Raw genomic sequence first — 123,604 nt, forward strand, 5'->3', positions numbered from 1 at the left:
GAATTAACAATTCTCTCTTGAGGGAGTCTGGCAGAAATTGGGTGTGACCTGAGACATGTAGGAAGTAGCAGAGACAAGACCACTGGGGGCTTCCCTGATGGTTCAGCTGTAAGGAACCCACCTGCTAATGCAGGAGACATGAGTTCAGTCCCTGGGTTGGGAAGACCCCTGGAGAGGAAATGGCAACCCACTCTAGTATTCTTGCCTGGGAAATCCCATGAACAGAGGAGCTGGGCAGGCTACTGTCCATGGGGCTGCAAAGAGTCTGACGTGACCTAGCGACTAAACAACCCTAAATAAAGCTAAGCTCTGATTCATTTCCTATAACAACATCAACAAAAAATGTATATTAAAATTTTTTTAAAAGATCATTGGAAGGCAGTAGAGCACAGCTGGGTTCTAGGACTCTGAAGTCTAACAGACCTGGTTCCAGTCACTTCTTAGCTATATCTCTGCTTCTCCCTGTAAAATGGGGATAATAATAGGCTATCAATTGTGAAATGATAAAATGAGCTCAAGCATATAGAGTATTTAGCATAGTGCTTCACATAAAGGGCTCAAAACATTTTGGCTGTCATCATCTTCATCATCTATAATTTAGAACAATTCTACGGAGTGCTATATTGAATAAATTGAGTAGTTAACATAATTTGCCAGTTATTTTTATCCCAAATAGCCAGACAATAACTGTAATTATTTTTCAGGTACTCTTTAGTAATAATTGATGTTTGTAACAGTGACCACCTCCCATTTTCTCCCCTACCTAGGTACTGTAAAATTTCAAATTGTCAAAGAAAGTTTACATTTTGGAGATAACCTGATATTGTGATATAATAGTAAGAGAACAGAATAAGGATCAGAACCAGGTTTCAGTAGTAACTACTTCATACAGATCTGTGACCCTGGGTAATCCATTTAATTATTCCTCAGATGTGTTCCTGTTTTGAAGAATAAAGAGTAATATAGGATCCACGGGATTTCCCTGGTGGTCCAGTGATTAAGAATATGCCTTCCAAAGCAGAGGATATGGGTTCAGCCCCTGGTTGGGCAAGTAAGCCTGTGGAGCAACTAGAGAGCCTGTGCACCACAACTAAAGAAAGTCCAAGTGCTGCAAGGAAGACCCTGCACAGCCAAACTTTTTTAAGAAAAAGAGTAATATAGGATCCAGATTGCTAATGTATGTATGATGGAATGGGGTTTTCTTCCCTACCACTTCTTTCCATTTTCTAGAATGTTGCATTCTAAAAGCTACATTAATAGAAGGGTCAGGAGTTTTTTGTTATTTCTTCTTCTGTAAAAGGGTGTTTTTAAAACAATATTACTTAATGCAGTGAAGGAGAAAAAGTATCAGTGCAATGAGGAAAGATCTAATTGCATTAGATATTCTATCTGGGGGTCAGACCCCCATGAGGAGTTTCCCCCGCTGCCTCAAGCATACTCAAGTTTTGAAACCTGCTCACTTTCAAAAGTAGAACCAGCTGGAGCAGAGAAAGACTGACGACGTCTTTTGGAAGCAAGACCCAGGAAGAACTGGAGCTGAGACTTTCCTGGAAGGAAAGAGTGAGTGTATCAAAAGGACAAAGGGACTGCGTATGTCTATAGAGCAGCACTGTCCAACAGTAACATAATGTAAGACACACATGAGATCCACATACGTAATTTAAAATGTTCTGGTACCATATTAAAACAGCAAAAAGAGGGACTTCCCTGTGGTCCAGGCTCAAATACTCCATACTCCCAATACAGGGGGCCCAGGTTCAATCCCTGGTCATATCCCACATGCCACAACCAAGAGCTTGCATTGTTGTTTTAGTCGCTATGTTGTGTCTGACTCTTTGCGACCCCATGGACGGTAGCCCGCCAGGCTCCTCTGTCCATGGGATTCTCCAGGCAAGAATACTGGAATGGGCTGCTATTTCCTCCTGCAGGGGATTTTCCCAACCCAGGGCTCGAACCCACATCCCCTGCATTGGCAGGTGGGTTCTCTACTGCTGAGCTACCAGGGAGGCCCCAAGAACTTGAAACCTACAACTAAAAGAAGATTCCACGTGCTGCAACTAGAAAATCCTGCATCCCGCAAGAAAGACGGAAGATCCCACGTGCCACAATAAGATCAAGTGCAGCCAAGTGAATAAATAAATATTTTTTAAAAAGTAAAAAGCAACAAGTGAAATTAATTTTTGTAATATGTTTTATGTAACCCACTATCAACGGTTATTAACTTAATAATTTTATATTCTTTTTTATATCAAGCCTTCAATACATATTTTATTCTTCCGGCACATCTCAATTCAGACTTGCCATATATCAAATGCTCAGTCTCCACATATGGTTAGTGGCTAATGTGTTGAATAACACAGATATGGAAGGTATGAAGGAGACTGTCGGAGATTCTCTGGTGACATTGGGATTATCACATGCTGTTCCCCCAGAGTCTAGGACTAAGACTCTATGGCTATGAATGGAGCTTAGAAGCAACTTCAATAAAGTAAAACTCTCCGCTGGCTGGTGGACTTGTGGACTTTGTGTGGTTTGGATGACATGGCCTGAAAATGAAGCTGCAACTGAACATTCTTTGCAATTTTGTATGTATATTAAATTGTCTAACATTAAGCCTGCGTTATTATAGAGTAAGGGCTTCTCAGGTGGTGCTAGTGGTAAAGAACCTGCCTGTAAATACAGGAGACTTAAGAGACACAGGTTCAATCCCTGGGTCGGGAAGATCCCCTAGAGAAGGAAATGGCAACCCACTTCATTATTCTTGCCTGGAGAATCCCATGGATAGAGGAGCCTGCTGGGCTACAGTCCATGGGGTCACAAAGAGTTGGACCTAACTGAAATGACTTATTGCACATATTCACTATATTATAACCACCTTTCTCTTCCATTGTATGGTGTATTAGTCTGCTCAGGTTGCCATAACAAAATATTGTAAACTGGGTAACTTAAACAACAAGAAGTTTATTTTCTCACAGTTGTGGAGGTTGAGAATTCCAAGGTCAAGATGCCAGCAAAGTAGATTTCATTCTGAGGACTCTTGGCTTATAAGTAGTTGCCATCTCACTTTATGGTCAGGTGGCCTTTCTTCAAAGGCCTGTGTGTACTTGGAGAGAGAGAGAGAGAGGAGATTTCTCTCTTCCTCCTCTTATGAAGCCACCTATTGGCTTAGGGCTCTACCCTTATGACTTCGTGTAACCTTAATTATCTCCCTATCTCCACAGTCACAGTAGGGGTAGGACTTTAATATAAAAATTTGAACACAATCCAGCCTAGTTAATTAAGCAGACAAGGACGTGGCTAACAACCATTAGCCTGGCTAAACATTTTTTAAAAGGTGGGAAGGTTCAGGCTTGGGAGCTCTGAAACAGAATGAAGCAGCTTCCTATTGTTGTCACTCTTGCTGGGACACTCTCCTGGACTCTTGTACCTATTGCCTCTGAATTTGTGTATCTAGGCCTCACATCTCTTCCCTTGTCAAAATATGTTCCATGAGATGCCTTGCTTTTCCCATTATTTGCTTGCAAATTGAGGCCTTTCACAGATTTCTGATGGTTGATTGGAACTTCTGTCGCATCTGTGGGCCCTCACTGGAAAGAAACCAAGGGTCAGTCTTCTATCTTGGAGAGATAAATCCACAAGGTGGGAGATTCTCCAGACACTGAAAGTATTCAAAATATGCTGGGCAGCCAGAAAATATAAATGTCCTTCACTGGCACTGAGTTCTATTATTGTTTGAAAAAAAAATCCAGTTCAGCAGACATAAATTTAACTCAAAAACAACTTTGTTTGTTAGAGCAACTGTTAGAAACAGTCTGCTTTCAAATTTACTTTTCTTTATACCTGACCTTGCTTCTAACCTTTTCAGTTGCATCGTATTTTTACATCCTGGTAAATAATAGCCAAAATCTACTGGCTGGAGTATGATTGTGTCAGGGGCTTTTATTCCCTTGGCTGGGAGGTGGAGTGAGTGAACAATGATGCTTCACTTATGGAAAAGGAATAAGAATAAGAGATAAGTGTGAGTCCGTTATCGAAAAAACAGCATGGGTGTGAAATATTAGGCCACCTCAGAGCTTCTCACCTATTCTGTGTGCACACAGAACTTTCACATACTGTTGTCGGGAGTGTGTATTGGTACAGCTACTACTTTGGGAAACTTATAGTAACAGCTAATGCTGGAAGTTTGCATATCCTATAACCAAGTACTTTCAACCCTAGGAATATATCTATCAGAAATGCATACACATGTCCACATAATTTGTAATAGTCCCTAGAAAGTGAAAGTGAAGTCGCTCAGTCGTGTCTGAATCTTTGTGACCCCGTGGACTGTAGCCTAGCAGGCTCCTCCGTCCATGGGATTCTCCAGGCAAGAATACTGGAGTGAGTTGACATTTCCTTCTCCAAGGGATCTTCCCACCCCAGGGATCGAACCCAGGTCTCCTGCAATGCAGGCAGACGCTTTAACCTCTGAGCCACAAGGAAAGCCCTAATAGTCCCTAACTGGAACCCAAATATTATTCAGCAATGGAATGGATAAACTATGGATACAACAGTGGGATACTATACAGTGTCAGGGATGAACACAGTGACATGGATGAATCCTACAAACATAATGTTGAGATAAAGAAGCCAAACTCTTGCATACATATCATGAGAGTCCATCATCTATAATCCACGCATGCAGAGTCCCCAAACAGTCAGAACTAACCTATGTTGTTACAAGGCAGGATTAGTGGCAGAGTTGATGGTTGGGAGGATCCTGATGAGAAGAGAGGTCTTCTGGGAAGCCGGTCATGCTGGGTGCTGGTTACAGCTTTGCTCACTGCTTAGAATTCTTAGTGCTGTGCCCTCAAGACTTGTGCTGTTTTCTGTGCATTATACTTCCATAAAAAGCTAAGTTTTGAAAAACTTAAGGAGAATTTCCTTTGGTGTCACCACTTGTGGCTTTGGGGAAGAAATGAACTCTTCACAAATGCTGTTTTCCCCCAGAACATCAAATCTACAGTCCACATGCTTTCGGTCCACAGCTTATTTCTCTTAAGGATAAAAGTTAACCACATGTTTCATTCTCTTTTGCCCTCCGGAGTATTTAGTAACTTGACTTTCCCTACTGTAATAACTGTAATCCCAATCTTGTTCACTGACCTCTCAGGAAAGGAGGTGGTGGGGTGGAATGTATACACGTCAATTCCACATTTCATTTCCTTTGCTTTGGCAGGATGGCTTTGCCAGTACACACACAGTGTGCACACCCACACTGCTTCTGACCTTGGCTGTACAGCAGGTAGCATCACCCTTGGTGTGGTCCTTTTCTTTTTGAAGTGTTCAGGTGGGCAAGCTCTCTCCTTTTCTAATCCCACAGAGGAAAAACAACATGATGCCAACAAATATATCTGTGATCAAAATTAGTGTTCTTGGTAAGACTCAGGATAAAGCCACTGACTAGCTCATAAAAGATTATCTAAGTTAGTTTTCCAAATAAGCAGCCAAGTTTGTCTCATGATCAGAATTACTATTTTCCCAAAGCTAGAGACAGGATGAAACTGAGGAACAGTCTGCTCAACTACAGACGCAAATTTCTGCAAGATGTGGAACTTCTTCAGAATTAAGGTTAATGGTAATATTCATGACACTTCACCCATTACCGACTACTATTTCTATCTGTCTGACTTAATATTCCCTGTGTGCACTTAGTCACTCAGTCGTGTCAGACTCTTTGGGACCCCATGGGCTGCAGCCTGGCAGGATCGTGTGTGCATGGGAACTCTCCAGGCAAGAATACTGGAGTGGGTTGCCATGCCCTCCTCCGGAGGATCTTCCTAACCCAGGGATCGAACCCAGGTCTCCCGCATTGCAGGCGGATTCTTTACCATCTGAGCCACCAGAGAAGCCCTGATATTCCCTTTATTGGGGTATTTATTTATATTAAAAATTCTTGAGAATTTCCTGGTGGTCCAGTGGTTAAGACTCCATGCTTTCAATGCAATGGGAGTGGGTTAAATCCCTGGTCAGGGAACTAAAATCCCACATACTGAGCAGTGCAGCCAAAAAAAAAATCTCATGAAACAGACAAATTAATATCATGTGGCTTACACAAAATAGGGAGATATAAAATCTGGGGAAATGATCTCGACCTACGTTTTAGACAACAGTGGAAAGAAAAGAAAAAAAATGAGATAATGATTTTTTTAAAAAAGAAAGGAAACAGTGAAAGACCTTCTATTTTCTTCCAAAGGACAAAACCCACTGGCTTAGAAAGTACTTTAGTGGTTGAGATCTTTGTGCCTCAGTTTCTTCTATAACTTGCTAAGGTATTATGAACGAGATAATGCACATAGAAGGCATGACAATCGGTGTAAATAATCAGTATTACTACTACGACTATCATCATTTGAAATTATATGTGTTTATTTTTGAATTTTCTGTCTCTTCCAATAAAAAAAAAGCTCCATGATGCTGGAATCTTACCTGTGTAGTACACACAGGCATCTGCTGAATGTGTCTCAATTTCAGCAATAAATAAAGGAAGGATGAGATTTCTCAAAGAATTTAAGGTCAATGGAATTTTCCCCTAAGAAACTCTAAAGCTGATGCTGCTACCCCAAAACTCTGTTTGCTTCTTGGTGAATGAGTGTCCACCCAAGAGATACAACCAAGCCAAAGAGGAAGAGAGAGGATTTTTTACTTGCAGCAAGTAAGAACACCAGGGATCATTTCCAAAGCAGTGTCTCCCTGAACAGCAAAATTGGGGAATTTTTTAGCTAAGGGCACATGCATACTGGTGAAGGGGCTTGAGCAGAGGAGAATTCAGCATTGAATTGGGGCAGAGGTCCACAGAGTCCAGACTTTAGTTGACTGAAGTTATGGGGGTCAGGAAAGTTCAACATCACCATTCCATCCTCCATCTGGGTCGGGCCTTTGTGTGTGCCGAACTCAGAAAGGCGTCAGGTTGCTATGTATCTCCCTTGAGGAGGAACTAGGATTCTGTTTTATCACTGAACTATTGTTTTTTGACTACTTTTGTTTTGTTTCTGTATTTCCTCAAGATCATTAATTACAGAAACCTGTTCAAGGGCACGCATTATGGCCAGACTTAGAGCACAAGATGGCTTCGGGCCAAAAATAGCTTATCTTATATCAAGAAAGCCATGCCTGGCTCTCTTTCTTTGAGGTGGGGGGTCTACCCTATGTGCTTACAATACTGCTTCAATTTTCAGCACTTGGGGAAATTTTGGAGCGCATCCACCAGGACAAATTTATGGTGACAGTATAGGTATAAACACCAAGACAACTGCAGAAGCATTTTAATCCAAGTCCATGGAGAACATATTATGTGATACAGCATTGTGAGGGTTAAAAAAGACAAAACAGCATGATTTATCTTATTCAAACTTTTAAGCAAGTCAAGGCTTTTGTAGGTTTATTAAAATTAATACAATGTCTAAGTCAAGTTATACAGTGCTGTGAAGTTTTGACTTTTTTTAAAAATTTAATGATGGAAATGTTTTATTTTTTTTTAAAGAATATTTATTTTTATTTATTTTTGGCTGCATTGGATGTAAGCTGTGGCATATGGGATCTTTGTTACAGTGTTTGGGCTCCACAGCAAATCTGATCTGTTTCCTGACCAGGGATCTAACCCATGTCCCTTGCATTTGAAGGCAGGTTCTTAATCACTGGACTATGACCAGTCTTGATTAAAATGATAGTTGAAACTAAGGGTCAACTTTAAGAATCCAAAGCATTTAAGTTAGCAATATAATAAAGGTTCATGAATATTTATGTATAGTTACCAGAAAAATCTGGTCCCATCACTTCATGGGAAATAGATGGGGAAACAGTAGAAACAGTGCCAGACTTTATTTTTTGGGGCTCCAAAATCACTGCAGGTGGTAATTGCAGCCATGAAATTAAAAGATGCTTACTCCTTGGAAGGAAAGTTATGACCAACCTAGATACCATATTAAAAAGCAGAGACATTACTTTGCCAACAAAGGTCCGTGTAGTCAAGGCTATGGTTTTTCCAGTGGTCATGTATGGATGTGAGAGTTGGAATGTGAAGAAAGCTGAGCACCAAAGAATTGATGCTTTTGAACTGTGGTGTTGGAGAAGACTCTTGAGAGTCCCTTGGACTGCAAGGAGATCCAACCAGTCCATTCTGAAGGAGATCAGTCCTGGGTGTTCATTGGGAGGACTGATGGTGAAGCTGAAACTCCAATACTTTGGCCACCTCATGAGAAGAGTTGACTCATTGGAAAAGACCCTGATGCTGGGAGGGATTGGGGGCAGGAGGAAAAGGGGACGACAGAGGATGAGATGGCTGGATGGCATCACTGACTCGATGGACGTGAGTCTGAGTGAACTCCGGGAGTTGGTGATGGACAGGGAGGCCTGGAGTGCTGTGATTCATGGGGTTGCAAAGAGTCGGACACGGCTGAGCGACTGAACTGACCTGAACCAGAAAAATTAGAGTTAAACCTTTAGGTGTTTTAGATCATAAAACTGGATTACTGCTAAATCTATTTACAAGGAAAGGATAAAAACTTTACAATAATATTCAGATTTCTGAGTAAACTTGAGGTTATAAATATTTATGGAGCAGCATTTTTTAATGTTTAACCACTTAATGTTTTAATCTATGTTTGTCATAGAAAGTTAAATTACCATTCTTGTGATAATTTAATCACTATAACCTCACTAATCTGGTTGTACTTTCTCAATTAGCATAAAAGACTGTGTTGATTCTCTTAAAATTGGTAACATACTAATTTATTTCCCCTTGAATTAGTTATGTTGTAGTGAAACTGAGAAGAACCCTGTGGGGCCTTTCAGTATTCTCATTTCTCATTTGTAGGAAAAGGCTTAGTTGCTCAGTCGTGTCTGACTCTCTGCGACCCCCTGGACTGCAGCCTGCCAGGCTCCTCTGTCCATGGGGATTCTCCAGGCAAGAATACTGGATTGGGTTGCCATGCCCTCTTCAGGGGATCGTCCCAACTCAGGGATCGAACCTAGTCTCCCACATTGTGGGCAGATTCTTTACATCCTGAGCCACCAGAGAAGCCCAGGAAAAAGGCTACACCCTCTAAAACCTTCCCTGTCCATGGGATTCTCCAGGCAAGATTACTAGAGTGGATTGCCATGGAGTGGTTGTCATGCCCTACCAGGGGATCTTCCTGACCCAGGAACTGAACCCATGTCTCTTACTTTCCTGCACTAACAGGTGGGTTATTTACCACTGGGACCACCCTGGAAGCCCCAGGATATACATAACAATGTATCTCTTCAGGTATATACAATAGGATATACATAACAATATAGCTCTTTGTTCTTTTATAGGAACTAAGGCCCCCACCAGGTGAAAGAAGGTAACTGAAGCCTGGGCCGGTTGGAACCAAAAGGATGATGATTGAGATTCATGGAACATCACACCTGTTTCCTTACCATCAACCAGTCAGAGAAAGGTCACAACCCTGTAGACTTTTCTCCAAATTTTGCCCATAAAGACTCTTCCTTGAAACCCTTCTGAGAGTTTGAGCTTACTGATCATGAACCACCTGTTGCCCTTGTTTGGCCCTGCAATAAATCTGCTCTAAATGCTGATGTTTTGATTTGTTAGGATTCACAATGCATCAGGCACATGAACTTGGGTTCAACAACAGTAGTGACCTCTGAGAGGCAGCGGTGACCAGTGACATTAAGCAAGATCTTAATTCCCTGCCCAGGAATTGAACCTGGGTAGCCTAGATGGAAACATAGGAATCCTAGCCACCAGACTAGCCAGGGCTAGAGACTAGAAGCTATTTTTCACTGGCTCTTACTCCCAGTGAAAAATTCATTCCTCACAGAGGCAGAAACTGTAAATGCAGGTACAAAGTTTATTATTAGACATAGCGTTACAACAAGAGGGAGGGCACACAAAGAAACAGTTTATTTAGTAAGAGAGGAGCAAGGCAGAGATGCACACACTTGGAGAGAAAGGGTGTGGGCATCCCCCTGAGGAGAAGGGAAGTAAAGAGGCAGTTAAGCCATTTATATAGGATAGTTCTTTGCTTACCTTTGGCTAATTGTCTGGTTTCTTTTTCCACACCTGACCTACCCTAGGACCCTCCCCAACATGCATGTGCAACATTCCAAGATGTATTTCAGCCCAGAGGCCTATGGAATCACATATTCTGGGGTTGTGCCCCTCCTTTTTATCCCCCAGGAGTCTTTCTGAGCATGTGAAATGTCTCCCTTGCCCCAAGGAGGGGAAGTACATGACCTCTTGATTCTTTACTCAAACAATACTTAGACCCTCTCTGCTCCTGTCATGACTGTTATCTGAAGGTGTCCATAGGAGACAAAGTCTGACTCTTTACCCTGTTTCAGTTGTTATTTCCATTTCAGAGAGCAAACAGGAGGCTGGTTGTAAATATCTAAACTGGAGCCCACCTATCCCTGCCTCAGTAGCACTATAGTCAAATGACTCATTAATTTTAAAATCATGTATTCCATTCAATTAATTTATTTGTGTCAGGCATTGTTTTACCCCTGGGAACCAGCAATGGGCAAAACACAAGACTCCAGCATCATGATGCTTATTTTTCATTCTGAGAGACACAAAATTATAAAAAATGCATAGATAATTTCAAATATATACAGGCATTTTGAAGAAAAGCATACAGGGAAAAGGGGTAGAGAATAAACAGGCCTATTATAGCAACAGGGAGGAAGAAATTTTCCTCTACCCTTTGAGAAATAGAATATTTCCTGCCATACCAGTAAATAAAGGATATCACAGTGATCAGCGATTGCAATCAGTACTGATTGCAGTCACCATCAGTGGTGAGCTGGTGAGCCCTGAGGAATCTCAGGATTCCTCAGGACATATAGGACATTGTATGAACCTATAGGACACTGGCCCCAGATAGCTGAGGCACGTATCAAGGGCATGATTTCAGCGAGCACAGACTCTTGCATCTTCCCATACATAGACAGGTGCTAAATGAGGTATCTTGTATCCCTTTAATTAACAATAATCTTTTTCTTTTTAAAAAACAAGAACTCAGTTTTTAATTTCATCATTTCTTGCATTTGAAGTACTCCTCGATGACATCCTTGGCCCGAGATTCTTTGCCATAGTCCTTAACCACCAAACAACTGCAACCAACCACTTTACGGGGTTTTCCCTCTCCGTCAGTTTTACAGAGGCCCACCCATTCCCCTAGTTTCTTGTTGTCATCAGCCTTAATCAGGTTGATTTGATGCTCAGCACAAAGGGCCTCCACCAACTTGACATACTTAGGCTCATCACAGTTGGACGCAAGCATACATAGATGGGCTTGGCGCTTGTCTAAAGCTTTCACAGCTTCACGAATTCCACGCGCTAAGCCATTGTGGATGACGGCAGTCTTCAGCACCTCTTGCAGAGCAGTATTAATGTCTACTACACCTCCAGAAGCCATGCCTTCCTCGGCCATGGCAGTGGGTTACGGGTGGAGCCGAATCTTTAATGCACCCAAGCCTCCGCTTCCGCGTGGCTCCGAAGCAGCAGGGAAAGAGAGCAACAATAATCTTTTAATGTTCAAACTACCTGCCCTCTGTTGCAAAACTATATAACCTGATTCTCCCCTCACCTCCTCGGAGCAGTTCTCTCCAGGTTACTTGAGATGCTGCTTCCCTGGCTTGAAGTCCTAAAAATTCCTGCTGAATAAAACATAACTCTCAATATTTTTTAAGTCTACACCTTCTACGTTCTAAGTTGGTCTAAGAGTTAAACTTACATCAGATGGATTACAGGATAAAATCAAACAAAAGTTCAACAATATGTACACATAGGAGAGACCCAGGAAAAGTGAGTAACTCTCCAAAATGGCCAACTTGAATACCATCTTCAGTAAAGAAAAAAGAGGATGTTAGGGGTGGTAGTTTGGGACTTCCAAGGGGAGGAAGGCAACTAAAAGGAGACAGAACAGCTGACGTTTGGTAAACAAATGTTTGATGGGTCAGCAAACACAATGGGACAGAGGGGAATTTTAGAAGACTTTGCTAGGTTCCTCTGAGTCTATACATCTAGTTTGTACTATGGTTATCTATGGTGGTATCACTCTTGGCAGACATGTCCTCCACATTCTTTTAAGCAGGTTGGGAAAGGTCAAAGGTGATGAGTCTCTGACCTTAAAAGAAATCAGCCTAAACTAATACACATGCCAAAGAAACTCACTTTGGGGTGGAAAATCTTGCTCCCATACAATAGTTAGTGCGGTCAAGGTAAGTGTCGCTCATTTGAGCTAAGACCTGAGAGCATGTCAGATAAACATCACAGTTAATGCTTGGTGAATATTGTTGATCGCTTTCTCCCTGGGACCACACTGACTCCTATTTACTTGTCTGCACACCTGCTCTACCCAGATAAATCCTGAGCGTGTAAGTCTTATATTACAGACAGGAGTCCCAGGTTCAGAGGTTAGTAAAGCAAGTTCTGATTCTGTGGGTACTTGCCCTTGTGGTAATGGCTACACAGTGGTGTTGTGACATACTGTGGTACAGGTTCTGAGAGCACTGAGGACAAATTAGCCTAGTCTTGGCCTTATCCAGTAAGGCTCAGGAGAACGAGAGGCTCAGAAGGCCATTGTCCTTCCTTCCCACCTTCCATCCCGTTCCAATAGCATGGCCCAGGATCTGAGCCCAGAAAAAGGAGAGTAGGCAGAGCCCCCCAAAGCTGTCACTTCTGCCCAAGTTTTCATGGGCTGTTAAGAAGCAAATAATTCACGTGTAGACATCCAAGCAAAGTGCCACAGTAGAAGTGAGGAAGACAGTTTAGTTCAGTTGCTCAGTCATGTCCGACTCTTTGTGACCCCGTGGTCTGCAGCACGCCAGGTCTCCCTGTCCATCACCAACTCTTGGAGCTTACTCAAACTCATATCCATTGAGTCAGGACACAATTTAAGTGACTGAACCACCATAACCATGTTAGTCAGCAATGGTTTCACCTAAAAGTGTAGGCAAAATGTGGCTTCTTGGTTTAAAAGACTTATATAACTAAAAAACATGAGATAATTCAGTCTATTAATGATTTCAGTTCAGTTCAGCTGCTCAGAAGTGTCCAACTCTTTGAGACCCCATGGACTGCAGCATGCCAGAATTCCCTGTTCAACACCAACTCCTGGAGCTTGCTGAAACTCATGTCCATCAAGCTGATGATGCCATCCAACCGTCTCATCCTCTGTTGACCTCTTTCCTGCTGTCTTCAATCTTTCCCAGCAACAGGGTCTTTTCAAATGAGTCAGTTCTTCACATCAGGTGGCCAAAGTATTAGAGTTTCAGCTTCAGCATCAGTCCTTTCTAAGAATATTCAGGACTGATTTCCTTTAGGATTGAATGGTTTGATCTCCCTGCATTCCAAGGGACTCTCAAGAGTCTTCTCCAACACCACAGTTCAAAAGCATCAATTCTTCGGCGCTCAGCTTTCTTTATAGTCCAACTCTCACATCCATACATGACTATTGGAAAAACTATAGCTTTGACTAGACGGACCTTTGTTGGCAATGTAATGTCTCTGCTTTTTAATATGCTGTCTATGTTGGTCATAGTTTTTCCTCCAAGGAGTAAGCGTCTTTTAATTTCATGGCTGCAGTCACCATCTGCAGTGACTTTGGAGCTCCCCAAAATAAAGTCTATCACTGTTTCCATTGTTTCCCCATCTATTTGCCATGAAGTGATGGGACCAGATGACACGATCTCAGTTTTCTGAATGTTGAGTTTCAAGACAACTTTTTCACTCTCACTTTCATCAAGAGGCTCTCTAGCTATTCTTCGCTTTCTGCCATAAGCGTGGTGTCATCTGCATATCTTAGGTTATTCATATTTCTCCCGGCAATCTTGATTCCAGACATTCAAACAAAGCGCCACAGTAGAAGCGCGGAAGACAGGGAAGACGCCAAACTTCCTGCGCAGCCACGCCCTCCCCGGCTGGTCAGCGTCTGGCAAGGTCTCGCGATTGGTCCTGCACGCGCACGCCACTTCCGCTGTCTCCGCAGCTAGGTCTCTAAATGATATTACCATTTCCGGGTTTCCTGAAGCCGCCTAAGGCGGCGAAGGCGTCGGTGTACGGTAGTGTCCGGTCTATGGAGTCAGTTGGTGGCGGCGGCGGCGCGGAGGCAGCAGGCGGTGTCCGAGTGGGGGCTTTTGCCCCGCCAGGATGTTACCGGGCTTGGCCGCCGCCGCTGCGGCCCACAGATGTAGCTGGTCTTCCCTGTGCCGGCTCCGTCTGCGCTGCAGGGCGGCGGCCCGGGGCTCCAGCGACCGCCAGGGTGAGTGTCCCGCGCCGACCACTGACTCCGCGGAAGCCGGACTTGAAGACAAGGCCGGGCTCGGAGCCGGGTGCCTTGCCTCGGGCAGTACTCCGCCTTGCCCTTCCCCAACCAAAGAACCTTCCTTTTGGGCCTCCGTCTTCGCAGTTCAGGCTACCCACCCTGCGGTGGCCCCTACAGGCCTCCTTGATCTGGTGTCGCGTACAGTTCTAGCACGGATCCCGCGGGAACTTGGGGCAGTTCGCGGTCCCGGTGGCATCCATGAAACCGACTACTTCGTTTCAGATGAAACGTTACGTGAGCATCTTAGTGAATGGCGGTGACGGCCCGCCGCCTCCCCCAGTCAGTAGGAAATTGCTGACTCCCAAGTTCCAGGGTGTTTCAAGCTCACCGCCTTACCTTTATTGAGCACTTGTGACTCAGTAGATTTTCTTTCCGTGCTGCTTTTCTCATATGCCCAGCTTGTTTTATTAAATTTTCTGAGAGGAAGTTGGGAGTTGCTGCTTAACATTTACGAATAATTATTTAATACGAGACTCTGACAGTCCCGCAATTAATTGAATGAACTCAGTTCGGTTGAAAACTCTTTCTGGTGAAGAAATATTTACTGTTTTACTGTTTTTATAATTCTTTTCCAACAATCTTTTCTGACTCAAATTTAAATTGTCAGTTTACAAAATCTCATTGAACTTGCAAGTCTGAGTCAGGCTTACCTCCGTTTTTGCCATAGCAATACTCTCTTGCAGGCCGAGAGGAACAATGAGGGAGAGAGAGAATCAAATCCACCCCTAACCTAATCCCCCAGATTCTTACGGGTGAAAAGAGAATATAAAGAAACATTTTCCCAAAGTTTATGTTTGAAAAGTCTTGTGGCATGTTTGTGACTTTGCAATAAAAGTTGGAAGTTGTAGACATTCAAGTTTATAAGTAACATAAGCTTTAGAAGCTCTTTACTGTGTAATTATTTTGGAATATTTTTGGAATATGTTTTTGATTTGTAATAAATGTAAAAACTGGCTCTTAAAATTTCAGAAGGGTTCATTTTAACAGAACTGTTTTGGAGACTTTTTGGTAATGATAAAAACGTGTAACTGTGGCGTTTTCCTGTAATGGGAAATACACCCGATTCTCTTGTGAACAAGATGAATCATCTAGTTGTACCATACTCCAAAATCCTCAGCTAAGCTCTCTAGCATGACTGCTTCTATTGACCAAGTAGTTTCAGCGTTTTACACCTAAATTAGGTGGAGTGGCTCTTTGTTGTTTGGTCGCTAAGTCACGTCCTACTCTGCAACCCAGTGGACTGTAGCCGAAATTTAGTCTAAACTGACGTTCAGTGTTGGTAAAAGCAGGTGAAATAGTGTAATTTGTTAATTCATTATTCTCTGTTGAAATTTATGTGCTCTTCTCTCATCCCTCTGTAATAAGAATCGCCTGTCCTCACCAGTCACAGAGACTGCAAAGTTGTTTACAGTATTTATTACCAAAAAACTAAAATGTGTTCTCTTTTTTAAAATTTATTAATTAATTTGTTTTTTATTTTACTTTACAATTCTGTATTCATTCATCCACTCGTGGTGGATTCGTGTCAATGTATGGCAAAACCAATACAGAAAATGTGTTCTCATACTTAAAAATAGTAGATTGAAAAATAACCTTGTTGGTGAAAGTTTAGTTTCAGTAATACCTAAACAGTTTTTAAAAGGGCAACCATAATTGTTATAAAACTTCAAAAGGATTATTTAGAAAAAGTACTTATTAAGTTGGTTGCACATAAGAAAGAAATATTGGAAGAACTTTTGGGGAGAAATTTCTAAAAATAAACGTTTTTACTTTGTCAAGAAATAAAGTTTAGTTTGTTCTTCTAAAACCCCAGTGTAAATTTAAAAAGAGTAGTAGAGAAAGAATCTTAAGACAAACAACTGCTTCTTGCTGCTGCTGCTGCTAAGTTGCTTCAGTCGTGTCCAACTCTGTGCGACCCCATAGACGGCAGCCCACCAGGCTCCTCTGTCCCTGGGATTCTCCAGGCAAGAACACTGGAGTGAGTTGCCATTTCCGTTTCCATTGCGTGCATGCATGCGTGCTCAGGCGCTTCAGTCATGTCCGACTGTTCGCACCCCTGTGGACAGCAGCCCACTGGGCTTCTCTGTCCAAGGGATTCTCTAGGCAAGAATATGGGAGTGGGTTACCATTTCCTTCTCCAAACTGCTTCTTATGCATGCTCAAAGATGAGAAATGCTGGTGGGTCAAATTAACACTGTAAACATTTAAAGGCAACAAGGAAAACAATATTCGAGGGCAGTTCTGTCTGAAAGAAATATAATGTGTATCATGTATGTAATTTTGATTTGTCTGATAGTCGTATTTTAAAAAGTAAAAACATGAAATTAATTTTGTTAATATAGTTTATCCAGTATATTCAAAGTATTTCAATGTTATGATCAATATAAAAATTATTGAGATATTTTACTTTATCTTTTTGAACTGTTTCTGGAGTCCAGTGTGTATTTTACACTTACAGCACATGTTCAGACTGTCCGCATTTAAGGTACTCAGTGAACAGCGACTACTGGACAGTGCAGTTATAGAATTAGTATTCCTAATTTATAAAGAATTTTTACAAGCCAAAGTACATTCCAGCAGAAAAATGGGCAAAGGAGATGAATGCATTCATAAGGGCATTCGAGTGACCAATAAAACTGCAAAAATGTTCCATACTTACTAATAAGTATAGAAATATAAATCTAAAGGATTTACTACTAATTGTTTTCATATTAGCTAAGTTTTTCATAGTGATACTCCATATTGAGGGTGCAGGAAAGCAGAAACTCTTACTACTGACTGGGACGTATAGTTAGTTGGTCAGTGTTTTAGAGGTCAGTTATTCCTTATACTAAAAAGAACCTTAAAGGGTCTGTGCCTTCTCACCCAGCAGTTCTACTTAAAGGGATTTGCTTTCAAGAAATAACCAGATACATACTAAAGTGTGCACACAAGTTTATTATTAATAGTAATAAATAGGTAACACTTACAGTTATGAAGAGTATATTACAGTTATAAAAAGTATATGGTATAATAAATATACCCTATGGTATATTTATTAAGGGCTGGTGATAGATGCAGCTGTTAAAAAAATATAATTTAGAAGAATATTTAGTGACTTGGGAAAATGTTCTTGATGTAAATGTCTCACCTGTTTTTCATGTATTGGTACCTTACCTTGTTGACAAGGATTTGAGGTGGGGGGATACTCCCTTAAAGACTACAAATCAACAGATACAAGCTTTTACTGAAATCCAAGATTAATAAAAGTATAGTTTTTACGTGAAAAGATAGAAATTAACCTTTGTATTTTTAAATTTTGGTTTGTAACGTGCTGGTACACTATATGAAAAGTAGAGTGGGGATTGAATCCCTTAAATAACTAACAGGAACATTGACAGTTGTAAAAGACCATTTTGGCAGAGTGACAGCAGGATTCTGTGTAGGTCAGATTAGTGATAAGGTTGCCTGTGAAGTGAGGTTAGCCACAGTATGTGTTTCATGTATAGAGTTTTTGTGAGTGAGGATCATTCAGGAAGAGGTATCAGGCATTGTAGTTGCTGATTGTGTTGTCCTGAACAAGACAGACTTTCCACCATTTTTGGAAATGAGGAATGAGAAAATATACCTAAACACTGTAAAAGAAATAAGCTGAGTGGTAGTCTAGAAGCCTGCAGGGGCCATTTTATTAGTTATGCTGGCCTGGGACTCCAGCTTTTCTAAGGAGGTGGTGACTGAGCCAAGTCATGACAAATGAAAATGAGCAAGCCAGGTGAAGATCTGGGGCAAAGAGCAGTGCAGGCGAAGATCCGGGGGCAAAGAACAATCCAGGCAGAGCAAATAGAAACCCTGAAGACCAGACTTGTAGTATTCAGGAGCAGAAAGAAACATGCTGTGGCTGGAGTATGGTTGGAAGGGGAGGGATGTGTGAAGTGAGATTTGAGAGGTATCAAGGAGACCCTGGTTCGATTCCTGGGTCAGGAAGATCCGCTGGAGAAGGGATCGGCTACCTATTCCAATATTCTTGGGCGTCCCTGGTGGCTCAGCCGGTAAAGAATTCGCCTGCAATGCTGGAGATCTGGGTTCAATGCCTGGGTTGGGAAGATCCCCTGGAGAAGGGAAAGGCTACCCACTCCAGTATTCTGGCCTGGAGAAGTCCATGGACTATAATCCGTGGAGTCTCAAGAGTCGGATATGACTGAGCAGCTTTCACTTTCATAGCCTTTTGGGCTGTAGGTTTAAGGGGCCAGAAAAGGAAATGTTTTAAAAATATCATTCTGACTACTGTGTAGAGAATGGATTGGAAAGGGGAAAGTGTAAACAAGGAGATCAGAAGAGGGCTATTAGAGTTAGCCACACAAAGAAGATTGAAGTTGGGCCATAGAACTTAGCAGTGGAGATTAGTTCAGTTCAGTCGCTCAGTATGTCTGACTCTTTGCAACCCCATGGACTGCAGCATGCCAGACTTTCCTGTACATCACCAGCTCCTGGAGCTTGCTTAAACTCACGTTCATTGAATCAGTGATGCCATCCAACCATCTCATCCTCTGTCATCCCCTTCTCCTTCTGCCTTCAATCTTTCCCAGCATCAAGGTCTTTTCCAGTGAGTCAGTTCTTCACATCAGGTGGCCAAAGTATTGGATTTCGGCTTTAGCATCAGTCTTCCCAAAGAATATTCTGAGAACCCCATGAACAGTATGAAAAGGCAATGGAGATAGAGGGGTGCAGATGATTTTGAGGCATACTTTGGGATATAAATTATAGCGTGATAATACAGGTAGAGCATTTAGGACCGTGGCACTTGGTGAATGCTTAATATATTAAATATTCCCCCCTTTTCTAAGAAAATATTAAGAATTAAGGAAGTAGAGTTGTATGCCAAGATGCAGTGCAGAAAGTTGCATATTCTTTACATACTCCAAAAAAAAAAAAAAAAAAAAAAAGGATTCCTGGTTGTTTAGTCTGTTCTGGTGAAAAATCACATCAGCAGTAGTCCTGAAGGTTGAGCTGCCTGGTGTAAGTCACCAGACAGTTTTTTTGCTTGCCTGATGATTAGGCCTGAAAGGGATTTTCCTGCATTTTATTTTGCTTGCTGAAAGTATAAAAGTAAACTAGAGACCAGTCAGTGTGCTCCTATTAGCAGAAATAATGTTAGAAGTGATTTAACAATGGATATATTTTTAATTTAAAATTTTAGGCATTGGGGAAAATACAGAAAAGTTATTAAGATACAGAGTAAAAATTATGCATAATCCAGATATTTTACCAGTCACATTTAGTAGTTGAAATCAACCTGTATTTTGCTTGTTTTTAAAAATGCAACATCATGGTTCAGTTATACACACACACATATTATCAGATTCTTTTCCATTGTATGTTATTACAAGTTATTGAATATAGTTCCCTGTCGTATACGGTAGGTCCTTGTTTATCTATTTTATGTATAAAAAGTTAGTCGCTCAGGTCCGACTGTTTGTGACCCCATGGTCTGTAGCCTGCCAGGCTCCTCTGTCGTGGGAATCTTCATGCAGGAATACTGGAGTGGGTCGTCATTTCCAGGGGATCTTCCTGACCCAGGGATCGAACCTGGGGGAGTCTCCTGCTTTGCAGGCAGATTCTTTACTGTCTGACCCACCAGGTGTGTATGTTAATCCCAAAGTCCTAATTTACCTCCTTTCATAACTAGAGCTTCCCTTGTGGCTCAGCTTGTAAAGAATCCGCCTGCAGTGCAGGAGACCTGGGTTCGATCCCTAGGTTGGGAAGATCCCCTGGAGAAGGGAAAGGCTACCCACTCCAGTATTCTGGCCTGGAGAATTCCATAGACTGTATAGTTCATGGGGTCACAAAGAGTCGGACACAACTGAGTGACTTTCACTTTGGTAACTACAGGTTTGTTTTCTATATCTGTGAGTCTCTGTCTGCTTTGTAAAGAAGTTTATTTTCGTCTTTTTAGATTCCACACATAAGCAATATGATATTTGTCTTTCTCTGTTTGACTTAATTCACTCAGTTTGATAATGTCTAGGTCCATCTATCTGTAGTGGTCTCACATATAGAGACTGATCTCTGAAAGACTTAGGTACATGTTTATCTCTTGTCCTGAAACTAGCCTAAAGTAAAATATTTCAAACCGTTAAGAAATCTTTTTGTTTGTTTTTTTAGTTATTGTTATTGCAGAAGCAACATATATAGTAGATAGAATTGTCGGGTTGCCTGGCAGAAAGAGAGTCTTTTGTATTGTAGTCTGAAAAAGAAGGCCAAATTTCCTCCAAAAGTCAGAGTAAGTGGTAGGTGACAAACCAGATTGGAGAGGACAAGGGATGATCAGTAGTAATGTCATTAGGAGCTGCAGAGACAGTAACAGTAAAATAAAAGCAGAGAAAAGTGATTGTTGGGGTTAGACTGATAAGATACCTAGCTCTTCAGTCTTGATGAAAAAACAGCCCTTGTATATACAGTAATGAGAAGTTCCTTTTCCAACCTATAGAGTAGTGAGCACTGAACTAAAGACTAATCTATAGCTTAACATAGCTTATTTTAGAAGTCATCTTGAAGTGAGGGTATAAATGATGGGTAATATTTTTTTTTAACTATCTTTTTGCCTCCCAGAATTAATTAACAAATTCAGTAATTTATTCAACGAACAGTTGAGTTTCTACTGCTGTGTTTTAGGTATTCTGTGTATTTTATTGAGTCAAATGTTGTCCTGTATATTCTGCAGTTTCCTTGCAGTTTCAGTCTTGTATTATGCCAAATATGTACTTTGAAAGTTGCTGATATCTGAAACTCTTCTAAAGTTAAAATTTAATAACTTTTTGAAACAGTGAGCAAGGAAGCTAACAAGGTTACTAAGGTAGTATCACAGGGACACAGGAGTTGGGAATTCCCTGGTGGTCCAGAGGCTAGGATTATTCACTTTCACTATTGAGAGTGAGACTCTGATCCCTGATGATACTAAGATCCCCATGCCTTGGAGCAGCTAAGCTGGTGAGCTCTGGAGCCCATGTGCCCAACTAGAGAGACCATGTATGGCAGTGAAAGATCCTGTGTGATGCAACTAAAGCCCGACACAGCCAAATAAATAAATATTTTTTAAAAACCCAGTTATGGTTCAGTTCAGTCGCTCAGTCATGTCCAACTCTGTGACCCCATGAATCGCAGCACGCCAGGCCTCCCTGTCCATCACCAACTCCCAGAGTTTATCCAAACTCATGTCCATTTAGTCGGTGATGCCATCCAACCATCTCATCCTCTGTCGACCCCTTCTCCACCTGCCTTCAGTCTTCCCACCATCGGGGTCTTTTCAAATGAGTCAGCTATTCACATCAGGTGGCCAAAGTATTGGAGTTTCAGCTTTAGCACCAGTCCTTCCAATGAACACCTAGGACCGATCTCCTTTAGGATGGACTGGTTGGCTTCTCCAACACCACAGTTCAAAAGCATCAATTCTTCAGCACTTAGCTTTCTTTATAGCCCAACTCTCACATCCATACATGACCACTGGAAAAACCATAGCCTTGACTAGATGGACCTTTGTTGGCAAAGTAATGTCTCTACTTTTTAATATGCTGTCTAGGTTGGTCATAACTTTCCTTCAAAGGAGTAAGTGTCTTTTAATTTCATGGCTGCAGTCACCATCTGCAGTGATTTTGGAGCCTAGAAAAATAGCTGCTGTTTCCACTGTTTCCCCATCTGTTTTCCATGAAGTGATGGGACCAGATACCATGATCTTAGTTTTCTGAATGTTGAGCATTAAACCAACTTTTTTACTCTCCTCTTTCACTTTCATCAAGAGGCTCTTTAGCTATTCTTCGCTTTCTGCCTTAAGTGTGATGTCATCTGCATATCTGAGGTTATTGTTATTTCTCCCTGCAGTCTTGATTCTAGCTTGTGCTTCATCCAGCCCAGCGTTTCTCATGATGTACTCTGCATATAAGTTAAATAAGCATGGTGACAATATACAGCCTTGACGTACTCCTTTTCCTATTTGGAACTAGTCTGTTCCATGTCAAGTTCTAACTGTTGTTTCCTGACCTGCATACAGATTTTTCAAGAGGTAGCTCAGGTGGTCTGATATTCCCATCTCTTTCAGAATTTTCCACAGTTATTGTGATCCACGTAGTCAAAGGCTTTGGCATAGTCAATAAAGCAGAAATAGATGTTTTTCTGGAACTCTCTTGCTTTTTCCATGATCCAGTGGATGTTGGCAATTTGATCTCTGGTTCCTCTGCCTTTTCTAAAACCAGGTTGAACATCTGGAAGTTCATTGTTCACATATTGCTGAAGCCTGGCTTGGAGAATTTTGAGCATTACTTTACTAGCTTGTGAGATGAATGCAATTGTGCGGTAGTTTGAGCATTCTTATTGCCAACTCAGACTTAAATTGAAGAAAGTAGGGAGAATCACTAGACCATTCAGGTATGACCTAAATCAAATCCCTTACAATTAAACAGTGGAAGTGAGAAATAGATTTAAGGGAGTAGATCTAATAGAGTGCCTGATGAACTATGGACAGAGGTTTGTGACATTGTACAGGAGACAGGGATCAAGACCATCCCCCCAAAAAATGCAAAAAGGTAAAATGGTTGTCTGAGGAGGTCTTACAAATAGCTGTGAAAAGAAGAGAAGCAAAGGAGAAAAGGAAAGATAGACCCATTTGAATGCAGAGTTCCAAAGAATAGCAAGGAAAGATAAGAAAGCCTTCCTCAGTGATCAGTGCAAAGAAATGGAGGAAAACAATAGAATGGGAAAGATTAGAGATGTCTTCAAGAAAATTAGAGATAGATACCAAGGGAACACTTCATGGAAAGATGGGCTCAATAAAGGATAGAAATGGTATGGACCTAAGAGAAGCAGAAGATGTTAAGAAGAGGTGGCAGGAATACACAGAAGAACTGTACAGAAAAGATCTTCATGACCCAGATAATCACCATGGTGTGATCACTCACCTAGAGCCAGACATCCTGGAATGTGAGGTCAAGTGGGCGTTAGGAAGCATCACTATGAACAAAACTAGTGGAGGTGATGGAATTCCAGTTGAGCTATTTCAAATCCTAAATGATGATGCTGTCAAAGTGCTGCACTCAATATGTCAGCAAATTTGGAAAACTCAGCAGTGGCCACAGGACTAGAAAAGGTCAGTTTTCATTCTAATCCCAAAGAAAGGCAATGCCAAAGAATGCTCACACTACCACACAATTGCACTCAGTTATGGTATGTGGACTGAATTAGGATCTGTTCATAGATATATAAAAATTATAACACTGGAAATTGAGAAAATTGAGATTATTGGAAATTGAGGCTATTTTCATGATATCAAGCTTTTTTTTTCTTTACTTGCACTGGTGGTATACCTATGTTTTAAAAAGTTCTTATCTTTTAGAATGCATACTGAAAGTTTTATGAATGAAATTATTTTATGTCTGAGATTTGCATCAAATTAATATGTCAATGACATATTGGTGAGGTAGAGATACAACAAAGTTGTCCATGAGTTGATAATTGTTGAAGCTAGGTAATAAGTACATGTATGTTTATAGTACTGTTTTTTTCTACCTTTGTATATATTTAAAAATTTCTATAATGTTTTTAAAATTAAGGAGAACTTTGAACAAGATCGAGGATCAAGTTACGAATATATTGACATCTTCTGAGGCAAGACTTTTAGGCTGTAGTAATCCCTCTTTAAACACCTTAGCACAATGTCTATGGAGGTATTTCATCAGTGGGTTAAAAAAATGTTAGTGATATATTGTTTTTGTTTGGTAATAATCACAAAAGATACTTTGAACAGGGCTGACAAGTCAGAACACCAGTAGTGGTGGTGAAGAAGATGCTTTCCTGGAGGGTGGTTTTCCAGGGAGAGTTTGCTTTAACCTTTAGTGACGTATTTATTTTAATATGCAAGAAGATCCATTGATATATTTGCTTTACTCAGCCTTTAATAAGTAGCGGCAAATGACCAAAAAAAAAAAAACACCCCATACTGGGCCTTCAACAAATATTTGCCAAATGAAAGATTTAAGTTGGCATCAGGAAGTTTTTCAAGAAGACAAGTTCTAAGCCTGAAATTTGAGTGAATACTTAAGGGTGCCTTATGTCCCTCATGCTTTTCAGATTACCTTCGGTATTCACAGTAATTGATGTCCCTGATGAATTCTCTGAGCCATTAAAAAAATATTTATTTTCTTTGATTTCAGAAGGCAATCTATACATGCACATACATGCATTAACGTCTTGGGAAGATCATTATTAAGCAGTTATAAAAGTTTGAACTCTTAAATGCTTAACTTGACTGTTTCTAATGATATAATTTCACTATTTTACCTATATTTTAGAAAATGTATAAATTGCACCTAAACAAGGTTTTCAAGTTTCAGTCCTCAGCATAAAAAGTAACAGGGAGATAGGGCCACACAAGAGTAGAGACAGATATACTTTTCTACCACTTTGATGCAAATGTGGACTACATTTTTCTATTTCAGCCCTCCAAAGCCCACAATCAACCCAGAGGCAGCAGCTAAAGTGCTTTGTAATTAGACTTCTATTCTTCTCTCAATTAGAATTCCCATATACTGAGGAATCTCAGTTGAGATTCCTAAATTTAACCTGAGTTTTCCAAATCTGCTGACATACTGAGTGCAGCACTTTCACAGCATCATCTTTTAGATTCTCGGAAATAAATGTTGATTTATTTATCTGATTTAAAAAAATCAGTGACAGTATGAATGACTGATTCATATAATTCACATATTGATTGTGAAGTGGAAGAGGACCGAGTTTCAGCTAGCAGAAGGAAGACGCAATGTAATTTTGAATAGAAAGCCCTCATGACCTTTCTCCTTTCAGACTTCTTATTCTGAAAGGTATATTATGCCATTTTCTTTTAGCATGCAACCAACATACAAAATAAAGAGTACCTTTTATATGCCAGAGACCTTCAGAATAACTGAATAATATAAATGTTCTATTTGACTTTATGTAATTAAAAAAATTTCTATATAAACTTGCAAATGAGAAAAGAAGGAATATTATCTTTATATTTTCTTTACAGAATATAGACGCTGTATACCTAAGGGCCAATGAAACACCTGTATGGAAAGGGTGGCTTAACATTGTGCATTTGGGTATTTACAGAGAGCAAATTTTACTGTTATTTTGTTCTCTTTCTAATCATAGGTAGGCTTTATTGGGTATAAAAATCCTTATTACTAGTTTGTTTGAAATTTAAATTTTTTTCTTTTAGAATGGCAGAGTTTGGTGACATTTGGAAGCTTTTCAAACAGTGTTCCGTGCTGTACACTGAATCAAGTAAAGTTGTATTCCACAAGTGTTCAGAAAGAAGGACAGGGATCACAAACTCAGAAAATGGAAAAAGTACCTTCATTTGATGAAGCAGGTATGTATAAATCTTTTAAAATAGTTTTTTTCCCCTTTATACGGGAATAGTTTGCATGAGATTGTTCCTTGAATGTTTGATAGAACTTATAAGTAAAACCATCTGAACTAGTGTGTTTTTCATGAGGAGCTAACTTAATTTCTTTTAATTTTCCTATTTCTTTTTGACTCAATTTTGGTAAGTTCCATTTTTTTCCCCAGGAATTTATCCACTTCAACTAAAATTTTAATTTATTGATATAAAGTTCATTATATTCTCTATATACATTTTTAAATAGCCTATGTACTCTTTTTCATTCCTAGTGGTGTTTGTTTACTTGACTAATTTTGCCTGAGCTTTGTCAATTTTATTGTTTTTACTAAGTGATAATTTTTTGACTCTCAATCTTTATATTGTATTTTTGTTTCCTATTTCATTAATTTCTGCTCTTACCTATTCTCCTTTCTGCTTCCTTTGTATTTATTCTGTTCATTTAAAAAAATATATATGTATCTGGCTGGGCTGGGTCTTAGTTGTGGTGTGTGAGCTTGCTGGTTGCAACATGTGTCTTTTAGTTGTTGCATGCAAACCCTTAGTTGTAGCATGTGGATCTAGTTCTTTGACCTGGGATCAAACCTGGGCCCCTGCATTGGAGCTTGGAGTCTTAGCCGCTGACCACCAGGGCAGTCCCCTGTTAATCATTTTTTAATGACCAGTTAGCTGTTTTGCTCATTAATCTTTAATTTTTAAATTGTTTTAGATCCTCATTAGTTATCTAATATAGTATTATATGTAATACTATATAGTTATATATATGTCAATTCCAGTCTCCCAGTTTTCCTGTCCTTTGACTTTAAGCTTTTTTGTCCTAGTTTGGTAATCTTTGTCTTTTAATGGAATGTTTAGTATGATTACATTTGCTACAGTCGTTGATATATTTGGACATATTTCTGCCATTATATCATGTGCTTCCCTGTGTGTGTGTGTGTGTGTGTTTAATTACTTTTTTTTGCCTCCTAATAAAATCTTATTTTTCTTATTCCATTATCCCCTTTCCCTCATATACACAAACATATACACACTTGCTTGGGAGGTATATGCTTTATGTATGTGCTAAGTCTAAGGGTAATTGGAAAGTTTACTTTCCTTCTGAAACATACAAATGGTTTGGAATGTTCACTCTGGTTGCCTGTTCTGAACTTACTTGTTATTTGCTGGCTGGTAGCATCTGTTCTCCTCTCTTTTTCTTCTCTAAAGTTTATACCATTATTTGTTTAAATTTTTAATCTAAAATCTTTGTTAACCATCTTTTCTTATGTCTCTGCTTTTCTTTCTGATGTGTTGATACATCCTATAGAAATTTCTTTAGGTGAGACTCTTTCATGGTAAAGGCACATTTAATACATAGCTTATTCCATTGTCTTTCCGCTGACACTGTTACTGCTGAGAAGTCAGATATCATGCCTTTGTTTTCATGTCTTTTCTGTTTGCTTTTAAAATTTAACTTTATTTTGAAAGTCTTTTTCTTTGGTGTAAAGTTTAGTTTTACTATGAAATGAGTAAAGTATTACCTTGCCTGAGATTTGTTGGGCTTCCTGGATCCGAGAATTGTCATTTTCCTGCGATTCTGGAATTCTGCAGTTCTCTGCCACTGTCCCTGGGCTTCCCCAGTGGCTCAGCGGTTAGGAATCTGCCTACAGTGCAAGAGCCACAGGGGGCCTGGGTTCCATTCCTCTGTCAGGAAGATCCCCTGGAGGAGGGCATGGCAGCCCACTCCAGTATTCTTGCCTGGAGAATACTATGGACAGAGGAGCCTGGCGGGCTACAGTCCATAGGGTTGCAAACAGTCTGACACAAATGAACTGACTTAGCATGCATCCCTTGAAGTGTGTATTATTACCACCTCTCAATTCTCTGTTCTCCTTTGGAACTCTGTTAAGAAATCTGAAATATTTACTGCATAATTTTCCATGTCTCTAAACCTCTCTGACATACTTTGTATTTCTTTATCTTTCTGGCCTGACTCCTGGATTATTTTCTTAGGTCTACGTAGTGTATGAATTCTCTTTTAGTAGTTGCCTCTAATCTGCTGGTTGGTACCATGTTGGGTTTTTAATTTTAATGATTATATTTTTCATTTCTAGAAATTGTGTATTTTTATTTTTCAGCTTGCTTGGTTGGTCTCTTGTGTGTTTTCAAACTTCCCTTTTATTAGACATTAAACATAGCTGTTTTATATTCTATGACTGAAAATTCTGCTATCTGAAATATTTTGGTTTTTACTGTATTACCTTTTTCCTCCATTTCCTGCTTTCATTCATGATGATCTGTTTTTAAACAGAATTTTTCATTTTCCATGTAGTTTAGTATCTTTGAACTATTTGATGTCTCTGATTGAGGATGTGTTCCTGCATAGAGAGTTTGCATTTTCCTCTCTTAGCTGCTGGGGATACAACTTAGGACCACATTAAATTAAATTATCAGCTTAAGACCATGTTAGCAGCATGAATTCAGACTGTAAACTTGTGTGAGCTGCCTTATCCCTTGGATTTTCAGGGGAGTTTTTTATTCTCCACTACTTAACACAAAAGTCGGGGCAGGCTTACTTCCTTGCTGACTCCTTTTCTGTGTTTTTTCTTGTTGTGTAATCACTCAGTTGTGTCTGACTCTGCAACACCATGGAATGTAGCCTGCCAGCCTCCTCTGTTCATGGGATTTTCCAGGCAAGAATACTGGAGTGGGTTGCCTTTTCCTTCTCCAGGGGATCTTCCCAACCCAGGGATCAAACCCTAAGCATCTCCTACATTGGCAGGCAGATTCTTTACCACTGAGCCATCCGGGAAGCCCCATGTGTGTTTTTTAGGTCACAGTTATGCCTTGTCTACCTTTGTTTCTGGGTATCTCCTGTTACCAGAATTCTAGAGAATTTTGCTAGAGATGGAGACTCTAACAGGAGATACCCAGAAAAAAAGCTAGACACTTGGCATAACTGTAGAAATCATCAGGGAAAAAACTGACTTTGGTGTGCTCTCTTATTCTATAGAGATCCTGCTTTCTCTTCATTTTTGCCCCCTTCAGATCATTTTGGTAGCTTAGCAGTGCATTTGAAAAGATACTTTTTCAGGATATCTAGTCCACTGTGCAGCATTAAAAAGAAGTCTTTATTTATTCATTAATTTATTGAAGAAGTATTTATTGAGCACTTTTTATATGGCAGTACATGAGAATGAGTTTATATTTTTTATTACTGAAACAGAAAATTAAGCAAAACAAGTATAGGAAGTACTCTGGTGGAAGAAGTACTATGTCCTGGAGGGACACCTGGGTCGACTGGCTGGGAAGGCTCCCATAGGGAAATGATATCTAACTAGTGGCCTGACAGCAGGCATTGGTGTGATGAATGGTGGGAAAAAGATAACACTGCACGCAACTCCTTGTGACCAGACTCGTGAGCAGGGTACCTCATGGTGGGGTTCGTAGTTTGGAAAGGGGTGCAACTCAAGAGGTAAACAGTAGTCAGATCAGGGTTTTGTTCAGGAGTGTGGACTGTTTTGGAGGCAGTGGGAATCCGTTGGAATATTTTGAGTACAGGAAGTATTTAATCATATATAAGATTTTAGAAAGATGACTAGATGCAGACTGGAAAATAGATTGCAAAGGAAGGGACTGAAAACGGATGTGAATGAGGCTCTAGACTAGGTTAGTGGCAATGATTTCCTTAAGGGAGTAGGTGAATGCAAGGTAATTTAGGAGCTGAATAACTGACTTGATTGAATTTGGTGGACTAAAAGAGTCCATAAAGGACAATGCGTGGTTATTGGATTTGACTGGCTTTTGTGTTGGTGATTTCATTGACTTCTAAAAGTAGAAATACCAAAGCTGGAATGTGTGTTAATGAGAAGTTGAGGGGTCAGTCTTGGACCTCTGAATTGTAGATGCCTCTGGGGCATTTTAACAGATGAGTACTAGTAGGCAGTTGTTATACTACTTTTCTAGCGTGAGACATCATCTCTTTGGCTGGATCGCTGCAGTAGCCTCTCTGGGCTCCTTGCTTCTACTCTCACTTTCTCATAATATTTCAGTCAAAGCATTTTCCTTTTGGCTCTTAGAAAATAAGAAAATACCAAGCTTGTTCTTGTTACAGGGTGTTTGTTCTAGTTGCTTTAACTTTCCAAGATGCCCTTCTTCATCTGGCTGACGCCTTTTGGTAATTTACATCTTACATGACATGTCAACTCTGCACACCCAGTCAGTCCTTGATATTACACTAATTTTAATTCTCTGTGTGGACATCACTTATTACTGACTGATATTTTCAGTATCTGTTTTATTTATTTTTTCCCTTGTTTCCAAACCTCATCATAGCAGGAACTTCAGTGCTTAGCTGCTGCTGCTGCTAAGTTGCTTCAATTGTGTCCGACTCTGTGTGACCCCATAGATGGCAGCCCACCAGGCTCCCCCTTCCCTAGGATTCTCCAGGCAAGAACACTGGAGTAGGTTGCCATTTCCTTCTCTAGTGCATGAAAGTGAAAAGTGAAATGAAGTCACTCAGTTATGTCCAACTCTTAGTGACCCCATGGACTGCAGCACACCATGCTACTCCATCCATGGGATTTTTCAGGCAAGAGTACTGGAGTGGGGTGGGGTTGCCTTCTCCGTCAGTGCTTAGAGTGGTTTGCATATAGTTCAGTTCAGTTCAATTCAGTTGCTCAGTCGTGTCTGACTCTTTGCGACCCCATGAACTGCAGCATGCCAGGCCTCCCTGTCCATCACCAACTCCTGGAGTTCACCCAAACCCACGTCCATTGAGTCAGTGATGCCATCCAACCATCTCATCCTCTGCCGTTCCCTTTTCCTCCTGCCCTCAATCTTTCCCAGCATCAGGGTCTTTTCCAGTGAGTCAGCTCTCTGCATCAAGTGGCCAAAGTATTGGAGTTTCAGCTTCAACATCAGTCCTTCCAATGAACACCCCGGACTGGTCTCCTTTAGAATGGACTGGTTGGATCTCCTTGCAGTCCAAGGGACTCTCAAGAGTCTTCTCCAACATCACAGTTCAAAAGCATCAATTCTTCTGCCCTCAGCTTTCTTTATAGTGCAACTCTCACATCCATACATGATCACTGGAAAAACTATAGCCTTGACTAGACGGACCTTTGTTGGCAAAGTAATGTCTCTGCTTTTAGTAGGGGTTTAATAAATTTTGTAAATGACTAAATGCATAGAGTTCTAACCTGGGGATAAAGATTTAGGAGTTTTTAACTGTACCCAGGTGGTCACTGAAGTCATGAGTGTGTTTGAGACAGTACAGGCGGAGAGTTTAGATTGGGGAGATAAGAGCTAGTCTGAAATCTCCAGTGAGTAAGGGACAGGTGGAAGAGGAGAAGCTTGCAAAGAATAGTTGAGGAGGAACAGCCTGGAGAGGTAGGAGAAAAGCCAAGGAGAGGATGGTGTTAGGAGAAGAGTGTTTGAAGAATAATAAACATTTCAAGACCATCTTTCCTTTAGTTGGATGTCTTTCACAGGAAAGATTTTACAGATTCCTTGAGAAACCTGTGTTTATGTTTATCTAGGGAAAGAGTCGGAGAAGGCAATGGCACCCCACTCCAGTCCTCTTGCCTGGAGAATCCCATGGATGGAGGAGCCTGGTGGGCTGCAGTCAGTGGGATTGCAAAGAGTTGGACACGACTGAGTGACTTCACATTCACTTTTCACTTTCATGCATTGGAGAAGGAAATGGCAACCCACTCCAGTGTTCTTGCCTGGAGAATCCCAGGGACGGGGGAGCCTGGTGGGCTGCTGTCTAGGGTCGCACAGAGTCAGACACGACTGAAGCAACTTAGCAGCAGTAGCAGCAGCAGGGAAAGAGCAAATTATCCAAGATGGCAGTGGTCAGGCTCTCTCGCTCCACACCCTCTCACTCTTGCCCCACGTTTTGTAAATAATGATTATATAACAGCTGAGCTCACTTATAGCACTGTGCATGGACGTGACAAGGTAACCACTTGGCCACAGGCTACCATGCTTTTGTTTTGTATGCATGTATATATAAGCTCCAGCTGAAAAAGCCCTTGGGGCTACGTTATGGTTGCATTATGGTGGTGAGGCTGTGTTACGGCTGTGTCCACTGGGTCAAGCACGAGAGGAGAGAATACAGCATGTCTGCTGCTGCTACGGCTGCTGTGCCAGCCTGGAGAGAATAAACACGTCTGCAGTTTCTACGGCTCTTCTAATTTTCTTCCAACCTCTTAGCTTGCACCTTACCTGCCTTGGGTTCAGTGAACAGTGTGCACAATGAGATACTGCAAGACAGTTTATCGTGCCTGTTTTTCATCCTTTTCCCCAAGCCGCATCCTCTCTTTGGGCTTATTATCCACTTTTAGTGAGTTTCTTCCTTTTCCTCGTGATGGAGAACTCCTGGGGTAAATATTGAGAGTCTGATATTAGAGGATGAAGGAATGGAGAGGATCATGTGTCCCTAAGTTCCAGAAATAAGCACAGTTATTTAGAACATTGAGATGGGAGAAGAAACAGGCCGTAGAATAATGTAATTAAAGGTACAACATGTTATAATGCTATTTATTGTGAGGTGAACATTGACTCAGGCAAAGATATTTAATGTTGGTTCCACTTTACAGAGTGCTGAAATTGAAATCTGTGACTCAGTTTCTTTTTTCTCTGCTGACTTGTGAAATTTAAATATTAGTTTATTCTATTAGACTATGACTGTGTTGTTTACTGATGGTTTTATTTTGGGCTCAATTTTTCAGAATTTTCTTAGGCCAGATTAGACCTTGTTAGGCATCAGATTGGAGAAGGAAATGGCAACCCACTCCAGTATTCTTACCTGGAGAATCCCATGGACAGAGAAGCCTGGCAGGCTACAGTCCATGGGGTTGCAAGAGTCGGACACAACTTTGTGACTAAACCACCAGCCATCAGATAGACAGCAAGTAATTGCTTGATTGAAAGAAAATTTGTATATTTAAGAGTTTGAGATTGACTTTTGAATAATTCAAATCACATGATAAAGTCAGAAACAGCTCATTAAGAGGCAGAGACTTGCTAAGGGATCGTTAAGTTTTTAAGGAGCATTCAGATGTTTTAAATTTTAGTAAAATCAGTTTTAATTTTGCTAATGACAGCAGATGTGTGGCAAACAGCCAGAGCTTGAGCTTAAAACTAAATGTCTGGAGATATTCATGGATAGCATGTCTGGTTGCTTATTGAAATCATCAAGATTCTGTTCCAGTGATCCAGTGTAAATTTATTAAGATGGTGATATGTAAAAAAAGTATTCCTATATGTGTTTGAGCTTGTTACTAGTATTTCTTGTTTGTGAGTCTTAACACTATATATTTAGTAATATCTAGACAGTTTGTGGTAAGAAGAATATCCAAAAATATCAGTATTAGAGCACCTCATTTTATGTGATTTATTTGAATGACTTTGATCACTGTAGAAAGAACAGCTGTCTGTGAAATTTTAGATAGTAGATTTTAGTTGTTCACACACTAGATGAGTGTTCAAAGCTTAATATTCTACCACCTCATCCCTTCACTTTTGTCTGCCCAAGGCTCTATTCCCCTAAACAAAATTTTAAGTAATTAATACATAGATTCTGTAGATAAAGATGCTTTAGAATTTGTTTGCTATATAGCCAGACAGAAATGAAATATCAGTCATTTAACTGATCAATGTCAAATGTTGGAAGCCATAGTTACTAATTAAATAGAAGTGTTTTTAGGCCCCTTCTTTGTTTGTTTTTAACCAGTGTGTCATCATAACTTAGAATCTGATGAATAGTGAAAATAAAGCCTTTTTGGATTTTCTGTACATGTTTTAGTTATGAAAACATAATATACCATGTTAAGTCATTTCCCCAGTGGCTTTCCCTGAAGAATAATTGAGAAATATACTAAATATTACAGGTAAGTTTTTTTGCTTATATTTTGAAGAGTTTTGTTTTTGTTAAGTGCCTGTTCTGTTGATATTTAATTTATACATAAGAGCGTTCAGTTCAGTCGCTCTGTCATGTCCAACTCTGTGACGCCGTGAATCGAAGCACGCCAGGCCTCCCTGCCCGTCACCGTCTCTCGGAGTTCACTCAGACTCACGTCCATTGAGTCGGTGTTGCCATCCAGCCATCTCATCCTCTGTTGTCCCCTTCTCCTGCCCCCAACCCCTCCCAGCATCAGAGTCTTTTCTAATAAGTCAACTCTTTGCATGAGGTGGCCAGAGTACTGGAGTTTCAGCTTTAGCATCATTCCTTCCAAAGAAATCCTAGGGCTGATCTCCTTTAGAATGGACTGGTTGGATCTCCTTGCAGTCCAAGGGACTCTCAAGCGTCTTCTCCAACACCGCAGTTTAAAAGCATCCGTTCTTTGGTGCTCAGCTTTCTTCACGTTCCAACTCTCACATCCATACATGACCACAGGAAAAACCATAGCCTTGACTGGATGGACCTTAGTCGGCAAAGTAATGTCTCTGCTTTTGAATATGCTGTCTAGGTTGATCATAACTTTTTTTCCAAGGAGTAAGTGTCTTTTAATTTCATGGTTGCAATCACCATCTGCAGTGATTTTGGAGCCCCCCAAAATAAAGTCTGACACTGTTTCCACTGTTTCCCTGTTTGTTTCCCATGAAGTAATGAGACCAGGTGCCATGATCTTAGTTTTCTGAATGTTGAGCTTTAAACCAACTTTTTCACTCTTCTCTTTCACTCTTTGTAGTTCCTCTTCACTTTCTGCCATAAGGTGTTAAAAGAAGGTAAATCAATGGATTGGCAGAAATTTGGATCAGATAGCAATAGCATTGTTGAAAGAATGCTCTGAGGTAACCATTCAACTTCTCACTTACTGGTGTGATAGACTGAATATACAAAGAGAAAACTGAAGAAGTAAGTGGACTCAAAAAAAGATGTGTCCAAGAATTGAAGCAGAAGATACTGGCCTCTGGGTTTGTAAGCAGGCACTGGCAGCCAGAAGTTTGGCTCCTTTGGGATAATGGATCTGTAAGTGCTACATGCATACCAGACTCGGTGTGTGAATTTACCATCCACCCTTCTGTATGAGGCTGAAGCTAGCCTCTTCGATTGGTTATCTGGGGCTCTGGGTTATAGGAGGCTGTAGGGTAGGTAGAGGCAGCAGAAAGAACAGGAACTTAAACGTTTTTGCTGGCTGGCATACTAAACTGGAGCATAGTTATTTCACACTAGCAGTGAGATCTGGTTCAGGACAGAAGGGTTGGATTGAGTTCTGGGCAATAGATCATGAAGAGAGTAAAACAATATATCCTATTCAGAATAAGACTGCAAAATCCAAAATTCAGAAGTACATGAAGGATCATATTGTAATATATAAATTAATCAAATCAATATATTATACACCTTAACCTTATGTCAATTATATCTCAGTAAAAAATGCACAAAGAATTCTAGCACAAGAAAACCAACAAAATCAATAATCAAATATGAATTAACTCCAGATAATTTTAAAATAACAGCCCAAATTGCTTCAAATAAGTTTAATATCCTCAAAAGAATAAATGAAGTACCCATATTTTGAAATACAAACTGGCAGAAATAAAAGCATAACAAGTAGATCTGGAAGAGCCAGTGAGAATGCCTAGAAATGAAAGTGTGGTCATTAAAATAAGAATATAATATATTGAATAGCTATAGTCAAGTAGAGAATTAGTAAATTGAAATTCATTCTGAATGTGCATAAGAAAGTAAAAAAGATTCTCCAAAAAAATGAAAAAGATTTTGAAAGGCGTGAATCTTTAGCTCATATTCAACAGGCATTTCAGAGAGAGAGAGTATGGAGGAATTATATATAAAGAGAGAATGGATGAGAATTTTTCAGAATTTGAGAAAATCAATCTTCAGATCAAAAGTACTCTTTTAGTACTAAACAGGATAAGTGAAAAGAAATCCATAGATTTCAAAACTGAAAAAGAAACAACCTAACTTAGCTTCCAAAAAGTCAGGCTGTTGTTAGTACAATTGTTATTACTCTTTTGAAGTAGACTTTTTATCTCCAACAATATGCAGAAAATAAAGGAGGAATGATTTGAAGTACTGTCCATGAAATGATCAGAGGAAAATAAGTGTTCCCTAGAATTTTACATGGTCTAAATAATCATTGGGTCTTTAAAAGGATTATTTCATCTAAAAAGTACAATCTTACGGGCTCTTGGGCTTCCCAGGTAGCACTAGTGGTAAAGAATCTGCCTGCCAGTGCAGGAGATGAAGGTTCAGTCCCTGGCTTGGGAAGATCCCCTGGGGAAGGAGATGGCTACCCACTCCAGTATTCTTGCCTGGAGAATTCCACAGACAGAGAAGCCTGACGGTCGCAAAGAGTTGGACGCAACTGAGTGTGTAAATAATCATTCCAGGGGAAAGGCAAAATAACATTTCACATGCAAAGATGATTTATCATTTACTACTAAACTACCCATGTTAAAAAAAACACAACTGTTCAGATACGTGTTTCTTACAGATTGCAGAGTAAACTCAGAGAAAGAAGGGTTGGGACAGTGAAGAGCAAGAAATAGTTCAAGTGTGTCAATAAAGTTATTGATAGTAAAAGTAAACTTTATATTAAATGCTAAAATTTTAGAGTAGTAAGATAAAAGAAATCTGAATGGTTAAAGATATTTTTCTTGTTCAGAGGAAGGTAGAGATGGTGAATAACCTTACAGATGATTAGGAAGATTTATAGGAAAGCATGTATGTTAAATTTCTAAATGAAATCATGAAAACAGTAGAACTTTAATCTTGTAAATTCAAAAACCAGCATGGAGGTGGGGTGAGAGGAGAATATAGAAAATTTTATCAATCTAACAGATGGCCAAAAAGGCAAATTAAAAATAAAAGCAAGAAAAAAAAGGATGGTAAACCAAAGACAGACAGTAAGGTGGCAGAAGTCTAAATCAGGTAACCAGGTTAGGTTTCATGGTGTTGCCTATCATTTATATAGATGCATATGCTACATATGTAGAAATAATTATTTTCCCTATTTCATTACTGCCACCTCTATAAAAATAAAATCATTATTTTATTTTTGATAAATAATGATTCCTTGATTCCATTCTCTTTTCCAGCTCTTACTGAAAGTCCAGAGATTGCTTTTACTGTCTCATCTCCCTTTCTCACCTCTACCTCATCACTACTCTTTCTGCTGAAACTTCTGTTGTCAAAAGGTTACCAGTGATCTCCACACTGCTGATCCAGTTTTCACTTCTATCCTCTTTTCCTGAAACATACAAATATCAACTTATAAACCAAATATTATTTTAAATATAGAGGCAGTTTAGGAAAGTGGTTAAATGAATAGACTAATAAAATGACTTGGGTTTTAATCCTGACTGTGCTTCCATATTTAAAATACTAGCTATGTGACATTGAGTGAAGTTCCAAATAAGATGAATAAGATGAAGATAATAATAGTACTTACCTCAGAGCAGCTTTGTGAGGATTAAGTGAAATAATGCATGTAAAGGGCGTAGTACTGTATATGGCACATGGCAAATAGTTCGTAAATGTAAGCTACTATTAATAGGCTCAAAAATGTTATTTTATTATTGAATGAGGATATAAATATAATAAGGGAAGATATTTTAAGGATGAGGTTTTTATTACAAAATACTTGATACATGTATAAGAATATATGTAGTCAACACCTATAATTTTCCTCCTAACCTTGTAATTTACCACCTAACCTAACCTTGCATTTTTGATTACATTCTTGTTATCCTTAATACTTCTTTTCATAGTTCCTTTCACCCTTTGTATACGTGTGACTGTCCTGAATTTTGTGTTTCAATCTCTTGAGTTTAAAAAAAAGGAATAGATTTAGACAATTGTATATGTCCTTAATTGTTTAGCTTACTTTATTGTGATAGTTTATTGTATGTATTCTTCTGTGATTTATTTTTTCATTAAATTTTTTGCCATGATTTATCTTAGTTGTATATGTGTCTAGTTGATTAATTTTCATTGAGATAATTACAGCATGTACTTTTGGGGCTGTTGTGTGAATTAAATGAGTTGATGCACATTAAGTACTTAAATAGTGCTTGCAGTTACCTTAATAGTAAAGGTGCAAAGAAAGATAGCCATTATTATGTTTTTTCTTCTTTACTGAGGTACGGAATGCTGCTGAATGAATATAACATGGTTTCTTTGTTCTCATGCCTGTGGATGTTTGGATTGTTTGCAGTTTGAAACAACAGAACACAGTACTGCTTTGAATGCTCATCTTTTTATACCCTTGTACAAGTTTCTGTGTGCCAAGCATGTTAACCTAGAAATAGAATTGCTAAGTTGTAGGTTATGCTTGTGTTCAGCTACATTAGATAATGCCAATTTGTTTATCAAGATTATTGTACCTGTTTGTATTTCAGCCAGTAGTGTATGAGTTACCATTGCGCCATACCCTTGCCAACATTATGTATTATCATACTTCTCATATTTCAAATCCAGTGGTTGTTAAATGGCATCTTGGATTTCATTTGGATTCTGTTAATAACGAGGCTATCATCTCTTCATATGTTTATTGGTTATTTGTATTTCCTTTCCTGTGCAAGTTTGTTCTTGTGTTCTGCCCCGTTCTGTCTTTCTAATGGGTTGTCTTTTTCTTAACACATTTGGAGGAACTCTTAAATATTCTTCATACTTATCCTTTGTCTGTTGGAAATACAGTTGCCCAGTTTGAAGCTTTCTTTTCTTTATGTATTGTTGTCTGTTAATCATGTGTGCATGCTAAGTTGCCTCAGTCGTGTCCTATTCTTTGCGACCCTATGGACTGTAGCCTGCCAGGCTCTCTGTCTATGGGATTTCCCAGGCAAGAATACTGGAGTGGGTTGCCATTTCCTCCTCCAGGGGATCTTCCCAACCCAGAAACTGAACCTTCATCCCTTGTGTCTCCAGCCTTGGCAGATGGGTTTTTTACCACTAGTGCCACCTAATCATATAAATGCCTTAGTCTTTAATCATTAATTTTCCTGGAATTGATTGTTTATGGTATGAGGTAGATTACAGTTTTTTGAAGTGGGGAGGGTTGTACCATTGTTCCAATAACCATTTAATAGTCATCCTTTCTTCATTGAAGAGTATCTCTGGAACAGTTTGGGGGTGGAAAAATCAACACCATGTGTCCTTGTTTTGTTCCTTGTTTTAAAGGGATGCATCTGAATTTTTACCATTGAATACAATGTTTGTTACAGGTTTGCTTTACCCTCCAAGGAAATGACTTTTGTCCTAATTTTTCTTAAAAAGGTTTGAAACTTGCATGGGTGCTGAATTTTATTAAGTGCTTTTTGGTTAGCTCCTGAAATGATTCTACAGTTTTTTTTCCTTCCAGCTGTTAATGAGAGGAGTTAATAGATTTTCTAATGTTTACCTGGGCTTCCCTGGGAGCTCAGTTGTGAAGAGCCCTCCCTGCCAGTGCAGGAGATGCAGGTTCTGTCCCTGGGGCAGGAAGACCCTCGGGCGAAGGAGATGGCCGTAGGCTCCAGAACTCTGGCCTGGAAGACGCCCTGGACAGAGGAGCCTGGCGGGCTGTAGTCCACGGAGTTGCAGAAGAGTCAGACATGGCTTAGCAACTGAACAACAATGCTTAACTACTCTTTCATTCCTAAGATAAATCCTCGGGTTTAGCTTGGTCTGTGATATATTATCTTTTTTATACATTGCCAGATTGTTTTAGCAAATGTTAATTAAGTTTATAGGGTTTCTGTGAAAACAACTACTTAAAATAACTTTTAATCTTTACAGCAGAAAATATGGGTGCAGAACTGAAAGCTCCAATTATTAAGCAAGAACCTCTCCAAGTAAGAGGTAAATATATTTTATTCTATTTTTTATTATAATGGTGCTTTGAATTAAATATAAAAATTAGTTTATATAGATATATTTATAGTTATAAAGGTATATTCATTTTTACTTTTAAAAAAATATATTGACCATAAGGATTTATTCTATTTATAAACTAATTTTCTACTGAAATTTACATTCTGGTCATAAATTTTATAGTAATTGTTATTTCAAAAGCCCAAAGAAAGGAGTAAAGGCAAATAAAAATTGTTTTATCATTTTTAGAAAAGTAATGTGATTAATAAAGAACTAGAGGCCAATACCTGTGGCATGTTGAAATCGAGATAGTTTGGACATTCTTGATTTCCATTTCTAGGAGTGATTAAGTAATGAAGGAATTCTTGTTTGCAGTTCTTTTCTTTATAATTGGGCTATGGCTCCCATGTCCAAAGTAGCATATTTCATGGAGGTACTAATTCTTTGAGTAGGATTACCATGGCTTTGGCGTCAGACAAAAGTAAATTCAGTTTGTAGCTTTAGCATGTACCAGCTTTATGGCTTTGGGCAGTTTACTTGATTTTTCTGAGTCATAGTTTTCTCCTCTATGGTGGTGCTGAGAATGGGACTTCTTTTTTGTAGGATAACTTTGGAGATGATACATAATATACAGTCACAGTTAAGAATACTTAATGTTGTGTTACCATCAATAATCTGGGCCAGGACAGGCCAACAGGGATTTCTAGATACTTTGAAGAAATTATTAAAAAGTAATTTGAAAAAACTAATCTTTTTGAAGAGAGATGTATTTCTCCTCTCTGAGAAGCTTATTTGAATTTAATATTTTAGGGTTATTAGAATAAGGTAGTTTAGAGACTTAAACTTATACAAAAAGAAACCTGAACTTCCTTATATACTTTTTTCAAATAAAGTTTTGATTTTTATATTGAACTTTATTTTTGAAATGTTCTTATTAACTATGATTTGTGAATTTTGACTTTCATAGTTTATGTTTTAAGAGTCTTTTTACTTTCTTCAGTGGTGGATAATTTAGTCTTAATTTATTCTTTCAATTTGCAAGTACAACAGAAGACTTAGTAGTTATTGGATATGAGAATAGAATATGAAGTAACTTGGCAACAATTTGAAACAGAACACATGAGTTTCTGCTGTTTTTCTCCTGCTTTTCCAAGATATGCTTATGTTATTTATCTATATTATGTGACTAAAAGTCTCACTTTATAAAAATGAACAGACCAATGTTGGCTGTAATTTTTAATCCACAGAGTGTAACTGATGCCAAATTGGTATTTTGTTATTGATGTCTGTCATTTTTTATGAACAGTTTGATACTTGATAATAGGGGAATAATTTAATAGAAGGCAGTGTTTTGCCTATAATCTATAATTAACTTCCTATAGTTTTTAACTAATAAAAATGTCCCTTATATTTATTTCACCTTTGTTACTTTATGTGGAATCATTCAATGAATTTCAGACTTTTTTGACTGCAACCCACATAGGAAGTACTAATGATTTAGTGTATATATAGATTATTATATGTAACTGAAACCAAAGTTTTCACAAAAACTGCTGATTCTTCATTATATGCAATACTCTTTGATTACTTTTTTTTTTAATGCTGGTTTCACCAGTGTTTGTAAAACACTGAACCAGCATGTAATTTTTTAATTGAAACTTCAGTTCATTTTCACTTAGATTTTCCAAGCAATTTAAATTGTACTAGTACAATTTATCAGACCAGTGATACCTTTGCAAGGTGTCCTTTAGACAAAGGGTTGATCTTTTGGCATCAGTCAGGAAGATCCCCTGGAGGAGAGCATGGCTGCCCACTACTCTAGTATTCTTGTCTGAAGAATCCCATGGACTGCCGGGGTCCAGCCCCCGCAGGATCCAGGGTAACCTGGAGGAAAAACTGCGTCGGTGGATGATTTAGAGAGACAAATAAGGAAGAAATATTGTAGATGAGCAGAGGAGAGAAAGAAGCTGATATGCCTTGGTTTACATAGAAAGCCAATAAAACTTCGAGACAAGAAGTTTGCCCTGTTCACGGAGGCCACAGGTGCCTTCCCGGTCTCCCGAGGGAGTGAAGACGCAGAACGTCTTCCCGGGCAGATAAGTGAACGCAGGGAGCGTCTATGCTCCAAGGGATCAGCCTGAAAAAGAAAGTAAGAGAGAAAAAAAGAGAAAAAAGAAAAACACGGGGTGACCAAGCTTCTTCAAGCGAGGCCCCTAGCTTTATTTTTTAAAGGTACTTTTATATCTTGTCTTATACATAGAGGGAAATGAAAGATGCAAAGTCATACAGAGTCAGCCCAAACATTACATCTGTTTTGTCTTTATCGAAACCAGGATTTTTTCTGTAAACCTTTCCCATAAACAATATTGTGTACATTATCTTCTGGCCTTGGAGGCCTGAGCATTTTATAACCCTCTTTTGATAAAGGCTTCTCAACCAGAAAACTTATTTTCCCTTGAAATGTTTTTTCTTATATTTCTAATCTATGTCAGCCTCAAAAAGTATTAAACAAGTTACAGTCCCACGAAGCAAAGGTGCAGTGAGTTACAAGAAAGAACCAATTAGCTCAAAAGTCTGATGTGGTTAATTTCAAGGCTACACTTGTTTTTCTTACTTTCCAACTATGTTAACTAATGTACCCCCAGGTGCACAGTGGATAAGAGATATGGGAACTTAGCAACAAGCATTGGCCCGATAATGAAATCCTACATTAGCACTACTCTAATAACTTTTAACTCTTTGAAAGGCTCTATGTTTTAGGCTTTCCGTGCCTCTCACAGTTGGGAGGCTGTAAATAATCACATGTGTAGCTGCAAGAGTTTGGATATATCTGCCAAGCAAGCTATAATGCTAACAGAGGGGTTTTGGTTGGAAATATTCCTCTCATGTCCAAGAGACTTATTAGCTATAGCCCTAAGTTAATTTTCTTCAGAGAAAGGTGGTCAGGGAAAGCCTCCTGTTAATGTCAGAGGAGTTGGTGAAAGTCATGAAATAGTAGAACAGACAGATTCTGGTTTTGGGGTAGATGCTCGAGAAAGCCTAGGGAGCCCGTTGAGTCCTGAAGCCTTGCTTAACAATTCTCTTCCAAATGACCTTGTCATGGGTAGTATCTCCCATGGTGGCTCCCAGCAATGGACAGAGGGATCTGGTGGGCTACAGTTCATAGGGTCACAAAGACTCGGACATGACTGAAGAGACTGAGCATGCAAGCATGCACTGATGAACTATGGAGTTAAGAGCTGGGTGGTTGCCAGTTTAATTCTGTCCTATTCTGTACTTGAAGTAGACTTTATTTTCCCCTGATGCCATCCAGTGCATCAGGAAAAACCCGTTTTCTATGCAACTCACTAGTGACCCCACTTAAAAATTAGCATTATGTTCATCTTCAAATGTGACTTCCAGTGTGCATATTTAGTATGTTTTCTTTTTTTTTTTTTTTTGGTTTTAGTCAAAGCAGTTCTTAAAAAGAGGGAATATGGACCAAAGTATACTCAGAATAATTTCATCACTGGAGTCAGAGCAATGAATGAATTCTGCCTCAAATCCAGGTATAGTAATTTTTTAAAAAATGTAATGGTTTATTCTATCTAATCTAAATAACCAGTTACTTCCTAGAATTTGTTACCAGCTACCATCCATGTGGAAACTTCACTATGGTTCCTTCCTAAATTGAAGAAATAGTTTTATTCAGTTAAAAAAATATATATTTTTAAATGTTAAAATTGTTCACTTATTAAACTGAAGACTGCTCCAGCTTGAGCAATTCCAGTCTTTCTTGGCTCCTTTAACTAAAAAAAGCAGGTTCTTCAAAAATCTATGTGTTACACAAGAACCTTAGGAGTTCTATTGTTAATATGTAGCAGAATTATCAATAAGAGTATTTGTATATTAATATAGCTTTAAAATTTGGGGGGTTTTTGGTAGAGCAATTTTATTATGTCTCTGTTCACATTCCAGCTGTGGTTTGTGTTGAGCGTAAATTATTTTACTTCTTTCTGGTATCTTATTATTTTTTTCTAACTGAAGAGATTTATTGAGGTATAATTTTTTATAAATTTAAATGTTTTCCCCTCTTTTGTATGTTTGTCTAGGAAAGCTATATATTTAAGTGGAAGATTTCTTGGCAATTTAGACATCAGATGATCTAGGCTCTCCCTCCACCACCCCCACCATGGTACATCTTCTAGAGTATAAAGTGAAAGTCCCTTAGTCGTGTCTGACTCTGCGATCCCATGGACTATACAGTCCATGGAATTCTCCAGGCCAGAATACTGGAGTGGGTAGCATATGGTATAATATCAATAAATAAGGATTCCTATAATCAGTTTTATAACTTTTGTAAATACTGAAACAACAACCAATTATAATAATGATATAAAACTATATTTTGTTTCCCATACAAAAACTTTGTGAGTAAAGTAGGTTAGGTATAGCTATCTCCATATTATAGGCCAGGAAATATAATAAAGATGTTAGCAATGACCTGGTTTATTTAGTGAGTCAGTGACAGAGTGGGAACCAGAATACATATCTTTTGCTACCTGATCTAGACCTTTACTTTTTTATTTTTTGGCTACAGCACACGGCTTAAAACGTTTTAGTTCCCTGGCTAGGGATTGATCCTAGGCCACAGCAAGAAAGCCAGGATCCTAACCACTAGGCCACTAGGGAATTCCTCAGATTTTTGCTTATAGGTCTTTCATTGCTATTACAAAATTTCCTTAGGAAGACCAATGGTCAAATTTAGAATGACTGTTTAGCAGAGTGACTTGATGCATGTATCAACCTTTCAGAATTTAAGAGAAAGGAAAATAATTAAATAGCATGAAATTGACATGTACTCTTTATAAATTGATACCTATGAATCATGTTACCACTTAGTATTAGTCTGGACATGAGTTTGAGCAAACTCAGGGAGATAGTGAAGGACAGGGAAGCCTGGCATGCTGCAGTTCATGGGCTTGCAAAAAGTCAGCTATGACTTAGCGACTGAACAATGACAGTTAATCTGGATATAAACAAATAACTGTAAATATTAACTTTACATTCTCAAATAGAGGAGTAATACTCTAATCTGTGTTCTTCCTACTTTTTTTTTCTTCATACGTCAGATATTGCAGTGGTGTATACATAGCAGATAAAGGACAAGCACTGTTTAAGGATTTGACTCACTACATATTATATTACGGTATCTATATTGAGTCAAGAATAATTCTTAGTTTTTCAACTCTTTCTAAACCACTTTTATGTACAAAATGCCATCTTTAAACTGATTTTTACAGGCTATCCAGCTTTAGCTCTTAAAATGAGACTTACTTAGTAGTTTTTACCTGCCCTTAATAATCCTGAACTATATGAACCTTCTCTGAATAAATTCAACATATTTCTTTCTTCAGTGATCTGGAACAGCTTCGAAAAATCAGACGACGAAGTCCTCATGAAGATACTGAGTCCTTTACTGTATACTTGAGATCAGATGTGGAGGCAAAGTAAGAACATAGTTCTTTTGGGATTAATAAAAACCCATTTTAGACAGACTCAGAATTTTTAAAATGACATGTTTTAAAAGCAGAATATATACATATTTTTTAAAGTATTTACTTTTATTCATTTATTTGGCTGCACCAGGTCTTAATTGTGACATGCGGGATCTTTGATCTTCTTTGTGGCATGCGGGATCTAAATTAGTTGTAGCATGCAGAATCTTTAGTTGCAACATGTGAACTCTTTAGTTGTGGCATGTGAGCTCTTTGTTGCAGCATGAGGGATCTAGTTCCCCAACCAGGGATCAAACCCAGGCCCCCTACATTGGGAGCACACGGACTCTTAGCCACTGGACCACCAGGAAAATCCAAAAGCAGAATATGTTTGCAGATTTGTTTGAGAGTTACTAGTATGTATTAATTAGCAAAAAAAATCAGATTTTTTTTTTAGAAAATTTGCTGTTGAAGTTATTCTTATTGTGTAGATTTAATTTAGAAAACTTTCTTAAGTGTTTTATATTTTTCCTAAAGGACCTATAATTTTCATATAATTTTAGTTATCTAGATTTAAATATGATTTTCATGAAGTCATTAAAATTGTATTACTGAATGGTGGCCATGTGTATCTACATAGATCTTTGGAAGTTTGGGGAAGCCCTGAAGCTCTTGCCAGAGAGAAAAAACTTCGTAAGGAAGCAGAAATAGAATATAGAGAAAGTAAGTACATTCAGTTTAAAGCTGAGTTAACTGAAAAGCAACTTGTAAATGAGACCTTTGTCTATAATAACTGTGTCCTCCCTAGTGGTTGTCTACCTCTTGTGTTTGGTTTTGTTGGTTCTAGCAAATGCCAGTTTTCATTTTGGGGTTTAATTATTTTATAAAAACAATATCTATTTGTTTTCCTCTCTATAGCTTTTAAAGATCATGAGAGCAAGCAAAGCTAATTTGTCATTTCTATAAGACATATGAATATTAAAACTCAGGGTCTGATTTGAAGAGTGTACCTGTTCTAAACATGAATCCTAGTTTCTAAGGGGGTTGGCCTCTCAGAAGAAGCAAACAGCTGTTTAGTATCTTTATATTCACAGATAAGCTAAAGAGACCTGCATTTAAATCTACAGGAATGAAATGTTTACTTTCTTTTTTTTAATTAACTTTTTACTGAGGTAACATTGGTTTACATAACATTATATGTTCTATTTCTGTTTACCCTGCAACTTGATCACCACCAAAAATTTAGTTTCCATCTGATACCACACAGTTGATCCATTTTACCCATTTTTCCCTCAACCCTGCCCCTTCCCCTCCAGTAACCACTACCCTGCCTCAGATTGGTAATCAGCATTTATAGTAGGAGCCCCTTTTCCTCTTAATAGGAAATAAAATTTAGAGACATGTGGGCATTCATTCAGTTCAGTTCAGTCGCTCAGTTGTGTCCAACTCTTTGCGACCCCATGAATCACAGCACACCAAGCCTCCCTGTCCATCGCCAACTCCCGGAGTTCACTCAAACCCATGTCTATCAAGTCGGTGATGCCATCCAGTCATCTCGTCCTCTGTCGTCCCCTTCTCCTCCTGCCCCCAGTCCCTCCCAGCATCAGAGTCTTTTCCAATGAGTCAACTCTTCGCATGAGGTGGCCAAAGTACTGGAGTTTCAGCTTTAGCATCATTCCTTCCAAGGAACACCCAGGCCTGATCTCCTTTAGAATGGACTGGGGGCATTAGGGGTACTCAATTTTTTTAAATAAGTTGATATATTTTTAAGGTATTTTCAGTGGACAGAGTTAGGAAATACTTTTTGTTTCTTAAGAGAAAATATGTAGGTTATTTTGATAAACTTATTCCTTTTCTTTTTGTATCTCTTACTCTGAAAATCTTATTTATTAATTCATTAACATCATTAATTACATTTTTTATTTGTTCTTATATGTATGTACACACATAAATAGACAGAATACAGTGTTGTTTCAAACTATCAGTATCAGTATTCTTGCTAGGAAGGTGATATAAGATTTCTATTTTTTTTTTTGTTTTTACTGTATATTTCACTGGGGATATACAGTCAAATGCCTATGTTTTAAAGTCACTTGTAATTTCTCACTGTATGGATAAACCATCTACTAGATACAAAAATAGGTTCGTTTGTTTCGTTTTGCTTCTGATTTTAAGAAATTTGATTCATTTTTATTTAATAATTTTGTAAAACATTTATATGGTTCCAAAGTCACCTCAAATACTTTAAAAACAAAATACTTTAGAGAAATTTAGCTTCCATCTCTGTCTTTTCCACCCTTTTCCCTCCCTCTAGCATAGGTAATTGTTTAAAAAATTAGTTTGAGTGTTATTTTTACTAAAATAGCATACATACTGGTAATTGAGACCCTCCTTTTCATAAATAAGGCATAGTCTATGTACTTTCTGTGCTTTTTTTTTTTTAACTTGATTATATGTCCCAGAGAACATTCCATAGCAGGAAATAGAGAGGTTTCTTCATTTCTTTTATAATACTCCATTTTGGGGGGTACACCATAGTTTATTTAGTCATTTTCACCTAGGTCGTTTCCAGTCTTTTACTGTTAAAATAATGATGCTGTGAATAGCCTTGTACATATGTTAGAGGATGTACTTAAAATACAGAATTTGAGAAAGCACACTAATAAAATATTTTTTCCTTATTTTTAAACTTTGAGATGGAGAATTGGTTCTTATATCAAGCTTAAATAACTCATCTTGCTGCACTGAAACTATACTTGTTAACAGTTCTCCTGTCCCTCTAGCCCCTGGTAGCTACTCTTTTTTTCTATGAATCTGACTCCTATAGATACCACATATAAATGGACTCATACAGTGTTTGTCTTTTTGACTAAGTTACCTCACTTAACATAATGTCCTCAAGGTTCATCCTTGTGACAGGATTTACATTGTATGTATATACCACATTGTTCAGCATTTATTTGTCCGTGGACATTTTGGTTCCTTTCACTTCATGCCCATTGTGAATGGTGCTGCGATAAATTACAGTGTGAAAATAACCTCTTTGAGAGAGTGCTTTCATTTTTTTTTTATATATATACCCAGAAGTGGTGTTACTAAATCATATGATAGTTTTTAATTTTTTGAGGAACCTCTATATTATTTTGCATAGCAGTTGCAATATTTAATGATCCTACCAGTATAGTCAAGATCTCCAATTTCTCTGCATTCCTTGCCTACACTTGTTATTTCCTCTTTCTCTTTGTTTTTGTTTTGTGGTAGTAGCCATTCTAATTTCTGTGAAGTGATACCTCATTGTGGTTTTGATTTGCATTTATCTGATGATTAGTGATCTGAGCATCTTTCCATATGCTTGTTGGCCAGCTGGAGAAAAGTCTGTTCACGTCCTTAACCTACTTTTTATCAAGTTGCAAATTCAGATTTCTTACCATCACCTGATATTTTTGTTTGTATCTGGGAGAAGACTGTTTAACATAGTCTTAGAATAATTGTGTTAATCTAAAATGTGAAAGGATAAGAATATGTATGAGCTAAATGTATTGCGTAATTCTTTTTTTATAGGGCTATTTAGAAACCAAAAAATACTGAGGGAATATAGAGACTTTCTGGGAAATACCAAGGTAAGAATATTTTTCTTTTAATGTTGAGTATGTCTTTCACAGAAAATTCTGGTATCTGTCAATGATGAAAATCTAGCATGTCTGTGATCCTATTCCAAGGTAGATCTAATCTGCTAAAAAAATACCTTATCTTTCCATCACCAAATATACTACCTTATCTACAAATGTGCCAGAATACTATTCTTTTCTTTCCTACCAGAAGGAAATTAAAATTGGGACCAGTATAGAAAGCTTACCTTTACTGTCCACTTCTGATTTTCTCCTAAGTCCTTCATTGGACTTGCATTCCCACCACTCCACTGAAAGAGCTGTTGTCAAAGCCACCGACACTTTCATGATGCTGAGTAGTCATGTTCAGAGTCAGCCTTGCATTTAAATTGAGCTGGAGGTGTCTCCTGTCAAGAAGTGAGCACCATAACTGGAGAAAGGGCTAGCTTTGCAAATTGTCTCTTTTCTTCTGACTTGAATTTGAGTCGTTGCTTCCTTCTTGGAAAATTTAGAAATTAGCAATGATGACAGCTCTAGTCATACCTTATTTGATATGCTTTTCTTTCCCATTCATCGTATTCAAAGTTAATTCCATTTCCTTTTTGAGCCTTGGACTTCTGGCACCCCAGTGCTGCACTGAAGACCTGGATTCTCTTCGGTGTTAGGGCCTTTGTATGTCGTGTGAGTCACTTCTATGCTTTGACAGACAGCTTCTGCCCCTGCCTCTTGCTATGGAGTAATTTAGGCTGGTCCTGGGAAGACTTACTGCTAGCTTTATATCTTTTTTGCATGGAGGATCATCAGCACCAGATTTTTGAATAGCAGCTGTTTGGCTTCTGAAATCTGTGTCACTTAGAGCCCTTTTGAAGATTAATACTCATCAACCTTGAAATGTTACAGATTTTGAATAAAATTTCTATTATACTTTAAAAAAAAATAGTAATAGAATAAGACTTTAGTATTGAATTTCCTACTGTTCCGGTATTCCTCCTAGGAACACTCACTCTCTCACTAAAGATGGTTGGTTTCCTTCTCTAAAACATAATAAGATTATTCATGTTTCCTGGAATTAAAATACCTTCTTTACTTCTTCTTTTTTTTTTTTTTTGGTCTTTTTATTATTTATTTATTTCTTATTGGAGTATGATTGCTTCTCAATGTGTCAGCTTCTGCTGTACAATAGAGTGAATCAGCCATATGTATAAACATATCCCCTCCCTCTTGAACCTCCTTCTCACCCACCTACTTTGGATCCTTTTTTCTCTCTGATCCAGATACTTCCTTCTCTCTTATATTCTTCTTCATTTTATGGGAACTCCAATAGTGAAATATATGAACTCACTATATTTTAAGTTTGGCACAAGCACTCTCTCAATGCTCAGTGTTCTAATTGATATCTTATTTCTTATCCCTTTAATATTTCTACTTTTTTGTGCCTTTCCCTCTCATCCTAATTCTCTGAACTTCTTGGGATAGTCTTCCAGCATACTGGAGTGGGTGGCCCCTTGCTACTCCAGGGGATCTTCCAGACCTAGGGATTGAACCCGAGTTTCTTGTATCTCCTGCATTGGCAAGTGAATTCATTACTACTTGCGCCACCTGGGATTGAAATGATAGTGTCACTTTGAAATTACCTGTAGCTCTTTGAGTATTTTATGCTGATTTTCCTCCTAGTCCTCTAAAATCTATCCATCTGCTATGGATCTGTTGCTTTTTGAGATTTTGCTTCCCTTGCTGCTAGATTTCTTTGGACCTTGTTGCTGCTGCTACTGCTAAGTCACTTCAGTCGTGTCTGACTCTGTGCGACCCCATAGACGGCAGCCCACCAGGCTCCTCCGTCCTTGGGATTCTCCAGGCAAGAACACCGGAGTGGGCTGCCATTTCCTTCTCCAGTGCATGAAAATGAAAAGTGAAAGTGAAGTCGCTCAGTCATGTTTGACTCTTCGCTATCCCATGGACTGTGTAGCCCACCAGGCTCCTCCGTCCATGGGATTTTCCAGGCAAGAGTACTGGAGTGGGTTGCCATTTCCTTCTCCAGGACCATTTTGCTATTTCTGACCTAATTATTTACCAACATTTTCACCTTTTCTACAGCTTTTCTCTCTCTCTTTTTTTGGCTGTGCTGTGAGGCTTACATAATCTTAGCTCTCCAGGACCCCAGCAGTGGAAGAGCCCAGTCCTAACCATTGAACTACCAGAGAATTCTCTCTGCAACCTTCTTTCAGAGCAATTTGAGCTCAGTGAATCTCTTTTTTGCTATTATAACATTCTGTTATGGTTTAAAAATCTCATTTTCCTTCCCCATCTGTCTTGTTTACTCCATGTTTTCAAAACTTTCTTCTAAAGAAATTTTTTTCACCTTCTACCTTAAGTAGCATGTTTTCATTTTCTACTATTCCTATAACAATTTCATTTTTTTCCCCTGTACTAAGCAAAGGATTTGGTATATTCTCATTGTAGTAAAATGCACATACACTGGTTTTTGTTTATCAGTAAATGGCATAACTCAGAAATTTGGAACCATGGTCAGACTTTATAAATGAATCACTTTAAAGCTTGCAGCTCCCTCTTTTGCTCTGTTGTCCACAGGAACTTAGTAGGCGCTTTTTAAATCCTAACCTGCAGACCTGACTGCAAAGCATTATCAGAGTGCAAAATAAAAAGAAAAGCATTTTGATCCCCTAATGCCACATCAGCCTTGTTTTTATCCTTTCTTCATACAAAACTTATTTCTGTCAGAATCTTTGTGCTGTATAGTCTGCCTAAAACATTCGTCCAGATTTTTCATGATTGCTTCCTTCTCATCACTGAACTCCTTTCCCTTAGTATTCTAATCAAAACAGCCCTCCCTGTCATACCCCCAACACTATTCTATCAGTCTCTGTCTTAGTTTGTTTATTTATCACTCTCAGACATGACGGATTTATTCTCCCTCTTCCTATGCTAGACAGTGAGATCTATGAAGGGAGGGAGTCTATTTTGTTTACTCTTGTGCTCCAGCATCTAGAACTGTGCCAGGTATGTAGTACTTACACAATAAATATTTCTTGAATAAATTACATAAGGCAGAATATATGACTTGCTTTAATAGAAAAGTAAAGTACAACGGTAAATGTGGAGCAGTGTGAGTATTCTCTGGGGGATCAAGGAAGGCTTTACATAGAAGGGTAACCCTTGGCCAGATATGGAAGAAGATGAGTAAAGCTTAGAGAGGTTACAATGACATATGATAGCATTCCCGGGAGAGGAAGAGCAGGAAAAGAAAGTATAAATTCAAAGAGTAGCCAAAGAATATTTAACTGAAGAAAAATATTCTCCTTGAATACGTTCTGTACTTGTTTGATTTCCTTTTGTTTTGCTCAGTTTTGGAATTAAACACTGTGTTATCATTTGAGGGCTTCAGTCTTTAGAGAATAGTCAGGAGTTAAATGAGGGCAACAGACTTACTGGCTTTGGCTGTTCTTGTTTTAAAAGTTAAGAAGTTGTTCAAGAAATGGAAAATTTTAGGTTATTTCAGTTCAGTATATTTTTATCACTTTATTTTTGTTTTTTAATGTAACCAACTCAGAATTTTTCTGGGAGTAGACAGGAAATGAATTACAAGGAAATAAACAACATTCTGGAAAAGGATCTACATGCACTTTCAATTTCCATTTTCCCACAATTTAAATAGGAAAGTCTAGAGAAAAAGAATTAAGTAAATCTTAATTTACTTAATTGAAGAGGCATTGATAGAGGAGATATTTTCTGGTGTGTCAGACTCACATATAATCGTCATAGTGCCTTTTGGAAAAATGTTCGAGATTTTTTTTTGTTTGTTTTGTTTTTATAGCCACGCTCTAGAACGGCATCAATTTTTTTTAAGGGGCCAGGGAAAGTGGTGATGGTTGCCATTTGCATGTAAGTACTGAAAAATAAACCTTTAAAAATAGAATTATATTGTCTTTAATGTGTATATATATATATGAATGTACAAATTTATTACTTGGTATCTAGATAAAGATAAAGGTGCTATCTGAAAAATTTTCTTCTATTTTCATTGGTGTTTATAGAAGTCTTTTTTTAAAAAGTTGAATTGGCCAAAGTTACATTTAGAGTAAACCAACCTGCATTATGACTACTGAAGAGTATCTGCCCTCTATTTTTCTGCCATTTAACCCGGTAGAACATAACTGATGCTTTTGCCTCTTTCTTTTCTCCTCTGTCTTCTTGATCTCTATTATTTTGCCTACCTTTTAATCTATTGTACTGAGTAATCTATTTTAGGATGTTTATTTAAGAGCATTAATTCGTAGTTCATTAGTTTGTGCTTTTATTTCTCAAATACATATACTACATGTGTCAGGAATTTTGATGTGGTCTGGAAACATAAAGGTAAAATATGTAATTCTTATTTTCAAGGACTGGGGGGCCACTAGACTAAGAGTCATTTATAATAATACAACACAGGTAGTGGTGGTAGGGATGGAGAGACATGGTTAGGTTCAGAAAGTATTTAGGAGGACTGGGTAGTGATGGTGCCCAGGTTTCTGACTTGGACAATTGGATAGATACTGTACTATCGCTGAGAAAAAAGGAACACTGGAAGGAAGAGTCAGGGTGGGAGCAAAGAAAATAATGGGTTCCTTTTTGAGTCTGAGGTGTTTATAGGGCACCCAAGTAGAGCTGGTCAACAGAAATAATTGTTTTTGTCAGTAAAGTGGCATTAGCAGCTAAAGCTTTTTATATTGGAGGAATGTGATGCAGGGTATGTAAACTGCTTAGCATAGTTTCTGTTATATACTATGGTTGTTATATAATATGTATAATATTATATAATATACTTACTGTTTATATATACTGTTATATAATATACTTGATGGTTATTATTGTTAGTATATATTGGTTTGAAGCTCAGGAAGGAGACCTGAATTAGAGATAAAGACTAGAGAGTTATTAGTATACAGGTAATAATTAAAGCCATAGGAATAGTTAAGATCACCTGGAGAATGTATATGTATATACATTATAATGTATGAGGAAGGAAAAGCACTCCTGAATAAGCTTTGAACAATGCTCACATTTAAGAAATTGGTAGAAGACAAAAAAAAAAAGCCTGCAGAAGAGACTGAGGAAGAGTAAAGAGAAAGGTGGGAAGAAAACCAGGAGTCCGGTAGAAATCAAGGAAGACACTGTTTTAAGAAGATAGTGGCAAATGCCTCTGTAAGATTAAAGAAACTATTAAAAATGTTTTCAGGAATTTAATAGCAAGAAACAGGATATTGTTAAGAACAATCTTATGAGGGGTTGGTGGTAAAGCCATTGTTTAGGGATTAAAGACTGAATACAGAATGAGGAAAACTGAGATAGCAAGAGCAAATACAGTTCTTTCAAGAAATTACCTGAAGAGGAGAGGAGAAAAGGGTCGCTGGAAGGGGATGTATAGCTCCTCATTTATTTTTATTTATTTACTTAAAATTATGTATTTATTTACTTGGCTGCACTGGATCTTAGTTGCAGCAGTGGGGCCTTTTAGTCATAGCATGCAAACTCTTAGTTGGTGCATATAGGATTCTCTGACCAGGGGTCAAACCCAGGAATCCTGCATTGGGAGTGCAGAGTCTCAGCCACTGGACCACCGGGGAAGCCCCTGGCCCTGTTTCCTCATTTATAAAATGAGGATGTTATTACTTATTAATATTTGTATAATAGTTATAGTAAAACATAAGAAGTGACTAAGTATAGTGTCTGAGATAAATTATACTAGTTATTACTGTCAGAATCTGAGCACAACTAGCTTCCTCAGGAGATAATCATGTTTATTTTAGCATGTATGATCTTCTAGTATGACCGAGACTACTTGGTCTAGCTTTGTTTTCAGCTCTAGCATCTCCCTAATTAAACAACCTGATCTTCACCAATGTCGTGTCTTTGACAGTGACCTGCTGAACAATATCATGTGCTGATCTTCTTTCACCTACCTAAGACACAATTTCCTTTCTAATTCCATTTTGTCCAAATGTAGAACACCCTCTTTTCTCATCAGTTCTTAAGTAATATGTTTGCACATATCATGCCTCTTTCATTTAAATATTTAGTGAAACCATAATCTATATTCTTCAAATTTGTACTCTCTTGCCTAAAGCATAGTAAACTAGATATCTGTTTTAATTTACTTTGAACAAAATCTTATGGGTGTGTGTATGTATAAATAAGCTTTTGGTGGGAATTTTTATCTAAATCTATGCTAAATTATCTTTTCTTTCTCTCCTAGCAATGGATTAAACTGCTTCTTCAAATTTCTTGCTTGGATTTATACGGGTTCAGCAAGCATGTTTTCAGAAGCGATACACTCTTTATCTGATACTTGTAACCAGGTGAGGGGTAAAAGCTTTCTTACTAATTTAAAGTAATATTTTTTGAAATTTTAGTCTAAAAGTTGACATTTAAAAAACTGAATGATTCCTACAGTTGGGTTGTAAAAGAAAATGGAAGGTGTTTTACTTTTGAACGATGATATACAAAGAATTATGATCATAGTATCTGAAAACTGATTGTTAATGCTTTAAAAGCTTTTAACAATGAAGTATAAGATTATCAGATACTAGGTATTGGGCAGAGGCTTTTGCAAAAGTGATTCTTACATTAAATAGAAATTTGATTTAAGAATATGGGTTCTTATAACTGTAAGAGCCAGTGGATTTGTTTGAATAAACATATAAAATAGTCACATGTGATTGATGAATTAAAATGATTTTCACCGTAAACTAGTATTCTGATTTTTTCCTTGAATTTACAAATGAAAAATAATTTTTATAAAATTAAAATACCTTCTTGCTGCTGCTGCTTAGTTGCTTCAGTTGTGTCTGACTCTGTGTGACCCCATAGACAGCAGCCCACCAGGCTCCACTGTCCCTGGGATTCTCCAGGCAAGAACACTGGAGTGGATTGCCATTTCCTTCTCCAATGACGAAAGTGAAGTTGCTCAGTCGTGTCCTACTCTTAGCGACCCCATGGACTGCAGCCTACCAGGCTCCTCTGTCCAGACTCCCTTTAATTCAAATTCTGAATACTACAAATCTAAGACTTTTTTTAAGAATACAGCATTTCTACTTGTATATCATTTCACATTTTATAAAACGTGGCCTGTTAAAGAAAACCCTTTTAGTTTTTATTTGTTTATCCTCCTATTATATAAGAATGATTTGGGAGAACTTATAACAAAAAACACAGGTACATACAGTAAGAATACTTAAGACAAAGTTAAAAATAATAATGAAATGGTAAGGAGCAGGGAGACCAATTTTAATAAAAATTAAATCTGAGAACTCATGTAACTCACTATGAGATAGATTAAAACCTTTTGTAAAAGTAAAGGAAAGACTCCACACTCCCAATGCATGGGGCTCAGGTTCAGTCCCTGGTCAGGAAACTAGATCCCGCTTCCCACGACTAAGAGTTATCATACCACAGCTAAAGATCCCGCATGCTGCAAAGAAGATCAAAGATCCCATGAGTGGCACCTAAGACCTGGTGCAGCCAAATAAATAAATATTTAAACAAATTTTTTTAAAGATAAGGAAAAAGTAGACACTTGCTATTAGTACTAACAATCATTTTCTTAAATTTTTATACTCAGTAATTACTTAATAACTACTATTTATATATTATTTTGTCTGTTGAGTGGGGGAGAGGTGGGTGAGAGAAACCTATAAACACAGTACCTATTTTGTTGTAAGTTTATTTGAATATGAGAAAATTAAAATGTAAAAATAGTGCATATTATTAATTTTAGTTGTTACTTAAAACATTGAAGACACTTTCTAAGTGTCCATACTCTGAAATACGATTTAGGGTTTAAAAGCAGGTGGTAGAGGACTTGCATTGCAGTCCAGTGGTTAAAACTCCATGCTTTCACTGCAGGGGGTGTGGATTTGATCCCTGGTTGGGGAACCAAGATCCCGAATGCCATGTAGCACAGCCAATAGATAAATAAAAGCATATGGTAGACAGCTGTGTATTGATCTGGAATAATAACCATATGAAAAATCCAGTTGCAAAACATATGTACATAACTTAATGTTTCCAGTCATGATGGACACATGGGGACTAAGGCTCAGTCTTTTGCTATAAACAGCTAAAAAACTATACAAAGTATATTTAACAGTATTTTCAAACATTGGGCATTAACAGTGCAAGACTGTGATCGCTGAGGAAGGGGAACAGGTGAATTAAATTATGATCACTCTGATTTTTTGCTTGGAGGCACTTTTGGGATAGTGGAGGAGGGTGGGTTACCCATCATTGAGTTGAGAAGTTAGAAATTAGGGTTCAGTGAGTCTGAGATGGCTAGAAATTACAAGGCAGATTACACAGAGGAGGGAGCTATGCAGACAAAAAGCTATAGAAGTCTACCTAGGGTTTTCCTTGAATTGACTCTCTGCTGAGGTTTTGTTACACATGTGTTGGGTAAAGCACCATGAGACTAGGCAAAGAACCAGCAGGGGACATGAGCCGGAGTAATCCCTAGAGTTCACAAAGGGCTTGGATTAAGTTCCGACATTCTAAGGTTGAAAGTCCTGACTGATTACCCAGGCCAACAGAAGGCTTAGACTTTGGTAGTAGGGCTAAATTATCTTAGTTGTAAAGTTTTAGAACCTTTCTGACAAAAATCTAGAGGATCATGCTGATTTGCAAGTAACTTAATTACCTGCCAGAACAAATCCCTATACTCACTAAAAGGAAGACAACAAATTCCAGACATGCAGTATAACGTTCATGGTGTTCAGCACCTAATTTGCAAAATTTGTAATAGACAACCAGGAAGCAGAAAATTTGACATTCAACCATGAGAAAAATTAGTCAATAGAAACAGGCTCAATTGACATATGATAGAATTAGCAGACAAGGATAAATGGCTGTTAAAGATGCATTCATATTATGTATCAAAATAAAATATGAATATAATGAGAAGAGAAATGGAAGATAGAAGAACCAAATGGAAATTTTAGAGCTGAAAAATATATCTGATATGAAAAATCCAATATATAGAATTAAGAGCAGATTAGACTTTGTGGAAAGCATGATCAGTAAACTCAAGTAAACATGACTGTAGAAAGCATTCATACTAACACTAGAGTGAAAAAAGACTAAAAAAAAAAATGAAGGGAGCCTTAGACATGTGGGACGTTATCAAGAGAATTATATCAAACATGTAAGGAAGAAATAATAACCATTAGTACACAGACTTTCAGATATAGAGGAGAAGGAAACACTTTTCATTTCCTCTAATAAGGCTAGTGTAACCCTGATTGTTGTTTAATTGCTAAGTTGTATCTGACTCTAAGTTGTATCTGACTCTTTTTAAACCCCAAGGACTATGGCCTGCCAGACTCCTCTGTTTGGGATTTTCGAGGCAAGAATACTGGAATGGGTTGCCATTTCCTTCTGAAGGAGATCTTCCCGACCCAGGGTCCAATCTCCTGCATTGGGCAGGTGAATTCTTTACCACTAGGCCACTAGGGAAGACCGTCTTAACCCTGATCTAAAATCTTAAAGATAAAAAGAAAAAAATATAGACCCATATCTATCATTAACATAGATGTAGATATCCTTTCAGTTCAGTTCATTCGCTCAGTCGTGTCCGACTCTTTGTGACCCTGTGAACCACAGCACGCCAGGCCACCCTGTCCACTACTAACTCCCGGAGTCCATTCAAACCATGTCCATGTGTCGGTGATGCCATCCAACCGTCTCATCCTCCGTCGTCCCCTTCTCCTGCCCTCAATCTTTCCCAGCATCAGGGTCTTTTCCAGTGAGTCAGCTCTCCACATCAGGTGGCCAAAGTATTGGAGTTTCAGCCTCAGCATCAGTCCTTCCAATGAATACCCAGGACTGATCTCCTTTAGGATGGACTGGTTGGATCTCCTTGCAGTCCAAGGGACCCTCAAGAGTCTTCTCCAGCACCACAGTTCAAAAGCATCAATACTTTGGTGCTCAGCCTTCTTTATAGTCCAACTCTCACATCCATACATGACCACTGCAAAAACCATAGCCTTGACTAGATGGACCTTTGTTGGCAAAGTAATGTCTCTGCTTTTGAATATGCTGTCTAGGTTAGTCATAACTTTCCTTCCAAGGAGTAAGCATCTTTGAATTTCATGGCTGCAATCACCATCTGCAGTGATTTTGGAGCCCCCAAAAATAAAGTCTGACACTGTTTCCACTGTTTCTCCATCTATTTGCCATGAAGTGATGGGACTAGATGTCATGATCTTAGTTTTCTGAATGTTGAGCTTTAAGCCAACTTTTTCACTCTCCTCTTTCACTTTCATCAAGAGGCTCTTTACTTCTTCACTTTCTGTCACAATGGCGGTGTCATCTGCATATCTGAGGTTATTGATATTTCTCCCGGCAATCTTGATTCCAGTTTGTGCTTCCTCCAGCCCAGCATTTCTCATGATTTACTCTGCACATAAGTTAAATAAGCAGGGTGACAATATACGGCCTTGACATACTCCATTTCCTAGTTGGCACCAGTCTGTTATTCCATGTCCAGTTATTTATTGTGATCCACACAGTCAAAGGCTTTAGCATAGTCAATAAAGCAGAAATAGATGTTTTTTCTGGAACTCTCTTGCTTTTCCGATGATCCAGCAGATGTAACGCTGAAGAAGCTGAAGTTGAATGGTTCTATGAAGACCTACAAGACCTTCTAGAACTAACACCCAAAAATGATGTCCTTTTCATTATAGGGGACTGGAATGCAAAAGTAGGAAGTCAAGAAACACCTGGAGTAACAGGCAAATTTGGCCTTGGAGTACAGAATGAAGCAGGGCAAAGGCTAACAGAGTTCTGCCAAGAGAACACACTGGTCATAGCAGATACCCTCTTCTGACAACACAAGAGAAGACTCTACACATGGACATCACCAGATGGTCAACACTGAATCAGATTGATTATATCCTTTGCAGCCAAAGATGGAGAAACTCTATACAGTCAGCAACAGCAAGACCAGGAGTGGACTGTGGTTCAGATCATGAACTCCTTACTGCCAAATTCAAACTTAAATTGAAGAAAGTGGGGAAAACCACTAGACCATTCAGATATGACCTAAATCAAATCCTTTATGACTATACAGTGGAAGTGAGAAATAGATTTAAGGGACTAGATCTGATAGAGTGCCTGATGAACTATGGACGGAGGTTGGTGACATTGTACAGGAGACAGGGAGCAAGACCATCCCCCCAAAAAATGCAAAAAAGCAAAATGGCTGTCTGAGGAGGCATTACAAATATCTGTGGAAAGGAGAGAAGCGAAAAGCAAAGGAGAAAAGGAAAGATATACCTGTTTGAATGCAGAGTTCCAAAGAATAGCAAGGAGAGATGAAAAAGCCTGCCTCAGTGATCAGTGCAAAGAAATGGAGGAAAACAATAGAATGGGAAAGACTAGAGATCTCTTCAAGAAAATTATAGATACCAAGGGAACATTTTATGCAAATATGGGCTCAATAAAGGACGGAAATGGTATGGACCTAAGAGAAGCAGAAGATATCAAGAAGAGGTGGCAAGAATACATGGAAGAACTGTACAAGAAAGATCTTCACGACCCAGATAATCACGAAGGTGTGATCATTCACACTCACCTAGAGCCAGACATCCTGGAATGTGAAGTCAGGTGGCCCTTAGGAAGTATCACTATGAACAAAGCTAGTGGAGGTGATGGAATTCCAGTTGAGCTGTTTCAAATCCTAAAAGATGATGCTGTGAAAGTGCTGCACCCAATATGCCAGCAAATTTGGAAAACTCAGCAGTGGCTACAGGACTGGAAAAGGTCCGTTTTCATTCCAACCCCAAAGGTAATCCCAAAGAATGCTCAAACTACTGCACAATTGCACTCATCTCACACGCTAGTAAAGTAATGCTCAAAATTCTCCAAGCCTGGCTTCAGCAGTATGTGAACCGTGAACTTCCAGATGTACAAGCTGGTTTTAGAAAAGGCAGAGGAACCAGAGATCAAATTGCCGACATCCGCTGGATCATCAAAAAAGCAAGATATCCTTTAGATATAATCAAATTGAATCTAGCAATATACAAAAATTATAATACATCATGATCAAGTGAATATTCTAGGAATGCAAATTTAAATTTTCAAAGTCAGTAGAAGTTTAATATACAAAAATCTATTGTATTTCTACTATCAGCAAGCAAATGGAGAATGAAATTTTTAATAAATTCCATTTATAATATTAAATATATAGGAGTAAATTTAACAAAAGCTGTGTAAGACTTTAACACTGAAAACTTAAAATATAACTGGAGGAAGTTAAGACCTAGGGAAATGGATAGAGATACTATGATTATGGATTGGATTACTGCATTAATTAATATGTCTGATTTCCCTAAATTAATTTACAGATTTAATGTAATCCATCAGACTTTTTTTTGTTAGAAATTGACAAACTGATTAAATTCTAAAATTTATATGCAAATATAAAGAACCTGGAATATTCAGAGCAATCTAAAAAAAATTTTTGGAGGATTTTAAGACTTATTTCAGAGCATAATAATTAAGACAGTAGGGAATTCCCTGGTGGCTCAGACCGTAAGAATCTGCCTGTAGTCAGGAGAGAGAGGTTCCGTCCCTAGGTGGAGAAGATCCCCTGGAGAAGGAAATAGCTACCCACTCCAGAATTCTTACCTGGAGAATTCCATGGGCAGAGGAGCCTGGCGGGCCATAGTCCATGGAATCGCAGAGTCAGACATTACTGAACAACTAACACTTTCAAGGTATTGGCACAAGGACTGACAGGTCAGGAGAACAGAGTAGAGGGTCCAACAGTTACACAGTTGATTTTTGACAAAGGCACCAAAGCAGTTCAGTGAAGAATAGAAACTCTTCAACAAATGGTATGGGAATAATTGAATATTCACATGGGTAAAAAAAACAAAGGACATCAACTTATACAAATGCCTTCATGCCTCGTACAAATTTAAGGTGGACCCAGAAGTACCAGCTAACACTGAAAATACTAGAAGAAAACCTAGGAGAACATCTAGGCCTTTAGGTAAGCAGAGAGTTCTTAAAACAGGACACAGAAATAGGACCATAAAATAAGAAAAACTTCATCAGAATTAGAAATTCTTACTAAGGACACTTTTAAGACAATAAATAGGCAAGTTGCAGATAGAGAGAAAATATTGGTAAAGCTTATAATCTGACAAAAGACTGTTATCCAGGATAAATAAAGAACTTATATTTTTTTATTGTTATTCAGTTGCTAAGTCACATGTAACTTTGTGACCCCACTGACTGTAGCACACCAGGCTTCCCTGTCCTTCACCAACTCCTGGAGTTGCTAACATTCATGTTCATTGAGTCAGTGATGCTATTCAACCATCTCATCTGCTGCTGCCCTCTTCTTTTGCCTTAAATCTTTCCCAGCATCAGGGTCTTTTCCAGTGAGTCAGCTCTTTGCATCAGGTGGCCAAAGTATTGGAGCTTCCGCTATAATTCAGTATTAAAAAGAAAATCTAAGTTTTTTTAAAAAGGCTGAAGATTTGAAAAGGTACTTCACAAAAATACATGAATGTAGTTGATGGACACAAGGAGGTGTTCAACACTATTCATCATCAGGAAATGTATATTGAGACCCAAACAGGACCTCTCTACATATCCACTATAATGATTAAAATTTAAAAGCCTGACAGTCAAATGTTGGGTTAAGATGCAGAGTACCCAAACCTTTTAGATATTGCTGATGGAGTGTAAAATGTTATAACTACTCTTAAATTGGTCAGTTTCTTGTAAACATATGTCTATTGTTGGACTCAGCAATTCCCCTCCTAAATATTTAACCAAGAGAAATGGGGACAAAGGTCCACAAAGACTTGTATAAGAATGTTTATAGCACTGTAAAGGTGCTGTAATGGACAAAAAATTGGAATCAACACAAATGTTCATCAACAGTGGAATAAACAAATTGTGGTATACTCATACAATGGAATATTATCTAGCAATAAAAAGAAAAAATGAAATTCTTCTCTGTAATAGCATATATGCATCTCCAACAGTATGTTAAATAAAAGATGGCAAATACCAAACAGTAGTAATTGCATGATTCCATTTACATTAAATTCTAGAACTTTGACTTTAATCTTTGAAGAACAGCATTAGTGATATCTTATTTTTATAAGAATAAATATGGCCCATATTAAATTTATAGAACTTCTGGTATCTCACATTTCATTGCACAGCCAGCCTGAACATTAAGTATTTTAAAAATGATTGAACACTCATTGACTATTTTGTAAACATTATAAACACACACATATATAGTGTGAATTAATAATGAGTATTTCAATTTTAGTATACCAGTTTTAAAATTATATGTTCTTAATTTACTCTCATTCTCCTAGTTTAATTTATTGAAAAGCCATCATCTGTTTTGGGTAGTTTGACCCTCTTTTCCTTTGGAATCAAATAGGAAAAAAAGTTGTAATATTCTTGGTTTTTAGGATAGAATTTCCAATATTGAAACTTAAGTCTGGTATTTATTTGTTTTAGTCATTTACAGGGTGGTATAATCTCCATATATCTTACAAAAGAAAATGTTTTCTATTAAATGCGTGGTAACCTACAGAGAAACCTCAACTGTGAAGAATTTGGTTATCTTGAAAGTACCTATTTGATACTGTGCTGAAAAAATGGAAAACCCCCAGCTTAGTCGATAGGATATTCACTCAGAGGCTTTGTATTTTTATTAGATAAATAATTTTAATAAGGTAATCTTTTTCAGATTTCGAAATTTACATGAAATTAATAGAAAAGATACTTAGTGCAAACATAATGTTGAGCAGTTCCAGTGAATCAGTCTTTTTTAACAAAAGATATGATCAAAAATATCAAATAAACAGAAATAAAGGAAGAAAAGATGAAGGCCAAGGAGGAAGGAAAGGAAGATGGTAACCAATATAAAAGACATTTTTGCATTTTTGTCATGCAAAATTTTGTCATTTTGTCATTTTTTTCCCTAAAGAAATAAAAGTTTTGTTGCAATTAGTCTTCCATCTTTATTTCTTCCTTCCACACTCCACATAGTCACTGCTCTATATACATTGATATGTATACTTCATGCACATAGTTTTGGAGTTTTACTAAAAATGTAAATGTGTCATAGAATAGAATAGTCGGCTCAGTCATGTCCTATTCTTTGCAACCCCATATCTGTAGCCTGCCAGGCTCCTCTGCCCATGAAATTCTCCAGGCAAGGAAATGAGTGAGTAGCCATTCCCTTCTCCAGGGGATCTTCCTGACCCAGAGATCAAACCCAGGTCTCCTACATTGTTGGCAGATTCTTTACCTTCCAAGCCACCAGAGAAGCCCAAATGTATCATGTGTATACACAATTTGTACTCTTTAAGTCTTTTATTTGTTCAGTTTATACAAGCTATTCTTCCTGTAAAAAATTAGGTATTACAGGCTACCCTAATCCTACTTTTCTCCTCAGAGGTTAAGTGTGAGTTCTTTCAGGCTTTTTCCTATGATTTACATTATATGTTGTTTACAAAAACTACAAAACACAAGTTCTTTTGTATTATACATACCTTTTCTAAACTTGCTTTTTTCCCTTTCACTGAATGTTATGTCTTGGAGCTTTCACCATGTCAGCATAGAGAGCTGTATCCCAACTCTGTTCTTTTACACTGAGGTAGAGGACGTTTATTATTTGGTTGTACCATGATTTATTCTGCCTTTCCTCATTGAAGAAGTTTTAGGTTGCTCTCTTATTTCTCAGCTTTATAAGCAGTGTTTTTTAAACCCCTTTCTGGTCGTCTCTATGTCTCGATGGCAAGTACTAGAAACCAGCATTGCTGGGTGATTGGACGTATGTGTGTTAAGTGTTTCTTTGTTGTTGTCAGGTTGTGCCCTCTAGACTGGCTTTGCCTCATTATACTCCCTGTCTTGCTAATGATCATTTACTTTTTTTTCTTCCGTAGGCCTTATTAGCATTGGGCATCAGTAAGTCTGTTCAGACACCAGATCCTACTCACCCGTAAGGACTTTGTCTTTATTATGTTTTCATTTGTTTTGGCAGTAAGTTGTCGAATTATAGATATGTCCTGAAGTTTTATATACCTGCAGCTTTGTGTTAAAGAGTTGGTCCTTTCTTCTGCTGTAGTATCTAAAATGAAGGATTCAACTGCTTTGTCAAAGTAAATGCAAGATCTAATTTGAAAATGGAGTTCAAATTATTTTTATTCTTCGTAATGTAACATAAAAATCTTGTCCTCTTTGTATTTGATAATTAATAACAAAGCACATATTTTGATCTTGGAGTTGTTTTATTTGGTCAAAGGAAATACATATATTTCACGTTTGGACTAATAGGCCACTCTTAAATTTTAGTGATAATTTTCTATTAAATTCATGCTTAATATATTTTAATTCCCTTATTGTCATTTGGAGATAGTATTCTGTTAATGTTTCAAAATGACTTATTTTTAAAAGAAATGTGCTCTTTAGCACATATTATTTTGAATTATATTAGTTATTTGATACAAAGACTTGCTACTGCTTCTATTAATATAACCAGGTAAAAATTTTTAATTCTACGTGTATTTTTTCTTTTTTTAACAAGCTTCAGTAATAGAATTTGAGCAATCAAATTTGCCTTAAGGCAAAAGAAGTACACTTTTATTTCTGTATAGGAGTCTGCCTCTGTGCTTCATATATCTTGAAATCCAGACACTCCTGTTTTCTTATAAAAGCACATTTTGAGTATCCTGTAACTGTCAGTAAGCTTTTATATGCCAAAAATTTTAAAACGGTGAAATTGAAAATTTTTAGGTGTGTAGCTTTCATAAGATATTTTTAACAATCTACTTTAGTGCTGCCTGATAGAATTTTCTATAATAATAGGAATATTTATGTATATCTATTCAATATGCTAGTCACTAGCTACATGTGGCTGTTGAGCACTGGAAATGTGGCAGGTGCAATTGAAGAATTATGTTAAAATTTTATTTAGTTTTACTTAATTTACATTTAAATAGTGTTTATGTAGCTAGTGACATATTGGATAATGCAGATCTACATAATTTAAAATTTCGGTAAGAATATACAAATTCCTTGAAAACACATAAAATGAAAGTAATGCTATTTACTTTAGATCTTAAGTTATCTTAAATATATATAGTCTATCTATGTGGGAAAAACTTCAGAAGAATGTTAATTTTTCTAAATCAAGCTTATAGAACACTGTCACATCTATAAACTGATACTTTCCTATGGTAAGATTACATATTTGCAAAAGGAATTAAAAAACAATTTTAATTAAGATTCCAAGCAAGAATACTGGAGTGGGTTACCATATCCTACTCTAGAGGCTCTCCCCAACCCAGGTATTGAACCTGTGTCTCTTGCATCTCCTGTATTGACAGGCAGATCCTTTACCACTGCACCACCTGGGAAGCCCTTTTAAATTAAGAACTCTTATTTAAATTTGCATCTACTCTAGGTGTACCATGTTTGAATTTGGGGGTAAATCTCCCAGAAACTTTTGTATGAATGAGTGATTCTTTCCCTCTCATATTATCTCATATTTTTAAATTTATTACTCATTATTTTATTGGTACATACAGTAATACAAAGTAATGCACATGTTGACCAAAGACTCTTAAAGAATAATTGTGACTTAACAAAAAAATTGTCACCAAAACACCCAGAAAACTGAAGCTCTTAGTCTTTTAATAATAGTAGTGAGCTACTGTGTGTTAAATTCTACAGAATCCACAAAAAGTATCTAGCATCAAATTATAGGTAATATAAATTATGTAAGACAGTATTTAATTAGAAACTTCGTTACAAGGAAATTGAAATGTTACCCTCTTCATTAAACATTTGAATACATTAAAAAAATAAATTTTATCTGTGTTTGTGGTATTTAAAAGTAAAGTTGCTGTAGTAAATCAAAGCAAATTATAAGAAAGAGGGATTAGCCAAAACCTGAATTAAATCATATTCAGTTTACTTTTATATAGTTTCAAAGATCTTGCAGTTTTTTCCACTTTATATGTTATTTTCTGATTAGATTTCAGTTTGGCACTTACCTTTTACTTAACTATAAAATCATAACATCTTGACGTTGTAAGAGGCTTTTTTTCATTGAACTATTAAACATTTTGGAAGGAAATAATTTGTATTTCTTGTAAACTATTTGTTTTTAATTTTTCAGGTATGGATTTTCAAATATGCGCTATATTGCTTCACTAATTAGTGGTGTTGGTATTTTCATGATGGGTGCAGGATTATCTTGGTACCATGGAATCATGGGATTGCTCAATCCTCAACCAATAGAATCTCTTCTATGGGTAATTTTCTCCTTCCCTCCCCCCTCAGTGTTAAAAGTAATATGAAATAACAATTAAGTACAGTAGAATACCTTTGTTATATTAAAGTTAAAGATTGGGACTAAATATACCTTCTTGACTGTAATATAGGATTATATTACACATACACACACTTGTATGTGTTTTTTAGGATGTGACTGAACCTGACCTCTAAATCCATATGATTCGATGATGTTGAGCAAGAGTATCTCTTTAGGTACAGTGGTTAAGCACTGTATCCTTGGTTAAAATTTTGGACGGTTCTGTTAATTTCTGCTGTTACTAAAAGCAAAAAGGCCAGAAGACCTCTGTTTGGTTTTAGTACTAAGAATAATCTGTCAGTAGTTAAAATATCCATTCCCTTGTAACAGTCATGTGTTAGAATTTTTCTTAAAATTAAAGCCTCTTCTTTCCCACGTTCTGGTTGGAACCCTACATGGGAGAATGGGAGTGTGGTTCCCTTCTGTGTTTTTTCACCCAAGGGCCTGTACTCTTCTCTCCTGCTCCCTAGGCTGCCTCTGGCAGCACTGAAGGTAGAGATAGGGGACAGAAAAGTGCCGCGCTGTGGGTCCCAGCACCACCTTGCACTGGTGTCCGCTGGCCTTCGTAGGTACCTAAAGCTGTCTTTTTTCTTCTCGTGGGAGCTTGCTGGAGATTACCCTGCTTGGCAGCTGTGACCATAGCTCCCCTGACAAGTGCAGATTGGTCGTGTGGCAGCCCTGTCAGCTGTTGTATATCATGGTGTAGTTCCAGACTATTTCTGCTGATGTTGCCAGTAAGATTCAGTGGAAGGAGCCTAAAACTGAGATAGGAAAACCTGTATTCTAGTTCTTATTTCAATATTCTTTCCATATACTCAAGCAAATCACGTAGCTTTGGGAAATCTTAACTTTGCTTAACAGGATGACGAGAACGTTAAAGTGGGTTCAGAATTTTTAAACCTTTATTTCAGGGAAGGCTGGGGTTCCAAAAATTCTATATTTGAATTTTTAAATTTTATATAAAATTTATCATTTGAATTTCATATAAAACTTTAAAAAAATCTGTGTTATTTCTTTCTGTATGTCTTGGACTAACGCACAAAGCTGTTCTTGATAGTTCAGTTCAGTTGCTCAGTTGTGTCCAACTCTGTGACCCCATGAACTGCAGCACGCCAGGCTTCCCTGTCCATCACCAACTCCTGGAGTTTACCCAAACTCATGTTCATTGAGTTGGTGATGCCATCCAACCATCTCATCATCTGTTGTCTCCTTCTCCTCCTGCCCCCAATCCCTCCCAGCATCAGGGTCTTTTCAAATGAGTCAGCTCTTCACATCAGGTGGCCACAAAATTGGAGTTTCAGCTTCAACATCAGTCCTTCCAATGAACACCCAGGACTGATCTCCTTTAGGATGGACTGGATGGATCTCCTTGCAGTCCAAAGGACCCTCAAGAGTCTTCTCCAACACCACAGTTCAAAAGCATCAATTCTTTGGCGCTCAGCTTACTTTTCTAGTCCAACTCTCACATCCATACATGACTCCTGGAAAAACCATGGCTTTGACTAGACAGACCTTTGTTGGCAAAGTAATGTCTCTGCTTTTGAATATGCTGTCTAGGTTAGTCATAACTTTCCTTCCAAGGATTAAGTGTCTTTTAATTTCATGGCTGCAATCACCATCTGCAGTGATTTTGGAGCCCAGAAAAATATCAGCCACTGTTTCCCCATCTATTTGCCATGAAGTGATGGGACCAGATGCCATGATCTTAGTTCTCCAAATGTTGAGTTTCAAGCCAACTTTTTCACTCTCCTCTTTCACTTTCATCAAGAGGCTCTTTAGTTCTTCTTCACTTTCTGCCATAAGGATGGTGTCATCTGCATATCTGAGGTTATAGATATTTCTTCTGGCAATCTTGATACCAGCTTGTGCTTCATCCAGTTCTGCATTTTTTGTGATGTACTCTGCACATAAGTTAAATAAACAGGGTAATAATATACAGCCTTGATGTACTCCTTTCCCGATTTGGAACCAGTCCAGTGTTCCGTGTCCAGTTCTAAGTGTTGCTTCCTGACCTGCATACAGATATCTAAGGAAACAGGTCAGGTGGTCTGGGTATTCCCATCTCTTTCATAATTTTCCACAGTTTACTGTGATCCACACAGTCAAAGGCTTTGCCATAGATAATTAAGCAGAAATAGTTGTTTTTCTGGAACTCTCTTGCTTTTTCAGTACAGCTTTTTCAAATGTTGGTATTTGATCTCTGGTTCCTCTGCCTTTTCTAAAATCAGCTTGAATATTTGGAAGTTCATGGTTCACGTATTGCTGAAGCCTGGCTTGGAGAATTTTGAGCATTACTTTACTAGCGTGTGAGATAAGTGCAGTTGTGTGGTGGTTTGAGCATTCTTTGGCACTGCCTTTCTTTGGGATTGGAATGAAAACAGACCTTTTCTAGTCCTGTGACCACTGCTGAGTTTTCCAAATTTGCTGGCATATTGAGTGCAGCACTTTCACAGCGTCATCTTTTGGGATTTGAAATGGCTCAACTGAAAATTCCATCACCTCCACTAGCTTTGTTCTTAGTGATGCTTCTTGATATCTTTATCTAATTCAAGAGTGTCTGGGATTGTAAGGAAAATGGTATTATCTTCCTCCCCCAAATTGATTACTGTGTATAACTGCTAATCCATCTGAATCAGGACTGAGAAATAATTCTCTTGGTACTGGTTGTCGAAACAAAAGTAAGAAATAACTGGGTATGGTTGTGGATCATACCGTATCGACAACCTTAGATTTCAAATGTTTGTGTTCATTTTGAAGTTCAAAAACTTTTTTTTACCAGTTAAGTAATAATTCTTTTATATCATGAATGAACTTAGGTCATGGAATAACATTCTATTGTGTGTGTATATTACTCTTCCAGGTATTAAAAAATGAGATAGTCATCAAATTTTAACTCTTGTTTCTTCTTATGAAGACACCATGTGTCTCATTGTCCTTATTTGATCTATTTCCCATCAAAATCCTTATCTGATTAGGATTGAATTGATGTTTCCTTCCATTAAGCTTATGCATGGACTGTTATAATTCTTTAGTGAAATATTAACTTATACTTTATTTTAATATTTATTTCCTAGGCATACTGTATTTTAGCGGGATCATTAGTATCTGAAGGAGGTACGTACTATCCCAGGATTTTGTTATTGTTAATAATCTATAGTCCATTTTTATAGTTTGCCATTAATAATAAGTTCTCTTGGTTAAAGAAAACTGTAGAAATAGGAATAAAGTTTTGTCTCCTTTGAGGGAGGAAGTTTTTGTATAATGTACTATGTTGATTCCTGTAATGGATGGGGCCAAATTTGGAAAAGCTTTTTTTGTTTTTTGTTCTTAACTATCATATCATAATGCTCAGAACATTTGAAATGGAGTATAAATACATAACTATATAGTGAGTTTTTAAGAATCAGGCTTTAGTAATGTTAACCTGGGAAGACTGTCCCTTTTTGCAGAACAAGTATTTTTTAAGTTTTTGAAAGTTTCAGCTATAGCCGTAATATGACAGAGAAGTGCTAATACCATGCATGAAACTGCCTTATCTGCTGCTCTACTTACAGTATGTTTACTTCTGAAACATTGTCGTTTTCTATGCATTATCCCATCATCTTTGACTGTCTTGTAAAATGTTGATAATACCACCTGCCTCAAAAGGTTGTGGATCTCAAAAGTAATTGTGCTTAGTGTGGTACCTGACAACTAATAGTTGTCTAATAAATTAAGGCTGTTGTGATGGTAATGATATTTAAATTATGGTAGCTAAAAATATGGGATTCATTTTATTATAATGATTAACTGGGGTTCTTGATAATGGCTAGTTTAATATAGAACTTTTCCTTATTGACAGCTCTTAGATAGCATTAAAGCATTGTGCCTATTTATCTGTCTTTTGAGATGCCATCTTTAAAGTTTGGAGGCATGAAGTTTCTTCCATCTGATATGAGTGTTTTTCTTTCAGCAACACTTCTTGTTGCTGTAAATGAGCTTCGTAGGAGTGCTCGGGCCAAAGGAGTGTCATTTTACAAGTATGGTATGTACTTTAGAAATGTAGGTGTATTATATCATCATCTTTATTTGCCTAAAATCACCAAGTACTGTTGCTTTGTTCCACATAGATGTGTACAAAATATATCTCAGTGTCTTCCCTATATGGCTCTTACTTATGTATTAGCTCTTTTAAAAAGAAAAATGTAGTGTAATTTGATTAGGAGTGCTTTATATTTGGATTTAACTTATGTGGACTTCAGTATTGCTGTGTATGCTTATGTAACTTGAGAAAGTAATCTGATTTTAAAAATTAGTTATTGTTAACATTTAAATCAAGTAACTATGTTTATATTGAACAGTTTTAAAAGTCAGGATCTCATGCATTTTTAATTTTTTTTTTATGGCCATTGGGCACAACTTGTGGGATTTCAGTTCCCCAGGAAGGGATTTAACCTGGGCCATAGCAGTGAAAGCCTATAATCCTAGCCACTAGGGAACTCCCTTTTAATTCAAATTAAATTAAGTTAAATTAATGGACATTTTATGTTACCTGATAATATCAAATTAAGATTTCAAAAGTTTCTTTTCTTGTCTCTACCCCAATGACTAAGTAATGGAAAGTCGTGATCCTAGTACAAATGTTATATTACTGGAGGATACTGCAGCAGTGTTGGGAGTGACAATAGCAGCCACTTGTATGGGCCTAACCTCCATAACAGGTAAGCATTTCTCGGATTACAGGTTGTTTATGTGTACTACTTAAGTAATCCTTTAATATGTGGGAACTTTCCTTTGTATCATTGAAAAAATTTAAACCAATAATAGATTGTTAAATGTGAATTTCATACTAACCGTTTGTCTAAGACAAGACAATAAAAGTATTCAGATTTCTGAGTTAGAAATTTCTCTTAGAAGTAAAGAAAGCTGCTAATAGAGCATTTCTGTAATGCTCTAAACCTTTCTAGCTGTGACTTAGAAATAATTACACAACTGTTCAGAGCTTTTAAGTTTTTTATGTGTAGAGATATTGGTAATACTTGTCCTAGTGACCTTACAGGTTTGAGATAATATATGAGAGAGAACTTTAATAAACTCTAAAGTTTAAAATAAATATACATTGTGGCTCATCCATTTGTCTTTTTCCACTATTAGTGCCAATAATAACTGCTCTTGCTTTCCTGTTTCCTCGATTCTTTAGTTGCTTCCATCCTCATTTTGGCAGCTAGTTAAATGTTTTGAAGGCCAGTGCAGCACAGGTGAATAAGAAGACAGAAAAACCATTTTATTTTTATTTTCTAAATAAGCGAACCAATTATTATGAAGAAACTCAATTTGTAAGGTTGGAGTTCTCTTGGAACGGTATTTCCATTCTTCCCTGTTTGTCCTAGCATATTTAAAATAATTTTAGGTAATGAGCTTCCACCGTTTGCAGTATTAACATAGTCTGAAGTATGAATAGATTTTTCTCATTTTGAATGTGCGTATTGAGACTAAACCATCATTTTCTGATGTACACTATGATCCAAAATATTCCTAAATGTTTTGATTGTCTTTCTAGTTGACCTTACCTTTTTAGACATAAATAATTTCTTAGCAAAATGTAAGGCTTAAGGAAAGTATGACTTCATGATCGAATAGGTCAACTTTTAATAGAGGGGTAGGATGGGATCAAGGGTGGGAGGGAGGTTCCTAGGGGAGGGCATATATATACTTATGGCTAATTCATGTTGTTGTATGGCAGAAACCAATACAACATTGTAAAGCAATTTTCCTCCAGTTAAAAATAAATTAAAAAAAAAAACAAGGTTGAAAAAAATCAAGATAAAGATCTCTATCAAGTCTGTTTTATTATATCCTTCATTAAAAAGTTTCACCTTAATTTTTATTTAATTACTTAAGTCATTTACATTAAATGACATGCCAGGAAATAAAATATTTTCCAGCTAATAATTCTGTTCATTACTGTTGTAATTCAGTTATTAATAATGTATATTTGAAAATAAAAATAATTAAGTTTAGATTTCTAAAGAATAGCAGTATTTGATTTGAAACTCTATAATTACAAACTTCCTAATGGATTATGTTTTACAAGTGGATCATATTTGTATACTTTAGTAGTACAAAATAAGTCATCCCTTTTTAGTGTTATATTTTGACTACATGTTAATAAAACATGTAAATTGAGGGGTTTTTTTAGTAAAACGTATATTTTATCAAGCATTAAGGTAATTTAATACTGACATTTGATCTATGGAATAAAAGGCTTAATTATAAAAACCTTGCATGTAAAATTTATTTTAAAGATTTAAAGTATAATATTTATTGATACATTCATAGATAATAAGTCAACTCTTATTGGTTCGGGAAGAGAATAAAGCCCTAATAACCTAAAGGCAAACTTTACAATCAGAATCATCTGGAGGGATTGGGAAGGCATAGAATGCTAGACCCCTGCTGCAGATTTCTGATTTAGAAGGTCTTGAGCGAGACCTGAGAATTTGCATTACTACCCACGTTATCTAGTGATGTTGATGCTGCTACTGGTCATAGGACTGCATTTTGAAAACCAGTGCTTTAAGGTAGCCATTAGATGCAAATGAACTTCCATTTTCTTTCTGCTTTCTTTTTATATATCGAAGAATGTTACTACCTATGTATCATTCTTGGTTGAAAGAGGTAAAAGTGCCTCATACATATTTTTTTATATGGCTTAAATCTTTCACAGAACTTTTGTGAGACAAAACAAAATTTTTTTTTAGCTGTTGATCCTACAATTATTTTGTCAACTAGGAAAAGTGCTACCGACATAACAAAAAAGAAGTGGACCCTTCATTACTTTAGTATATATATCATGTCTCTAATTTGAAAATGCTCTGAACCCTAACCCATGTAACCAAGTACAAGTAATGGATCATAAATAATTAAACTGTATAATACTCTTATGCAGCAAGTTGTAGCATTCTTATTTTGTAGAATAGTAAAACTATTAGGAGAAAGTCATTAAAGGAATTAGGAATGAATTTCAAGTCCCTTGATTTACTAATTCAGCTTCTTTGCTCCCTAAAGCTCACTGAAATAGCACATGTTCATTTACTGACTTCTTATGTGCTTTTATTTAGGGAACCCACTGTATGACAGCCTGGGTTCTTTGGGTGTGGGCACCCTATTAGGCGTGGTCTCAGCATTCCTCATCTACACTAACACGGAAGCACTCTTAGGGCGATCCATCCAGCCAGAACAAGTACAACGGCTTACTGAACTCCTGGAGAACGATCCATCAGTAAGGTCAGTTTATTCCAGTGATGCTGTTAAAGTTTAGAGAAATAAACTAAGAAATAGAAATGCTTGTTTTATAAGTTCTTCCAAAAGAGGTTTTGAATCTGTAGCCTTCAGAACTTTTTACTCTATTACTTTGCAGCATTGCAACCTTATAAGAAAGCAAGTGAAAGCATTTAGCAAACTCCTTGAATTTCCTTTTAAATTTTGTATATTTTTAATTTTTCTAAAAATAAGGAAGTTATATCATATAATGGGAACAGAAGTTTGCTAAGTATTTGCCTCTTCAATGTGGAACCACTTATATGAAATCTTCATATTTATATTTGCCTTATATTTGTATTATAATTACAAATTGAATATGTATTTTTAAAAATTTATTTGACTGCACTGGGTCTTACTTACAGCATGTGAGGTCTAGTTCCCAGACCAGGACTGAACCTGGGATCCCTGCATTAGGAGCTTGGAGTCTTAGCCACTGGACCACCACGGAAGTCCCCACAAATTGAATATATTGAACTTAAAAGATTTTTATTCATTGGGATATGACTACCAAATTAAATATAATTTATACTTTTTTTAAGTGTAGACATCTTATTTTAGCTTATTTTAAATGTTTTTCCTTATAATCTTTATCGTTAAATGATAAAGCGTTGAATATTTAAGAGATAATCAGAAGAGATAAAGTGTTCTAATAGAACTTAGTGAACTTAAGCAGTAGTATAGTTTCAGAGTGAAGGGGAAGGAACAATCCTTTAAAATTCTAATTTTCTACTAACCTACATACACACACACACACACACACATATTTAAGAATGTGTTTGTCTTGTGTTATAATTAAAATTTTTAAGTTCAGTCTTTTAAGAATGACCTCTATATCTGTATCACTAAAACAAATGTGTATGTGATTACTATATTTATATTCTAAGCCCTACATGTTTATTCTTAAAAAGTAGTTACCTACTAGATCAAATTAGAAGTGAGCATTTTTAGAATCAATACTAGGCTTAGTGACTTCATGTTAGATTCTCCACATTAACATCCTTTTCTTGTGATGTCTTTTGTCTACTTTTAGTATCATGGTAATACTGACTTTATAAAATGAGTTGGGAAGTGTTTCCTCTTCTCTTGTATTTTTTTTTAATGAGTTTATAAAAAAATTTGTTATAATTTCTTCTTTAAATGTTTGGTGCAATTCAGCAGTGATGCCATCTGGGGATGGGCTTTCTGCTTGGTTAGTTTTTTGATTACTTGCTCCATCTCTTGTTACACATTTATTCAGATTGTCTATTTCATCTTGTGTCAGTTTCAGCAGTTTGTGTCTTTCTAGAAATTTGTCCATTACTTCTAAGTTATCTAATTTGTTGGTACAGCTATTCGTGGTTTTCCTTTGTATTTCTTTTTATTTCTTTAGGATTGGTATGTCTCCTCTTTCATTTCTGATTCTGGTAAGTTAAGTGTTTTTTTTTTTTCTTGGTCAGTCCAGCTAAAGATTTATCAATTTTGTTGGTCTTTTCAGAGGACTAACTTTTGGTGTAATTGATTTTCTCTAGTTTTTTCTGTTTCTTGAATCCTGCTCTAATCTATATTATTTCCGTCCTTCTGCTTGATTTACATTTAGGTTTGATTTAGGTTTGCTCTTTTTTCAATGTCTTAAGATGGTACATTAAGTTTTTTATCTGATATCCATCTTTATTTAATATAGGCTTTTACAGTTATAAATTTCCTTCTAAGTACTGCTTTCACTTCATCCTATAAATTTTATACTGTTCTTAATTTTCATTTACTTCAAAGTATTTTCTAATTTCACTTTAGATTTCTTCTTTGACCATTGGTTGGTTAGTAGTGTGTGGTTTAATTTCTCAAATGTCTTTGTTACTTCTTATTTCATTCCATTGTGGTTGTCAAGCACTCTTTTTTATTATTTCTATCCTTTTGAATTTACTCAGCTTTATTTTATAGCCCAACATATGATCTATCTTGGATAATGTTCCATGTGTACTTGAAGATGTTTATTCTACTATTGTAAGGAGTGTTGTGTAGATGTCTGTAAGATTTGGTTGGCTTATACTGCTCAAGTTTTCTGTTTCCCTATTGATCCTCTTGCCTTGTTGTTTTCTCCATTATTGAAAGTAGGATGTTGAAGTCCCCTATTATTGTTGTTGACTTGCCTATTTCTCCTTTCATTTCTGTCAATTTTTACTTCATATATTTTGGCACCCATTTGTTAGGAATAACGTGTTTATAATTTGCATATGTTTTTTATAATTAAACTCTAGGAAAGAACTGTAAATGGAAAAATTGTGATAAATTTAAAATTTCCTGAAAAACGCTGCACTCAATATGTCAGCAGATTTGGAAAAGATCCATTTTCATGCCAATCCCAAAGAAAGGCAGTGCCAAAGAATCCGCAAACTACCGCACAATTGCACTCATCTCACATGCTAGTAAAATAATGCTCAAAATTCTCCAAGCCAGGCTTCAGCAATATGTGAACCGTGAACTTCCAGCTGTTCAAGCTGGATTTAGAAAAGGCAGAGGAACCAGAGATCAAATTGCCAACATCCACTAGATCATCAGAAAAGCAAGATAGTTCCAAAAAACATCTATTTCTGCTTTATTGACTATGCCAAAGCCTTTGACTGTGTGGATCACAATAAACTGTGGAAAATTCTGAAAGAGATGGGAATATCAGACCACCTGACCTGCCTCTTGAGAAACCTGTATGCAGGTCAGGAAGCAACAGTTAGAACTGGACATGGAACAACAGACTGGTTCCAAATAGGAAAAGGAGTACATCAAGGCTGTATATTGTCACCCTGCTTATTTAACTTATATGCAGAGTACATCATGAGAAACGCTGGACTGGATGAAGCACAAGCTGGAATCAAGATTGCCAGAAGAAATATCAGTAATCTCAGATATGCAGATGACACCACTCATGGCAGAAAGTGAAGAAGAACTAAAGAGCCTCTTGATGTAAGTGAAAGAGGAGAGTGAAAAAGTTGGCTTAAAGCTCAACATCCAGAAAACGAAGATCATGGCATCTGGTCCCATCACTTCATGGCAAATAGATGGAGAAACAGTGGCTGATATTTTTCTGGGCTCCAAAATCACTGCAGATGGTGATTGCAGCCATGAAATTAAAAGACACTTACTCCTTGGAAGGAAAGTTATGACCAACCTAGACAGCATATTCAAAAGCAGAGACGTTACTTTGCCAACAAAGGTCTGTCTAGTCAAAGCCATGGTTTTTCCAGGAGTCATGTATGGATGTGAGAGTTGGACTATAAAGAAAGCTGAGCGCCAAAGAATTGATGCTTTTGAACTGTGGTGTTGGAGAAGACTCTTGAGAGTCCCTTGGACTGCAAGGAGATCCAACCAGTCCATTTTAAAGGAAATCAGTCCTCGGTGTTCATTGGAGGGCCTGATATTGAAGCTGAAACTCCAATTTTGTGGCCACCTGATGTGAAGAGCTGACTCATTTGAAAAGACCCTCATGCTGGGAAAGATTTGAGGAAAGGAGGAGAAGGGGACAGCAGATGATGAGATGGTTGGATGGCATCACCTACATAATGGACATGTATTTGGGTGGATTCCAGGAGTTGGTGATGGACAGGGAGGCCTGGCGTGCTGCAGTTCATGGGGTCACAAAGAGTTGGACACGACCGAGTGACTGAACTGAACTGAAATAGTGAAGATCAGTAGATTAAATTGTTGGAAAAATAAATGTTAGTATTTCAGAAAGTTTATATGGTAAAAAAGCAGTGTATTAGTTATCTTTTATTGCTCTGTGACAAATTACCCTACAACTTTGTGATTTAATACACCATTGCCTCATAGCTTCTGTGGATCAGGAATCTGAGCACAGTTTACCTGGGTCTCTACTCTAGGGTTTCTCACATATTGCAGTTAAGGTGTTGACTGAGACTTGTCATCTCCTGGGGAAGGATCAGCTTCTTAACTTACTCCCACAGTTATTAACAGAATTTAGTTCCCTTGCCATGTGGAACTCTCTAACATGGCAGTTTGCTTAATTAAAGTATGCAGATAGAGAAGACAATAGATATTGAGTGTGGACAAGATAAAAGTCACAGATCAGTCATCTGATCTTGAAATGACACCTCATCATCTTGCCATATTGTTTTGGCTAGGAGCAAATCACCAGGGGTAGCCTGCATTGAAATAGACAGGGTTATACAAGAGCCTGACCACAGGCAGAGAGGATCGCTGGAACCATGATAGACATTGCCTATCACAGTTTTCTATTTGCAGTTAAGATATATAAATTAACTAAGAATATAAGGGAAAAGTATATCAGAATATTTTTGCTAACTGCCGTTTAATTTTAGGAACGTCATGAGTATTTAAATCGTTTGTTAAGACTGAGTTAGATATGCTTTTCTAAAATGAATAAATTGTATAGCCTCTTACAAATCTGGACAAGTTCTGTTTCAATTTAGACATATATAACTTTATAAATATTCAGCCGTTAATTCTTATTTTCATCTATATGTCTTTATTCATATGGATGAAGAATTTTAGACTCCGTGGTAACTTGCTTAAGATCTCTCACACAGATGTTTTAAGAGTTCTTGGTGCCTCATTTAGGCTTGTTTTCCCAGTAGAAAATCTCAATGTCCTTAGAATTCAGAGGGTTTTTAATTTTCTTATGTATCCTGTAAACAAAAGATTTTATAGTGATTACCATAGAAAAAAGGAATTTATCAATAGTGTTCTAGGGAAGATTGATGCCTAGCATTAGGGCAAGAAGGATAAAAATCAGTTATGCTTGAGCATCTGCTTCCTTTTCTGGAAGGCAGAATGATATAATGGAAAGGCCACTAGGTTTGGATATCTAAAGGTCTGGGGTGAGGCCTGGCCCTGCTGTTGACTAGATAAATTACCTTAGACAGGTCTCATAACCCTCTGGGACTCTTTTATCTAGAAATTAAACATGCCACCTTAATCTACTTTATGAATGTCATTGATTAAATGCCTACTGTGTAATTGGTATCATATTAAACATTTTATATATCTTGGTTCATTATTTCCCACATCCATCCCATTCAGTACAGTTCAGTCGCTCAGTTGGGTCTGACTTTGCGACTCCATAAACCGCAGCACGCCAGGCCTCCCTGTCCATCACCAATTCTCAGAGTTTACCCAAACTCATGTCCATTGAGTCAGTGATGCCATCCAACCATCTCATCCTCTGTTGTCCCCTTCTCCTCCTGCCCCCAATCTTTCCCAGAATCAGGGTCTTTTCAAATGAGTCAGCTCTTCACATCAGGTGGCCACAAAATTGGAGGTTCAGCTTCAACATCAGTCCTTCCAGTGAACACCCAGGACTGATCTCCTTTAGGATGGACTGGATGGATCTCCTTGCAGTCCAAGGGACTCTCAAGAGTCTTCTCCAACACCACAGTTCAAAAGCGTCAATTCCTCGGCTCTCAGCTTTCTTTTATAGTCCAACTCTCACATCCATACATGACTCCTGGAAAAACCATGGCTTTGACTAGACAGACCTTTGTTGGCAAAGTAACGTCTCTGCTTTTGAATATGCTGTCTAGGTTGGTCATAACTTTCCTTCCAAGGAGTAAGCATCTTTGAATTTCATGGCTGCAATCACCATCTGCAGTGATTTTGGAGCCCCCAAAAATAAAGTCTGACACTGTTTCCACTGTTTCTCCATCTATTTCCCATAAAGTGATGAGACCGGATGCCATGATCTTAGTTTTCTGAATGCTGAGCTTTAAGCCAGCTTTTTCACTCTCCTCTTTCACTTACATCAAGAGGCTCTTTAGTTCTTCTTCACTTTCTGCCATAAGGGTGGTGTCATCTACATATCTGAGGTTATTAATATTTCTGCTGGCAATCTTGATTCCAGCTTGTGCTTCCTCCAGTCCAACGTTTCTCATGATGTATTCTGCATATAAGTTAAATAAGCAGGGTGACAATATACAGCCTTGACGTACTCCTTTTCCTATTTGGAACCAGTCTGTTGTTCCATGTCCAGTTCTAACTGTTGCTTCCTGACCTGCATACAAGTTTCTCAAGAGGTAGGTCAGGTGGTTTGATATTCCCATCTCTTTCAGAATTTTCCACAGTTTATTGTGATCCACACAGTCAAAGGCTTTGGCATAGTCAATAAAGCAGAAATAGATGTTTTTCTGGAACTCTCTTGCTTTTTTGATAATCCAGTAGATGTTGGCAATTTGATCTCTGGTTCCTCTGCCTTTTCTAAAACCAGCTTGAACATCAGGAAGTTCATGGTTCACGTATTGCTGAAGCCTGGCTTGGAGAATTTTGAGCATTACTTTACTAGCATGTGAGATGAGTACAATTGTGTGGTAGTTTGAGCATTCTTTGGCATTGCCTTTCTTTGGGATTGGAATGAAAACTAACCTTTTCCAGTCCTACAGCCACTGCTGAGTTTTCCAAATTTGCTGACATATTGAGTGCAGCACTTTCACAGCATCATCTTTTAGGATTTGAAATAGCTCAACTGGAATTCCATCACCTCCACTAGCTTTGTTCGTAGTGATGCTTCCTAAGGCCCACTTGACTTCACAGTCCAGGATGTCTGGCTCTAGGTGAGTGATCACATCATCAGTTCTTCTATGTATTCTTGCCACCTCTTCTTAATATCTTAATATCTTCTGCTTCTGTTAAGTCCCTTCCATTTCTGTCCTTTATTGAGCCCATCTTTGCATAAAATGTTCCCTTGGTATCTCTAATTTTCTTGAAGAGATCTCTAGTCTTTCCCATTCTATTGTTTTCCTCTATTTCTTTGCATTGATTGCTGAGGAAGGCTTTCTTCTCTCTCCTTGCTATTGGAACTCTGCATGAAACAGGTATATCGTTCCTTTCCTCCTTTGCTTTTCTCTTCTCTTCTTTCCACAGCTATTTGTAAGGACTCCTTAGACAGCCATTTTGCTTTTTTGCGTTTCTTTACCATGTGGGTGGTCTTGATCCCTGTCTCCTGTACAATGTCACGAACCTCCATCCATAGTTCATCAGGCACTCTATCAGATCTAGTCCATTGAATCTATTTCTCATTTCCACTGTATAATCATAAGGGATTTGATTTAGGTCATACCTGAATGGTCTAGTGTTTTTCCCCACTTTCTTCAATTTAAGTGAGTTCATCAATAAGGAGTTCATGATCTGAGCCACAGTCAGCTCCTGGTCTTGTTTTTCCTGACTGTATAGAGCTTCTCCATCTTTGGCTGCAAAGAATATTATCAATCTGATTTCAGTGATGGCCATCTGGTGATGTCCATGTGTAGTCTTCCCTTGTGTTGTTGGAAGAGGGTGTTTGCTATGACCAGTGGGTTCTCCTGGCAAAACTCTATAATCCGTCCTGTTGCTGCTGCTGCTAAGTCGCTTCAGTCGTGTCCGACTCTGTGCGACCCCGTAGACGGCGGCCCACCAGGCTCCCCCTGTCCCCGGGATTCTCCAGGCAAGAACACTGGAGTGGGTACCATTTCCTTCTCCAATGCATGAAAGTGAAAAGTGAAAGTGAAGTCGCTCAGTCGTATCCGACTAGTAGCGACCCAGGGACTGCAGCCTACCAGGCTCCTCTGTCCATGGGATTCTCCAGGCAAGAGTACTGGAGTGGGGTGCCATTGCCTTCTCCGAATCCGTCCTGTTAGGTAGTTATTATTAACCTCATTCTAATACAGTACTCTGAGCATCTTGTGAAAAAGAAGCTATTGAAAAAAAGATTATGAGATAAAATGACAGTATTGTAAGAAGCAATTTAGAGTTGATTTTTTAATCCACAAACTATGTAATTAATGTATATAAAAATCACCATAAAATAGTAGTGTTTGCACTTTTGTATGGCATTATAACAACAACAAAAAAAAAGCTAAATGAGCAAGTTTTTGGCAAATGGTAGGTGGTGCTTAATGGTGAACACTCTGGAAGCCATCTTAGCCCATTTTCATACTGCTGGGAAAAAATTAAAATTCTAGACTTTTGCCACTATAATGTGTATGTATGTATATAAATTTGTATGCATTGTTTTTAATTGCAGGGCAATTCATGATGTTAAAGCCACAGACCTGGGATTAGGGAAAGTGAGATTTAAGGCAGAAGTGGATTTCGATGGACGAGTTGTTACAAGATCGTATTTGGAAAAACAAGATTTTGACCAGATGCTACAAGTAAGTTTATGCATTTTTTGGGTTTTTTTCCTTATATAGTCAAGGGTTGAAGAATTACTTCCTGAGTAAATAAAATAAAAGTTTTTCTTTGTAAGTCTTAAAGTCACTTCAGGTTTCAGCTTCTTAGGGCTCTAAAAATTTGGCAAAGACCTTTTTGTTTAGTGTAAGAGTAATTCAAAGGAGACAGCATAAAAGGTAATTTATTATTAAAGTGCTTGTTAGTGCCAGACATTTTATATATGCTATTTTATTTACTCTCAACAACCTGTGAGGTGAAGAAATAATATTTTCATTTTTGTTTTATTTATTTATTTTTGATCATTTTTATTTGTTTAGTTTTGGCTGTAGTGGGTCTTCATTGCTCTGTGGGCTTTCCTCTAGTTGCAGCATCAAGGTCTGCCCTCTAGTTGTGGTGCGCGGGCTTCTCATTGTGGTGGCTTCTCTTATGGAGCACGGGTTCTAAGGTCTGTGGTCTTTGGCTGTTGGAGCACGTGGGTCAGTAATTGCAGCTCCTGGGCTCCAAAGTGAAGTGAAGTCGCTCAGTCGTGTCTGACTCCTTGTGACCCCATGAATCGCAGGATGCCAGGCCTCCCTGTCCATCACCAACTCCCGGAGTTCACTCAGATTCACGTCCATTGAGTCAGTGATGCCATCCAGCCATCTCATCTTCTGTCTTCCCCTTAGATATTGGCAAATTGTTCTCCAAAGTATGTCAGTTTAACTTCCATCATCAATTTAGCAAAGTTTCTATTGCTTCACATTTTCTGTTGACTGTATTGACAGAGTTTTAAAAATTTTGTCATTATGATAGATATAAAATAGTATCCTGTTGACTTAGTTGATATTTCTGTGAGAGTAGTAAGGATAATCAGCATAGAAATTTATTGACCATTGGAATTTCCTCTAGTTACTTCATTGTTCATTTACTTTCTCTTATTTTGACAGATTTGTATATGTTTTATTTTTAATATGCTGAGTACTAATCCTTCCTTGGTTACGTATATGCAGCTAACTTCCTAGTTTGTAATTTATCATTCCACTTTATTGTTTTACAGAAGATTTAATGCAGTTTTTAATTTTATGTCAAATTTGAAATGCTTTTTATTATCTTGATTGAGAAACCCTTCTGTATCCCATTATCATAAAATATTCTTTTCTTCTAAAAAGTTTGTGGTTTGCTTTTATACCTATGGTTTTTAGTCCACTTGGAATTATTTGTTTATTAGTCTAAGGTAGGGATTTAGGTTTTTTTTCCTATTAAAAAATAATTTTCTCAGCACTACTTACTGATTTGTCCATTCTTTTCTCACTGGTTTTGCAGTGTTACCTCTGTGGAGCATTGTACTCAATTTTTCTGAAATTGATTTTCTTTTTTTTTTTTTAGAAATAGGTGGTCCATTGCTTATGGCTTGAAAGGTTTCCATGTTTCATAAAACTCAATGGTATTTGTTATAATTTTTTTAAAGAAATCGTCAATGTATGACTATGATTTTTTTTAAGAATTTATTTTGTTTTTATGTTATCGTTTTCTTTTATAGGAAATTCAAGAAGTGAAGACTCCTGAAGAACTAGAGACCTTTATGCTTAAACATGGAGAAAATATTATTGATACTTTAGGAGCTGAAGTAGATAGACTTGAGAAGGAACTGAAAGTAAGATATATTTATAATAATAATATGCTAACAGTGTTACGTATTGTTTGAATATTTATCTGTGTCAGGCACTTTGCTAATTGCATTACTTGTGTGCTTTTATCTTCTCAGTAACCTCATAATGTATCGGTAGTTATGGTCAACAAAATGACCAGGTTAGAGAAGTTAGATAATATACTCAAGGAAACAGGGGACTTGGGATTTGAACCTTTATTATTTAGTTTAAGATTCAGTATTTTTAACCCCTGTTCTATACTGATTGCTTAGTTTCTAAAATAGTCAGAGGTTTGTCTTTAAGTAAGAAGTGGTCTCTAATATTTTTAGAGAAAGGTAAAGGGGAAACTTTAGATTCTGTTCAAAAGTTTAAAAAAGTGACTTTAAATATGTACATCTTTCTTTAATCTGACATTAATTTATATTTTCTGTTTGTTTCTGTTCAGTTGGATAGCATTAGAAGCTATCTTTTTTTTTATACTAAAATATTACATAACCAGACTGCCTTTAAAAATACGTCTGTGTTCTGAAATTGTCATTTGTTGACATTTGAGTTCTAATCGTTTGCAGTGACGAAAACTTGTAAATGATTTTTAACATCTATAGTTTGTTGAAGACAGTGAATTTTCTTTAGTTGATGTTGATCAATATTTAGTATTGTTAAAAATTGATGAGAAACGACAAATTGAAGGGAAACATTTTTATCACTATTTTACTATCTTTTAGAATCTACGTATGTAATCAGATTAACAGAAGCATGTCAAAAAAAGATGATTTTGTTAATGTATTTGTTTTAATTTTGATGATTTTGTTATTGTTAATATAGTTCATGAGCTTTATCAGGCATGATTTTCAGAACTTCTAGATGAGTAACTGTCACATATTGTGATATTAGGATCTTCTGTCTTAAATATTATTGAGGACTTGAGCTTTTTTGGCAGGTTATATTTATTGATACTTACCAAATTATAAATTACAATTGAGAAATTTAAGAATATTTATTCATATAAAAAGCTAAATTGTTATATTCTCTTTTAATATTATATCAAAACCTGGCAATTGGTAACCTCTTAAAGCTTAGTTGTGATGGAAAATATGAAACCATTCAATGAACTTTTCATACAATGTTTGAAGTTAAAGGGCACAGTCCACAAGACCATCTTCATTTGTGACACCAGTTGCAAAGTTCAAGGAGTTTCTACGACTATCCTCAGGTTTGATAATTCACTAGGAGGACTCACAGAACTCACTGAATGGTTTGTTACAGTGAAAGGATACAGATTAAAGCTAGCCAAAGGAAGAGGTGTATAGAGCAGAGTTCTGAACCTGGAGTTTCACTGTCCTCTCCCCATGGAGTCATGGACAGTGTTACATTCATGATAATGATGTGTGACAATTTGCATGGAGTGCTGCCAACCAGAGAAGCTCAGCTGAGCTTTGGTATCCAGGAGTTTTTTCGGGGCTCTGTAGTTGACTGCTTGAGTAGCCGATCTCTCATCTCCAGCCCTTGTAAGGAAGAGCTGACACCTTTAGTCTCCACCCCTTTCTGGAGATACAGCAGCCACCATGTGGCCAAAGATAAACAAAAACATAATTATTAGGCAGGATTTCCAAGGGCCTGAAGATTACCTCCCACTAGCCAAGAGCAACTGTCAGACCTCTCTTTGGGTACAATAAGTTCTCTCCTATACACTATTATATTAAAATCTTTAGCTTATCTTTGTTCTCTCTCTGATGGCATCTGTTAACCCATGCATGATTCTTTAGCATTATGAATTGGTCATTTGGAAGATACTGTCTCATTGAATTTATGCACATCATTCAAATGTTGATACATTTCTAAATATTGGGAAGCTGTCAGACTCATCATGGTGGATATGAGTTTTTCAGCATCCTAATTTTGACCTGAAAGCTTGCATTTTATTATTAGCAACAAAATACTATTAGTTGTTTTTCTTGCAGTAGACTTATTTTGTTTATTTCCTAAGAGGGTGCCTACCAAATAACCAGATTTTAACAACCATGGTTTGTTAGTTATTCTTTCAAGTAAAAATGGTGTTCAGATAAAAAGCATCTGATTGAGCTCATAATTCAAGTACTCATGGGGGTTCCTTTCCTTGTGACATCAGACTTCGGTGTGGAACTAGAGGGCTTTATACATACTTCCCATATTGTCACAGAACATTTTTTAAAAATTGTATGCAAGGATTTCAGTTTAATGATTTTTAACATCTGTAGTTTGCTGAAGACAGTGAATTTTCTTTAGTTGATGTTGATCAATATTTAGTATTGTTAAAAATTGATGAGAAATGACAAATTGAAGGGAAACATTTTTATCACTATTTTACTATCTTTTAGAATCTATGTATGTAATCAGATTAACAGAAGCACTTCAAAAAATGATTTTGTTAATGTATTTGTTTTAATTTTGATGATTTTGTTAATGTTAATATTATAGTTCATGAGCTTTATCAGGCATGATTTTCAGAACTTCTAGATGAGTAACTGTCACATATTGTGATATTAGGATTCTACTGTCTTAAATATTATTGAGTTCACAAAGAGTTGGATGCAACTGACCATTCATGTGATTTAATTAGAAGCCATTAAATCATTAATTATAGTCTTTTCAGCCAAAGATGGAGAAGGTCTATACAGTCAGCAGAAACAAGACCAGGAGCTGACTGTGGCTCAGATCATGAACTCCTTATTGCCAAATTCAGACTTAAATTGACAAAAGTAGGGAAAAGCACTAGACCATTCAGGTATGACCTAAATAAAATCCCTTACAGTGGAAGTGACAAATAGATTCAAGGGATTAGATCTGATAGACAGAGTGCCTGAAGAACTATGGATGGAGGTTCATGACATTGTGCAGGAGGCAGTGATCAAGACCATCCCCAAGAAAAAGAAATGCAAGAAGGCAAAATGGTTGTTTGAGAAGGCTTTCCAAATAGCTGAGAAAAGAAGAGACGCTAAAGGCAAAGCAGAAAAGGAAAGATATACCCATCTGAATGCAGAGTTCCAAAGAATAGCAAGGAGAGATAAGAAAGCCTTCCTCAGCGATCAGTGCAAAAAGTAGAGGGAAACAATAGAATGGGAAAGACTAGAGATCTCTTCAAGAAAATTAGAGATACCAAGGGAATGTTTCATGCAAAGATGGGCACAATAAAGGACAGAAATGGTGTGGACCTAAGAGAAGCAGAAGATATTAAGAAGAGGTGGCAAGAATACACAGAAGAACTATACAAAAAAGATCTTTATGACCCAGATAATCAGGATGGTGTGATCACTCACCTAGAGCCAGACATCCTGGAATGTAAAGTTAAGTGGGCCTTAGGAAGTATCACTATGAACAAAGCTAGTGGAATGGAATTCCAGTTGAGCTATTTCAAACCCTCAAAGATGATGCTGTGAAAGTGCTGCACTCAATATGTCAGCAAATTTGGAAGACTCAGCAGTGGCTGTAGGACTGGAAAAGGTTAGTTTTCATTCCAATCCCAAAGAAAGGCAATGCCAAAGAATGCTCAAACTACTGCACGATTGCACTCATCTCACACGCCAACAAACTAATGCTCAAAATTTTCCAAGCCAGACTTCAACAGTACGTGAACGATGAACTTCCAGATGTTCAAGCTGGATTTAGAAAAGGCAGAGGAACCAGAGATCAAATTGCCAACATCCATTGGATCATCAAAAAAGCAAGAGAGTTCCAGAAAAACATCATCTTCTGCTTTATTGACTACACTAAAGCCTTTGACTGTGTGGATCACAACAAATTGTGGAAAATTCTGAAACAGATAGGAATACCAGACCATCTGACCTGCCTACTTAGAAATCTGTATGCAGGTCAGGAAGCAACAGTTAGAACTGGACATGGATCAACAGACTGGTTCCAAATCAGGAAAAGAGTATGTCAAGGCTGTATATTATTACGCTGCTTATTTAACTTATATGCAGAGTACATCATGCAAAATGCAGGACTGGATGAAGCACAAGCTGGTATCAAGATTGCCAGGAGAAATACCTATAACCTCAGATATGCAGATGGCACCACCCTTATGGCAGAAAGTGAAGAACTAAAGAGCCTCTTGATGAAAGTGAAAGAGGAGAGTGAAAAAGTTGGCTTGAAACTCAACATTCGGAAAACTAAGATCATGGCATCTGGTCCCATCACTTCATGGCAAATAGATGGGGAAATTGTGAAGACTTTATTTTTCTGGGCTCCAAAATCACTGCAGATGGTGATTGCAGCCATGAAATTAAAAGACCCTTGCTCCTTGGAGGAAAAACTATGACCAACCTAGACAGCATATTAAAAACTAGAGACATTACGTTGCCAACTAAGGTCCATGTAGTCACAGCTCTGGTTTTTCCAGTAATCATGTATGAATGTGAAAGTTGGACTATAGAGAAAGCTGAGCAGCAAAGAATTGATGCTTTTGAACTATGGTATTGGAGAAGACTCTTGAGAGTCCCTTGGAATGCAAGGATTTCAAACCATTCAATCCTGAAGGAAATTAGTCCTTAATATTCTTTGGAAGGACTGATGCTGAAGCTGAAACTCTAATACTTTGGCTACCTGACGCAGAGAACTCATTTGAAAAGGCCCTGATGTGGGAAAGATTGAGGGGAGGAGGAGAAGGGGACAGCAGAGGATAAGATGGATTGGGTGGCATCACCAGCTCAATGAACATGAGTTTCAGCAAGCTCCAGGAGTTGGTGATGAACAAGGAAGCCTGGCATGCTGCAGTCCATGGAGTCTCAAAGAGTTGGACACTCTGAGCGACTGAACCGAACTGAAATCATTAATAGACTGAGTTATCTCATGTTTTTGAGTTATATAAGTCTCTCAAACCAAGAAGCCACATTTTGCCTACACTTTTAGGTGAAAATATCCCTGACTAATGTGGTTGTGGTGGTTTAGTTCCTTAAATTGTGTCCAACTCTTGCCAACCCATGGACTGTAGCCTCCTAGGCTCCTTTGTCCATGGGATTCTCCAGGCAAGAATACTGGAGTGGGTTGCCATTTCCTTCTCCAGGGGATCTTCCTGACCCAGAAACCAAACCCAGGTCTTCTGCAGTGCAGGCAGATTCTTTACAGACTGAGCTATGAGGGAAGCATAGCTAAGGTGGTCATCACTTCAGTTGCTCAGTCGTGTCCGACTCTTTGCGACACCATGGACAGCAGCATGCCAGGCCTCCCTGTCCATCACCAACTCTTGGAGTCTACTCAAACTCATGTCCATTGAGTTGGTGGTGCCATCCGACCATTTCATCCTCTGTCGTCCCTTATCCTCCTGCAGGAGGAGAGGAGGAGAAGGTGGTCGTAAGGTACAATTAATCTCAAGTCAAAGGAAAGTTCTTGTGTTATGTATCATATCTATAGTGGGAAAATCCTCCCAAATCTTACCTTGCTCTGTAGTAGCATAACGTTACAATGTCTGCTTATTTAATGTGTGTTTCCTCACTAAAGATAAGTTCTTTCAGGTCAAGCGCTGTTTGTCTCTTGTTCATTGTTGTATGCTTCAGTGCTTGCTACAGTCTAGGCCTATAATAATTTTTGTTGTTGAAATTTCTTTAGATTTTTCTACAGTCTGACTTCTGCTTATCTTTAAGCCAGCCTTATCACTAACCTTCCCTTTTTGCAGTTTCTGTGCTGATCATAGCATAGAGTCAGCGGGCTCTCTGACTTAGCTCGTGTTGTTTCTTCTGTCTAGACCCTTTTCCTCATCTGTCTGGAAAATTCACTGTATTCAAACCTAGGTTAGATATTACATCCTCAGTGAATTCCTTCTGGATCTCATGAATGAAAGTAATAGATCTCATGTTATTGTAATCAGAATCATTATTTAGTACATGAAAATAGGAGCTTTGGGGTCTGGAGTCAGGCCTGGAATCTGTCTTGTCTCCATCACTTACTAGCTGTGTGACTTTGGATGGTTAGTTAATTTCTTTAACCTTCAGTTTTCCCATATGTAAAATGGAAATAATTGGGTTATTATAATAGTTTTAAAGTGCATACTATTCCATGACGCCTCTTGCACAGTGTTTGACACAAGAGTAACTGCTCATTAAATGTTAACTGATTATTATTATTAGTTATAATGCTTTAACTCATAAAGGTTATTCATATACTTGCCTCTGACTAAACTTAAGTCCCTCAGAGTCAGAAGCAGAGTCTTATTTAATAACCATAGCTCTACTTTCTAGAACAGTCTTAGATCAAGACTATATGGACTATTACTGGAATATGTAAAATAAGTTAATATCAGCTTAATTCTGATTATTATTGTTCTGCAGTGATTTTCACCACAAATGAGAGTATTTGTCCTGCTTTGCAATACTTTGCATGGACTAGATTCTTAATTCATTATTGTGTTAATGAACATATGGGCAAAACTCAGGGAAGCTGGCCTACTTCCTGTTACTGTTTGCAGTATGTAACTGGTCATTGTCTGTTGATCTTGTGTTTTCCCTACGTAAATACTTCTGTTGATACTATGCTACAGCGAAATCGTTTGACCAGATGTTTTCATTGGCTTTAGGGAGCAAAAGAAATAAAAAGAGCGACTCTCCTGGCAGTCCAGTGTTTCAGACTCTGAGCTTCCAGTGCTGGAGGCACATGGGAAATGATCCCTGGTTGGGGAACTAAGATCCCACGTGCCATATGGTGCATCTAAGTAAATAAAATTGATAAAAAGGAATAAAGGAAATAGAAGATTGTCTTTTGCTATTAATAACGTAACGGTGATTTTTTTTCCTTCCAGAAACGAAATCCTGAAGTTCGACATGTAGATTTAGAGATATTATAAACTTGATGGGATGAATCACCTTGGAACCAAGTTTGCGAAGACTACTTTCCCACCCTGAGGAAGTCATTGCCATTCAGAAGCCGTTTATTTGAAGATGGAGGAAGTATTTATATGAAAAGGGCAATTCAACAGTCCATAGAACTAAAACAGCTTCTTCTAAGAGACATATTACAAGTTGAATCAATTTGGAAATCATGTTTTTATGTTTCAATGGGAAACGTTTTAGTTACTTAAATTGTTCATAATTTCTTATTTTAGCCTGTCAGTGTGTATTGTACCTGCAATCATGCTTCCTTCCTTCACATGGGTAAAAATAAGCAGCATCCAGAAGATTATGATTTTTTATTTTGTTGCCAGTAAAGATTTCACTCCATCAAAACCTGTCAATCTTGAACATTCTGGCTAAATCTTGTATTCTGGTTTTTAAAACAGTCACTCCGTTTTCAAAGTCTGTCTTTCCTTATAGAATGTAGAAATTATTTCGACATAGCTTGTATTTTTGCCCTGAGCACTGAGAGGAACACTGTCCTAATAACTTAGTTATCCATAAATGTTCATTCCAGTAGGACTTTGTTACTAAATTGAAGGAAGATAACTTCGGTACACTCTTATAGGTCATGCTAGTTGCCATTTTGTAAAATTCTTTTCTCTCCTTTGTTTTATCTCCTTACTTAGTTTAATTTTTCTAATGGTAGGAAGTATAACTCTAGATGTTTCCATGGGCCAGTGTGATGACTGGTTTCTAGTGTTTGTTTTTGACTGGCTCCAGTGCTGCCGTGTGCATTTACTAGGAGATAATGCATTTATAAGCATTTTGACATTCTATAAAGTGGACTAGAAATATTTATAATTTTACAGACACCGCAGCGTTTTATTTTTAATTTATTTTAAAAGAGGCACTACTTATGTAAATCTGAACTATGTGATATTTCTTGCTTTCAGAGATAGAGACGTAAACCTCTGATACAGAAACTTGTGACCATGACTTTATTTAATGTCATAGTCAATAGTATGATAGGAGTTTCTTGCAGTTACAAATGGGCATTTAGCATAAAGTATGATTATAAGTTATGTAAGTAGCTTTCTAATGATCATAAAGTATCAAGGTGAAAAAACATGCAGTTCAGTAATTAAAAACTTAGTGCAAAACTACAGCTGTGTCTCTCCATTCATCAAACCAGTTCACATGTACTTTAAATTGTTCAGGTACCGATGAGCATTGTCCATGCAAGAGTGATGGCTGGATGAATACTCTCTTTGTTGGATAAGGGAGTGTTTAAGGACCTAGGTCAGTGTCTATAAACTTATTTAAATTGAAGTTTATCAATTATAGCAAATTGTAATGCCAGAAACAAAAAATAAACATTTGATTAAAGGGTTTGTAGTGGTAATTTTTTGACCCAGAACTGTCATTTAATGGAAAATTGTGAAGATCTAGTTTGCTGTACATTTTTTAACCATTACAAAGCATTTTGCATGCTGTACATTTTAAGTGAAATAACATTCCAGTTTTATTTTTTAAGATATAAAACTCTTTTATACATATACCTGTATACACCCACAATTTGTTCTTAATGGTTTCAAATTCTTCACCCTTTTTAAGAAACTTTTCTTACCCGTCATAATTCACTCTGTATTTTCTATGTCTTCCTCCCTCCCCTTTCCTACCTGCCATTTTGTTATCCATGTCAGTGCCATATGGAAAGGTACCAAATTATATCCAATTTCCTCCTAGTGAAATTACTCTGAAAAATATCACATAGCTAGACAAGAATATTAACTTATTTAAAAAAATCTCAAGTTGATGTGCAATAGTTATTCCAAATGGTAGATTTTGTTTAAAGGACTCCCTGAAAGAAGCCAACTCCTGATACTTCTTTCACTTTTCTAATCTGATCTTGACTGAATTAATACCTAATTGAAGGTTATGTTTCTGTCCTTTCTTCCTGGTCTTGTCCTGCCCTGATACTTTAAAGTTTAAGTGAAATTTGACATAAAGAAGTACAGCCTTTCTAGGAATTTAAGGTATAACAACACTGGTCTTTGTTTTCTTTTAAATGAGAGTCAAATTTGAATTTTGAAATCAGTGAATTTGATCCTCTTTCTTTAAAAATAAGATAATATCTAATGTTGGACAGAGAAGAGGGTCAGTTAAGGCCATTACTTCTCTTTGTATTAAGCTGAAATCTGGAAACTAGCAAAGGTGAAGTATACTTATTTTCAGTCCTGGCTGTAAGTAACAGGCCCCAGCCTAGGGAAGGTGGCATGTCTCTCAGACCACAGCAGAGGATGAAGAGTAGCGATCTATTTTTAAGTGGACTATGTTAGTGGCCAGTAATATTCAGTTCCAAAGAGGGAGATTCCTGAACATATACTTAGGAAACTGTAAGATAGAATCAGATTGGAAAACCTTCAAGTTTTTTAAAAAATAAATTTATATCTGCATACATCCTCCTACACACCAAATAACCCAGAACAACAAAATGGCATTAGATTTGAATTTTGGGTATATGACTTCAGTGTGTTACCTTAATTATCCTGTACTTTGGGTAATGCTTTTTGGTAAAATTATACCATCTAGAGGAAATGGCTTAAGTTTTAAATCTGATAACTTTTTGAGAATGCTGGAAACTACAGAAGATTGCACAGGCATTTGGAATTTATACTATTTTTCTTAGATTGCATTTGTCAAGCTTTAGCATTTCTTTTAAATGTGATGACCCCCAATTTGCCAAACTGTCAGAAGTCAGTGAAGCAAAGAATTGAAGGTAAAATGTTGATTCAGAGATTGTCCCCCCTAAATCCCTCATCTTTGTCTCTGAAATGGAACTTTGGAAAGCATTTATGTAGAAGATTGGTCTGGCAGCCTTTATATTTGCATTTAAGTTTACTAGCATCTCTAGACTTGGTCTTATGGAAAAGAAAATTTTTGTTTCTATTACATTGTATTTCATCTGTCTGATCTCTGTGGCAGGTTAGATTTCCCTGGTCCCTCAGGATGCATTCTTCCTTAATAAATGTATGTAAATAAGAATGTTTTACTTCTTAGTTTGGGATTTCCCCCCCATGAGTAAATGTTTGTTAAATCTTCTTTACCTCATGTGCTAACCTTAAATATCATGCCTTTGTTTCCAAACAATTTATTATTTCTTGAGCATGGTTGTTAATTTGTGGGTATCCTCAGTTTTACAAAACTAAGATATAAAAACCCTTAATTGTTTTATAATCCATTTACACTATAAAGAGAACTATTATTAATATACTCTTAGGATATCATATGCTTGGTAAAGTGAAAATTTAAAAATTTATATTCCTTAGTGACACATACCGTACTGTATCACTACATTTTGACAAAGTAAGATTATTGGAACATGTTAGTTGGTTTATGTCTTTTGAGATATACCCATATAGTATATTTAGGGGGGAAAAGAATAAAAATTAAAACAACAAAAGATTGAGCGTAGAGCCAGCCTGTAGTGGGGTCCAGGTTGAATTCTGTACTAATCCTGCAGGAAGCCCAACTCTGTTTCCTTTTTCACAAGAAACAGCCACATTAGTTATTCAAAGTAATTCAGTGTTTTGAGAGGGCATGAAGTGAAGTGAAGTGAAGTCGCTCAGTCATGTCCGACTCTTTGCGACCCCATGGACAGTAGCCTACCAGGCTCCGCCGTCCATGGGATTTTCCAGGCAAGAATACTGGAGTGGGCTGCCATTTCCTTCTCCAGGGGATCTTCCCAACCCAGGGATTGAACCTGTGTCTCCTGCATTGCAGACAGACACTTTACCATCTGAGCCGCCAGGGAAACCCTTGAGAGGGCATATCTCCCTCCAAATCAAAACATACTGAAAATAAAAGCAGTACAGTTTAGAATTTGTGAAGCAAAATACAAAATATGTGTGTGTCTTTAAGAGCTTGTAGAAGTTTTAAAATAGACAAAAGTAAAATAAAAAATCTGTTGTATATGATGGCTGTCTTTGAGCTGTTTATGCCAAGTACCATTTTTGATGTACACGCATCCCTCAGAGATTGCAGGTTCTGTCCCAGACCACTGCGATAAAGCAAACATTAAAGCAAGTCATACAAATTTTTTGGCTTCCCATTGCATATAAAAGTTACGTTGGACTTCCTTGGTGGTTCAGTGGCTGACTCCATGCTCCCAGTGCAGGGGGCCTGGGTTTGATTCCTGTTCAGGGAGCTAGATCCCACATGCCACAACTTAAAGAGTCTGCATGCTGCAACTAAAGTTACCCAATGCCGCAGCTAAAATTAAAAAAAATTTTTTTAATTAAAAAATTTTAAGAAAGGATTGCACATGCCAAAAATGAAAACCTAGCACAGCCAAATAAATGTTTAGAAGTTATGTTTAGAGTATACTGTAGTCTATTAAGTGTGCAATAGCATTATGCCTAAAAGCACAATGTAAATACCTTAATTTAAAAGTACTTTATTGCCAAAAAATGCTAACCATCATCTATGCCTTTTGAGAGGCTTCATGCTGATGGAGAGTCTTGTCTTGATGTTGATGGCTGCTGACTGACCAGGGTAGTGGTAATTGCTGAAGATTGAGAGTTGCTGTGCCAGTTTCTCAAGATAATAACGTTTCCCTACGTCATTGGACTTGCTTTCTTGAACAGTTTCTCTGTAGCATGCTATGTCATTTGATAGCATTTTACCCACAGTAGAACTTTGTAAATTCTCCTCCAATTTTCTATACAGTAGAAAATTGAAGTTAATCTCCCCAAACCCTGCTCTGCTTTATTAATTAAATTTACATTATATTTTCAGTCCTTTGTTTTCATTTCAATATTCTTCACAGCATCTTCACCAGGAGTCAGTCTACCCCAAGAAACCACTTTCTTTGCTCATTCATAAAAAGCAATTTCTCATCTGTTACAGTTTTATCATGAGATTGAAGTAATTCAGTCACATCTTTAGGCACCACTTCAAATTCCAATTTCCCTGCTATTTCCACCGCATCTGCAGTTACTCCCTCCACTGAAGTTCTTGAATGCCTCAAAGTCATCTATGAGGGTTGGAAGCTTCCAACCTGCTGTTAATGTTGATAATTTGTCCTCTTTCTGTGAACCACTTCTGTTCTTAATAACATGTACAATGGTGAATCCTTTCCAGGCTTTCAATTGACTTTACCCAGATCCATCAGAGGAATCACTGCAGCTTTATGAAATATATTTCTTAAATAATTAGATTTGAAAGTCTTGGTCCATGGGCTCCAGAATGGATGTTGTGTTAGCAAGCATGAAAATATTAGTTTTGTGGTACATTTCCATCAGAGCTCTGGGGTGACCAGGTAGTTGTCAATAATGGAGAAGCTCCATACAGTCAGCAAAAACAAGTCCTGTATCTGACTGTGGCTCAGATCGTGAGCTCGTTGCAATATTCAGACTTAAATTGAAGAAAGTAGGGAAAACTACTAGGCTATTATAGGTATGACCTAAATCAAATCCCTTAATGATTATACAGTAGAAGTGACAAATAGATTCAAGAGATTAGATCTGATAGAGTGCCTGAAGAACTATTGACGGAGGTTCGTAACACTGTACAGGAGGAGGTAACCAGAATAATCCCAAAGAAAGAAATGCAAGAAGGCAAAATGGTTGTCTGAGGAGGCCTTACAAATAGCTGAGAGAAGAGAAGCGAAAGGCAAAGTAGAGAGGGAAAGATATGTAGTGTTCCAAAGAATAGCAAGGAGAGAGAAAGCCGCCTTAAGTGAACAGTGCAAAGAAATAGAGAAAAACAATAGGCAAGACCAGAGGTCTCTTAAAGAGAGATACCAAGGAAACACTTCATGTAAAGATGGGCTCGATAAAGGACGGAAACCGTAAGAACCTAACAGACGCAGAAGAGATTAAGATGAGGTGGCAAAAATATACAGAACTGTACAAAAAAGATCTTAACGACCTGCCGGGGTCCAGCCCCGGTGGATCCAGGGAATTTGAAGCAGGGACGGCGTTGGCGTGAGAAAAACTTGTTTATTAATATAAGATTAGATTAGGAAGAAATAGTGTAGTAAGAAAATTAAGTGGAGAGAAGAGGCTGATTAACTTGGGTTATGTGTAAGACCAATAAAATTCCAGACAAGGAACTTGCACCATCTACGTTGGGCCACCGGCGCTCGCTTGAATAGCTAAGGGTGCCTCGCCTTAGGCTCCCTTTCGCGCTGGTCTTAACAGCCAGGCTTGGCGGGCCTCTGCGCCCCAGATGGGAATTCAGCCTGAAATTAGAGTAAAGAGGAGACACGGGGAAAACCAGTCCAGCGACTGGCTCTCCTTCTATTGTCCTTCAAGGCCTTTTATACTTTTGATTATACAGAGAGATCAATGGGTAATACAAAATTATGTAGCGTTAGCAGTCCTGACCCTTTCTGTATATCTTTTTGTATACAAAAGGTCTCAGGTGATTTACATTATCTTCTGGCCAAGAGGCGTGTTAACACTTTTTGGCTCTCTTTCTTAATGAATGTTAATTTCGTTTCCCCTAAGTGTTTTTCTTTAATCTGCATCTCCTTAAAGCGCTAAAGTTATATCTCTATAGAACAAAGGCGCAGTGGGTTATAACAAAGAAGGTACTTAACTCAAAGATCTAATGTTGCTAATACCAGGTCTACTACTTGTTTTTCTATATACCAACTATATCTAAAAATAAAGGATATGAAGATTTGGCAGCAAGTATTGGCTGAAAAAATGAAACCTTTAATCAGTCCTACTCTAATGATTTTGACTCTTCGGAAGCCCCTACATTCCTAGGATGTTTTAAGCTTCCTGTGCCTCCTGTGGTCAAGAGGCCTCAAACAATCACATGCGCAGCTGTACGAGTCCTGCAGGCAGGCTAGAAAGCCATCAGAGTTGGTTTTTGGATTGAAACACTCTTTCAAATGCAGAATACTAAAGCCCTGAATTCACTTTTTCTGGAGAATGTCGGAAGAGTGGAAAAGCAGGCAGATTCTTATTTTTGGGGGGTGGATGCTCAGGAAATTCCAGGGGGATAACCTGAGGTCTGATTAGCCTTGCCATCAGAGCTCTGCCTCATGACCTTGTCACGGGTGGAATGCCTCACGCTGGCTCCCGGCAACAACCCAGATAACCATAATGGTGTGATCACTTACCAAGATCCAGACATTCTGGAGTGTGAAGTCAGGTGGGCCTTAGGAAGTATTACTTCAAACAAAGCTAATGGACGTGATGGAATTCCAACTGAGCTATCTCAAATCCTAAAAACAATGCTGTTAAAATGCCGCGTTCAACATGCCATCAAATTTGGAAAACTCGGCAGTGGCCATAGGACTGGAAAAAGTCAGTTTTCATTCATTCCATTTGCAAAGAAAGGCAATGCCAAAGAATGCTCAAACTACTGCACAATTGTGCTCATTTCATATGCTAGAAAAGTAATGGTCAAAATCCTTCAAACTAGGTGTCAGCAATACATGAACTGAGAACTTCCAAATAAAAGCTGGGTTTAGAAAAGGTAGAGGAACCAGAGATCAAATTGCCAACATCCATTGGATCATAGAAAGAGCAAGAGCAATATTTTGAAAGAAATTTTTTTTTTTTTTTTTTAGCTGTGTGTTTCAACAGTTGTCTTAAAATATTCAGTAAACCTTGTAAACAGATATGTTGTTGTCTTCGTCAGGCTTTGTTCTTCCACTCGTAGAGTACAGGTAGAGTAAATTGAGCCTAATTTTTAAGGGCCCTAGGATTTTTGGAATGGTACAAGAGCGTTGGCTTCAAGTCATCAGCTGCCTTAGCCCCTAACAAAAGAATCAGTCTGCCCCTTGAAGCTTTGAAGCCAGGCATTGACTTCTCTTTAGCCATGACGGTCCTAGAGGGCGTCTTCCAATATAAGGCTGTTTTGTCAACACTGAAAATGTGTTACATAGTGTAGCCACCTTCATTTATTATCTGAGCTAGATCTTCTGGATAACTTGTGGCAGCTTCTACATTAGCACTTGCAGGTTCTCCATTATACTTGCTAATATAAAGTTCTATATTAGCACTTATAGTATGGAAATTGCTTCTTACCTTAAACTTCATGAACCAACCTTTGCTAGCTTCAGACTTTTCTTCTGCAGCTGCCTCATCTCTCTCAGCCTTTACAGAGTTGGAGTTAGGTAGGGCCTTGCACTGGATCAGGCTTAAGGAATGTTGTGGCTTGTTTGTCTTCCAGCGAGACTACTAAAACTCTCTCCATATAAGCAATGAGACTTTTGTTTTCTTATCATCCATCAGTTCATTGGAGTAGCTCTTAAAATTTCCTTCAGGAACTTTTCCTTTGCATTCACAACCTGGCTAGTCGGTACAAACTTTTGGCCAGTCTTGCTAAGTTTGACAATGTATGAAATCTTCACAAAATTTCTGGATTTTTATCAATATGCTCTTATGTCTCCCATCATAGAAAATGAACTAAAACAAACATCAATCACACACACACTCATGAATTCCTAAAAACAAAAAAAAAAACTTTCAACTACTTTCCCAATTTTCTGTTCCCCTTTACAGGAAAAAAGCTCAAAGGAGTCATCATATTTGCTGTTCTTTTTCCCCCCCATTTTCATTCTCGCTCTACTAACCCCGTCCTTAACCTCCATACCACTAAATACGATGGTCAATCTTAAATGATCATTTGACTTGGTCTGCCAGCAAAATGTGATGCTGAATCTTTGACTTTCTGAACTCTCTTGAATCTCCTCCTACCTCAGTGGCCTCTTTTCCAGTCTCTTCTGCAAGTTATTCCTCATTTCCCTTACCTCCAAGAATTGGCATGTCCCAGGGTTACATCTTTTCTCCGGCCACACTCATTCACTGGGTAACTCAATTCTATGCCTTCAAAACCCACTATTTATTGAAATCTGAATCTTCTATCTTGAACCCTAGGTTCATACACCCAGTTGCCAACTTGACATTCCACTTGGGTAAATTAGTTGATTGGTCCTGATTATTCACTGCCCTTATGAAAGAACATTACACATCCCTGTTGAATAATTATCCCATGGTCATAAGACCTACAGTCTTTATTAACATCAGGCTTTGTCATGCAACAGGCTTTGGCTAATATATTGTGAGCATGAGTGGTATATGCCATGTCTTAACAGATGTCTATTTTTTTAAACTGAAGTATAGTTGATTTATAGTGTTGTGTTAATCGAGCAGATGTTTTAAGAGCTATTGCATGATTCTACCACAGCTTTTTTCCCTCTTTCTTGAGAATGGCATGTTCCGGATAGGGGCTGTTTTATTTAATGTGGTTTCCTGAATAAAAAAGACACATGGAACAGAAAGATAACCAACCCATAACCATTGCAATGTGAGCATTACTGAGATTTGGGAGATCACTAATATCTCAAATTCAACATATCAAAAAAGAAAACTCCCAGTTTCTTCGTCTCACCTTCAAAACAATTCTCTTACAGTCTTTTCCTCCTCATTAAGTGACATCTTCATCCTTTCAGTTGCCCTAAACTTCGGCTTTATGCCTGGCTCCTCTTTATTTTTCATATAATGAACATTCAATCCCTTAGCAAGATCTACGGTCTCTAGCTCCAAAAGATACTTAGAATCTACTTCTCAGCATCTCAATTATTATCTTCATGTCAGCCATCATCATATCTTGCTTGAATTTTCAAAATAGACTCTTCATTGATTTCCTCCTAATCCTAGCCTTCACATTGCTTCAACCCAGCAGCTTGTGATTTTTTGAAAATATATTAGATCATGTCACTTCTCGAAGCCCTCCCTATAGTTTCTCATCTCATACAGACTCACAAAGTCTGTTCGGAAGAAGCTTACAAGTCCTCCACGATGAGTTTCTCCACCATCTTTCAGACGCCACTTTCTACTATTTTCTCCCTCCCTGTTCCAGCTAGACTGGCCTCCTTTCTGATTTTTATACATCCTTAAGTATGCTCTCCACCTAGGGCCTTTGTACTGCCTGAAATACTCTTTCCACCACATGCCTGCACAGTATGTTGCTTTGCTTCTTCAAATATCTGTTCAAAGGCTACCTTAACAGGGACTTCCCTGGTGGTCCATTGGGTAAGACTCTGTGCTCCCAATGTAGAGGGCCGGGGTTCAATCCCTGGTCAGGGAACTAGATCCCACATGCCACAGCTAAGAGTTTGCACATGCTGCAACAAAGATCAAAGATTCCACAAGTGGCAAATAAGACCTGGTGCAGCCAAATAAATAAAATTTTTTTTTTTTTTAAAAAAGCATAGATTAAAGTTTACTTTATCAGTGAGGCCTTTCCTCACCACCCTTTATAAAGTAGCAAACCCTCTCCATTTCTCTCCCCACACCTCTAATTTTTCCTTGTTTTATTTTTGACAATAGCATTTATTACCTGCATACTATAATTTTATTTTGTTTATTGTCTATTTTTACTAACATGTAACATCCATGAGAGCTGGATCTCCAGAAACTAGATGGGCATCTACATTGGCATAGTAGGCACTGAATAAATATATGTTGTCAAGGGAATATTTCATGTATGATGCTATATCTAGAGGTATACAAATTAAAAAAAAATAGACTCACAGTCTAGTTAAATGACTAGCGCAGTGCAGCTGCACGGAGCTGCAGCGACTGTGAGGAGATGCCCACACCCAAGGGCAGAGAAGCCCCAGCAGGATGATAGATGCTGGAGCAGTGGCTAGGTGGCACTGGAGCGACTTTGAGGAGATATCCCATGTCCAAGGGCAAAGGAGAAGCCCCAGCAAGATGGTAGAAGGGGAAAGATTGTGTTTAGAATCAAACCCCATACCTGCCAGAGATTTTCAGAGGACTCAAATATACTTTGTGTGCAACAGGACCCAAAGACTCCACAGAGGCTGAGACAGAACTGTGTTTGGTGTCTCCTGAGGAGGTACGGGTCAGCAGTGGACAGCGGCAGGGGAAGGGGCTCTGGGTGCAGCAGCCTTGGGTATGGCATAAGCCCTATTGGAGGAGGTCACCATTACCCCGCCACAGAGAACGCACTGGTCATAGCAAACACCCTCTTCCAACAACACAAGAGAAGACTCTACACATGGACATCCCCAGATGGTCAACACCGAAATCAGACTGATTATATTCTTTGCAGCCAAAGATGGAGAAGCTCTATACAGTCAGCAAAAACAAGACAAAGAGCTGACTGTGGCTCAGATCATGAATTCCTTAGTGCCAAATTCAGACATAAAGTGAAGAAAGTAGGGAAAACCACTAGACCATTCAGGTATGACCTAAATCAAATGCCTTATGATTATACAGTAGAAGTGACAAATAGATTAAAGGATTAGATCTGATAGACAGAGTGCCTGAAGAACTATGGACAGAGGTTCGTGACATTGTACAGAAGACAGGGAACAAGACCATCCACAAGAAAAAGAAATGCAAAAAGGCAAAATGGTTGACTGAATAAGTCTTACAAATAGCTATGAAAAGAAGAGATGTGAAAAGCAAAGGAGAAAAAGAAAGATATACCCATTTGAATGCAGAGTTCCAAAGAATAGCAAGAAGAGATAAGAAAGCCTTCCTCAGCGATCAATGCAAAGAAATAGAGGAAAACAGAATGGGAAAGACTAGAGATCTCTTCAAGAAAATTAGAGATACCAAGGGAAATTTTCATGCAAAGATGGGCTCAATAAAGGACAGAAATGGTACGGACCTAAGAGAAGCAGAAGATATTAAGAAGAGGTGGCAAGAATACACAGAAGAACTATACAAAAAAAAATCTTCATGACCCAGATAACCACAATGGTGTGATAACTCACCTAGAGCCAGACATCCTGGAATGCAAAGTCAAATGGGTCTTAGGAAGCATCACTACGAACAAAGCTAGTGGAGGTGATGGAGTTCCAGTTGAGCTATTTCAAATCCTGACAGATGACACTGTGAAAGTGCAGTAATACGTGAACTGTGAACTTCCAGATGTTAAAGCTGGATTTAGAAAAGGCAGAGGAACCAGAGATCAAATTGCCAGCATCCGCTGGATCATGGAAAAAGCAAGAGAGTTCCAGAAAAACATCTATTTCTGCTTTATTGACTATGCTAAAGCCTTTGACTGTGTGGATCACAATAAACTATGGAAAATTTTGAAAGAGATGGGAATACCAGACCACCTGACCTGCCTCTTGAGAAACCTGTATGCAGGTCAGGAAGCAACAGTTAGAACTGGACATGGAACAACAGACTGGTTCCAAATAGGAAAAGGAGTACATCAAGGCTGTATATTGTCACCCTGCTTATTTAACTTCTATGCAGAGTATATCATGAGAAACATTGGTCTGGAAGAAGCACAAGCTGGAATCAAGATTGCTGGGAGAAATATCAATAACCTCAGATACGCAGATGACACTACCCTTTGGCAGAAAGTGAAGAACTAAAGAGCCTCTTGATGAAAGTGAAAGAGGAGAGTGAAAAAGTTGACTTAAAGCTTGACATTCAGAAAACTAAGATCATGGCATCCAGTCCCATCACTTCATGGCAAATAGATAGGGAAACAGTGGAAACAGTGTCAGACTTTATTCTGGGGGACTCCTAAATCACTGCATATAGTGATCACAGCCATGAAATTAAAAGACACTTACACCTCGGAAGGAAAGTTATGACCAACCTAGACAGCGGCAAAGAATTGATGCTTTTGAATTGTGGTGTTGGAGAAGACTTTTCAGAGTCCCTTGGACAGCAAGGAGATCCAACCAGTCTATCCTAAAGGAGATCAGTCCTGGGTGTTTATTGGAAGGACTGATGCTGAAGCTGAAACTCCAATACTTTGGCCACCTGATGCAAAGAGCTGACTCTTTTGAAAAGACCCTGATGCTGGGAAAGTTTGAGGGTGGGAGTAGAAGGGTACGGCAGAGGATGAGATGGTTGGATGGCATCACCGACTCAATGGACATGAATTTGGGTGAACTCCGGAAATTGGTGATGGACAGGGAGGCCTGGCGTGTTGAGGTTCATGGGGTCGCAAGGAGTCGGACACGACTGAGTGAGTGAACTGAACTGAACTGAACGTGAGGTATTCACTTTAAGAGCTTTTTCACCTTTCTAAAATGCTTCAAATACCAAATGACTGTAAAATGGTCGATGTTGAGTTCTTGGGTAACTTCTCATGTAAGTGGATCAGCTTCAGTGATGGCTCTCGATTGGTCGTTGTCAACTTCCAATGGCTGGGCATTGAGCTCCTCATCTTCAAGGTTCTAGTCTCATTTTCACAACATCTTGAACCACCAATGCACTATACATTCATTAGCAGTTCCTGGGCCAAGTGAGTTGTCGATTTTGCAAGTTGTCTCGGATGCTTTATGACACATTTTGAACTGGAATAAGAATATTGCTCAAATTTGCTCTCTCTAGCATCATTTTCATAACTAAAACACAAGTAAAATAAATAGCAAGTAATAATTTACTAGCAGAAAACATAAAGCAAGAAATGTGCATTAAAATGTTTATAACATAACCACATTTATTTAAGAATATTCCAATATCAAATGGCAAATTTCAACAATGCAAAACTTGCCCCAACCTAATACACACACTAAGCAGTAACAATGTTCAGTATGACTTTTCTCTTTTTTTGTCACTTAGAGATTTCCAATGATGAACATGTCTTTTATTGGGTTGATCAAAAAGCTTGTTCAGGTTTTTCCATAAGATGTTACAGAATATAACAAAAAGATAATTGAAAAGGACCGACAACTCTTCAACTGTCCTGATATAATTGAAAACATTATAGGGTGTCATAAAACTAAGATGTGAGAATTTCTGAATTAGAATTCTAACTTTAATACTCCCTTTCAAAAGGAAATAAGAACCAAAAAGTTTAAAGGGAAAAGGCTGAAGATAAGCTGGTTTCTTTCAATTATTTTTAAACTTGAGTTTAATACCATTAGATTTCAACTTTCCCATAGGAACTTCCAGCCCTAATAATAGGGGTATATGGTGCTATATAACACAGGATGCCCAGCCTGGTGCTTTCTGATGACATAGAGGGTGATATGGGTGCGTGGGAGGGAGACTCAAGAGGGAGGGCGTATAAATCAGTTATAACTGATTTGCATTGCTGAACAGCAGAAACCAACACCACATTGTAAAGCAGTTATCCTCCAATTTAAAAATAAATTTAAAAAAACAGCTGTATTTCGAACTCAACATGGCCATGTGCTTAACTCTTCATTTATATAATCTGTCATGCTCTTGGATCTAACTATGGGTTATTGTAAAAACAGATACTTCTCTGTCAGGGAAGCCTAGAGAAATTGTCTTATAAAATTGGAAAACTGAAAGAGAAATTTAAAAAACCGAGAATTCAATTGTTGCATTCACTCAACAGATATTTTGTGAGCACCCTCTGTCACTAGGCACTGTATACCTCATTCCTACCTAGGCAGTAGGGATAGGAAAGCCTCCCGCAGGCTGCGCCTTTTGAGGTCAGACATAGAGAGCGCGCGGTGGTATGTTTCAGGAAAGAGGAAAGGAAAGTGTATAAAAATATGGTATTGATCTTCAAGTGATAGCTCTGTCTAATTAGGCTCATGCAACCTCATTCTAACAGGAATATCAGAGTGCATTTTCATTCCTGAGAACCTGTTCCTCGAGTGTTCACGCAGACTGTCTCTAGCTGTCAATACTGAATGAATTCCACTCTGCTGGATCTGGAGAGGCATAAAGGATGAGAGTCTCACGCTTATTTTGAAATGGTAGATAGTGTCTCTGGTGGTTCAGTAGATTTAACTTGTTTCCTCATAAGTGTAGCTTCAAGGTATTGTTTCTTGCTGGAGTTCTGAACTGTGATTTATTTGTTCTCAGTAGAAATATTGAATAAATCTGCGAAAACACTAAAACCCATTTTTATTGTAGTTTTTCCTATTGAATTCTAGATGTAGCTTTAAGATGATTTAGTAAGAGGTGAAGGGAGAGGTGGCTGTTAAACTCAGATTGAAGCAGTTTAAAATTTTACAGGCAGTTGTATTTGGTATAAACTTTCTCAGTTTATTCTAAATGGGGAAAGTTTGGACCTCCAGAAGGGATGAAATAGGTGTCACAGCTCTCTCCTTTGTTGCCTGGGACTTATTTCCTGCCCCAGCCTGCAAGGTTCCTCCTAGGTCTCTTAGCTCTGCCTTCATGTATCTGAAGCCCAAGGCCTTGCTGTGTCCTGAAGATGAGCTCAGTGTTGCAGTAGGACCACCCCTCAAGCTTGGCAGTGTTTTCAGACTAAGGCGCTTCAATTTTCTTACAAGTTATTTACTTGCTTAATTTTATTGAGGTATAACTGACATATTACATTATGTAAGTTTCAGGTACACAGGATTATGAGTCAGTATGTGTATGCATTGTAAAATGATCACTACAAGTTTAGTTAACATCCATCACCAGTCATAGTTACAAACTTTTTTTCTTGTAATGAGAACTTTTAAGAACTACTCTTAGCAATTTTCAAACACACAATATAGTATTGTTAACTGGTGCATGGGTGGTTCAGTAGTAGAGTTCTTGCCTGCCAGGCAGGTGGCACGGGTTTGATTCCCGGCCCATGCAGCCACAGTGTCCCCTCTGGGGCTTCCCTGGTGGCTCAGATGTTAAAGAATCTGCCTGCAATGCAGAGACCTGGGTCAGAAAGATCCCCTGGAAAAGGGTATGGCAACCCACTCCAGTATTCTTGGGCTTCCCTAGAGGCTTGTGGCTCAGACGCTAAAGAATCTATCTACAATGTGGGAGACCTGGGTTCATTGCCTGGGTTGGGAAGATCCCCTGGTGAAAGGAAAGGCAACCCACTCCAGTATTCTTGCCTGGAGAATCCCCCGGACAGAGGAGCCTGGTGGGTACAGTCCATGGGGTCTCAAAGAGTTGGACATGACTGAGCGACTAACACTTTTCTTTCTACTATAGTCACTATGCTGCATGTTACACCCTCGTGACATTTTTTATAACAGGAAGGATTGTACTTTTCAACTCCCTTCACCAGTTTCATCCATTTCACAGCCCCTCCACCAATCTGCTTTCTGTTTCTGTAAGATTTTTCTTTTTTTTAAGACTCCACGTAGAAGTGATAGCATATAGTATTTGTGTTTCTCTCTCTGACTTACTCCACTTAGCATAATGCCCTTGAACATGGTTCATCCATGTTGCTGCAAATGGCAGGATTTCTTTTCTAATGGCAGAATCAGTTCAGTTCAGTCACTCAGTCGTGTCTGACTCCTTGCAACCCCATGAACTGCAGTACTTCCGGCCTTCCTGTCCATCACCAACTCCTGGAGTCCACCCAAACCCATGTCCATTGAGTCGGTGATGCCATCCAACCATCTCATCTTCTGTTGTCCCCTTCTCCTCCTACCCTCAATCTTTCCCGCATCAGGGTCTTTTCAAATGAGTCAGCTCTTGGTATCAGGTGGCCCAAGTATTAGAGTTTCAGCTTCAACATCAGTTCATCCAATGAACAACCAGGACTGATCTCCTCCAGGATGGACTGGTTGGGTCTCCTTGCAGACCAAGGAACTCTCAAGAGTCTTCTCCAGCACCACAGTTCAAAAGCATCAATTCTTCAGCACTCAGCTTTCTTTATAGTCCAACTCTCACATCCATACATGACTACTGGAAAAACCATAGCCTTGACTAGACGGACCTTTGTTGGCAAAGTAATGTCTCTGCTTTTTAATATGCTGTCTAGGTTGGTCGTAACTTTCCTTCCAAGTGGTAAGTGTCTTTTAATTTCATGGCTGCAATCACCATCTACAGTGATTTTGGAGCCCAGAAAAATAAAGTCAGCCACTGTTTCCACTGCTTCCCCATCTATTTGCCATGAAGTGATGGGACCGGATGCATGATCTTAGTTTTCTGAATGGTGAGCTTTAAGCCAAAATTTTCACTCTCCTCTTTCACTGTCATCAAAAAACTCTTTAGTTCTTCTTCACTTTCTGCCATAAGGATAGTGTCATCTGCATATCTGAGGTTATCGATATTTCTACCAGTAATCTTGATTCCAGCTTGTGCTTCATCCAGCCCAGCGTTTCTCATGGTGTACTCTGCATATAAGTTAAATAAGCAGGGTGACAATACACAGCCTTGAAGTACTCCTTTTCCTATTTAGAACCAATCTTTTGTTCCATGTCCAGTTCTAACTGTTGCTTTCTGACCTGCATACAGGTCAAGAGGCAGGTCAGGTGGTCTGGTATTCCCATCTCTTTCAAAATTTTCCATAGTTTATTGTGATCCACACAGTCAAAGGCTTTAGCATAGTCAATAAAGCAGAAATAGATGTTTTTCTGGAACTCTCTTGCATTTTCCATGATCCAGCGGATGTTGGCAATTTGATCTCTGGTTCCTCTGCCTTTTCTAAATCCAGCTTTAACATCAGGAAGTTCACGGTTCACGTATTGCTGAAGCCTGGCTTGGAGAACTTTGAGCATTACTTTGCTAGCGTGTGAGATGAGTGCAATTGTGCGGTAGTTTGAGCATTCTTTGGCATTGCCTTTCTTTGGGATTGGAATGAAAACTGACCTTTTCCAGGAACTGCTGAGTTTTCCAAATTTGCTGGCATATTGATTGCAGCACTTTCACAGCGTCATCTGTCAGGATTTGAAATAGCTCAACTGGAACTCCATCACCTCCACTAGCTTTGTCTGTAGTGATGCTTCCTAAGGCCCACTTGATTTCACATTCCAGGATGTCTGGCTCTAGGTGAGTTATCACACCATCCTGGTTATCTGGGTCATAAGATTCTTTTTTGTATAGTTCATCTGCGTATTCTTGCCATCTCTTCTTAATATCTTCTGCATCTGTTAGGTCCGTACCATTTCTGTCCTTTATTGTGCCCATCTTTGCATGAAATGTTCCCTTGGTATCTCTAATTTTCTTGAAGAGATCTCTAGTCTTTCCCATTCTATTGTTTTCCTCTATTTCTTTGCATTGATCACTGAGGAAGGCTTTCTTATCTCTCCTTGCTATTCTTTGGAACTCTTACATATGCATTCTTACATAATTAGTACATATATATTCTTACATAATTCTTACATAATTAATACATATGCCTTCTTATATAATTAATTATTGGGAGTAAATCTGGAATTGTATCCAAAGTATGATAATAAAATAATATCAACATATTTTTAATAAACATTAAAGTGCAAGAGAAACCTATATGCAGGTCAGGAAGCAACAGTTAGAACTGGACATGGAACAACAGACTGGTTCCAAATAGGAAAAGGAGTACGTCAAGGCTGTATATTGTTACCCTGCTTATTTAACTTCTATGCAGAGTACATCATGAGAAACGCTGGACTGGATGACGCACAAGCTGGAATCAAGATTGCTGAGAGAAATATCAATAACCTCAGATATGCAGATGACACCACCCTTATGGCAGAAAGTGAAGAGGAACTAAGAAGCCTCTTGATGAAAGTGAAAGTGGAGAGTGAAAAATTTGGCTTTAAGCTCACCATTCAGAAAACTAAAATCATGGCATCTGGTCACATCACTTCATGGGAAATCAATGGGGAAACAGTGGAAACAGTGTCAGACTTTATTTTGGGGGGCTCCAAAATCACTGCAGATGGTGATTGCAGCCATGAAATTAAAAGACAGTTACTCCTTGGAAGGAAAGTTATGACCAACCTAGATAGCATATTCAAAAGCAGAGACATTACTTTGCCAACAAAGGTCCATCTAGTCAAGGCTATGGTTTTCCCAGTAGTCATGTATGGTTGTGACAATTGGACTGTGAAGAAAGCTGAGTGCCGAAGAATCGATGCTTTTGAACTGTGGTGTTGGAGAAGACTCTTGAGAGTCCCTTGGACTGCAAGGACATCCAACCAGTCCATTCTAAAGGAGATTAGTCCTGAGTGTTCATTGGAAGGAATGATGCTAAAGCTGAAACTCCAGTAGTTTGGCCACCTCATGTGAAGATTTGACTCATTGGAAAAGACTCTGATGCTGGGAGGGATTGGGGGCAGGAGGAGAAGGGGACGACTGAGGATGAGATGGCTGGATGGCATCACTGACTCGATAGACATGAGTCTGAGTGAACTCCGGAAGTTGGTGATGGACAGGGAGGCCTGGCATGCTGCAATTCATGGGGTTGCAAAGAGTCAGACACGACTGAGCAACTGAACTGAACTGAACTGAACTGAAAGCGCAAGTAAATGTTCCTTTAAAAATAGTCCCTTGTGAGACTCTTGTCTTATTCTAACAATGCTGCCATCTTTAGGATATGTTTGGAACACCTGCTTGGGAGTTAACTATAGTATTTGTAACTCGTTTGTAAAATTAGGCTGATGAAGTGATAGATATCTTCACCTTTTGAGGATAAATGGAATTTTGGGTGAAGCTGTCAAAACCACTTGACTCTAAGACTTATGAACGTGGATGGGTGAGCTAGTTATCATTATTTGGGGGTGATAAATAAGGAGCAGTATAATGAAATCTGGTTTGTGTTTGTGGCTCATCATTTCATTTTGTAGGAGGAGCCTCACAAACAACATGAATATTGTTATTATATAATGAGTTCAAGTCTTTTCAAGGTAATTACTGATTTGAAGAATAATGTTTACCTGAAGATATAAATTCCGGTTTCTTGGTTAAAGAAATCAGCCTCATTATCTAACAGAGTTTCAAAATATGTGAGGCAAAAGCTGATAGAACTGGAAAAGAAACAGATAAATCTACACAATGCTCCTCTCACAATAATCAATAGACACAGATTGAAAGTCTTCTATATAAGTATACAGAAGATGTGAACAACACTATCAACTAACTTGATCTATTTGACATTTGTAGTACATTCCCCCCTGAAACAGAAATATACATTCTTTTGACGTTCACTCACATTATTTACCAATTAAGACCTTATGCTTCACCATAAAACATGTGTTGATCAAGTTAAAAGGATTTCAATCATGCAAAGTATATTCTTTGACCAAAATGGAGTTGAGTTTCAAAACCCATAAAATGTAGAATTAAAATATATGACAGCAATAGCACAAAAGGACAGGAATAGAGAAATAGAAGACTCTTACACTATTAATGAAGTGTTACACTTATATTTCAAGGCAGCCTGAGCAAGGCTAAAGGACACTATGTTTTAGCAATGCTAAAACACATTATTAGCTATACCTCATACAAAAGAGGTATAGCTAATAAGCCAACAGTGGAGATAAAATGGAAACATAATAAATATTAAGTAAATCCTAAACAAGGAATAAAGAAAAGATGAGACAAAAATCAAATAATAAAATGCTAACTTCAATTCTTATGTTAATTCAAAGTGGTAGATATTTTACAGATAAGGAGCCTGACTTAGCTTTAAATAACTTGCCAAAGTGACACAGCCAGGATGTCCAGGGGCTGGGATTTCAATTCAGGTCCCCTGTCTTCCAAGATCTCTGCCCTTTATTTAATGCCAAAGTACTGTAGTGGTAGTAGCAGGGGGTGTGTGTATGTGTGTGTGTACTTTCTAGCTACTGCTGCTACTGTGTGGCATTCTCAGTCATGTCCAACTCTTAGCCTGCTCGCTCCTCTGTCCCTGGAATTTTCCAGCTAAGAACACTGGAGTGGGCTGCCTTTTCCTTCTCCAGGGGATCTTCTCGACCCAGGGATCAAACCCCCTGTCTCTTGCATCTCCTGCATTGGCAGGCGGGTTCTTTACCACTGTGCCACCCGGAAATCCTTTCTAGCTACTATGTGTACAGAATCACTTGGACAACTAAATTTCGTCTCGTCTTCCAACATTTGTGCTTATAATTGACATTTACATTTCTGCATGCCTATGTAACTAAAATATATTCTCACTTTTCAAATTACAGTGACATTATATAGAATTATTTCTTGGGGGTTTCCTATCTGTCTTCACTCTCCAGAGCAGGTCAGGATATGCCTAGGTTCTCTACAACTGAGGGAGTGGGATGAGATGGTGTCAGTGTTGTCTGGCCCTGCTTCACTGACCATGGTGAGGATGACCTAAGTCTCTTCTCACAAACCTCTTCAAATCTTTATGAACTTCTTGCTGTGCTCATCATCTATATATGATACACACATATGGGCATAGTACACTAACACATTAAACATGTGTTGGCACTCCAGAAAATATGCAAGATTCTGTGCTAGGCAAAAAATATTAAAAGATGAACAAATTATGTCTCCTGATAGTATAGAATTAGAAGTCTGATGGGCATGCAAACTTTATACAGAGAATCACACAAATATATCCAATAATATCATAAATGATATGAGAGCAACAGGTTATCATGATTGATAACAGGATGACCTGTTTGCAGAGTCATCAATGGGATAGGCATTTTCTTCTTTTACAAATATATTGAAGACTTTGAAACTATTACAAATACTACTATTATTTGTAATACTATTACTATACTAATACTATTACTATTCTAGCCACCAAGCTAAAAGTTGATATTTTAATAATGCTACTACTATACTAATACTATCCTAGCCACCAAGCTAGAAGTAAGATAATTTATTAATAAAAAAATTGTTTCAACTTCAGCATACTTGGAGCCATGTGATATATTTCTAATGGAATATATTTCTATTCTCTTAAATATGAAGTGCTGTCACTTGCAATTATTTTGAAAGTTATTCAGCCTTTTCTTTCCAATCTGCTAAAAAAATGATGGTTTTTTAAGAGTAAAGATTAGCTAGGAATTTTTCATTACAATGCAGGCTTTAACTACAGGACTTTAGAATAAAACTCTTCACTTCCAGCAATGCATTTAAAAAATGGCTGTGGATGCTTTTAAAAGAGCAGTAAAATCAGCTGTAGCTGATAGAGTGTAAGGGGCTCACCTAGACCCTGCCGTGTTCATTCTGAGCTGTGTTCTGGGGGAAGCTGAGCAGGAGTGATTCTGGGAGTAGCCCACTTCCTTGTCTCAACAAGACTAGGTCACACTGGGCTATTTCTGATTCTCTCCAATCAGAGTCCACCGGTTGGAGCCCAGTGACCAGCTGCAGTCGGTGTGAAAGCTGCATCATATCACTCTGAAAAGACCACAATACTCTTTCCTTCAGATCCCATCTTTCCTTGGTGATAGGGAACTGGAGACCCAAGGACAGGCCCAGGACCAACCACTTGCACAGTGCCTACACATACTGAAGACTCAATAAATGATTAAAAAAGAAAAAAGTAAAACAAAATTGAGTGTTTGTGTTCAGATAGCTCAAAAGGAAGATGGAAATAAAACTAATTTTTGTCAGTTGTTGGATAAGAACTGGAGCAGGAAGAGACAAAAAATAATATGACCCAACAATCCTACTACTGGGCATATATACCGAGAAAACCACAATCAAAAGACACACGTACCTCAGTGGTCACTGTAGTGCTATTTACCATAGCCAGGACATGGAAGTAACCCAGATATCCATCAACAGACAAATGGATAAAGATGTGGTACATATACACAATGGAATATTCAGTTCAGTTCAGTCGCTCAGCCGTGTCTGACTCCTTGCGACCCCATGAATTGCAGCACGCCAGGCCTCCCTGTCCATCACTAACTCCCGGAGTTCACTCAGACTCATGTCCATCGAGTCCGTGATGCCATCCAGCCATCTCATCCTCTGTCGTCCCCTTCTCCTTCTGCCCCCAATCCCTCCCAGCATCAGAGTCTTTTCCAATGGGTCAACTCTTCGCATGAGGTGGCCAAAGTACTGGAGTTTCAGCTTCAGCATCATTCCTTCCAAAGAACACCCAGGGTTGATCTCCTTCAGAATGGACTGGTTGGGTCTCCTTGCAGTCCAAGGGACTCTCAAGAGTCTTCTCTAACACCACAGTTCAAAAGCATCGATTCTTCAGCGCTCAGCCTTCTTCACAGTCCAACTCTTACATACATACATGACTACTGGGAAAACCATAGCCTTGACTAGATGGACCTTTGTTGGCAAAGTAATGTCTCTGCTTTTGAATATGCTATCTAGGTTGGTTATAACTTTTCTTCCAAGGAGTAAGCGTCTTTTAATTTCATGGCTGCAGTCACCATCTGCACTGATTTTGGAGCCCCCCAAAATAAAGTCTGACACTGTTTCCACTGTTTCCCCATCTATTTCCCATGAAGTGATGGGACCAGATGCTATGATCTTCGTTTTCTGAATGTTGAGCTTTAAGCCAAATTTTTCACTCTCCACTTTCACTTTCATCAAGAGGCTTCTTAGTTCCTCTTCACTTTCTGCCATAAAGGTGGTATCATCTGCATATCTGAGGTTATTGATATTTCTTCCAGCAATCTTGATTCCAGCTTATGTTTCTTTCAGTCCAGCGTTTCTCATGATGTACTCTGCATATAAGTTAAATAAGCAGGGTGACAATATACAGCCTTGACGTACTCCTTTTCCTATTTGGAACCAGTCTGTTGTTCCATGTCCAGTTCTAACTGTTGCTTCCTGACTTGCATACAGATTTCTCAAGAGGCAGGTCACTCAGCCATTAAAAGGAATGAAACTGGGTCATTTATCGTGAGGTGGATGAACCTAGAGTCTGTCATACAGAGTGAAGTAAGTCAGAAAGAGAAAAATAACGTATATGAATGCATGTATATGGAATCTAGAAAAATGGTATAGATGAACCTATTTGCAGGCCAGGAACAGAGGAGCAGATGCGTTGAACAGACATGTGGACACAAGAGGGGAAGAGGAGGGTGGGGCAAACTGGGAGAGGAGCATCGCCATATATCCACTAGCACACGTGAAACAGCTAGTTTCACGCGTGGGGCCCAGCAGCATAGCCCAGGCAGCTCAGCTTGGTGCTCCCTGATGACCTACAAGGGTGCTATGAAGGGTGGGAGGGAGGTTCAAGAGCAAGGGGACATTTGTAGACATACAGCTGATTCACTTCATTGTACAGCAGAAAATAACACAGTATTGTAAAGCAATTATACTCTAATAAAAAAAGGAGAAAAAGAAACAGTGACTTTAAAGACATTTTACAAAAACACTGGGTCATTGTCTGATGACTTGTATGTAAAAATTGCTTTATTTTGGGAACAAATTTAAGTGACCGGATTTTAAACATTCTCTCCAAGTATTTTCCTGGTTAGACACTTAGTACCTAGGCAGTAAGGAACATCTGCTCGCTGAACAGATATCACTCTGTAGAGTAAAGGCACTCAAACAAGGGCATTTGCTTTTCTGATTAGAGTGAAGGGGAGGGAGGGGAGGCAGGAACATGGGGGAATAATGTGGGTGGCTGAGTCTGCAGTGCCTGCCTGCTTGCAATATAAATTGGCAGCTTGTCTGCTTAACAAAGTGGGAAGGATTGTTTCTAGCACAGAATAACCATCCTTAGAAAACGTTTCCTAATAAATATTTTTATTAGTATACCATAAAGTTTTTAGTATTAATATTAAAGAACCCACCAGATTAAGGCTGGGCATCATTTTGAGAAGGTATATACATTTGTTTTAGGGTATTTGGGGAGCAAAGCTGCTTTGTTTCAATAAGGATTGTAGCACCATGCTTTTTTAAAAAAATAGCATTTGCTCATTTTGTGCAGGTGATGTTTATTTATTATAGATTAATGAATATTAATATTTTGGCTGTGCTAGGGCTCCACTGCTGCACGCGGCCTCTCTCTAGCTGTGGTGCGCGGGGGCTACTCCGCGCTGAGGTGCGTGGGCCTCTCGCTGCGGAGGTTTCTCTCGTGACCCAGCGCGGGCTCCAGGCGCGTGGCTGCAGTGGTTGCAGCACCGTGTGGCAAGTCCCAGTGCAGTGCTTTCTGAAAAGTGGGATTTCAATTTTGGAACAGGTTCGTCCATTTGTCTTTCTGGTATCCTCTTTCTAGCCTAATAATTTGGGCATAATACTTTTAATATTTTACAGCAACATATTTTACTGCAAAGCCTTTCAATATAGCCAGCAACTACTAAGAAGACACAAAAAAGCTGTGGGATAAGCTGCCAGGGAAGAAGTGATTCAGAGCTGAGGAGAAGGTTCTAGATTAGTATAGGAGTTCTTAACATGGGGACCATGGATAAAACTCAGCATAAGAATCCCTTGGAATTTCCTGGAAAATTCTGAGTGTATCTAGGGAGAGAGTCCCAAGTTTTTATAAGATTTTCAGAGTGGTCTTTCCCCTAACAGTTAAACTCTTGTAATGTGTGTGTGAGTCCAGATAGACTAAGTTATGCTGCAGTAACAAGACAATTTTGAGACCTTGATAGCTTAAAACCCCCACTGCTTCTCACTCCCTAATTTACTTCCACTTCCCACTTGTGTCAGACAACAGATACTTGTTCAGAGGGGCTTCTGCTCAAAGTCTCTTAACTAACTAGGGCCCCAGAGAGAGAGGGAGCAGGTTCCCTGGACATCACATGTCTTTACCTCTGGACAAGTTCCTCATTTTTCCTTATCCACCAGATTCAATTTAAATTATTGAAGTTTAGTTAATTTAAAAGTTGTATTAGTTTACACTGTACAGCAAAGTGAATCAGTTGCACATATACAAATATCCACTTTTTTAGATTCTTTTACCATATTGGGCATTAGAGTATTGAGTAGAGTTCCCTGTGGTATATAGTAGGTCCTTGTTAGTTATCTATTTTATGTACAGTAGGAGTCGGAGTCGGACATGACTGAGCGACTTCACTTTCACTTTTCACTTTGATGCATTGGAGAAGGAAATGGCAACCCACTCCAGTGTTCTTGCCTGGAGAATCCCAGGGACGGGGGAGCCTGGTGGGCTGCCGTCTATGGGGTCGCACAGAGTCGGAAACGACTGAAGCGACTTAGCAGTGTGTATATGTCAATCTCAACCTCCCAATTTACCCCTCCCTCCCTTCTTCCCCGATAACCGTGTTTGTTTTCAACACCTGTGACTCTATTTCTGATTTGTAAATAAGTTCATCTGTACCATTTGTTTTTTAGGTTTCATATATAAAAGGTGTCATATGATATTGGTCTTTCTCTGCCATCCACCAGGTTCTTATCCTCATTGCAGACAAAGAGGGGAGAGAACCCTGGCAGGGACATGACCACAAGGGTTGAGAAAATAGATTCCAGATAGGTAAATCGGGACAAGTAGTCTGAACTGTTTTTATTAGTGCTGGGGAGGGGTAGGTGGGGTAGGTGGCAGAAAGGGGTGAAGATTTCTAATTTCTGGGATTAGCTTTTGAACATGACAATATATATTCTAGCAAGCATTCTAATATACTTATCACCCATACTTCCTCTATTTCCAGGTAAAAATAGCTCATTATAATAAAGCACTGTTACAATAAACTTTCAAAGATAAATGCAAAGACAAGAATAGAAAAAGATGGCTGGTAGTGGTGGAGAGTAAGCAGACTGGAAAAGGTGAGCTAAGGGAAGCTGCAGTTGAGATGTAACTTAACATTGGGCTTCCTGGCAGCCGTGGGAAGAAAAGGGAAGAACCAATAAGAAATTTGGACAAGTAGCTGTAAAAATTTTATGGTTCTAGGGTCTTAGAGTTTTGATATGCATATAGGCACTGCTAGCAAATAGCTGCATGAACTTAGCAGATTACTAGAATGTTCTGGGCCTCACTTTTCTATAAGTGATAGTAATTGCCTGCTGAATTAGACAGCATCTAAATTTGTTTTATTCATAACTTCTCAATTATTAATGACACTTCAAAGAAATGTCTTCCTTTATATATTTCATTAGGATTACTCACTTCTTCATTAAACATATGTTTATGGTTCACAGTAGATTCATGAGATTTTCCTCATTAAGCATCCTTAAAGAGAAATGTGACAGAATTATCTAATCTTTCCTAATTTTAAAGCTAACATATATTTCACATGTCACTAGTTTTTACTTTGACATTCTTCTGAAGTCACAGAAAAAAAATATCCAAAATTACATAAGAAATGAAAGGGTAATTATTTAGTACAATGTGTTAATAGAAAACATAACACAAGTCACAATCAAACACAATTATTATGTTTTAAAAATTGAATTGAAAATGCTTCTGTGTTGCCAAGAAGGAGAAAACAATCATTGTCACTGGGACCAAGAAAGAGACTAGAAGACATTTCCCTACCCCTGTTCCTCACATCTTGACAGGGCTTGCGTCTTCCTAGAATCTGGCAAAGACTGAAAAATGTTTTAAATCTCACTTACTGCTGGGAAGTGCACCTTAGCCTTTAAAAACAGCCTATATTTATACATTTTCTGGCCTCTCTGTGTGTATCCAACCACACAATTTATTGTTCACTATATTTCATTTTCATTAGTGATATTCTTATATATACTGTGCCTTTATGAATTTTTATTTTTTAGTAGTAAAGAAGTTAAAAAAAGATCAAAACTAATCTAGTCCATGACATTTTTTTTTTTCGGTTGTGTCATGCAACTTGTAGGACCTTGGTTTCCTGACCAAGGATTGAACCCAGGCCCTTGACAGTGAAAGCCTGGAATCATAACCACTGTGGTCCATAACATTTTTGTTAGGTGAGAATGAAAGTTGTATTTCAAACCCATGTTTTAACCTAATTTATTGAAATTTGACAATGGATCAGAACAAGTTCAAGATAGCGTATTTTGATGTATCTCACTCTACCTTATCTATCAATCATCTATTCACTCATTAATCTATAGAAGCAAGCATATGTATTAAACATCAGGATCAGTGAACACAAAGGACCACTGATAGGGGCATTAAGATCTCTATGGAGCTTTAGGACTGAATCAGAAACAAGACTCACCTGGGACCCAGGAATTGCACTACGCACTACTATTCATTGGGCATTTTTTGTTTTTAGCATTTTTGAGCAGTTTTCTCAAGCCATATGAACAGATGAATTAAAACTTCATTAGTCAAAGCTGGGTAGACTTAAGAGGTAGTTACGGGCTTCCCTTGTGACTCAGCTGGTAAAGAATCCACCTGGAATGCAGGAGACCGGGGTTCGATCCCTGGGTTGGGAAGATCCCCTGGAGAAGGGAAAGGCTACCCACTCCAGTATTCTGGCCTGGATAATTCCATGGACTGCATACTCCACGTGGTCGCAGAGTCGGACACGACTGAATGACTTCTACTTCCACTGTTTTATCAGCGTTATTGTTACAATTCCTTTTTTAGCCTTGAAGGTCTTCAAAGATCAGTTTTACTGGCGTGGGTGAAACCTGGGCTTCTCACCTGGAGCTGGACTGCCTGGATGAGCACCTTGGCCTCAGCACACCACCACCACTAGCTCTGTGACTTTGGGCCCATGTCTCTCAGCATTAGTTCACTCATCTCTTGAGCAAGGCATCCTATTAAGTTTTCCTCACAGGCCGTAAGAAGATTCACGGCAACAATGATAGCAAAGCATTAAACTACTGGCCTGAGATGTTAACTATTCAAATTATTAAGAACTAAAATGTTATTTATGTAAAGTCAACTCTCAGGATTTCAGTGAAGGGGAACCAAAGAGATCCTTTGAATTCTCCAACTCGTCCCTGTTATCAGTTGTGACCAACTTCTTCCCTTTACTCCATCTCCACCTTTGCTCTGAGTCCCAGGGGGCTGACCTGTATGGGCTTCCACGTGCTCTGCTGCCCTTTGCTTTCCAGGTTCTTTCGGCTGGAGGGGAGCATCGGGAGACTGAGAAAGAGGGAGCTCAGGGTAGTGGTTCTCCTGGCTCCTTCCCTGCAGGCTTTGCGGAGTCCAGTCACGTTTCCTCACATGGAGACCACCTCTCCTAGCAGGCACTCCCAATTCCAGCGCCACCACTGCTCACCTCACTTCTTCAGGATGATGACAGCACCCTGCCAATGCGAGGGCTAGATGCCACTCCCCACTGTAGTTTCAGGCTAACCTGCTCACACCTTTGGACTGTGTTTTTATCAAATTCTTCTCAAATCGACTGTGCCATCTATTTCCTGACAGACTGGTTGAAACACCAGGTGTGTATCACTAAGGTGGTGTCTTAGTGTGGCCTGAAAAACAGCTTTAAGAGGAGGGAGGAATTACGAGAAAGAGTCAACCAGGGTTTGGGAGCACATCAAATTATATATGAATAATTCCCTAAACTGGCATGTACTTTGGCTGAATTATCTTACTGTGACAGAGACAGATATGTATTTTCTCTTTGCATGACTGATGCGGTTTTTAAAAAATATTGAAGAATGAGTTGCTCAGTGGAACTTAGAATTTTCTCATAACAGGTGTTGGTCCTTTTTCTCCAAAGTTACTTAACCATCAGCTGTATTTATTCCATTCTTGGGACACAGTACCTGTATAGTGCCAGGCAATCAGGCTCTCAGTAAATATATTGCATGAATGTATAATCAACTTAAAACGGTTCATCTATGGTGTAGAGTTCTGCCAGGAGAATGCACTGGTCAGAGCAAACACCCTCTTACAACAACACAAGAGAAGACTCTATACATGGACATCACCAGATGGTCGACACTGAGTTCAGATTGATTATATTCTTTGTAGCCAAAGATGGAGCTCTATATAGTCAGCAAAAAGACCGGGAGCTGTCTGTGACTCAGATCATGAACTCCTGATTGCCAAATTTAGACTGAAATTGAAGTGGAGAAAACCACTAGACCATTCAGGTATGACCTAAATCAAATCCCTTATGACTAGACAGTGGAAGAGAGAAGTACAGTTAAGGGACTACATCTGATAGAGTGCCTGATGAACTATGGATGGAAGTTCGTGACATTGTACAGGAGACAGGAATCAAGACCATCCCTAAGAAAAAGAAGTGCAAAAAAGCAAAATGGCTGTCTGAGGCGGCCTTACAAATAGCTGTGAAAAGATGGGAAGCAAAAAGCAAAGGAGAAAAGGAAAGATATATCTATTTGAATGCAGAGTTCCAAAGAATAGCAAGGAGAGAGAAGAAAGCCTTTCTCAGCGATCAATGCAAAGAAATGGAGAAAAACAACAGAATGGGAGACTAGAGATCTCTTCAAGAAAATTAGAGATACCAAGGGAACATTTCATTCAAAGATGGGTTCAATAAAGGACAGAAATGGTATGGCCCTAACAGAAGCAGAAGATATTAAGAAGAGGTGGCAAGAATACACAGAAGACCTGTACAAGAAAGATCTTCACAACCCAGATAATAACGATGGTGTGATCACTCACCTAGAGCCAGACATTCTGGAATGTGAAATCAAGTGGGCCTTGATTTCACTACGAACAAAGCAAGTGGAGGTGATGGAGTTCCAGTTGAGCTATTTCAAATCCTGACAGATCATGCTGTGAAAGTGCTGCACTCAATATGCCAGCACATTTGGAAAACTCAGCAGTGGCTACAGGATTGGAAAAGGTCCGTTTTCATTCCAATCCCAAAGAAAGGCAATGCCAAAGAATGCTCAAACTACCACACAATTGCACTCATCTCACATGCTAGTAAAGTAATGCTCAAAATTCTCCAAGCCAGGCATCAGCAATATGTGAACTGTGAACTTCCAGATGTTCAAGCTGGTTTTAGAAAAGGCACAGGAACTTGAGATCAAATTGCCAACATCCGCTGGATCATGGAAAAAGCAAGAGTTCCAGAAAAACATCTATTTCTGCTTTATTGACTATGCTAAAGCCTTTGACTGTATGGATCACAATAAACTGTGGAAAATTCTGAGAGATGGGAATACCAGACGACCTGATCTGCCTCTTGAGCAAACTATATCCAGGTCAGGAAGCAACAGTTAGAACTGGACATGGAACAGACTGGTTCCAAACAGGAAAAGGAGTACGTCAAGGCTGTATATTGTCACCCTGCTTATTTAACTTCTATGCACAGTACATCATGAGAAATGCTGGGCTGGAGGAAGCACAAGCTGGAATCAAGATTGCCGGGAGAAATATTGATAACCTCAGATATGCAGATGACACCACCCTTATGGCAGAAAGTGAGGAGGAACTAAGAAGCCTCTTGATGAAAGAAGAGAGTGAAAAATTTGGCTTAAAGCTCAACATTCAGAAAACGAAGATCATGGCATCTGGTCTCATCACTTCATGGGAAATAGATGGGGAAACAGTGGCTGATATTTTTCTGGGCTCCAAAATCACTGCAGATGGTGACTGCAGCCATGAAATTAAAAGATACTTACTCCTTGGAAGGAAAGTTATGACCAACCTAGACAGCATATTAATAAAGCAGAGACATTACTTTGCCAATAAAGGTCCATTTGGTCAAGGCTATGGTTTTCCCAGTGGTCATGTATGGACGTGAGAGTCGGACTATAAAGAAGGCTGAGCGCAGAAGAATTGATGCTTTTGAACTGTGGTGTTGGAGAAGACTCTTGAGTTCCTTGGACTGCAAGGAGATCCAACCAGTCCATCCTAAAGGAGATCAGTCCTGGGTGTTCATTGGAAGGAGTGATGTTGAAGGTGAAACTCCCAAAACTTTGGCCACCTGATGCTAAGAGCTGACTCATTTGAAAAGACCCTGATGCTGGGAAAGATTGAGGGCAGGAGGAGGAGACGACAGAGGATGAGATGGTTGGATGGCATCACTGGCTCAATGGACATGAGTTTGGGTGAACTCCGGGAGTTGGTGACGGACAGGGAGGCCTGTTGTACTGTGGTTCATGGGGTTGCAGTCGGACACGACTGAGCGACTGAACTGATGTAGTATGTTATCTCATTCCTTTTTGATAACTGAACACTTCATTTTGTAGATATACCACATTTTATTTGTCCATTCATCACCTGATGAATGTCAATTGACTTCACTTTTTGGTATAAGTAAACCTCTCATGAATATTTATGTACAAGTTTTTGTTTAAACATTTTTTAATTCTCTTGGGTATATACCCACTAGAACTGATGGGTCAAACACCACTGAACTTTTTAAGGAACTGCCAAATTGTTTTTCAAAGTGATCTACAGCATTTACGTTCTTATCAGCAATGTATGGATATTTTCTCTCTCCATATCCTATCTGATATGTTATCACATTACCTTTTTCATTGCTCTTTCACTGTGGTTTAATTTGCATTTTCCTAATGACAAGTGGACTGCAAGGAGAGCCAACCAGTCCATTCTAAAGATCAGCCCTGGGTGTTCTTTGGAGGGAACGATGCTGAAGCTGAAACTCCAATACTTAGGCCACCTCATGCGAAGAGTTGACTCATTGGAAAAGACTCTGATGCTGGGAGGGATTGGGGGCAGGAGAAGGGGATGACAGAGGATGAGATGGCTGGATGGCATCACTGACTCGATGGACATTTAGTTTGAGTGAACTCTGGGAGATGGTGATGGACAAGGAGGCCTGGCGTGCTGCGATTCATGGTGTCTCAAAGAGTCGGACATGACTGAGCGACTGAACAAGTGGTGTTAACCTTTTCACGTGCTTATCGGCCATTTGTACATATCTTCATTGGAGATATGTATATTCAGAACCCTTGCCCACTTTTAAATAGGTTATTTGTGCTTTCATTAGGTTGTATTTATTATTGAGTTGTAAAAGATCTATACGTTCTGGCTACGTCTTTTATCAGATATATAATTTGTAAGTATTTCCTCTCATTCTATGGGCTTTTTGTTCTTTATGTTGCTTTTAAAAATGTAAAAGTTTTAAACTTTGATGAAGTACAATTTTATCAGTTATACTTTCTGGTGTTGTATTGAAAAAAACTATTGCTTAACCCAAGATTTACTCCTGTTTTCTTCCAAGTTTTGTAGTTTTACCTCTTCCATTTATTTTGAATTACGTTTTGCACATGGTGTAAAAGTAGGGGTCCAACTTCATTGTTTTGGATGTGG

At 38.2% G+C, this 123,604-nt stretch overlaps 2 protein-coding genes across 2 annotated transcripts; one reads left to right on the forward strand and one right to left on the reverse strand.

Moving 5' to 3' along the window:
- Positions 1 to 11,033: 11,033 nt before the first annotated feature.
- On the reverse strand, positions 11,034 to 11,523 carry LOC120862071 (40S ribosomal protein S12-like). Its single transcript, XM_040238118.1, has one exon. It carries the CDS (start codon positions 11,457 to 11,459, stop codon positions 11,061 to 11,063), a length of 399 nt encoding a protein of 132 aa, XP_040094052.1. The 5' UTR covers positions 11,460 to 11,523; the 3' UTR covers positions 11,034 to 11,060.
- A 2,509-nt stretch (positions 11,524 to 14,032) lies between these two features.
- On the forward strand, positions 14,033 to 93,979 carry SLC30A9 (solute carrier family 30 member 9). The gene is made up of 18 exons (XM_040238110.1): positions 14,033 to 14,291; positions 25,579 to 25,731; positions 39,488 to 39,550; positions 43,011 to 43,110; positions 44,959 to 45,051; positions 45,680 to 45,762; positions 48,601 to 48,659; positions 52,480 to 52,547; positions 54,901 to 55,003; positions 64,625 to 64,680; positions 66,862 to 66,997; positions 70,131 to 70,170; positions 71,009 to 71,080; positions 71,649 to 71,756; positions 74,157 to 74,322; positions 82,358 to 82,487; positions 84,026 to 84,139; positions 90,904 to 93,979. Exons 1-18 carry the CDS (start codon positions 14,180 to 14,182, stop codon positions 90,946 to 90,948), a joined length of 1,701 nt encoding a protein of 566 aa, XP_040094044.1. The 5' UTR covers positions 14,033 to 14,179; the 3' UTR covers positions 90,949 to 93,979.
- Positions 93,980 to 123,604: the final 29,625 nt, after the last annotated feature.

This window comes from Oryx dammah, unplaced genomic scaffold (assembly GCF_014754425.2).
Source record: "Oryx dammah isolate SB20612 unplaced genomic scaffold, SCBI_Odam_1.1 HiC_scaffold_3, whole genome shotgun sequence".
Lineage (NCBI taxonomy): Eukaryota > Metazoa > Chordata > Mammalia > Artiodactyla > Bovidae > Oryx > Oryx dammah.

Bases quoted from the DNA above. Each gene is read 5' to 3' on its own strand.
- LOC120862071 (XM_040238118.1), bottom strand. From the start codon at position 11,459: ATGGCCGAGGAAGGCATGGCTTCTGGAGGTGTAGTAGACATTAATACT.
- SLC30A9 (XM_040238110.1), top strand. From the start codon at position 14,180: ATGTTACCGGGCTTGGCCGCCGCCGCTGCGGCCCACAGATGTAGCTGG. The intron at 71,757-74,156 runs GTAAGCATTTCT...GCTTTTATTTAG, and splicing joins GGGCCTAACCTCCATAACAG to GGAACCCACTGTATGACAGC. The intron at 84,140-90,903 runs GTAAGATATATT...TTTTCCTTCCAG, and splicing joins GACTTGAGAAGGAACTGAAA to AAACGAAATCCTGAAGTTCG.